Here is a 144,179-nt window from a genome sequence, read left to right on the forward strand (position 1 = left end):
CTGACAATGCAGCTGTTGTGCATACTGAATGTAATGACACGACTACTGAGATGACTACAAAAGGTCTATAAATTTTCAGTGTTTACTTTGCACAGACTTATACACCACGTTCAAAATTATTATGCCAATTGGATTTAAGCATCATAAAGATATAGGGGCAAATTTATTAAGACTGGCGTTTTAGATGCTGGTCTTAATAACGGCCCATAGCTGCTGGTGGTTCTGCTAAAGTTATGAAAAGATGCCAGCCTCTCCATAACTTCAGCGCATCCAGCGCCAGTTCTAAATGTAAGACAGCTTTCGAGCTGTCTTACATTCAGACTATTTTCTATGACTAAAACAGGCGTAGAAAATAGTGAATGAGGCAGGCCTGCCGGCCCATCCCCTTCCCCGCGCACAATTTTAGAACTAGCGTGAGCGGGGCAAGGAAAATTACTTAAGAAGGACGATCCAAATTATTAAGCAATCCACAGGTTTGAAGCAATATGGGAAAGAAAAAGGATCTCTCTGCTGCCAAAAAAGTGTCAAGGTATGAAAACATTAGATATTTCAAGAAAAATGTAAGCGTGATCATCATACTGTGAAGAGATTTGTGGCTGATTCAGAGCACAGACGGTTAGTGCAGATAAAGGCATAATGAGGACATTTTCTATCAAATTCATCAGATTAAGGCCTCATGCACACAACAGTATTTTTTTGTGGTCCGCAAAAAGGGGTTCCTTTGTTCCGTGATCCGTGTCCGTTTTTGTTTCCGTGTGCCTTCCTTTATTTTTGGAGGATCTCCAGACATAAAGGAAAGTAAAAAAAAATCTAAGTCAAGTTTGCCATGCAAATGATATGAAAAAAAACCGGACGCGGACGCGGATGACAATCTTGTGTGCCTCCGTGTTTTTTCACGGACCCATTAACTTGAATGGGTCCGTAAATCGTTGTCCGTGAAAAAAATAGGACAGGTCCTATTTTTTTCACAGACTGGAAACACGGATCACGGACGTGGATGACAAACGGTGCATTAGCCGAGTTTTCCGGAAAACGGAACAACGGACACAACAACGGTCGTGTGCATGAGGCCTAAGAAAGTAGCTGCTAAAATGACATTACAAATAGGCATTTGAAAATGCTGGTGCCTCTGGAGTCCCGCAAACCTCAAGGTGTAGGATCCTGCACATTGACTAGTAGTTGTAGTAGTTTGGAAATTCTGTTGTTCACAATAATTTGGAACAGTGCATTTAGAGTTTTTGTAATTTGTGGAAAATTTGTTATCATTGGGAGGTTACTTCAATAAAATTTGATTTATACGCTAGCAATTGATGACTTGAAAATTATACTGTCATTTGCATTGACTATTTAGGAAAATCATAGAAAAACATAATTTGCATAATAATTTGGAATGTGGTGTACAAAGATATTCCAATACTTGATGTTATACCGCTCTTAAAGGTTTTTTATGGTCAAGGTTAGCTAAAAAAATGAAAGCATAGTAACACATGTATTGTTGAAAAAACACGTTTATCAAATTATAGATTCCTTTCTATGGTTTACAGCAGGACTCCACAAACATGGTGGGACATCACCAGCCAGACCATGATGATTGGCCTCACGTAGAAACAGGGAAATGTAAAATGCCACAGCGTCCTCAGTGCTAGCCACAGAACCCCCTGTAACAATTTCTGTGCCTGTAGTCACTTGTCTTCTCCAACTTCAAGCCTCTTTAACTTTTCTACTTTCACTTCCTGGTTTTCGGTCAGTTTACATAGGAGAATATCTTTCTGGATGAAGTGGGATAAAAGCACCATTTCACAGGAATATGGAATTCTTCTAAGTGCGGAGTGCTTAAAAGGCATATTGCATTTCTTCAACATCTGGGAGGCATCTCACCAGGGCATCATGCCAGTAAAGACCAGTCTCATAGTTTGAGTAGTACTGGTTGCATTCAGAATGTCGTCAGACTCTTTCACTTTTTCAATTATTTTAAGTTGTGGCCTTGTGCTAAAATTTTTAAAAATCTAGTCTTTCCCCATAATTCCATAACTCAATACCCCATATTGACAAAGTAAAAACAGAATGTTGGAATGGTTGCTAATTTATTAAAAAGGAAAAGTTAAAATCTATCATTGAGTATTCAGACCCTTTACTCAGGACTTAGTTGAAGCACCTTTGACAGTAATTACAGCCTCCAGTCTTGTTGGTATGATGCCACAAGGCTTGCACACCTGGATTTGGGGATTTTCTGCAATTCTTCTCTGAAGATCCTCTCAAGCTCTGACAGGTTTGATGGGGACCATTGGAGGACAGCCATTTTCAGGTCTCTCCAGAGTTGTTCGATTGGGCTCTGGCTGGGCCACTCAAGAACATTTATAGAGTTGTTCCTAAACCTCTCCTGTGTTGCCTTGGCTGTGTGCTTAGGGTCATAGTCATTGGGCCAGATTTATCATTAGCTCAAGTCAGAATAATGGAGTGAAAAAGTCGCAAAGTTTTGCGCAATTGCTAAAACTGCCCAAAAATTTGCAACTTTTTTCGGCTCTGCACTATGCTTGCCAGTTTTCTGAAAGTGGGCGTGTTTTCTTATGTAAATGAATCTCTAGACAGATTTACTATTGCGACTATTTAAAGTCGCAAAAAAGTCGCTAAAACAAAGTGCAATTTCACTCCAGTGAGGACCATGCTTATCTTATGAGACTTTTTAATAAAACATGCAACTTTTTCGTAAAGACGTGCAACTTTTGTCAAGCTGCTTACTGACAGATAAACTGCTACCGTCAAACCACATTTATTACAGTCTTAAAGGGCCGATCATAAATCTGACTTAGCCAAAGTGACTTTAGCCACATGTGAAAGTGGAGTGAGCTGTCAGAGTAATGATAAATCTGGCGCATTGTGTTGTTGGAAGGTGAACCGTCGGTGCAATCTGAGGTCCATAGCACTCTGGATCGGGTTTTCTTTATGAATATCTCTATATGTTGTTCTATTCAGCTTTCTCTCAACCTTGACCAGTCTCCCTGTCCTAGCCACTTCTTTTTAGCCACTTTGCTATGAAGTCCAGATTGGTGGAATGCTGCAGTGATGGTTGACCTTCTAGAAGTTTTCCCATCTGCACAAAGATCTTTGGAGCTCAGCCAGAGTGACCATTGGGTTCTTGGTCACCTCTCTTACCAAGGCTCTTTTCTCCCGGTTACTTAGTTTGGTGGGACAGCCAGAGTCCTTGTTGGTTTAAACTTCTTCCATTTAAGATGTATGATGGTGACTGTGAACTTGAGAACTTTTAGTGTAGCAGAATTTTTTTGTACCCTTCTCCAGATCTGTGCCTCTACACAATCCTGTCTCTTGGCCCTACATGCAGTTCTTTCTCCCTCACGGCTTGGTTCTTGTCTGAGATACGTTTTAAGCTGTGAGACCTTAGATTGACAGGGGTTGTGGCAGGCACAGCACTATGAAGTACTAATTAACCTCCAAAAAAACCTCTCTGTCAAACTAGACAGCTACAGTTTCCACCTGTACAGTATCCAAAATAGACTAAAACAGGCAAGTGGAAATAATGCATCAAAGTATCAATTTATTATAAAAAATAAAGTATGGGGAAAAGACAGGATGGTATACAATATACTGAAAAGCAAAAGGCCATACAACACAATAACATACACCTATCTTCCTATGTATCAATAAAACACAGGGTGGTATAGCATTTACCTGCTATACCACCCTGTGTTTTATTGATACATAGGCAGATAGGTGTATGTTATGGTGTTGTATGGCCCTATGCTTTTCAGTATACTGTATACCAGCCTGTCTTTTCCCTATACTTTATATTTTATAATAAATTAATACTTTGATACATTATTTCCACTTGCCTGTTTTAGTTTACAGCACTATGAAGTGCCTTTGCTCTGTGGCATTAGAAGAAATTTGGTATCTCTGACTTTTAGTCTAACTAGACTGTCTATTACTCTGTAATTCCTCTAGCGCCGTTCTATGGAAGCAGTAGGTTTAAAGAGCACACCAAATGCTTGAAAATAACTTCTTTATTAACTTCAACTTTTCTGCATATAACACTGCCGCCTCTGCAGCAAATAGTTCATGTACAAAACACGTATTGAATAAAGTATCACAAAATGGTGGTATGCATAAGATGGTGGTTCAACTGATCAATCTTGTCATTTAACATAAAATGGTGGATATATTTATCTCTTGAGTATCTGTACTCTCACTTTAAGTTATTTAAGCACTTTATGATCTCTCTGAGAGGTATATCTGAGGTTAACCAATAGTTCACTTGCTCTACTTGGTTTGCAGTTTGCTCTATACAATTGGTTATGATCTGGTATGAGCAGTTCGCATTTGTATGCAATTTGTTTAGATTGTATGATTATATGGTAACAGTAACATAGTAACACAGTATATAAGGCTGAAAAAAGACATTTGTCCATCCAGTTCAGCCTGTTATCCTGTAAGTTGATCCAGAGGAAGGCAAAAAAAAAACCTGTGAGGTACAACCCAATTTTCCCCACTTAAGGGGGAGAAAAATTCCTTCCCGACTCAAATAAGGCAATCAGAATAACTCCTTGGATCAACAACCCCTTTTTAGTAGCTATAACCTGTAATATTATTACACTCCAGAAATTCATCCAGGCCCCTCTTGAACTCTTTTATTGTACTCACCATCACCAACTCCTCAGGCAGAGAGTTCCATAGTCTCACTGCTCTTACCGTAAAGAATCCTTTCCTATGTTTGTGTACAAACCTTCTTTCCCCCAGTTACAAAGGGTGTCCCCTCAGTCGCAGTCACAGTCCTGGGGATAAATAGATGATGGGAGAGATCTCTGTACTGAACCCTGATATATTTATACATAGTAATTAGATCTCCCCTCAGTCATCTTTTTTTCTAAAGTGAATAACCCTAATGTTGATAATCTTTCAGAGTACTGTAGTTGCCCCATTCCAGTTATTACTTTAGTTGCCCTCCTCTGAACCCTCTCCAGCTCTGCTATATCTGCCTTGCTCACAGGAGCCCAGAACTGTACACAGTACTCCATGTGTGGTCTGACTAGTGATTTATAAAGTGACAGGACTATGTTCTCATCACGGGCATCTATGCCCCTTTTCATGCAACCCATTATCTTACTGGCCTTGGCAGCAGCTGCCTGACACTGGTTTTTACTGCTTAGTTTACCGCTTATTAAAATTCCTAGGTCCCTTTCCATGTCAGTGTTACCGAGTGTTTTACCATTTAGGTTTTACCATTTAGTATGTACAGGGTGACTTGCATTATTCCTTCCCATGTGCATAACCTTACATTTGTCAGTGTTAAACCTCATCTGCCACTTCTCTGCCCAAGCCTCTAATCTATCCAGATCCATCTGTAGCTGTATATTGTCCTCTTCCGTGTTAATTACTTTACACAGTTTAGTGTCATCTGCAAAAATTGATATTTTACTGTGCAAGCCTTCTACAAGATAATTAATAAATATATTGAAGAGAATAGGGCCCATTACTGACCCCTGAGGTACTCCGCTAGTGACAGTGACCCAATCTGAGTGTGTACCATTAATAACAACCCTCTGTTTTGTTTTGTTTTTAAACTTCTTTTTATTGAAAAAAAGGAAAACAAGACATAGGGAAATAAATTTCAGATACAGAATCAAAACCCTGCTCGCATCAACATTCAGCCAGCAGGGACAACATTACAGGATGATCCCCCAAAGAAGCATAGTCACAGTGTAACATTATTTATATTCTCATGTTTCCCTTTTTTTCATTTTTCATCAGAAGAATTAAAGTATATGATAACGCAAAGAATAACATTAACTTCCTTCCCTACCCCACCCCTCTCCCATAGGACCTTGTCATTTGTAAGAAGAACTCACTCTGTAATCTCTTGTTTATGGGGGGCAATAGAATTGGCGGAGTTCGGTAAATGGGTAAAAGTCCATCTCATAATACTCCAATTTTCAATTTACATAATTTTCCCCCAACTCTAGCCTCCAAGTACCATGTAGTTTGGGTGAATGGCGACATTAGTTCCTTTAATTTCTAAATCGATAGAGAAGCTTCAATAAATCTTCCACCCTCTATTTTCTATCATTGAGCCAGTTACTTACCCAGATTTCTCCCAGTACGGGCATTCTCATTTTATATACTAACCTTTTATGTGGTACAGTGTCAAATGCTTTGGAGAAGTCCAGATATACGACATCCATTGATTCGCCGCTGTCAAGTCTAGAACGTACAGCCTCATAGAAACTGATTAAATTCGTTTGACATGACCGATCCCTCATGAAGCCATGCTGAGTGATATGATGTTATTTGCTTGTTTTCATTGAGATCCTCCAAGATAGCATCTCTTAGAAAACCTTCAAACAATTTACCCACAACAGATGTTAAACTTACCAGCCTATAGTTTCCAGGGTCTGTTTTTGCACTCTTTTTGAATATTGGCACCACATTGGCTATGCGCCAATCCTGTGGAACACTCCATGTCAGTATAGAGTCTGTAAATATCAGAAGTAAGGGTCTGGATATGACAAAACTTAATTATCTTAGGATACGGGGGTATATGCCATCTGGTCCTGGCGATTTGACTATTTTTATCTGTTTAAGACGCTGTTGTACTTGTTCCTGGGTCAGACAGGGCACTTTTAATGGGGAATTTACTTTTAGATTCTGCATTTTAACTGACAGTTTATTCTCCTCAGTGAATACAGTGGAGAAAAAAATATTTAATAGCTTTGCTTTCTCCTCGTTGCACTCGGCCCTCTACAGAGCAATGAGGGGATAGTTGCAGACACCTTCAGATTTATACTTTTTACCTTTTTTATAATTGAAGAACATTTTAGGGTTAGTTTTGCTCTCTTTGGCAATTAATCTCTCTGTCTCTAGTTGGGACGGCTTTTATTTGTTTTTTACATAAACTATTTTTTTCCTTATAGTTTTTCGTGCTTCCTCGCTACCCTCCTGTTTTAGTGATTTAAATGCTTTCTTTTTGTCATTTATTGCACTCTTCAGTTCTATTTATCCACATTGGTTTCTTCTTGTTCCTTAACCTTTTATTGCCATAAGGTATGTACCTCTCACAATTAGATTTTAGGATGCTTTTAAAAATATCCCATTTTGTGGCTGTATTTTTATTTTTGAGAACTTTGTCCCAGTTAGTTAGGCCTATGGCCTTCCTTAGTTGGCTAAAGTTAGCTTTTTTTAAGTTTGGTATTTTTGTTCCTCCATGTAGAAACACTCGTTTTAAGGATAATTGGAAGGTTATTACTTTACGGTCACTATTTCCAAGGTGTCCCCCAAACTGCACATCTGTTGTTCTGTCAGGTCTATTGGTTAATACTAAGTCCAGTATGGCCGTCCCTCTAGTCGGGTCCTGAACCAGTTGGGAAAGGCAATTGTCTTTGGTTATTGCCAAGAACCTGTTTCCTTTATGAGATGTACAGCTTTCAGTTTTCCAGTCTATATCTGGGTAGTTGAAGTCCCCCATAATAACCACCTCATTATGATTTGCTGCCTTGTCTATATAGTTTAGTAGCAGATTTTCTGTGGGCTCTGGTATATTAGGTGGTTTATAATAAACTCCTATTAGTAATTTATTATTATTTTTGCCTCCATGTATTTCTACCCACAGTGACTCCACATGTTCATGTCTCTCGCCTATATCTTCTCGGACTGTGGGCTTTGGACAGGACTACATAAAGGCAGACACCTCCCCCTCTCCGGTTTTGATGATCCTTTCTAAACAGACTGTAACCTTGTACATTAACTGCCCAGTCATAGGTATCATCCAGCCATGTCTCAGTTATTCCCACTATGTCATAGTCCTCCTCACACATCACTAATTTCAGTTCACCAGTTTCAGACTTCTGGCATTAGTATACATACAATTAAGAGGTTTATGTATATTTTTTACCCTACACTTTTCCTTCTGAACTGTTCTAGTCCCTCCTTCCATTCCTCCCCCAGTCCCACTACCTTGCCCCCAGTCTCTCTCTGCACTATCTTCCCATCCTATAACGTAATTACCCTCCCCCAGTCTCTAGTTTAAACACTCCTCCAACCTTCTAGCCATCTTTCCCCCAGCTGCCCCTCCCCCATTGAGGTGCAGACCATTCCTACGATAGAGCCTGTAGCTTACAGAGAAATCGGCCAGGAACCCAAACCCCTCCTTCCTATACTAGTTCTTGAGCCACTTGTTAACCTTCCTAATATCCCGCTGTCTTTCTTGTGTGGCTCGTGGTACAGGCAGTATTTCGGAAAACACTACCGTTGAGGTCCTTGCCCTAAGCTTTTGACCTAAATCCCTAAAATCATGTTTAAGGATTCTCCACCTTCCTCTAACTTTGTTATTGGTTCTGTAAGGGTGGTAATTTGTATGGTTGCAATTGGTGGAACTGTAAGCAAACACACATACAACTGGTTCAGTATACAGTTCTAATCACTATATTAACAGTAGGAACATTATATAACTGTTTTAAATACCTATTTTGGCCTCTCTGCTTCCATAAAACACAGCTCTTAGTGGAGTGAATGTCTGTTCAGCTTCTCTCTCTGGTGAATAATAGTTCCTAGCAGCTCCTGCTAGGGAATTTCCCACACAGGCTGTGTGTGAGGCTGGCTGTGATTGGCCAAGACTCCTGCTGTGTGTGAGGCTGGCTGTGATTGGTCTAGACTCCTTCCCAGCAACAACAGTTTAACTCTATGCTTTCTGTTGTTTCTGCTGTCATTGAGCTTACCTTACATCCATATAATGAATCTTAAAGGCATATTATCTTTTCTGCTCTCTTGAACACAATATATATACCAATTATATGACATCCAAACATGAAGTCACTGTAAATAACTCTGCCTTTGTCTTTAACATACAAACATAGAAACTGTATTAAGGTTATTGGCAGGACTAGCTGTATAAACATACAAGCTATGTTAGCAACCTAGGACAGGTCTTAGCTGGCCAGCTACAGGGGTGTCTTTCCAAATCATATCCAATTAACTGAATTGACCACATGTGGACTCCAATCAGGGCCGGCGTTATGGGAGCAAACAGGGCAATTGCCCATGACCCCTTTTCCAAAAGGGGCCCCCTGCTGCTAGATACTTAAGTATCCCCCCACCACCACCATCCCCCCGAACACAGTCTCACCGTCTCACCAGAGCTCGGTGACATTATCCACAATCCTGATGCCACAGACCGGCATCAGGACATTGTGTGTGGGCGGGGCTAACATCTAGTATGAAGCATGCAGCAGTATCTGTGGAGGAGGGGGTGCAGGGCTGCTGGGGTAACACTCTCATTGTATCAGCCCTGCACTGCCCTCTACTGCTGATGTTTACTGACCTGTGAGTTCCCACTGTCAGCTCTGTGTCCCTGCTGTGTGGTCTCTGTGCCCCCTCCTGTGCCCCCCTGTGTGCTCCCTGTGACCACTGTGTGTGCTCTCTGTGCCTGCTGTGTGTGCTACCTGTGCAAGCTGTGTGAGCTCCATATGCCTACTCTGTGTGCTCCCTGTGTGTGATCCCTGTGGCCTGTGTGTGCTTCCTGTGCCCACCCTGTGAGAGCCTGCTGTGTGAGCACCCGGTGCCTCTGTGTGAGCTCCCTGTGCCCACTGTGTGTGCTTCCTGTCCCCCCCTTGTGTGACCCCACTGTGTGAGCTCCCTGTGCCTCTGTGTGAGCTCCTTGTGTCCTGTGGGCTCCGTGTGACTCCAGGGCACAACCAAATGGTATGCTCGTGTGGTGCTTGTGACGTGGCCATGCTGCATTCAATTACCACATGGATTAAGAACCTGATTCCAAATTAGCAGTGTCTTATTTTTTTTTTCAGTACTTGGGGGAGCAGACCAGGACTGCTAATAAAAGGACTCTGTAAAGCTATGTCACACATTGTGGCCGTATCACAGCCAGATACCCCTCCAAAGTGTCCTCCACAGATCCCCCATAAAAGTGTGTTCTCCACATATCCCCCATTACAGTGTATCCTCCCCAGATTCCCTCATAACAGTGTGTCCTCCCCAGATTCCCCCATAAGTGTGTCATCCACAGATTTCCCCATAACAGTGTGTCATCCACAGGTCCCCCATAACAGTATGTCATCCACAGATCCTCCATAACAGTGTCATCCACAGGTCCCCCATAACAGTGTGTCATCCACATATCCTCCATAACAGTGTCATCCACATATTCCCCCATAACAGTGTGTCATCCACAGGTCCCCCATAACAGTGTGTCATCCACAGATTCCCCATAACTGTGTGGCATCCATAGGTCCCCCATGACAGTGTCATCCATAGACCCCTCCATAACAGTGTCAACCACAGATGTGCTGTCCGCATCTTTTGCGGCCCTATTGAAATGAATGGGTCCGCACCAGTTCTGCAAAATTGTAGAACGGTTTGGACCTGTACCTACAGCAGTCTAAATGAGCCCTAAACGCAAGAGTTACAATATTATGAAGTCATTAAAGTATCTTGGGTAAGACCCTCTAAACTTTCTGCAGTACTATTCTGCTGTAACAGAGAGATGGAATCTGTGAAAGCTGCAGTAGCTGCTCGCATACATTCCAGTCATGGCACATGCTGTTCTAAGGGCACGTTAAACAGCATTTGGATTTGTACTTTCCCTCTGAATGTTTCCTACAGCATGGTTAGGGAAATAATAGACCAATTGTTGCTGGAAAATGTGTGGATAGAGTCTTGTGAGTAGAGGTGGAACAAGTCAGAAGGAGGCAATTTCACAGAAACACCAAAACAGATTTGCTTTATTACTATCTTGTGAAGGAAAGTGCATAACCCCTACTATGATCCGAAGACAGTAATCAGGAAATCCATGGATCTAGAACTCACCCAACAGTACTACATACTTTAGGGCTTGTTCACATTGAGTTAGCTGACTCTAAAGGGGTCCCTCATGTTTTGTTATAATGGTGCCTGTCATTTTACTAGACAAAATAGTGCCGCATGCTGTAAATCTGTGACAGAGGTCCCCTTATTGTGTCTGGCTCATGAATCTAGTGTTTGTAACACATGTTGTGGCATATTTTTGTATTTTTGTAAGGCAACTACTTTTCATCTTGATACTGGGAGGTGCAAGATTGAACTCACCAAGATATAGAATGAGGATCCTTCTGTGTACTCTAGTAGGAAGCAGATAGTCATGCTTACTGCTTTACAATGTACTAGATATTGTATAGTGTAGACATCTTCAATTCATATGTAATAATGCATTTACTGTGACAGTAATCAACACACAAAACAATAATGTGAATTGATCTGCAAAAGATTATAATATAAAGTACTATTAGTACTGGTACTAGAACTTAACACCTTAGTGGCCATGCTAGATCAGTCCAGAAATCGACAAATACAATGTTCTGATCTGTCGAAATATATTTAGTGGGCAGCAACACCCCTTCATTTGTAGGTCATACCCTTTCAAACTGCTTAAAAATGATATTGTTGTTAGGTACAGTATGTGTACATAGGACTTTTCTACCATGGTATTTCAAAAGCAAACATTGCAAATCAGAACCTAGCAGAAGTGAATAAAGAGTGAAATGAAATCAGTCTTCTTTCATGTGTTATTATGGCAGCTGTGGGTCTCATGAAGCACCCAGGCTTCAAACACTTTTTAGGGCTATGCATATGGCACATTATAGCCTAATTTGTATGAAATCATCATAGGGTTCCTATACAGGTACATGAGTCTTCTAGAGTTGAAAAAGACACATGGCCATCAAGTGTTATATATACAAACAGTCTCATCCTAGGGTAACTTGGCCCAGCTGTGGAAACAGTTCTCAGAGCCTACCCTCCATCTATATTAAACATGTACAGTTCCCTTTTCACTTTAAGGAGTTTTGTGGGACCTAAAGGGGTATTCCCATCTGAGACAATGGGGGCATATCGTTAGGACCCGCACCTATATCAAGAACGCAGCAGGAAAGGTGGTGGCCAGAGGACCCCGGGTTTCCCTGGGTCTGGACACCACTAAGAGCTCTCCCCAAAGAAGTGAAACCACTTTAAGGGCTCTATTCTCAGTGTAGAGTTGGGACTCGCACCTATGAGACAATGGGGGGATATCCAAGTAGTGGTGTAGCAGCTATGTATAGAAGAAAGCTCTGTATTAACACAAAGTGACCAGTGAATGTCATCTTAATAGTACAGATATAGTCAAAAATAATTCACACTATTTTTACTTATTTTTAAGTATTGCGTCATTTTATCCGAAAACATTTTATGTTCAGTATTGTCCTGGGTTGTATGTAAAATTTCACAGCAATATTTTTATAGTATGTTACCTGTTTTATACTAGTTCTGGGGTGACTGACAGTGAACTGGCTATTAAAGGCAGGGGTGGATTGGCCATAGACCTTACATGGAAATTTACAGATGGGCCGATGTCCAGGGGGCCGCCTGGGTCCTCCTCACAGCCACCGGAGAAGGTTTTTGGGGATGTATTTTGTGCTGCTGGGGCAGTATTTTGTGATGGACAATGGTATTTGGCTCTGTTGGGGTGGTATGTGCCACAATATGGTATTGCTGGCCCTGGCTTCCATCGATTTGGACCGGAGAACATAATGGGGCTACTTTTAGTAATTTTTCCATGGCCACTTTAAGTTCCCAGTCCATCCCTGATTAATGGTCATGGACATAGTTGTGGGGTATTCCTCACAAAGGGCAAAGATTCAGTTTACCATCCTAGATCTGTAGATAAATACCCTGGCCAAGACAGTGTGGCTGGTAAACCTTCCACCCCCTGATATCCCACACCATGCCCAGCCAGTCCTGCACTAAAACGTTAAAGGGATTGGCCAGGATTTTTAAAATATATTACTAGATGCAATTCATAAGGTAATGTGAAATACCAGGTAAGCCACGGCTGAGCCATTACTGCCACAGTGGTCCCAGCTGGTCTCTGCTTACTTCCCTTCATCAATGACGTGCCATACATGTGCATGTTACCCCAGCAGCCAATAACTGGAGAATGTTGTCGCCAGTGATCAGGTGCACATGTACGGCACGCCATCACTGCAATACTAGTCAAATATTTCCCCTGATTTCAGTACTTCTTCTATCCTATAAGCCCTATTAAGGTGCGTTAGAATAGACTAAAATGCTGTGGGCACTACTCTAATGCCCAAATGGCCAGTCTGCCCCGGGCACAGTTATTGGGGGAGACAGCAATACTATAGTAGGATGTGTGCATTAACAAATTGGTGCAAAAGGCAGTGTCACGATCAGTGTGGGGGAAAAGTCCACACTGAACACAGGAGGGTAAGAAGGGGAACAGTAACTGGGCCTGGAAACTAGGGAAGGAACAGGTCACCTCCTAAACAACTCTAATCCGGGCCCTAACTACCTATCAATATGAAAAAACCTTAAAGGTAGAAATATTTATATACTGAATACCTAGGCCCTTATATTCCTATAAGGCCCTGGAATGAGGTAAGGACCAGAGACAAACCATGCCTCCCCATATGGACCTATGGAACACATTATGACTAGAGTTGAGTGGACACCTGGATGTTCGGGTTCGGCAGGTTTGGCCAAAAAGTTCAGGTTCGGGACCCGAACTTGACCTGAACTTAAACCAGAATCCCATTGAAGTCAATGGGGACCCAAACTTTTGGCCACTAAAATGGCTCTAAAATAGCCCTGGAAAGAGCTAAAGGGCTGCAAAAGGCAGCAAAATGTGCTTAAGAGCATGGCAAATGCTCTGCAAACAAATGTGGATAGGGAAATGAATTAAAAAAACATAAAAAAGACCTTAAAAAAATAAAATTAGGAATGATGTAGGAGGAAGAGGTTGAGGAGGCAGTGAATGGGTGGATGTGGCCGTGTAGGCTCACGTGGCGGTTTAGGTGGAAGCGGTGGCGAAGGAGGAATAGGTAGCCAACACAGATGTGTGTTATTTTGCATTTTTACATAGGGGTATCCCCCAAAATTTTGGGACATGTAAAAAAAAAAAAAAAAGAAATAAGTGCACTTAAGTACAAGGATGGATGGTTGAGGCTGTTAGAACTGTCTATTCTGCACAAGGTCTGTCTTGTGGGATCCAGGCCTGGTTGATTTTAATTAACGTGAGCTTGTCCACGTTGGCTGTGGACAGGCGGCTGTGCCTGTGTGTAATGACGCATGCTGCCGTGCTAAATACACGTTCAGAGAGTACACTGGCTGCAGGGCAGGCCAGCACCTCCAAGGCATACAGGGCAAGCTCTGGCCATATGGACAATTTGGAGACCCAGAAGTTGAATGGGGCAGAACCATCAGTCAGTACGTGTAGTCATGTGCACAGGTACTGTTCCACCATGTTGTTCAAATTCTGCCTCCTGCTAACACGCTCCATATCAGCAGTTGGGGCCGGTTGTTGCGGTGAGGTGACAAAGCTTTTCCACATGTCGGCCATGCTAACCCTGCCTTCTGAGGTGCTGGCGCTGACACAGCTGCGTTGGCGACCTCTTCCTCCTCCCCTGCCTTCGCCTTGTGCTTCCACTTGTCCCCCGGCGTCAGTCGGGAATTCTCTCAGGACCGCGTCTACCAGCATGCGCCTGTAGTCGCACATCTTCCGATCACGCTCCAGTGAGGGAATTAAGGATGGCACATTGTCTTTGTACCGTGGATCCAGCAGGGTGGCCACCCAGTAGTCAGCTCACGTTAAAATGTGGGCAACTCTGCTGTCATTGCGCAGGCACTGCAGCATGTAGTCGCTCATGTGTGCCAGACTGCCCAGAGGTAAGGACAAGCTGTCCTCTGTGGGAGGCGTATCGTCTGCGTCCTCCGTATCCTGCCCAGCCACGCACCAGTGATGGGCCCGAGCTGCGTTAGATACCACCCCGCTGTGAACATACTTCATCCCTATTCTCCTCATCCTCCTCGTCCTCCAGTAGTGGGCCCTGGCTGGCCAAATTTGTACCTGGCCTCTGCTGTTGTAAAAATCCGCTTTCTGAGCCACTTCTAAAAGACTGGCCTGAAAGTGTTAGAGATGACCCCTCTTCCTCCTCCTCGTCCTGGGCCACATCCTCTTCCATCATCAGCCTAAGTGTTTTCTGAAGGAGACATAGAAGTGGTATTGTAACGCTGATAACGGCGTCACTGCCACTGGCCATGTTGGTGGAGTACTCGAAACAGCGCAACAGGGCACACAGGTCTCGCATGGAGGCCCAGTCATTAGTGGTGCTGTTCCGCAGTGCAACTCACCCGTGCGTGCTGCAGCTGAAACTCCACTATGGCCTGCTGCTGCTCGCACAGTCTCTCCAGCATGTACAAGGTGGAGTTCCACCTGGTGGGCACGTCGCATATGAGGCGGTGAGCGGGAAGATCGAAGTTACCCTGTAGAACAGACAGCCGAGCGGCAGCAGAATGAGAACGCTGGAAGCGCGCACAGACGGCCCGCACTTTATGCAGCAGCTCTATCATGTCGGGGTAGTTGTGAATTAATTTCTGCACCACCAAATTCAGCACATGCGCCAGGCAAGGGATGTCCGTCAAACCGGCTAGTCCCAGAGCTGCAAAGAGATTTTGCCCATTATCGCACACCACCAGGCCAGACTTGAGGCTCACTGGCAGCAACCACTCGTTGATCTGTTGTTCTATACCCCGCCACAACTCCTGCGCGGTGTGGGGCCTGTCCCCCAAACACATCAGTTTCAGAACGGCGTGCTTATGTTTAAAGAATGATGCCCTGCGATCCTTGGCAGCAGAAAGAACGTGCGCCAAACAGCTCTCCGCTTGGGGCCCAGCCGCCACTACATTTACCCAGTGTGCAGTTAGGGAGATACAGCATCCCTGGCCATGCTTACTGGTCCACATATCTGTGGTTAGGTGGACTTTGCCACAGATGGCGTTGCGCAGTGCACACTTAATTTTATCCGATAATTGGTTGTGCAGGGAGGGCATGGCTCTCCTGGAGAAGTAGTGGTGGCTGGGAAAGATGTACTGTGGGACAGCAAGCGACATGAGCTGTTTGAAGCTGTCCATCTCCAGCAGCCTGAATGACAGCATTTCAAAGGCCAGTAATTTAGAATTGCTGGCATTCAGGGCCATGGATCGAGGGTGGCTGGGTGGGAATTTACTCTTTCTCTCAAAGGTTTGTTAGATGGAGAGCTGAACGCTTCCGTGTGACATGGTGGAGATGCTTGGTGACGGAGGTGGTGTTGTTGGTGGCACATCCTCTGTTTGCTGGACGGCAGGTGCCAACGTTCCTCCAGAGGCAGAGGAAGAGGCCGAGGCAGCAGCAGAAGAGGGAGCAGGGGGGGCCTGAGCCCTTTCTTGGTTTTGAAGGTGCTTACTCCACTGCAGCCCGTGTCTCGCATGTAGATGCCTGGTCATGCAGGTAGTGCTAAGGTTCAGAAGGTTAATGCCTCACTTCAGGCTCAGATGGCACAGCGTGCAAACCACTTGGGTCTTGTCGTCAGCAGCACATTGTGTGAAGAAGTGCCATGCCAAGGAACTCCTTGAAGCTGCCTTTGGTGTGCTTGGTCCCCGTTGACGGTGGCCAGTAGCAGGCAAATTGTTTTGGATACAGCTGCTCTGCTTTTGCACCCTGCTCCCGCTTTTGCTACGCTGTTGGCTCGGTCTCACCACTGCCTCTTCCTCCGAACTCTGAAAGTCAGTGGCACGACCTTCATTCCATGTGGGGTCTAGGACCTCATCGTCCCCTGCATCGTCTTCCACCCAGTCTTGCTCCCTGACCTCCTTTTCGGTCTGCACACTGCAGAAAGATGCAACAGTTGGCACCTGTGTTTCGTCATCATCAGAGACGTGCTAAGGGTGGTATTCCCATGTCCTCATCAGGAAACATAAGTGGTTGTGCGTCAGTGCATTCTATGTCTTCCACCCCTGGGGAAGGGCTAGGTGTATGCCCTTGGGAAACCCTGCCAGCAGAGACTTCAAACAGCATAAGAGACGGCTGAATGACTTAAAGCTCAGATAGGTTCCCCGATATGCTGTATTTCTGGACTTGCAGACATGCAGATATCCTGTGCTGGTGAACTATCGTTGCATAAAATGGCTGCCGATTATGTATTGATATTGACTAACTGAAGGAAAAATAGTTCATTTTCAGTAGTAGTTAGCTCAGGGCAGGCTTAAAACAATTGTACACTGCACCCACAAAACACATTTGCTGTAGATCGTTGAGTAAAGAAGCAGTTCTTCATAAGATTTCTCCCTGATCTCTCCCTCACAGCAGCTGCAGCCTATCCCTACACTAATCCGAGCAGAGTGACGGGCGGCCCTACGTGACTCCAGCTTAAATAGAGGCTGGGTCACATGCTGCAGTTGGCCAATCACAGCCATGCCAATAGTAGGCATGGCTGTGATGGCCTTTTGGGGCAAGTAGTATGATGCTTGATGATTGGCTGCTTTGCAGCCTTTCAAAAAGCGCCATAAAAATCGCTGAACACCGAACCCAAACTTTTACGTAAAGGTTTGGGTTTGGGTCCGGGTGCCGAAAACCATAACGTTCGCTCAACTCCAATTATGAATTTTCAGGGCCTGAGGAAGCTCAAGACGAAAATCTACAGGATTAACAATGGCCATGATCTTATATGGGCCGATAAACCTTGGACCCAACTTCCAGGAAGGTACCTTCAACTTAATGTTTCTTGTGGACAGCCACACAGAATCACCCACACTTAGGTCCAGACCATTCATACGTTTCCTGTCAGCCACACGTTTATATTTGTTGCCCATATTTTTCAAGTTATTTTACATTTTTCACCATATCGATGACAATGATGACGAAAAACGTTCTTCCTCAGGGATACCAGAAGTATTAGAACCAGAAAATGTGCCAAACTGTGGGTGAAATCCATAGGCCCCAAAAAATGGCGACTCACCAGTGGACTCCTGACTACGATTGTTTATGGCAAACTCTGCCAAAGACAAAAAGGAAGAATACTCCTCCTGGTTCTCAGATACAAAATATCTCAAGTAAGTCTCCAGACTCCGATTAGTGCGCTCCATCTGTCCGTTCGACTGAGGATGAAAAGCCGAAGAAAAGGACAGTTGAATTCCCAGACGAGTATAGAATGCCCTCCAGAATCTGGAAACAAACTGAGTCCCACGATCTGAGACCACGTCAGAGGGAATGCCATGAAGTTCACAATGTTGTCAACAAATACCTGGACAAGGGTCTTAGCATTAGGTAGGCCTGCTAATGCAATAAAATGTGTCATTTTACTAAAGCGATCAACTACCACCAGAAAAACTGTCTTTCCTGAAGAATTAGGTTGATCAGTGATAAAGTCCATGGATACATGAGTCCATGGTCTGGACGGAATGAGTAATGGAAGTAAAGATCCAGAAGGTCGAGTATGTGTCACCTTGGCACGTGCACAGGTAGTACAGGCTAAAACATAGTCCTTCACACACTTACGCCACCCTGGCCCCCAGAATCTACAAGATATGAGGTTGGCAGTGGACCTACTCCCAGGATTTCCTGTAAAAAACTTACAATATTCCTCCAACACCTTGTGATGCAATTTCTGGTGGCACAAATAGTTTCCCAGAGGGACACGAGTCCGGTACGTCTACCTGAGTCTCTAACACCTTCACCTCAAGGTCAAGGTAGAGGGCGGATATCACAACCCCTTTAGACAGTATGGACCTCGGATTTTCAAAATCACCAACTCCAAGGAAACTACGTGACAAGGCGTCCACCTTGACATTCTTAATCCCAGGACGATAGGTGACAGTGAATTTGAATCTGGTGAAAAACAGGACCCATCTGGCTTCTCTTGGGTTCAGTCGTTTCGCCGACTCCAGATAAGCCAGATTTTTGTGATCAGTGAATACAGTGATCAGATGAATCGCTGTGGCAGGTGCAGCACTATGATGTGCCTTTTACTCTGTAATTTCTCTAGCGCTGTTCTATGGAAGCAGTAGGTTTAAAGAGCACACCAAATGCTTGAAATAACTTCTTTATTAACTTCAACTTTTCTTCATATATAACACTGCTGCCTCCGCAGCAGATAGTTCAGGTACATAACACGTGTTGAACAGAGTATCACAAAATGGTGGTATGCATAAGATGGTGGTTCAACTGTTCAATCTTGTCATTTAACATAAAATGGTGGATATATTTCTCTCTTGAGTATCTGTACTCTCACTTTAAGTTACTTAAGCACTTTATGATCTCTCTGAGAGGTATATCTGAGGTCTAACTAATAGTTCACTTGCTGAATGTGTTTGCAATTTGCAGTATGCAGTTAGCAGTAACTATTTGCAGATTAGTTGAGTATGATCTGGTATGGTTGTATGCAATTTGGATTGCAATATGGAATTTGAATTGTGAACTTTGTAGTTTTCAATTGGTGGAACTGTAAGTAAACACACATATACCTGGTTCAGTATACAGTTATAATCACCTTATTAACAGTATGAACATTATATAACTGTTTTAAATACCTATTTTGGCATCTTTGCTTCCATAAAACACAGCTCTTAGTGGAGTGAATGTCTATTCAGCTTCTCTTCCATTTCTTGCCATTCTTGCCATCTCCTTTTAGCATATAAATCCTCTTTGGGGAACTTGCCAGGTGGTGACTGTATGTAATCAGACTTAAAGGGGTATTCCCATCTTAACTTTTCATACTTACCTTTGTTGCGCACGACGATCACTTCCTGGATTCTTCTCCCATGCAGAAGACTGAAGATTTTCTCCCGGCAGGGGGGCGCAATGTCCTGAACACGCACGCCGACGCGCATGCACCATGGTGACGTATTCCTGGCCTGTATAGTACAGAGCCGGCGTGCGTGGCTCTGTACTATACTGGCCAGGAAGAAGTTATCATGACGCATGCGCGGCGGCGTGCGTGTTCAGGACATTGCGGGCCCGGCTGGGAGAAAATCTTCAGTCTTCTGCGCAAGCGCGGCCCGGCGGGATTCGACAGGAGAGGTGGCCGTAACCAGGGAAGATGAAAGACAACGATCAGGTAAGAGGGGACATATTTTCTCAAAAAGGGTGGGAATTGGGTAATTAAATGTATTTACAAAAATGATCACTGTCAAATCATTAAAAGAGTTAACAGTGATTATTGTGATGGGAATACCCCTTCAAGGTGAAGTAGATGGTTGGGAGTTAAAGGGTCCAAACTTGTTGGATCGTTGATATTATCAACTGTAAGTGGACGACTGTTAACAATAGACATTACATCATAAGTGAAGCACCATCTATTCTTCCAGCGTGGTTTTTCAACACTAAAGTTAACACATTTCTTACAGTTCTGATTTCTTTTTCCCAAACTCCTCCTGTATAGCTTGCATGTGGAGCATTTATATGAAAATCACACTGTTTCTCTAACAAATACTCAGTTACTTTTTCTTTATCGATCTCTTTTAGAGCTTTCTTCAATTCATTCTTTACGCTGACAAAATTAGATCATTGGTCACATCTAAGCTCTCTGACAATACCTCTAATGGCTATGAAACATCTCAAGGTGTTGATGAATACATCAGGTGACATATCGTCTAGCATTTCAATATGAATTGCTCTGGAGCTTAGACATGTAAAAATTAGTCCATATCTCTTGTACACCTTGCGGTTCTGTTTGGTGATAAATGGGCCAAAACAATCCATTCCGCTATAAATAAATGGTGGTGATGGGTTTACACGATCTGCCGGTAAATCTTCCATTCTTTGCTCTTCAGTAGGTCTACGTGCCTTTCTGCACACTACACATTTACTTATATACTTTGCTATAACTTTACTTCCTGTCACTATCCAGTAACTACCTTCTTTCAAACAGCTTTGGGTAAAGCTTCTTCCTTGATGTAAGGATTTGTTGTGGTAGTAATCAATAATCAATCTTGTGAAGGTAGAATTTTTGGTTAGAATTGCTGGATGCTTCACTCTGCCAGGTAACAATGCATTTTCCAATCTCCCTCCCATCTTCAGTATACCATGCTGCCGAACAAGATTAAGCTTGTACAATGGGTGGTTGTTGGGAAGCCTTTTAGGTTCTTGACTAAGTTTCTTCAACTCTTCTCTGTATAATCTCTGTTGAATGAGTCTTATGGCTGTTTCTTCAGCTTTCATTCTTTTCTCTACCTTCAATGAGTCCTTATTTCTGATTCCCTTTGCCAAACGTTGAATTCGAGCTACTACATTTAAGACTGCATTCCATTTTGAACATCTGGCTAGTCTTTCAAGTATGTCATCTTGACACTTGGCAGCAGTGTTCAATGTTTGTACAACTTTTACTTCTGAATCATCCATAGACAATTCTGTGTAACCTTTACTGGGCGTGATTTCCTTTTCCCAAAGGAACTCTGGGCCTGTGAACCAATTAGAATTTTTCAATTCTGTTACATTCAGGCCTCTTGAAGCATGATCTGCTGGGTTATGCTTTGTGTCAATGTGATGCTAATGTTCTGGATTTGTTATTTCCCGAATTTTCTCAACTCTGTTGGTGACAAAGATATGGAATCTTTGAGCTTCGTTGTTTATGTATCCTAGGACAACTTGTGAGTCTGTCCAAAAATATTCTTCATCTATTTCAATTCCAATTCTTCTCTCAGAAACTTGCTTACTGATGCTGAAACTATGGCTGCTGTCAGTTCAAGTCTTGGTATTGTCTGAATTCTGGTAGGTGCAACTCTGGCCTTTCCCATAACCAGGGCACAGTGTATCTTTTCTTCTCCTATTACTCTGATGTAGGAGCACTGACCATAACCATAACTACTGGCATCTGAAAAATGATGAAGTTCTATTTTCTTGTACTTTCTGAAATCATGAGGTACAAAACATATGGGTATCCGAACTTCTCTGAAGTTTTGCAAGTCTCTTATCCAACTCTCCCACCTTGGCCTCAAATTTTCAGGTATGGGCTTGGCCCATCCCAACTTCTGTCTGCATAATTCTTGTAGTAGATTTTTTTTTTGCTCTGAGGATAACTGGGGCCAAGAATCCCAATGGATCAAATATAGAAGCCACTGCGGAAAGAATGGCACATCTAGTTGCAACTTTCTCTTCAATAGATACTTCAAAGAAGAACTTGTCATTCTCTACATTCCATCCCAATCCAAGTACGCTATGAACTGGAAGATGATCATAATTGAGATCTACATTCATCATTGTTGATGCATGTTCAGAGTCACTGATGGATTCCAGTACCTGTCTGTTTGAGATGAAATTATGAAGGCACGGGTTTCCTCTTGCACATAACTCTTGGCTTTCTTTCACTAGTTTGATTGCAGATTCTGTGGACTCTAGACTTATGAGACCATCATCTACATAAAAGTTTTTCTTAAGAAATTTGCTGCTGATGGGCAATCCTTTTCATTCTGATTGGCCAGGTACTTCATACCATAATTGGCGCAACCTGGAGATGATGCTGCTCCGAACAAGTGTACTTTCATTCTGTATTCTGCTGGCTCTGTATCTGTATCTCCATCCTCCCACCATAGAAACCTCAGGAAGTCTCTATCTTCGTTCTTCACATGAAACTGGTGGAACATCTTTTCAACATCACACATGACCGCTACGGAAAACTTTCTGAATCTACAGAGTACTCCAGGCAGAGTGTTTGTAAGATCTGGTCCTTTTAGTAGATGATCGTTCAATGCAACACCATTGTACTTTGCTGAGCAATCAAATACCACTCTAATCTTTTCTGGTTTCTTTGAGTAGTAGACACCTTCATGTGGGATTTACCACACTTCTCCTTCTTTAGGTTGCTTATTACATTTCTCTGCATGTCCTTCTTTGAGGATGCCTTCCATGAATTTCAAATAATCATTCTTGAGTTTGGGATCTCTTCCCATCCTTTTCTTCAAACATTTCAATCTTGCTAGGGCAAGATTTCTGTTATTTGGCAGACGAGGTCGCTCTCTAAAGGGTAAGGGCATTTCAAGATGATCTTGTTGATTCTGCTAAATACTTTCTTCTAGAGTGTGTACAAACTTTATGTCTTCTTGGGATACACTCTTTTCTTTAGAACTTATGTCTGCAAAGTCGGATTATTTTTGCTGGACTTACATTTGGTAACTCTTGGACAGATATTCGATGATACAATTCTGTCACCTGTCTTGAGTTTGCAATCTGCTGTTTTCCTCTAACAACACCCCGTCCTAGATCAGTTTGAACAGTGTAGGGTTCACCCTTTCCTCCTGTGATTACCTTTCGTGGTACCAAGGCTTTGAGACAATCGTAGCCTATCAACAGTCCAAAACTAAACTCCTTCAGCAGGGACATTTCTTGAGATATGACAGATAGGTGCTCCCATTTTCTGGTTGTTTCACAGGTAGGGATGCAATCTCGATCTAGAGGTATATCTTCTTTTGTATAAGCTGATCTAGCAGATCTAATGTGCAGTTTGAATGAAGTCCTCTAACTCTCAGTCCTTTGAATGTTCACTAATATGTCTCTCCCCGTCATTGTGCAGAGTTTGAGCTTCACTGATTCTGTAGCCACTTGTAATTTCTTGCAGATTTCTTGATTAATGAAGGTGACATCACTTTGGGCATCCAGTAGAGCATAGGGATATACCTTCTTGTTCCTCCTTTTAGGATTTGTAATGCAAACTGGTACAACCATTGATGTGCCATTGGTTTCTCCTTCCCTCACTCTGCAAGAAAATACTGATACTTTCTTTCCTTCCTCAGTATCTTTAGGTATTGAGGATTTATCCTTCTTTGGACGTTCTTCATGTAGTGGTGGAGGATGGCTTCCTTTGCAAATGCTGCATGTGGCCTTTTTCTTACACTCCTTAGTAATATGCCCTTTTCTTATACAACGAAACACTCAAGCACACACGATTCTTAAGCACAAACCTTTTCTTTTCATCTGGGACTTCTTCAATTTTTGGCACTTGTGTATGTAGTGGTTTTCTCCACAGAACTTACACTTGAGGGTAGTCTGAAGATTTGTCAGTTCTGTCTCTCTATTGATCCCAGTAGTGACTTTGAACTTGCTCTTGTAGGTATCTTGACCTTTAGTTGTGTTGGTTGCAAAGCTAGTTGCTCTTGCGCGTGTTATCTCTCTTGCAGGCCTTTCTTCTAAGGATTTTAAGACGTAAGATGATGTTACTGGATTACATGCTATTCATGCTTCCTTATTGACAAACTCAGAGAACTCTTTAAAACTTGGGAAGTACTTGCCTAGATCTAACTGTTCAGTCACATAGCGATTCCATCTAGAAGTCACTTTTTCAGGCAGCTTGGCTAGTATCCTGTGGTTTTCTAGATAGTGGTTCTGTACTTCTAGACCTTGAACATGTGGGATGGCATTGCTGCATGCTTGCAGGAAGTCACCATACTCTTGGAGTCTGAAGTGTTCTTTAGGACCTATTTTAGGCCAGTTATTTAATTTCTCTCTAAAAGCTCTTTGTACTAAGAAAGGATGACCATATCTTGCATTCAATTTTTCCCAAGCTTGCTTGTAGGCTTCTTCGTCTTTTCTATAGAAGTTACCTTCAAGAACCTTCTTTGCTTCCCCACCAACATATCTCTGAAGGTAGAATAAGTTGTCGACTGGACTGAAGCAATGATGCTCAATGATCATTTCAAAACTTGCCCTCCACTCTATGAACTTCAGTACATCTCCCAAAAATACAGTAGGTTCCAGAACGGGAAGTCTAGTTAGGACTGTTCTATGTGGTCTTGCTGGGACAATGGTTGTAGCATTCTCCTGAGCATTGCCGTGGCATCTAGGAATAGAAACATCCGGTTCTATTTTCTCACTTATTTCTGAATTAGGTGAGTGCCTTTCTTCTTCTTTTCCGGTAGAAGAAAGATAGATAGAAGGAAAATCCACACACGTAACACTGGACTTGGCCTATCTTTGTCTTTCTGAGCAGGGATGGAAGGATAATGACTTATTTCCTCACTAAATGCTGGAGATTTCTTTCCATTCTCCGGGGGCGTATGAAGTAAAGTAGGAGTCTGTTTCTTAACTTGGTACAGATTTGAACCTATGACTACTCTGACTCATATCCTATTCGTGTACTCTGAGTCTGGCTTCTATGATTTTAACTTCTTTCTGTCTTTCCAGACTTTTCATTCAGCTTCCATTTAATGGCGCTGTGGTTCCATTTGGCAGCTTTCATTTCAATTTCTGCCCTCTTGACAGCAAGTTGTTCAGCTAATTCCTTTCTTTTGGCTGAAGTATTTGAGGACTCTGATATATGGGTGGCACTTCTGCTAGCGAAGGAAGTCACACTTGAGATTGTGGTTCCCCCTAAGGACCTAGCATAGCTTCTCATAAAAAGCTCATTCATTCTACTTCTTCCTTTAACTTCATCATAATTAGCTGCAGATGAAAGTTCTCTCATGAGCTTTACTAAATCTTAAGTGACTGCAGTACATGTGTCCATGTTTCTTACAATATCCTGGGAATGTTTTCGTAAAAGACCACAGGTTGACATATGCTGCCATAAGCTCTGATTCAGATTATTCTACCGTCTCTACCTTATCACTCAAGTTCCCCTTTTATACTTTCTTGCTTTAGCTTTATACGAATGTCTTTAATGCATAATTTCCACTTATCATACATTCTGGCAAACTTTTTTCTTTCAGTGCTTATTCCAAATTTTCCAGCATCTTTGAGGTCGGTGTTCTGGGACATGATGAACGTATAATTAATCTGCTATATTTGCTTGAGGCAAGACTAATGCTATAATCAGACTCTTCTACCTCAGATAGGTTCCATTGCTCTTCAACTTCTACTCTATCTATATTTGCATCCTCTAACAGTGGCATGGTAATACTAGGCTCAGACATTTTACTTTTAATGCTATCACAATCAATATAAATAATAAGATGCCTTTCACTTTAAATGCAATACTGATTAATGCAGAAATAAATGACTTTCACTTTAAATACTTTAGAGTCCATATACTACAAACTGCCCTTTGTTTTTACTTTATAGCAGGCATGTCCAAACTGTGGCCCTCCAGCTGTTCCAAAACTACAACTCCCAGTATGCCTGGATAGCTTACAGCTATTAGGGCATGCTGGGAGTTGTAGTTTTGCAACAGCTGGAGGGCCACAGTTTGGACATGCCTGCTTTATAGTCTCTTATTTCTGAACACAAATAAAGTAATAAAAGTAAAGCTCTGACCTTATTCTGAAGAGCAGAAACAAATGTCTGTCTTAAAGGAGATTTGTCTATTCTTGATATGATGCGATGCGCTGCGCTGACTTGCGATGCTCTGTGCTGACTTGTGAGGTTTGTGATGACTTGCGATGCTCTGTGCAGACTTGCGATGCGCTGGCTTGGATACGCTGCTGCAGGCTTTGGGCTTAGTGGCAGGAAACTAGCTGGCTGTAGTATGTGGTCTCTCAGTGGATACTCTAGCTCTGGACTTTGGCCTCCTACCATGCATCTCTTTCTCTCTTTAGGGATCGCAGGAGGGTTGGCGCTGTTTCTCTGACTATTTTGCCTTTCTGCCACTTTAAGAGCCAGCTGCAGTTTGACTAATGCACACGTTCTATGACCTCAATGCTAGCTCCGCTGAGGTGTCTTTGCTTGCTCACTCAGGGAACAGTTGCTGCGCGGCGGTATATGCTGGCGCTCCGCTGCTCTAATGTGCTCTTTACTGTGCAAGTTGAGGAGCGCTATCACTTCACCCTCTGAGGGTAATAGTTCCACTGTGGCAGGAGCAGCACTATGAAGTGCCTTTTGCGCTGTGGCATTAGAAGAATTTTGGTATCTCTGACTTTTTAGTCTAACCAGATTGTCTATTACTCTGGAATTCCTCTAGCGCCGTTCTACGGAAGCAGTAGGTTTAAAGAGCACACCAAATGCTTGAAATAACTTCTTTATTAACTTAAACTTTTCTTCATATATAACACTGCCACCACCGCAGCAGATAGTCCATGTACATAACACATTTTGAATAGAATATCACAAAATGGTGGTATGCATAAGATGGTGGTTCAACTGTTCAATCTTGTCATTCAACATAAAATGGTGGATATATTTCTCTCTTGAGTATCTGTACTCTCACTTTAAGTTATTTAAGCACTGTATGATCTCTCTGAGAGGTATATCTGAGGTCTAATTAATAGTTCAAGGGAAAAAAGATAAAAGAACTGTCTCACCAGGAGAGAATAGTGTGTACACACCTCTCACTGGGTACTGCTCAAGGTATGATCTACAAAAATCAGAAAAAGAGGAGCAGTAACATAGTAAAACTTAACTTTTATTATACTAGATAAGAACTCCCATAGCCGGGAGATTGAAAACCCCTTACAAACATAAACAGACGAATAAGTGCAGGACCTAAAAGACTTTAGGGACCCTACGTCTTGTGTTGTATGTGACCCTGGTTCATCACTGTGGTTCATACCTTGAGTATTGTTTCTTGCTAGATCCAGTATTACGGTTTGGGTCCCTCTCCCGTGTTAGAACCTAGCTTGGTGTGTCGCTGACTTTTTTTTTTTGTGGGCGCATTTGTTTAGGTCCTGCACTTATTTGTCCGTTTATGTTTGTAAGGGGTTTTCAATCTCCCGGCTATGGGAGTTCTTATCTAGTATAATAAAAGTTAAGTTTTACTATGTTACTGCTCCTCTTTTTCTGATTTTTCTAACTAATAGTTCACTTGCTGAATTTGTTTGCAATTTTCATTATGCAGTTAACAGTAACTATTTGCAGATTGGTTGAGTATGATCTGGTATGGTTGTATGCAATTTGGATTGCAATATGGAATTTGAATTGTGAACTTTGTAGTTTGCAATTGGTGGAACTGTAAGTAAACACACATATAACTGGTTCAGTATACAGTTAAAATCACTATATTAACAGTAGGGACATTATATAACTTTTTTAAATACCTATTTTGGCCTCTTTGCTTCCATAAAACATAGCTCTTAGTGGAGTGAATCATGTCTGTTCAGCTTCTCTCCTCTGGTGTAATGATTTTAGTAGGTCCTGCTAGGGGAATTTCCCACACAGGCTGTGTGTGAGGCTGGCTGTGATTGGTCAAAACTCCTGATGTGTGTGAGGCTGGCTGTGATTGGTCAAAACGCCTGCACAGCAACAACAGTTTAACTCTATGCTTTCTGTTGTTTCTGCTGTGTCATTGAGCTTACCTCACATCCATATAATGAATCTTAAAGGCATATTATCTTTTCTGCTTCTGTGAACACAATATATAACAGTTTTATGACTTCCAAACATGAAGTCACGGTAAATAAACTCTGCTTTTGTCTTTAACACACAAACATAAGAACTGTATTAAGGTTATTGGCAGGTTTAGCTGTATAAACATATAAGCTATACTAGCAACCTAGGACAGGTCTTAGCTGGCCAGCTACATTCGGCCCTTCCAACCAATGACGCCATTCCTCAAAAGCCAATTTAATTGCCAGCAACTCTCTGTTACCCACATCATATTTTTTCTCAGCGTGGGATAGTTTTTTCGAGAAAAATGCACATGGTTGCCATTTACCAGGTGATGGGCCCTGTGACAAACCTGCTCCTACCCCCACCTCAGATGCGTCCACTTCCACAATTAACGGTTGTAACACATCTGGCTGCACCAATATGGGAGCAAAGGAGAAGCATTCCTTATTCGCAGAAAAAGGCTTGCAACGCTGAATCAGATCATACAGAGACATCCATCCCTTTATTAGTCATATCCGTTAAGGGTTTTACTATTGTCGAATGAGTCTTAATAAGTTTTCTGTAATAGTTGGTGAATCCTAAAAACCGCATAAGAGCCTTCAGATTTTGGGTCAATCCCAGTCCAATACACCTCAGACTTTCTCTCGATCCAATCGAAAACCCGAAGATAACAGCAGGTAGCCAAACAACTGCACCTTGTGTACCGCAAAAACACACTTCTCTAATTTTGCAAACAATGTATCCCTTAGAATCTGTAACACCTGTCTCACATGATTCTGATGTGTTTCCATGACAGGAGAATAAATAAGAATGTCATCCAAATACACAATCACAAACCTCCCCACCAGGTGATGAAAGATGTAATTCACAAAACGTTGGAAGACCGCCGGGGCATTGGTCAACCCGAAAAGCATGACCAGGTTCTCAAAGTGCCCCTCAGGAGTATTAAAAGCAGTCATCCATTCATCCCATTCTTTTAACCTAACCAGATTATATACCCCCTTTAAGTCCAACTTGGAGAACACCTTGGCCCCAATAATCTGGTTAAACAAATCAGGAATCGAAGGAAGAGGGTAAGGATAGTAATCTGATCGAGGGCACGAAAATCCAGACATGGCCGAAGACCTCCTTACAAAAAAGAACCCTGCAGCCACTGGAGACTTGGAAGGTCTTCTGTGCCCTTACTTCAAACTCTCTGCAATATATTGTCTCATGGCCTGCCTTTCAGGTTCAAAAAGATTATACAACCTAGAGTTAGGCAATTTAGCCCCAGGAATAAGATTGACAGGGCAATCATATTCCCGATGGAAAGGTAAATCCCGACATCCACTCTCAGAAAACACATCGACAAACTCGGATATAAAAGAGGATACAGCCTTAGTAGTGACCACAGAAAAGGATGAATTGAGACAATTATCAATTAAAATGGTCCCCCCCAATCTTACCAGAATCTGCCTAGCTTGCCAAATCGATAGTTGGATTATGCTTGGTAAGCCACGGTAAACCCAGAACCATAGGTGCAGGGAGACCTTCCAAGACAAAACACGAGATAACTTCTTGATGAAAGTCACCCACTCTTAATCTGATACCATGCAAAACTTGCGACAAACACCTCTGAGTAAGAGACGCAGAAGCAATAGCAAATACAGAAATGTCTTTTTTTAATGTACTTTGTGATGACCCGTGCATGCGGACAAAATGAGCATCAATCAGGTTCCCCTCCGACCCCACTGTCGATAAATACTTCAATTCCCACCGTTTTTTACTCTAGCGCCACCTCAGCAGTCAGGAGAAATCGCGTATTACCAGCAAAAGACAAATGCACATTCTCTGACCCCCCACTCACATTCTCTTTTTGGCGCTGAATGCTTGGACATATATTGACAAAATGTCCCCTTTGACTGCAGAAAAAAAAAACATACTCCCTGCTTGCGACTCCTACTTTTGCAAGCAGATCCTGGATTCGCTCCCCCTAATTGCATGGGTTCATCCCCAGGTATAAGCTCAGGAGTCTCTTCACCCAGAGTCAAAGGAATAGGGTACATTATGTAATAGAACGTCCTGAGAGAGTGGGCCCTTAGATCTCTCTCTCTCTCTCTCTCATGCGTATATCAATACGTACCGCCAAAGACTCAGGATTCTCATGAAAAGCCAAAGCGTCCTTCAGCCTCTCAGATAATCCCTGACAAAACTGGATATGGAGAGCTGGATCGTTCCATTCAGTATCCGTAGCCTACCTCCTAAATTCGGAACAATAGATCTCCACCGAACGCTCTCCCTGACGCAGGCCGCGTAATTTAGTCTCCGGCCAGGGAGGTTCGGTCCGGGTCATCATAAATGAGACCTAAAGCTCAGAAAAATGCATCTACTGATCGGAGAGACTGATCCGGTCGGCAGAGAAAAAGCCCAAGACTGGGCGTCCCCTTTAAGAGGCTTATAAACACAACCAAACTATGCATTGGTTATTGCCAGAAGAACTGGTACCTGAAAATCACATAAAATATACAACTGTAAATGGATACCTTAAAACGTAACTTTTATTAAATTGACAAAATAAATCCCTAGATGATTCAGATAAACACCACTCGCTTCACCATTGGTAACCAGGAGCTAGGGATGATGGGGAGACTAGTACTGGGTCTCTGACAATTAGTCTATTCCTATAATGGATATACAGTTACAATATCCTCATTAGAATCCCACAACTGTCCGTGGACATCTAAGAAGCTGTCCCTGTCCCTGCGCAGCAATTGAGGCTACTTTCACACTAGCGTTCGATCGGATCCGTTCTGAACGGATCCGATCATAATAATGCAGACGGAGGCTCCGTTCAGAACGGATCCGTCTGCATTATTTTTAGCATATAACAGCTAAGTGTGAAAATAGCCTCGTACGGATCCGTCCAGACTTTCAATGTAAAGTCAATGGGGGACGGATCCGCCTGAAGATTGAGCCATATTGTGGCATCTTCAAACGGATCCGTCCCCATTGACTTACATTGTAAGTCTGGACGGATCCGCACGGATCCGCACGCCTCCGCACGGCCAGGCGGACACCCGAACGCTGCAAGCAGCGTTCAGCTGTCCGCCTGTCCGTGCGGAGGCGAGCGGAGCGGAGGCTGAACGCCGCAAGACTGATGCAGTCTGAGCGGATCCGCTCCATTCAGACTGCATCAGGGCTGGACGGCTGCGTTCGGGTCCGCTCGTGAGCTCCTTCAAACGGAGCTCACGAGCGGACCGACGAACGCTAGTGTGAAAGTAGCCTGAGACTGCCCAGCTTCGTCACACTGTGGTGGAGGGCCTTGTTACCAATAAAGTATTTCCTTAAGTCCCTAATTTACGTTGATTAGTCCAACTCATCAGGGGACCAATTAATTATGACCCCAGTTTGAGGAGAATCAGGTTGATGGGCTGTGCTTATAATCGCGCAGAACCAAAACTGCCTCTTCCCGCTGGGTCAAAATACAAACACCGATCAGATAAGAAAGAAGGGAGAGTGGGTTCCATTCAATTATATAAAAATTGATACTTATCTTAGCCCCCCCATAGTAGAAAACTGGCAACTCCAGAAGCACCACATACTACAACCGACCAGCTAGTTAGAAGGCAGGAAAAAAAATCTATAAACCGCACCCCCAAGAGTGAGAAGGAGCTACCTACGGGAAAGGTAAATTATCAACAAGCAACACCTGAAGCAAGGGGTGTGGCATTCACCAAAACATAGACACAATAAGATCCACAGTGAACTTGTCAATTTAACCCACAAGTTGCCAGTCTCTGCAATCACCTGGTACCTGCCACAGGAACGTCCGTGACAGGAAGACATTGTAAAAAAAATTGTCAAAATGTGGCACATTTCATGATACATTTGGCTGGGACTATGCATTTCAGTGTCGCGCTGCAGCATCGCAACTAGTGACCCAATAACACGACAACTTACGAGTCACAATGCAACCAAATTCACTTTAATTATCCTGCCATGTACAGTACTGTAGAATGACAATGCTGTAATTTCTTAGACATGCAACTTGTGTCGTGGCCAAAGTTGCTGGGGGAGTATTATCAAACTGGTGTAAAGGAAAACCGGTTTAGTTCCCCATAGAAGCCAATCTCACCTTCCAAAGCAGTTCTGAAAAGGAAAGGTAGGATCTGATTGGTATTGGTCAGTTTTCCATACCTCCCAACTTTTGAAAATCGTAAAGAGGGACAATATGTGCGGTGTGCATTATGGGCATTTTTTTCATACTAGGCCACGCCTCTAACTCCGCCCAAAGCATAATTACTGACTCCGTCACAACTGCAGCCACTGGGGATCGGTTAGGTGATTAAGTTCCTTTATTTTTTTACAGCATGTAGAGCCCCTCGGACAACTTTATTTCTTGCTCTTCAAAACTATTTAAATATTAGATCATAAATCATCCAAAAATACAGTAAGGTCCAAATTGCACAAAATAATGAAGTTATGGTCAAATATACAGGTAGAAACCATACAGACACTTTAGTAAGGAGACAATTAGTAAATGTATTAATGCAAATTCATGCATTAAAGGGGTTATCCGACACTAACAAATGCTCCCCATATCCCAGGACCCTCACACTGATTCTACTTGCCTGGCTCCCCGAGCTGTCTTAGTGTCACCCATTGTGGTGTGGGGACCAGGAGCACCAAGAGGAGCGGGGAGCCAGGTAAGTAGAATCAGTGTGAGGGACCCGGCATATGGGGGAAGCATTTGTTAGTGTCAGATAATCCGTTTAATTCCCCAGGTAAAAAAGAGGGACATTTGAAGGGGTTCTCTGGGCTTTTTCATATTGATGACCGATCCTCAAGATAGGTCATCAATATCAGATCGGTGGGGTTCCGACACCCGACACCCCCGCTGATCGGCCGTTTGAGAAGATGGCACGCGTAGTGTGCACGTGGCATCTACCGTCTCTCTTCCTGTCCGCTGCTGCTGTTCCATAGACATACAGCAGAAGGAGAGACGCACTTGCGCACTGCGTGCCATCTCCTCAAACAGGAGTTGGACCCCCACCGATCTGATATTGATTACCTATCCTGAGGACAGGTCATCAATAGGAAAAAGCCTGGAGAACCAAAGAAGGATAGAGGAACTTGCCCTCCAAAAGGGGCACGGTTTTCCTTTACATCAGTTTTATTGAGTATTGGAAGTTTCTTGTACTGGTAGTTCCCTGCCAGTGGCCCATAGATGGGAGCAGCAGAGCACACACAGCAGGCTCTAGCCCTGGGCAGGGCAGGCTCAGCCTCCTCTCCGGGTTGGACACAGACACACCCAGACTGTGCAGTATAGCAGCCCTGCCCTGCCTGCTCTCATCACTTCGCTCTGCTTACCCGAGGCAGACCAGAGCCGCTGGCTCCCTGCACTTATTGTGCCAGCCAAGGACCACACAGGTAACCCGTCTGCAGCTTCTGCCTCTGTGCACAGCGTCTTCCAGGAACTCGCTTTCCTTCTTCTGAAGTTTTTTGTGTGGAAGTTGCAGGACGTTTCTTCTTGCTTTTCCAGAGGACGATGGTATATATGATGTTGGAGGGTCATGGAGGCATTGCACGTATGCGCACATACAAGCCAGACTAGTGAGTGGGGTGTGTACAGGGATAGGCTCGGGTGTATGTGTCTCCTTACCTGCAAGTGGATATATACATGTATATTATCTTCAAATAATCCCACTTTCTGCATTATTGCCCTTGTTTGCTTTGGACTGGATTCTGCGGCTATTACAAGACAGAAGTTTGAGGCGCCACACCCTCCTCTGGCGGAGATTTTGGAAGGGGGGGGAGGACTACGTGTGTAGATCTATACCTCTGCATACATAACACAGCCAAGTAGTTATACATTTAGTCTTATGAGCAGAGAGTGCTTGCAGCAGTTTTACAGTATTATCAATGTTTATCTTTTTTTTTTTTTTTTACTTACTATTCTTTGGCTAGTGTTGTGGTTGATCTTATTATATACTTTGTTTACTTCTATACCAGAATGTGATCACATTTAGTGAGAATTTGACCTTTTACTCTTTTATAGATTGCATTTGTGCTGTTATATGCAAGCGTTTCCTATACTTTACCCTGTCCCTTGCTCATAGATCTGCAGTAAGCTAAGAGTATGCTCAGTAATTTATTACATGGCAGCTATATGAATGTTGATTCTTGTGGCGCACATAAGCGCTCAGCGTGTTTCCTTGGAAGGGAGGGGTTCATGTCATTGATTCCGATTGGCAGAATCACCTCTTTTAAAATTCCGGGTGTAAATGCCATGAGAGGTGTATTGAGAGAAAAGGTGTGTTATCTGCTCCGAAAAATGTCTAAGGCATGGGGTTCTCTTTCACATGGGTTGGAGAAATTGTGATGCAGGAAGTTTTCTGGTGGGAGAAGAATTCTCTGTAGACCTTAAAAGTTGATGGCAAAGTTGAGTCTTGAGTTGAGAGCATAAACTCTTCTATGATGAATGCTTGAACTAAAGAGTTAAACGGTTTCGCAATGGTGGCGGAAAAAGAGCCCATTGCTATAACTCTAGGGGCTCCAATGTGTTAAATATATTTTTAATAACTTTTTATTCAACATGTTTGAAAGCTTTTGGCCTCAAAAACTAGCTGCTAAGGGCTGAAGCAGATAAAACTTGAGAAGGGACACATTTGGGTTGAAAACATTCCTTCACCCTCATAAAACATCTTGGCAGCTCCTGCTATGTGGAAATAAGGGTGTGCTGAAGGAGGGGGAGACTCAAGCTAAAAAATAAATGTAGTCTGTATATTTATTATTCATGATGTGACTAAAAGCTCGGCTTGGTTGTTGGTTTCCTCACTGCTTTGGTCTGTATATTATGGCTCTCCTCTGTATATTGCTGTGCTCAGGGTGTGTCTGGAAGTATTGGCCTCTCTCCAGAATCCTTCAGGAATGTTGGTTTGGGAGCAGAGTGAGTCACAGCAGTTCTGTAGTTTGAGAAGAGGAGGGGGTTTATGAGGGGGAGGAGGAGGGGTGGCAGGAATTCACAAGGGGAACACACTGTAGGGCTGCACACGTGTGTGTCACTATAGGTGTAAATATGTAGTTGCATCTGTCTTTACACCGCCTTCCAGTGTGACCAATGTAAGCAGCAACACAAGTTTTACCAGTTGTGTTTCAGGAGAGAAAGATGTAGCTCTACTGCTAAACCTGAATTCAGATACAGGGCAATAGACAATATAAATGGTACTCCGCCACGTATACTCAGAAGCACACATGCTCTACAATGCCACATTTAAGATATCAGTAATTCTAAAAGGAGCATCCAGTGACGTGTAACTTCTCTGTCCTTCTAAGCTGATAATCCTGCCGAGAAGAGAGAGCAAGATTCAGGGTGTGGTTCTGCCAATAGCTAAACTGGAGATGAGTAACTTTGTCAATTAACTCTCACATTACAAGTACATGTCTTAGGGTACGGCCACACATTCAGGCTTCTTGAGGCAGTCTTGAAAGCCAAAATCAGGAGTGGCTCTATAAAGGAGAGAAAGTAAGGCTACATTCACACTACTGTGAAGAACAGCCTTGTTTTGGCCTTCACACGTCCGTTTTAGAACTAATTGAAGTCATTAAAAACAGTCACGTGTTTTTTTAATGGCCAGTGAATAGGGCCCATCAAAAAGTAGTATATGTCCTATTTTTGGCTTTTTCCACGGCCACGCGGACCTCATTGACATCAACGGGGCAATTTTTAACAGCTGTTTAGACGGCAGTGCAACCGTCTAACAGCCAATAGAAATGGGTACTTTCAGGAGTTAAATTAAAGAAAGAAAATAATAATACCTCAACTACTTGCACACACAGACACTGGCTCTTCACTGAATGCAGCAGGACCTGATGTTCCCAGTGTGATGACGTCACCATGCTTGGAGCGCAGGTCCTTTCCTGCTGCATCCATTGAAGAGTGTGTCTCTGCCTGCAAGTGGAGGCAAGTATTTTTTATTTTTTTTTAACAAGCAGAATGGGGGTCAAAGGGTGAAATACTGCGGGCCACTAAGGCCTGCGTCTAGGCCATGTGGCCAATGAACATGATGTCACTGGCCTAGGGAAAGCTGTTAAAAGACCACAGTACTACTGTGAGCGCCACTGCTTTCTCAAACAGCTGATAGGTGGGGGCCCCGGGTGTCGGACCCCTACCTATCAGGTACTGATGACCTATCGTAAGGATAGGTAGTCAGTATTAAAGTCTCAGAAAACCCCCTTCAAGTATTTACAAGTAGCTCAATACAGTGCCTGGAAACCCTTGTTAATTTTCTGTGGTATCTGAGACATTGTAGTTCATGATTTATCTGTAGCGCAAATCTATAAAAACCTACATAAAACACTAGACTTTTCAATGTAAAGGGCAAAAATCGGCCAGATAATCGCTAACAAGCATTCATAGAAAAACTCGTTAGTGATTATCTCGCAGTGTAAAAGTGCAGCTGATCTGGTGATCCCATCTTTCGTCTGGTCGCCTAAATTATCGTTTGCTGACAGCAGATTGTGCCATCTAAACAGCCTCTGCTGCCGGCAAACAATGAATCTGTATGGTGACGAGCAGTGGTATTAGCGATCGCTCCTCCCCCATACTGCGGAGGAGATCGCTGCATGTAAACACTTCCTTCGCGACAATCATCTGCTTGATTGAATGGTGTAAAGGGACCTTAATGCCTTGTATGATTATCCATAACAGTGACTTGGTGTGGGAGTGAATAGGGCATTAATTTGACCTCACCCATAGTAAACACAACTCCTATTGCCTAATCCATATCTTTTTCTTAATTCATTTAATGGTTACTTGCAGGATCATTCATGTAGAAAGACATTCTTATCTGATAAATTGTAACTGCACAGTTCTTATTTGGAATACACACACTTATCCTTTGTGCCAGGAGAAGATATGGTAAATGCCCATTGTTTCTTATAATATTGGTTACTTATTGGTGCTTGTCTCAATGAAGAGTCCTGGAGCCCCTAAATTGAGCAACTTTTGCCTGAGTGACCTGTTAGTCTGAGTGTGGAAGCATTAGTTCTTGGATCTAATGAAGATTTGAGATGAGTAGATTAAATCCAATGACAGACCAGCGTTTTCATGCAGAGATTATCGTGAACTAATTTGTTGGCATGTGATCGTTTACTCACTTAATTGAGGATTGTTCACTGTGTTGACAGCTATGATTTTCAATAAAAAAAACTCATGTTTTTCACATTGCCGAAAGATCACACGATACGCCTTTACCCTACCACAATTCAATGACGACAAAGGATAATTTGTTTGCATAACCGATTTTGCAACAGTTTAACTATGATTTTCAGTACAGTTGTCCAGTCGCTACATACATTTAAACTACACCCTTATTGTCCAACATGAATCGTTAGCGTTCGAATTGTAACATTTATCTGCTCATCTGAACCTGCTTTCACGGGCGGCAAACTTTGTTGCAAAAATTTCTGCTACTGAAAATCAATTTAACTTAGTTCATACAGCAAAACCCATCAGCAGAAAAAGCAGTGCCATCTTAGTAGAAAAATTGTGTGAACCGGGTCTTTTTGGTGGTGGATAGATACACTCCTCTCACTCATTGATGTATTTTACCCCTTTCCTATTCTCATGAAATCAGCTTCTAAGTTGTAACATGCCACTTCTCAAGCTTTCTCAAATCCGCTGTGGAAGGAACTTTATCATCTGAACATAGTTGACTTTTTACTTTGAACTCATCAGGAATAGATTTTCAAAGAAATTCCTGCAGAAAGGTCTCCCGTGTGTAAAGGACACCCTAAGCGTGTTCAAAACATTCTTCAATAGAGATTGGTGTAGGTTTATTTATTTGCACCAAATTCATGAATGGAACATTAAATTCTCAACTTGAGTCCCACAATCTGTGTTGCTATGGTCATGATCTGACCCTTAAATGGAAAATATGCTGGCAGTTTTCTTTCCAACATGTGTAACAAAATCAGTAAAGCAGTTTATATGGCTTTCCATGGTTCAAAAATCCATTCTGATTTTACTGAAAAGTAAGACTAACTAAATTATGATTCTACTATATGACTGGCCAGACAGCTTGTGCAATAACTGGTCGTAAGTACCATATTATTGGATGCCATCCTTGGCCTGTTTGAACCGAATAATTCTTATGGTCCTCAAAAAATCCTGTCTGCAACTTACCAAACAGTTTACTATAATAGAGACTGGTTAAATCCTATTATGCAACCCCCTAACCAACTTGACATAGATAGAAGCAGCTTATCTTAATACAGTGGTCCCTCAAGTTGCAATATTAATTGGTTCCAGGAAAACCATTGTATGTTGAAATCAATGTAAGTTGAGTAATCTGTTCCAAAGCCCCAAAATGTTATCCAAGATAAGAGAAAATTAAGATTTAAGAAAAATTAGCAGGTAACTACGACAGATTAAACAAATAACTAGAAACTAATACAGCTATTTTACCAGAAAAAATGTCCTTGATTGGTTGGATCTGAGTCTGAGACATTGTATGTGGAGTCTAGTATCAACTTACAATGGGTCATAAAAGACCATTGTATGTTGAAGATATTGTATCCTGAGGCCATTGTATCTTTAGGGATCACTGTATCGATAAGTGACCCAGAAACAGAAATACTGTCATGAAGGCTTTTGGGATTTTGTTATATTATGGCTACTTCCCAAAATACACAATTATCGTTGGACACCATAGCAAATTCTACAAGGATGGCTGGCAAAGGACACATTGTCACATGGTTTTAAAATGAGTCATTGTCACTAAAACACTTCAGATCTCGTGACTTGTAGATGAAATATTGCCTGATTCTGCAGTCAAATGGCTTCCTTTCGCCAGCCTCTTGCTTCTTTAAGGTACTTTCACACTTGTGTTTTGGGATTCTGGCAGGCAGTTCCGTCGCCGGAACTGCCTGCCAGATCCGGATATCTGTATGCAAACGGATACCATTTGTAGACGGATCCGGTCATCTGGTATAACAGATTCAGTATTTATCTTTTTCACAATTTTAAAGGTCTGTGCATGCGCAGACTGCAAAACCGTATCCGTTTTCCGCAAACACTTGGTGCCGGATGCGGCATTAATGCATTTCAATGGAAAATAATGCTGGTTCCTGCATTCCGGCAGGTGTTCCGGAATTTTGGATGGAGACAATACTGCAGCATGCTGCTATATTGTCTCACTGTCCAAAAAACTGTACAGTGACTGAACTAAAGACATTCTGATGCAGACTGAATGGATTGAAGTTTAACGCAAGTGTGAAAGTACCCGTAATCTGTACAATGCATAAATTCCGATGATATAAATGCTGCATATCAAATGGATAACTGATGCAAAAGTACAATGTTCCCTGTACCCTAAATTATACCACAAGTATAAGTACCATGGATATCTGAATGTACTAGAAAATTTAACAACATACTTTCGAGAGACAATACAGCTAGTCATAACTGAATGTGAAGGAAAAAACTGTAGATTTTTTTTTTTTTTTTTTATTTTATAGGATTACAGCCAGGAAGCCTGTAAGATCAATGAGTAGTGATTCTCATTATAAAATATCATGACTTCTTTTTGAAACTCCAGAATTCTCAATGGCCATTTTGTATGATTGTATCCTTCCACTTTGTTACTGTTCTTCCCGAGTCTCATTCAGCTTTCGTCGAGGTATAATTTTATTTTAATCATCTTGTGTATCAAAAGTTTCAAAGTTTTTCCTATAGCAGTAAAATCTAGTTCAGTCAGTTGTACGTGCTCTATGTTAGACATGTTCTAGTATTAGCATTTTCCATTTTCTAGAATTGGTGACTACTTTGTAATGTAATATTTGAGAAATGCAATTGCAGGATTTTTGAATTTGAATATGCGACTTTGGTTATTAATGTACATAGTCATTTGCTGGGTGGACTAACAGATCAAAAAGTTGATGGGGATTTTGAGCAGACCTTCTCATGTTGAGGTGGCGCTGGATATTGGCATAGGATATGTTTTGTGAAAGCGAAAATGTAATAGCGAATGTTAGAAAGTCACTGTGTAGTTGTGAATTCCTCTGTCTGGGTGCAGCTCAGTGATGCCTTGAGGCCCCTTAAGGGTTTATGGTGTTGTTAACTACATTGAGAAATACTTTAAAACTTGTTTCAAACCCATTTTTATTAAAGTACAGTTTCTGTATTACCTTTATTCTATATGTGCCCAGTTTAAGCTAGACCAGGAAATGAATTTGCCTCAGGTATTTAATCACTATATAGATATTTCCAGTCTTTGGGTTTGGTCACACAATCAGGTTTCTACATGCATTTTTAGAAGCCCGAATCCGGAGTGGATCATAAAAGGAGAGAAAGTATAAAGGACAGATATGAATTCTCTTTTTTAATCCACTCCTGGTTTTTGCTTCCAAAACTGCATCAGGAAACCTGAACTTGTAGCTGTACCCTTACAGTGAGATTGCTCACCAGCGGAAATGTGACCATGCTTCATTCTAAGAGTGATGTGTATGATCAGGAAATATGTCAGTGGATGGTTTAAAAAGGGTACTTGGTAGGATTGTCTACAGCTCATCAAGTCACTGGAAAAGAGAAGTAGCAAAGCATTAGGAGAAAGGTGGAAGGTATTCTTTTCAGGATCTGTCCATGTCCATATGTTAGTTAGGATGGACAGAAGGCTTGGAAATGGGACTAGATCATCATTGGAGGATACACATGAAGCTGTACAGTATTATATAGGACAGAAAATGGAAAGGGAGTATCTAACATAGGAGCACGCCATACAGCTACTGTGGGGCTCTAGATTTGGGATCTGCACTCTATACTACTAGGTGTTAAGATCTTGTGCAGAACTGCCCTTTCCACAGGAACTACATTGTTAGCAAACAGCAAGGGGGATGGGCTAGAATTGGCAGAAAAGGGCATGGATTAGAAAATTGGTGGCAATACCCAGCAATCTGATGAGGGCTTGTATCTCTTAGTACCTGCTTAGCTGGAATTTCTTTCTTTGAAATATAGACCAATTAGCCATAGTATAAAAACTAAAGATAAGAGAAGTATTGAAAAATAAAATTTGGCTGCTTCGCCAAAGTTTACAAAAAATTAGCTTTGTGACAAATGACTTTGCCACGAAGTGCATTTCTTTGCAAGTAGTGGGTGCAATGAAAGGGTATTCCTCAGATGCCGCATTCATAGCTGATCCCAGCATCTGGTAATGGGATTACAGTGTAAAATTTAAAACATTTATAGTAAAATCATACTTGCCTCATCCATTTGATCGCAAAAAGCTAGGGGCGGGATCTTCAATCAAGATGGTGGTGGCCGGCACATCGCGCTCAATCAGATGAGGTAAGTATGATTTTATTTATTTATTTTTTATTCAGGAAAAATCATTTAGTTACCACAAAGCATGAGAAAATTCGGCTTCACGGCAAATCATCTAATGAAAACCATTCATAGGTGAAGTGAATAGCATTGATTGACATGTTGCAATGACATAAGTGAAGTTCATTTGCTAGAAGCAAGTGAAAAATTTCGCGGTTTTGAATCGCTCCTTGTTATTACATGTAAAGATAGGGGACAGATGCCTGGTCAAAAGGCAGGTATGAGATCATTAGCGAGTAGACGACTTAATATTATACGAACGGATCTATTAACGCAAAGTAATAATCTTTTTTGCATGATGAAAGATCACGATGGACAAGAAACAACGATTTGTCGCTCGTCTTTGAATCGCTCATACTTATTACATCACATTCTCATTCATTTTCGCTTGTGTGAGCGATATCGTGCCCCGTCTGATGCCGTCATCGTCACGCTTATGAGATACGGTACGGTCACTGGTAACCAATGCGTGACGTTACGCCCTCCTGGAGGAGCGGGTAAGGTCAGTCTTGCTACAGTTTTCACAGATTCCTCCTGTCCACATGGGCAATGAGAGTCTGAGGGAGCTTTTTCACTGCCCCAGTGAAACCGCACGTTCTCAGCCCGGCAAGACTGGCACCAGTTACTTGTTTGATACTAGCCCGGTCTGCTAACGGGATTATATAGGGTAAGAAACCAACCCACGGTAGCGTATAACTAGGCTGAAACACGGACATGGGGATTCGTGATCGAGATACAAGACACCACAAGATTAAATTATATATTTAATTGCCTTAAGGGCTCACTAGAAATAATACTTTACACACAAGGAATATATACAGTGGTCTGAGATTACAAATACAGGTGGTATGGTACAAACAGGGTTAAGCAGAACAAAAGTCAGTTTACCAGATGGATGTGTCCTTTTGGGTGGTGGTGAGTTCTTAGCTGTATTCACATGAAGGGCAGTGATTTCAGCAGGTTACAGGTCCCTCTAAACACATGGCACGATGTGACCCTCCTTTAGAGAAAAGACACGCCCACTTGCTGGCTGAAGCCTTTTAAACTGTAGCCGGCCTCTCCTCTTCCTGCCTCTGCTCCCCCCTCCCTGCTGATCCTGGCAGCTCAATGACCCACAAAACCCTTTAGGGTTCATAGCTCCAGACCAGAAGGTCACAGGGAGATGGTTCTGGAACCAACAGGCCTGCCTTGAGTCCAAGCATGGTACCGTTATTTAGTTTCTGTGGGGAGATATGTATATCTGCCTTCCCTGGCATCCCACCACCAAACCATGACCACCATCGTGGCCACAGGGACACAAATATGTATCTGATTTCTTTATGAACTGCCGGCCCCAGAAAGTCTGATAATTTACATTGAACTGGGGAATGGACTAGACCTCCTGCAGAGAGGTCTTTCCTGTTCCATTAGCTGGGTTCCTGGCTGGCTAAATGGAAGTGTGAAAAGTTGTAAACACTGGTGGACTGCTAGAAGTCCTCTGCTATCTGCTAGCTTTGAAGCACGGCCCCCCTGTTGAGCTGACTACCTCTGCTACCTTTCAGCAAATGGTGGGTGTGGGAACATGGCTGACAGTAAATAATCCATATTCCTCACAGCTCGCATGTGCAATAATCTGTACAATATTCGCTTATTGTAATATGGTCTTCAGGATCTGAGTGACTTTGGCAAGGACCAAACTGTGATGGCTACAGAAATGGGTGAGTGGGCTGTGCAGTTTCTGCACTGAAAACAGCCTGCTGTCCTATACCGTAGCTCCCATTTACCATTATGGGAGTTACAGAAGCTAACTCTGGCCATCCCCGGCCAGCACTTGCTCGGATTATTCACATTTTTGCCATAAGAGAGATGGGAATAACCCCCTCGGCACATCTAATGTGCATGGGAGTCTCCTGACTTGGATTTCTGCTAACGGATCCTTTTGATCTCAGTTACATAAACTACTGCCTGGGGAGTCTTGCAATAGTTTATCTCCCCTCCCTCCATTCCGGTCACATTTATGCTCAGATGAGCCAAGGATGGATATGTATGAAGGTTGGGAGATGTCAACCTTCAGTTTTCGAATGTGTATTGCCATCTTCAGATTACAAGGTATAACCACCAACATTTTATCCAATGTGTATAACAAACGGTGACTAAATATAAATGTGTTGTCTTCTCACTGCTGACATTTCAGTAATATTATATAGTGGTTGTGATAGCTACTTCTAAAGTGCTATTTAGATTTTTGGTGAAGAACAAAGTTATTAGAGGTGCTAAAAATCCTGGCTGCAGTATGCAGCAGGAGTGCTGATAAGTGTGTTTGATATCCTATCACTCTAATTGTGTGTATTACAGACTTGTATAAATAATAGCACACCCTTTTGACACCTCGTAAACTCACACCCTGCTTGACTGTTTGTTCTGTACACCTAGGCATGTCTAGGAGGTCAAATCTTTTTATATTATTAGAATTGTGTATTTTAGCCCATGTTGCACCAAAATAAAAGGTCTAAATGTCTTTTATAAATGATATATGTGCATTTTACTGAACTCTGGCACTGACCGCATACCTCCCAACTTTTGAAAAATGTTTTTCTTTCACCAAGCCACGCCCCTTACTCCACTCAATGCTTGTTTTATACACGCCTATTGCCTCTTGTGTATCCAAGCAATAGGATGCACCTTTAGGGCCCCACACAGTAGAATGCCCCCTTAGGGACCCCACACAGTAGTTGTGTCCCTTTAATGCCCCTACACAGTAATTATGTCCTGTTCAGTGCCCCCATTAGATTAATGAAGGCCCCTTAGTGTCCACTTTACAGTAGTGAAGACCCTTAGTGTTAATAAAATTAAAGGGTTTTTCCGAGAGGTTTTTTTTTTTGCTGATGACCTATCCTCTGAATAGGTCATCAGTATCTGATTGCTGGGGGTCCGACACCTGGGACCCCTGCTGATCAGTTGTTTGAGAAGGCAGAAGTGCATGCAGTTGTAGTGCATTCTCCTCCAAGCAGGCGCAATGACGTCACTGCACCATGCCTGCTGCTTGGCAGAGGAATGGCGTGACAGAATACAATCCGCTAACGGACCCATGAACAGCTTTGCAATATGTTCTTCTATTCTGTGGGATCCCAATGCTTGTAGTATGCTGACTGTGCCACCATATCATCTTCTCCATTGTGCTTTTATGTCCTAGTAGTGTTCAGTACTGTGTACGAGCAGTCTACTCTTCTAGGAGGAAAATAAACTGGGACATGTAGCTCAGGAGCCACTGTAATGTCTGTTTATACTGAAGTGTGTGTTACCATACTGTAAGTGCACTTTGTGCCTTTCTAGATAAATACATGTATATTGCCCCCCCCCCCCCCCCATTCTTTTCTGTGTTGATAGTTACATGACTACACATCACTGCTCAGGACAAGCAGTCAGAGAGCGACAACCAGTGACCGAGAGGTTTTAAAAATATGAAAAAGTGAACAGAGCAGATTAAAGAGGTTGTGGAGGATCTTCTTAGTTTTTACTTTCTACCCCCTAGCAGTTTTTACTTTCTACCCCCTGTTTGTAGATCACTGTTAATGGTGCACCACATTGAATATGCAACTGACAATACAAGGCTAACCCTCACACTGATGTTAAAAAATGAGATTTCAGCCAATATATTCCGGTCAGGAACATATCAGAACCCGCGCACCCCGCCAAGGTATCTCAGTGTAGCGTGGGGCCTTCTGCTAACCTACCTATAGTGTGTGAACACTGTCTGATAGGTGCCAAGGTCCGACTCACAGCCAAAACTTCCACATAGCTCCAAAGTAAGATCACTAATACAATGGGAGGAGGGAAGAGGCTGCGAGCCGCACCTATGGCAGGCCATGTGACGCGGGCTGCCAGGTGCACCAGAATGTTACCAATGATAAGCGTCTGCACATTTAATATATATCAAGAAAAATCACAGAATAGAGTGTATCCATTGTGGTACGCCATTTGTAGTGATCTATTTACTCTTATATTTTCATCCACATATTATTTCATCTTGTGTAGGATGTTTTTGTGGTACATGTGGTCCGCTGCCAGCATCCTCCATTGTATGCATTTGTGCTGGGGATTGCCGCCTGCAGCGGATCACATGTGGAGGATCTGCTCCCCCGGTTATAAATACGCTACAGTATTTGGGGTTTGAGCATTTTCTCCCAGTAAGGCCACTTTATTCTGTGATTTTTATTTTATTTATTTTTTTCCCCTAGCACAGGGGTCTGCAACCTCCGGCACTCCAGTGGTTGTGAAACTACATCTCCCATCATGGACACTTGCTTGGCTGTTCTCTAATCTCTCACACAAGTGGAAGGAGCATGCTGGGAGTTGTAGTTTCACAACAGCTGGAGTGCCGGAGGTTGCTGATCCCTGCCCTAGCATGTTTGGCCTAATACAAGAATTATCCTCGCCTGGTCCCGGCCACTTCAGCCCTTCTCTCTGGCTGCATTAGGCGGTCCTCCAGTCCCAGGCCTATTTACGTCCAGAAGGGCCATGGATGGAGTGAAGTGCACTGCTGCAATAAGTGACTGGCCACATCGCTGCTTGGGGACACATCCATAACCCGGCTGGAAGTAAGGAAGTTAACAAGCCTGGGCCTTAAAGATCACCAAACTCAGCCAGGGTGTGGGCCCAGAGCACGCGTATAAGGTTGCACATGCCACAGGTCACATTATATATATATATATATATATATATATATATATATATATTATATATATAATTTCTGCTAAAGTAACCAAAAGTGATTATTAACAATAAATTACTAGCAACATTGTAATAAGAAGTTTGTGAATTTAGATTTGTCTACCCCTATCCATGCTCTTGTTACTACCAGCAGAGTCCAACTTTTACTGCCCCTAATAGACATTGGAGGAGAGTTATTAAAACCGGTGCAAAGGAAAACTGGTTTAGTTGCCCAAATCAACCAATCCAACTGATCATTTCATTTTCCAAAAGAGCTTTGAAAAATGAAAGGTAGAATCTCACTGGTTCCTATGGGAAGCTTAGCTAGTTTTCCTTTGTACCAGTTTTTATAAATCCCCCTAATATATTGTCTATACCTTTTTTAGAATATAAGGTATTCCTAAAGGGATTTTTGTTTTTGGGTGCTGGCTGTTAATATTAAAATTATACAGAATCACCCAGGTTGGATTTATTTCTCTTCCAATGACTGGTTGAGTTTTGTCAATTGTTTTATATATAAACCCAGCCTAACATAAGAAATCTGAGGTGATAGCTTCGTTATACTGGCTTAGATATTTTGTCAGATAAACCCTCTACATGTGAGATGATGCTATGATCATGTAAAACTCTGTCTGCATCAATCTTTGGAGAATGCAATAAAATCCACATTGTGCTTTAGTATCACGTTCTGCAGTAAATCCTTCTAATCGATAAAGTGACTGGCTAAGTGTGTACAGAAGGTAAGCAGCGGTTCAGTTACCAAAACTTTGCATCATTTACTTGAAGACTGGCGGTAATCAGAGTGATTGGAGCTATAGAGCGTCTCTGGGGTTCCCTGAAATGGAATCAATGTTAATTATCAGTGGTTTTCTAAAGCGCTGGCAGGGCAGCAGACCATGTGTCACTCCGCCGCCTGGCCCAGTGGTACATGTGTGCAGCCTGAGGAAGAAACAGCTTCTTTTTGTCTTCACAGTGTTGGGTACGTGTTACCATCTACCTCCGTACAGATGTTTTATGCAGTTAGTGTTACTATTTAGTTGCCTGTATCTTTGTATACATTGTACAGTACATTGTAACAGGTACATATAATGTTTTATAATATGCATTTGTGCTATATACTCTTTGCATTGCTTTTCTCTTTGTATATATGCTCAATGTGTATCTTTTATCAGGAAACTGAGCATTCTACTGATAACATCTGGAAATACTTCTGGCCCAGGTCACAGCCATGCTCCTCCTAATCTTACACAGCGAGGGGGGGTGGGGTGGGGGGGGGGGCAGGAAACCCTCCCTTGCTCCGAGCTGCTCTGATGGCTGTGCCCATTAACACACTAAAGTTTTGAAGAAGTCTCATAATAGTTGAGAACACTTGTTAGCTATGTGCACCAATATGCTTGCCTATGTACTTTTGTCTTTGGGTGTGCCTGGCTTTGGAAATATATGGGTGTATCTAGTTCTGTATTTGTACAGTTGCTTGTATATAGCACATTGTGTAGAGCTGTGTATCTATGAATTAGTGCAACAACCCTTGTGTGTGTGTGTCTCTAGGTGTGTCCCCCTGAGGCTGTACACCTTTTGTTGTCACCATGTGTGACCTTGTAACACACGGAAGTGACACTTAAGTCTGTTATAAACAAGCTGTGTGTGAAGTGAAAGAGTTTGAGGGATGGGAATAATATATTCTAAAGTCCTCATACACATTAGATTGAAATAGGTGGAACCCACCGATTGCAACACAACTGATTGTCTAAGGCCACCTTCAATCTGGCAGCCTCTTCCAGTAGGCAAGCGGAGGATTGGCCGGACACAAACCACAGCATGGTCTCCTCTTGCCAGCCGGATGTAGATGGAGTGTCCGCCAGACCTCATTATACCTAATGGGGCTGGTGGACATACCGCTCGCATCCGGCAGTGCTGGATCCACACCACTGGTGTGAACCTAGCCTAATGTGTATGAGTGCCTCCTGACTGTCCCCTGACAGATAATGGGCAAAAGAAGGAATAATAAATTGAATTTCAACGCTTGAGCCATTGATTCTAGCGGGAGATAAGCTTCTGCCAGAGGTGTCTGGAAGCAGCTTTTTCTTTCATTGAATGGGGTAGTTTTGAGGAATAGCTGTCAGCCGAACAAGCACCCGGTCAACAGATATTGTACGTGTATGAACCAGTGTCTATTGAAGGTTTAGTTAGATATACTAGCTGCCAGCTCTAACATCTTTTGGCATATCGTTGACCTGCCTGATCCTGCAAAAAAATCAGTTCAGCCAACATTTACCTAACCGTATAGGCACCTAATGTGCTTAGCATTTTACCCCAATGCTTGCCAATTTATAGTAGGTACTACTTTGTAATATGCAGCTTTTATTTAGCAATTCAATGCATTGACTGTCATTGACAGCCAGCTTCAGTATCTCCTCTGCTGAATTGCATTTGAACTAAAGGACTGGTTTCAGGTAGTCGTAATGTGTCTGCATTTTAGTATCTGTACTATGGGTAAAATACCTGCATCTCCCAAGCTTCTAATAAAGATAATTTAGATTGCCATATAGATCACCAGCTTCAGGTATTGTGGCCATAATTTGATTGTGAATATGGTCATCTAAAACCTACCTTAAAGGGAACCTGTCACCGGGATTTTGGGTATAGAGCTGAGGACGTGGGTTGCTAGATGGCCGCTAGCACATCTGCAATATCCAGTCTCCATAGCTCTGTGTGCTTTTATTGTGTAAAAAAAACAAAAAAACTGATTTGATAAATATGCAAATTAACCTGAGATTGAGCAGACGATTGTCTGAAGCGTTCCTTCCCAACAGTGGAGGAGACTGCTGTGTTTACATGTAGTGATCTCCTCCACAGTATGGGGGGTAGCGATCGCTAATACCATTGCACGTCCTCATACAGAATCATTGTTTGTTGGCACTAACCACTGCCTGCAAACGATGATTTAACTGTTTTTATTTTGCTCGTTCATCAGGTAATGGGCGGCACCTTTACATCGGCGTTCGTACAAAAAATTGTTAGAGATAATCTGGCCAATTTTCGGGCAGTGTAAAGCAGTCTTTAGTTAGGAGACATTAGTCACTTTACGTAATTAAATTTACTCATAAGCTTAGTCATATAAATAAAGTAAGTATTGGCAGATTTAGACAAGTGGATAATCAATTAGGCGATTAACGACACAATTGTATTTAGCGATTTAAAGACGAGGCCAGCATTTTAATGCAAAGATTATAATTAGGGAACTTGGATTCGAATCAGAGTTCGGGAAATGTTTTTTTACAGTACAAATTAATTTCTGAAGTTATCCTCAAAGCAATAACTTCGGCTCATCGGAACCAATACATTCTAATACTGTACAGAGCTCCTGCTCCATACAATATGGCCCCTTTCACACGAGCGAAATGCGTGATGTGAACACATTGCACCCGCACTGAATCCTGACCCATTCATTTCAATAGGTCCGTGTACATGAGCATTTTTTTTCTCACGCATCAGTTCTGCGTTGCAGTAAAAAAAATGCAGCATGTTATATATTCCTGCGTTTTTCACGCAGCCCTGGCCCCATAGAAATGAATAGGGCTTCAGTGAAAAACGCATTGCATCCGCAAGCAAGTGCTAATGCAAGGCGTTTTTCACTGATGGTTGCTAAGAGATGTTGTTTGTAAACCTTCAGTTTTTTATCACGAGTGTGAACAATGAAAAACTGAACGCAATCGCAGACAAAACTGACTGAACTTGCTTGCAAAATGGTGCGAGCTTCCCTGAACGCATCCAGACCTAATCCGTCACGCTCGTATGAAAGAGGCCTATTGGAACGAAGTTTTATGCGAATTAACTTCAGATGTTTCATCCAAAGCCTATTCGCTCATCCTTAATTATCATGTACAAATTCATTCCCATGTGATCGTTTACTCACATAATCGAGGATCATTCACTGTACTTACACATCAGTCATTTCCATAAAACACACCTGTTTTTACATCCCTGAAAGATCAGATGATGTACCCTTCCATTGCCACAATTCAATACCCACAAAAGATAATTTATCATTGTTTACACGATTATTGTCCGACATGATTTTTTAGCGTTGAAATTGCATCTCCTTGTCTGAATATCTCCAGAGAAAGGTAGTTTTTCCCTGTAACAAGTTTATCTGTTGTTCCATTGCCTCCAAAAAACAAAAACAAAAAAAAACACTGAAGAACCATTGTAGATAGTTTAGCACCATACCATTTGTGTTCCCAGTGGCCATGCAGAACTACTGATTCATCAAGACTGGAGTCTCTTGTGTCAGTGTAGATGGGGCCTGTGCAGCCAGAGGAAGCATGTATACATAAGGAGGCCTCGTCATAAATGGCATGCCTCCTCTAGCAGTCCATGTGCCAGAATGAAATCTGTGGCAGTTCATAGCTGCCGATATCATTCATTATTTGCGCCAGTTTCTGGTGTAAACAATGATGAATGAGCTGGGGCCGATGGCTACGCTCTACATATGTAAAATTGGCGAAGATGGCGTAAAACTCAAATTGTGACTAGAAAATCCAACAAATATGCAACTTTTTAAGACAAAAAAACTGCCTGGGGGAATAATCCATTTTCCCCATGTGTCTCCTGCAGACTATAAACAAGCATTGTATGATCAAATGGCCAACTGCCTTCCATAAACAGTCAAATGACTGAATGTTTAGATGCATTTAGTATATCATATATGCAGTGCAAGGCCTCATGCACTGGACTGTATTTTTCATCCAAGTGCTATCCATCTTTTTTGCTATCCATTCATTTCTATGGAGCCATTTTTTGCAGATTGGTGTGGCCATTCAACAAATGATAGGACTATTCTTATATGGACAGGAATAAGACATGTTCTTTCTGTCTCGGTCACTCCTGTTGCTGGTTTCCTGAACCCACAAGACATTTCTTAACTGTGAAGCCGTTCCCCAGACACTGTCGGTACAATGGCACTGTAGTTCGTTATGTAATATATAGTATTAATTAGTGGCATCATTTCTCTTCTGTTTATGTAGCTGGTTAGATGCAAGAAGTGCTTTTTTGAGGTGACTACGTGTCCCAGCTTGCCCTAATTATGCTATGTTGAAAGGGGTGGTGTCGAAAGCTTGCCTTCCCTTTCTGCCCCAGAGCTGATCCTCCACCAGCACAAGGCAAGGAATGTGGTTTAACTGGCTCAGAGGGGGAGTTCTCTAGAGGGTCAAGTGATATTCCCTGCATATGAGAATCGTCGTATTGCAAGAAATGTTCTACCATTCACAGGTCTCAATGTCAGCTTTTTAATTCAGAAGTTGGTATTTTTGAATTGTAGATATTAATTGCCCTCGTGTGTAAATGGCTTGCCTGTTAGTCGGACAAATCACTACATTCACATCAATAACTGTGTAGTATGTAGAGAGTAAACTACCTTCCTGCTGCTTGTGACCTTTCTGGGTCATCTTAAGTGGACTGCTATATGACTGCTGCGGGTTTAAGGCGGGTGTGGTGTCAGATGTACACATGGCCTCAGACTCAATGGTAGTTAAACAGCAGCTGCTAGAGAAATGTGATTCACACCAAAGAGAGGGTAAGGGGGGCTTCTACAGAAAATAAATGTGTAGACTTCAGGGCCCTTTACACAGGCCGAGAAGCCCACTGATAGTAGCTAGCAAGTGTTCATATAGCGCTTGTTAGCGATTATCTGGTGGTGTAAATGTACTCGTCCATCAGGTAATAGATCATTTGTGTGGTCACTAAAATTCTTTTTTGCCCGCAGCAGATTGTGCATTGTAAACAGCATCTGCTGCCAGCAAACAACTAGTCAGTATATGGACGAGCGATGGCATTAGTGATCGCTTCTCCTCATACTGTGGAGGGGATCGCTGCATGTAAATTGCTTCAATCCGGACAGTCTGCGGCTGTATTGTCCCGTGTAAAGGGACCTTAAATTGTTGCTGTGCCAAAGGCAGTCCCATCTCTGGGCCATTGACAACCAATTGGGGTTCACCTTCTGCCCTTTATACATCATGGTCAGCTTATATGCCAAATGTCTTATGAAAACTGCTAAATTATTAGATAGCCTTTTAAATGTTGGTTCACAAGGAGTATTTCTGTAATAGGTTTCAGCTCGAATTTAGGCCAAATCTGCAGTGACACTACTTCCCGTAATTTTCAATGGGAGACTGCACTGCAGTCCATGCGGCCAAGATTTTATGGTGGGGTTACCACATGGACGCCTGCTCCATCCAATGAAGCTAAATTTAGAGCAGGTCGCATGAAAACCAACAGCAGAAACTGCAGCTCAGTGGTTTCTGCCGTGGGATACACGCTATGTGTGAACTTCTCTGTCCTTTAAGACTAAAGGAGAACATTTTCCATTCACCTGGAACATGGAATGTGTATAGCGTTGTTGTCAGTGGATAGGTCCATTTTATTAAGCTGGCCATACAGGGACTTGATTCAGAGAGGTGTTTTCTGAACTACTTCTCATTCATGGCTAGTCTGTTAAGGTTGTAGCCCTGGACGACAATGCCATCATTTAAAACAAATCACTGATCGATGTCTGCCATGACTTGTGGCCTAGTCTGGGCCATTGAAGGGATGCTGATCTGTAGTTTGGCAAGAACAACTTTTCAACTAAACATGTCCAGTTTATGATAATTCACTCACTTGATACGATGACCTAAAAATCATTGTAGGTTGGTAGCAAACATCCGCTTGTGCCTTGCAATAGAAACATATCAGGGGGTGAAGAATTGTATGAAAAACATTATTATTACACATAAATACACAAAATGGCGAACAACTGGCTATAGTGTTGATAGGTGCTCGTTATGGGCAATTTATTTGAATGTGTAAATGGATCCTTATACTACTTTTCTTCTGTAGCTTACTTTTAATAATGACACAAGATAGTGGGTTGTCCTAGTTATACTACAGATTGCATTAACTTTACAAAAAAAAAAAAAAGGAAAGAATACACATTTAAAAAGAAAATTAATATCCAGGTTACCAAGCCAGAAAAGATTATAAAATAATTGTATGTAATCACTAGACTTTGCTTCCTAGTCAGGCAGCAGACTGCTCGGTTTTCTCCCAGGTGGCTGTGGACGTACAGTAAGTACTCAGGAAGCAAGGAACTTTCAAGATAATGATATAGCCGCCACACGGAAATGAGTATAATAATATAGTCATAGGCGTTATTTGTGCACTCATGCAGGTGACATATACAACATGCTGTGATCAGTTGTCATTCTTTGTCCCTCCAAATTGCTCAGTGTTTGGTTTAATTAGCATAGTCCAGTGATTTAGTAAAGGACAGGTAAATGGGCAGAATTCAGAAAAAGTGTCCAGCGTGTAGTAATACTGAAGCCCCTTTCTAGTAACTGCAATGTTGACTGACCAAGGGAGACATCTTGTGTGTGACACTTAATGTCCCTTCAATGTCTCGTGGACATACAATCCAGCTGCCCCCTGTGCCCTGAAACATGTGACTAAGATGAAAATAGCGTCAAAACATTCCATGGAGCATACCGCCTCTCACATTACCTGGAATCCAGCAATGACCCAGTGAGCTCTTACACAAGCCACTCCACTTAACCCCTTTCATCTCCCCCCTGCCCATTATAAATAAAGCTCATGGTCACAAAACTTTCCTAATCACAATTTGGAAGGGGGTGGTCCTGCCAGAGTGAGAACTTAGTTGTCCCTGGAGTGGCCAGTTTGGCTTCTATATTCTTAGGTATTTGTCTAGTGTTGTGGTAAGATCCAGTCCTGCAATGCGTTGTATACACTTTGTGCAAAAAAAAAAATCTACTTTGCACTGAGATTTCTTCACGGTATAGTGCGCGTTATTCCATTGAGCATTGGGACAACATGTCTTCAGTTGTGTGAAACAAGTTGAGATAGATAAGGAGGGGTCCAAGTGAAGACTAAATGTAAGGTTAAACTTGTGCTAAATATACTGGAGCAGATTTACGAACACTATCTAGAAATGAGTTTTAGGGCTCTTGCACGGAAACGTATTTTTATTTTTTTGCGTGTCCGTTCCTTTTTTTTGCGGCCCACATGCGGAACCATTCCTTTCAATGGGTCTGCAAAAAAAGCTGAAATTACTCCATGTGCATTTTGTTTCCATATGACCTCATGGCTGGTCAGCAAAAAATATAGAACATAGTCCTATTCTTGTCTGTGAGCAGATTTATCATAGTGGCTGGTGATGGTTGATACATCTGTCACATCTTAAGACTGTCTAGTTTAGGTGTACACCACCTATAAGGTGGCTTAGTTTTACTGCAAGACTGCGCCAAAATATTGGCACACAGAGGTGCCCCTAAGCCACATCCCCTTTCTGCTAAGCCACTCCCCCTTGTCAGAGGAGGTGTAAATGGCTGGAAGTGTGTAAAATACTTATACTGTAGGTAAACTGTGCCTAATAAATCTGTGTTTCCTTTCTCTCTTCTACCATTGGAAACGGATATACATGTTTCCATGACTGAGGCACAAATGGAGGTTAGAACAAAGTACTAAGGGAGAGATTTACCATCCCCCTCGCTCCACTTTTTTGGCAACAAAAAGTCACAGACCTTGTGTTTGTGACTTTTTAAAAGTCACTTGCGACAAATTTTGTTGCAATTGGGGTTTCTGTGCCGCTCTTGTCACTTTCTGAAAAGGCGGACTTGTGGGGGTGGGTGGGTCCTGCAGGTACTCCATACTTACCTTCATTTGTGCCCGTTTTCTGGAGCTACAAAAGACATAAAGCCACACCAGCTCCAAGCTGTCATAGATTTTATTTCTACATATGTACGTATTTGCATATTGATTCTTGGTATCATACCAGGCATACAGGAATCAATATGCAAATATATATAAAGATGGTAGAAAAGAGCAAAAAAAAAAGTGTAACCATCCAGCTCTCAAGAACAAATCTAGCCTCTAATGAGAAAATAGTCATCCTTTCCAGCAATCTCTCAGCCACTCAATTCCAAAGGGCAGTCCATATTTCAAGTCCATATTTAGAGGGTATTTATCAAAGACTCCACGCCAGAGGAGGCAACTAATTAATGACGAAGTGCAGGTCTCATCATATATTAGCTGCATCCTCCAGTCTTTGTCACATATGATCTCTTTATGTTGGTGCCACAATTGTAAAAGGAATTTCTTCATGCCTGTATACTAAAAAGAAGAATATAGCTGGTCCTGAGATTGGCAACATTTCTACAAGTGTGTGAACTCATGGCACGCTGTTTCTAAATTAAACTTGATGTTCCAGCCTTGGGGCATTTGGCATAATGGGTGTATATACTGTACTACAGCATTAGGATACTCCATTTTGGAACAGCCTGTTCTTTGTGGGGTTGTTCTTTGTGCCAGCCTTTTAGGCTCAGTAGTTCTCAAATAAACCACTTAGACAGTGAAAATTGCAAAGTCATAGGTACGGATTTTTAATAGCCATTCCAAGCTTTATGAACCCTTGTTGCTATTGTAAATTAGACATGTCATAAAATCACTCAGTAGAGACTAGCCAAACATTTCAAATAGCATATAGGTCCACAAAGATGGACAGTTTCATGGAAACACTGGCCTGGACATTTTTCCGAATAATGGGGGAGATTTGCTAAGCTAAGTGTGCCACAGTTCTGTAGATGCCTTTCACGGCATTTGTGTTTTACCACATTGCACTGCATCTGTGTATTAGACACATTTTCTGCCTCACTCCATGAGAGGGCGTGGCTTAAAGGTAAATGGGCGTGGCTTAAAGGGGTTGTGTCACTTCAAATAGTATGTATTATGTAGAGAAAGTTAATACAAGGCACTTACTAATGTATTGTGATTGTCCATATTACCTCCTTTGCTGGCTGGATTAATTTTTCCATCACATTATATGACGGATCTGCACCAAACGCAAGTGTGACAGTAGCCTAAACTGCCTGCTCAACCCTTTATTGATAAGTTGATGCAGCATATGTCATGATACATTCAGATGGTGGCTTCCCTGCCCAGTCTTGTCCCTGTACTGCTCGAGTCATTCTCTGTTTATGTTACCCTTTAAAGGGGTTCTGCACTTTGTTTTAACTGATGATCTATCCTCTGGACCCCCACCGATCAGCTGTTTGAGAAGGCAGCGGCGCTCCAGCAGCGCCGCGGCCTTCTCACTGTTTACCGCTGGCCCAGTGACGTCACGACTAGTATCAACAAGCGTGGGCGGGGCTAAGCTCTGTTCACTTGAATGGAGCTTAGCCCCGCCCACGCCAGTTGATACTAGTCGTGACATCAGTGGGCCGGCGCTGCCTTCTCAAACAGCTGATCAGCAGGGGTGTCGGACCCCCGCCGATCAGAAGCTGGTGATCTATCCTCTGGATAGATCATCAGTTAAAACAAAGTGCAGAACCCCTTTAAGGTAAATTTTGCCCCTTATTTGATTGGGGTGAGACACTTGCCAATGAATGACTATGCCAAGTGTGGTAATCTGAGGTTGCTTCTCATTTAGTATGCAAAATGTATACCCATTTTTCATTTGTTTATTAGGAATTTATTTACTGTTCTTTGGGATGCAGTTTTTGATTCCCATATTATGTGCAGCCACATTAAATATCAAGAAATTACACAAATGGTAGTTTCTCAAATAATAAAATATTCCATTGAGAGAAGCGTGCTCATAATAATTTACTAGGCATAACCTGTATGATCATCTACTGCTGCTATTCAGAATATAATCAGAATCTCAATGACTATTTTGCATGTTGCTCAGTCTCAGTTCTGAAAGGAATAACCAATAAATAATGTCACTGTAACGTCAGAATATATGTCATGCATGGAAGTGTGGTTTGACCGTTGACAATTAAAATTTCCAAGCATGTGGGATATAAAGGGGATTTCTAATCTGAGAAATATTTTCCTTCTATTACTTGGGGGAAAGGGGGGAGGGTATGGCAGCATTTATCAGCTGCAGATGTTGCAGACATGTACTCCAGGCAGATCCCCTCCTCTCATTCTCTGTAATCGGAGAGGTATATTCATGGATAAACCAGCTCTGCTAGCTCACACAGCCTCCCCTACATGTCTCTGCATGGCCTCCCTGCATTCCTGTACCTCAAAGCTTCTCGGTTCTTAGGACACAACAATCTTGCTTTGTTTCTAAACCCAGTCTTCTCTTTTTTTTTTTTATAAACTCCTATATATTTTTTTATTTATTTGATCTAGAGTTTCAGCAAAACACATTTTCCTTTCCCCACTTTCATACCCCCAGTTCTGCCTATGCATGTCTCTAGCTCCTCCTTGGTAAAGTCTGCTCAGAAATCAGATTATCTAGAGCGTCCTAGTTTAGAACCCACACTGTCATTCTTCTGTTATTGCTCCTGAAAATGTAAGAATAATTTGGTTTGTTACCACCCACCTTCTCAATGTTTTTTGGATGACCATTGTATGTTGAAACCATTGCAAGTTGAGTAATCGCTTCCAAAGCCCCAAAATGTCATCTAAGATAAGCGAAAATGAAGATTTAAGAACAATAAGCAGATAACTAAGACAAATAAAACAAGTCCTTACATATAACAGCTAGCAAACTAATACAGCTATTTTAGCAGAGAAGAGTCCTTGATCGGTTGTATCTGAGTCTAAGACATTGTATGTTGAGTCTAGTATCAACTTGAAAAGACCATTGTATGTTAAAATATTGTATCCTGAGGCCATTGTATCTTGAGGGACCACTGCATAGAGTTTCAGTGTCTAGTTAATTTATGGCGTTTGGCCTATCATTTGTGGCCAAGTCATGGGAGAGGGACTATCTTCAATTCTTTGTATAATATTTACACAGGGAGGTTTGTTTATTGTTACATGGCTTTTATGAATATCCACATTTTTAAAAGGTCCTCACCCGCCCTGTCTGTCTCTATAGAGTCTGTTTTTTATGATTCCTAGTTTTATCATGGGGCAAAATATTTTTTGGGTACTTTAATGAGTTTTTTTTTCTGTCCTACAGCCTGAAGTCCTCATGCAAACAACCGTGCAGACAGAGCCAGCAAGGTCTTGTAGAAGGTAACAGACTCAAACTATCAAGGTAATTCATACACTGCATTCACTGTACCGATCGATATGTGATATTATTAAAACCTTATGGATTATCCTTTAAAACAGTTGCACATGACAATCAGTTTGCGTCTTCCACTTTACTAAGGTCCCCTGAGTAAATCTGATTGTCATAGACAACTGCTCTACCTTTCCCTTGAACCAGTTTTGACTCCACAAGAAGAAAAAAAGCAACTGTACAAAAACAGGTTTCATTTGTAAACTGCAGTGGTTTATTGCAAGCTGCATGCTGTATCCTTAAAGGTGTTGTACAGGGTTTTATATCCCCAGGATAGGTCTTCAATATCTGATCGGAGGGGGTCCAACACCCCCGCCAATTAGCTGTTTGAAGAGAAGGAGCGCTGCTTCCTGTTCATTAGGGTCCATTCACACGACCGTATGTCTGCATCCATTCTGCAATTTTGTGGAATGGGTGCGGACCCATTCATTTCAACGGGGCAGCAAAAGATGCGGACTGTATACAGCGTGCTGTCCGTGTCCGTTGTTGCGTTCCGCGGCCCCGCAAAAACATAGAGCATGTCCTATTCTTGTCCACAATGGCAGGCAAGATTAGGCATTTTCTATATCGCCGGCCATGTGCAGTCAGCAAAATGCGGAACGCCCACGGCCAGTACCCATGTTTTGCGGATCCGCAATTTGCAAAGCGCAAAACACATACAGTCGTGTGAATGTAGCCTTACACTGTCCATTGTTTCGGAAGTGCAGTGTAATTGAAAGTACTCGCTCCATTCACTTGAATGCAGTGAGTACTTGTAATTACATTGCGCCACTGCTGCAGTGGAAAAAGACATAGTGTAATGAAGAGGAAGAAGCGCTGACATGGAGTGCGGCCTCCTCTTCAAACAGCTGATTATCCCCGCTGATCAGATATTGATGATCTATCCTGAGGAAAGGTCATTAAAGGGGTTGTCCAAGTTATATTTATTGATGACCTATCCTCAGGCTTGTTCCTATATACTTGTATAGGATCGATCCGTCCCATTGAAATGAATTGGACGGCTGGGGAGTAATTACACCTGCTCACGGCGAGCAGGTAAACACTGAAGAGGAGGCAGCGCTGGCACACTGAGGATAGGTCATCAATAAAAATAACTTGGAAAATTAATAAAACCTCTGCCCAACCCCTTTACGTAATTTTAGAAAGAAAATCTGCTGTTCTTCAGAAATTACTTTCATTATTGACATGTAACTGTCAATCAAACTAATAATATATTATATAGTATAGTATATAATAACTGCCAGGAAATGCACGAGTGTGGGCAGTCAGCTCTCGCTATTGCCAGTAAGTACAGAGACAGGAAGAAGCTGTTCTACATATATGTAAGTGGAGTATATTAGCTAAGGGACACTTCAGAGCCATTTTTTATACAATGTATAAATTAATTTAATAAATTAGAAACGCTGTCCTTGTCACTTCCCCTACACATTAATTACTGAAATAAAAAATTAAATGACTGACTAAATCTTTATTAGGCGTTATTGGTACACTTTTCTTGCTACGCCCTGAGGACTGGTATTTCAGTAGAAAACATTTCTTACCTATCCAGAGGATGGGTAAGAGATTTGTGAGGGTCTGTACAGTACTCCCTGAGAGTTATGTCAAAAGATTCTCACCCAGCCAACCAGTCCCCTGCTCTGTACTGACAAGGTGTCACGGTGGGCAGTGGGGGGGAAACCCCCCACTGTATAATGGGAACTGTAACTGGGCCAGACAACAATGAAGGGAGCAGGCCACAACCTACAGCCGCCCTAATCCTGACCCTGATCTCCTGACCGCATGAGCAAACCCTTAAAGGCCCAATAAGCGCATATATATATATATATATATATATATATATCATAGTACAGGTCTTATAAAGTGTATTAAAATCATCTAAGTATCCCCCCTGTCCACCTTATAAATACAGAAAAGTGAAGTTTTATAACCTGGTTGAAGCATCTTCATTCTGCCCAAGGGGAGGCGTTTCATCTCCACTTGCGCCTAGCCAGCCGCCCCCAACTGCCGTTTTGAAGCGCTGCCCAGCTCATCAATATTCACTTCGCTGGGCGGCTTCTGCTGTCCCCAACTTCACAAGATCCGGCGCATGCCCAATACAATCCTATGGGCATCGGCCTCCGTCTCATCTGCTGAAAATGAGACAGAGGCCGATGTCCATAGGATTGTATTGGGCATGCGCCGGATCGTGTGACGTCAGGGACAGTAGTAGCCGCCCAGCGAAGTGAATATTGATGAGCTGGGCGGCGCTTCAAAGCGGCAGTTGGGGGCGGCTGGCTGGGCGCAAGTGGAGATGAAACGCTGCCCCTTGGGCAGAATGAAGATGCTTCAACCAGGTTATAAAACTTCAGTATTCTGTATTTATAAGGTGGACAGGGGGGATACTTAGATGATTTTATTACACTTTATAAGACCTGTACTGTGATATATATACCTAAATATGCTTATTGGGCCTGTCCCGTTAAGTTGGGAGGGCTCATGCACTGGAACCTGGATCCTGCTGACCCTGACGGTCCCTGGCACAGGGGTCAGGAATAGGAGACAACCGATTCCTCAGGGACTCAGACGAACTGGAGTCTCCAGCTGCCTAATAGGTAGAAGGGAAAAGACCATATGCAGCAACTGGATCGGCAGGTAAGAACACCGGAAAACTAACTTACCTGCCGCTGCCACCACGACTGGAATCTGTGCATACGAACCGGAGCCCACACACCAAATAGGACACCGTACAAACAACCCCACACACAGGAATCCAGCATACCTGATACTGTCTGGGTCCAATACAGCAAGGTGCACAGCAGCCCTAGGCATCACTGCATCCAGACATATGGGGGTAGCAACATACAGGGTAACGTATAGCATACATGCAGGGACCAACACCAACAACAGCCCAGACGTGTAACAATCAAAAAAACACTGCACACACCCAGAACATAAACCCAAACCACACATACAACAAGTGAGGGTAAAGGTACAAGGAGGGTACAAAAGGGAGGACAATTTATGTTCCATAAGGTGGCCCTCAAGGACTGGGCTGGAACACCCAGGCAAGCAGCAAAGCTCCAACACCAAGCAAGGCTGTAGTACAACTGCACCCAGCCAGCAAGCCACAGGTTTATATCAAGCTTGCGGCCACACCCAAGAAAACACCTTAATCCCCACTAGCCAGAAGATTAACCCCTTGCACACCAAACAGCAGGGAGGCACACCTTAAAGGGGAAGTGCACATGCAATCTACACGTTGCCCCTGTCAACCAGTCTGCACGGCAACTGCGTCACTGTCAAACACCAATATGACCGCGACACAAGGTTCAAGAACTTCAAAACAGATGTTTACAGATGGGTGTCTCTTCATTTTAGAGGAGTCTTTGGAGTGATCAAAATCCCTAACCATGCTTGGACATTGACTAGCTCCAGTAGGTGGCACTAGAGAGACTATATTCTTACTTTTGGAAAATACCTAATTTGTGTACATCTCACATCAGAAGACATTGACAATGAATATCTTAAAGTGAATGTCGAACTTTTAAAATATAATTATTTATATTTTCATAATATCTCTAAAGCACAGATCTGCATTTTCCTTCTACTATACTCCATATTCCCCTAACATGTCATTGAGTCAACTAATAAAATTCTGTCTGCCTGCAAATAGCATTAGGGGGAGCATAGGCACCTAAAGCATAGTTACTTTATGTTATTTTAGTTTTGTAAGTCTCCTTAGATGTGGCGTCAAGCAATCACTAACTATATGGATATACGGGGAACAGAATCTCTTTAACAAGATAACAAAGACCCAACCGTTATAGAGGTATATTATGAAATATAATGGCCCAGAAATTTGAATATAGTATTATAAAATAGCCTTTAAAGGGCTTCTGTCACCCCACTAAACCTTTTTTTTTTATAATCCCTATAGTGCGATTTCTGCATACATAAGCTAAATATTCATTTCGGTCCAGTAGAATTTGTTAAAAACGTAATTTTAAAATATGCAAATTACCTTGCTACCAGCAAGTAGGGCGGCTACTTGCTGGTAGCAGCCGCATCCTCCGATCCTAATGACACCCCCTCCGCATTGTGATTGACAGGGCCAGGGAACGGGATCGTCCTCTGCTGGCCCTGTTTGAATTCAAAATATCGCGCCTGCGCCGTACCTGTCTTCAATCAGCGTAGGCGCACTGAGAGGCGGCCGCTCGCTCGGCCGCTCCACCTCAATGCGCCTGCGCCGGGTGTAGATGTGACGTCATCGGCGCAGGCGCATTGAGGATGTAGCGGCCGAGCGAGCGGCCGCCTCTCAGTGCGCCTGCGCCGATTGAAGACAGGTACGGCGAAGGCGCGATATTTTGAATTCAAACAGGGCCAGCAGAGGACGATCCCGTTCCCTGGCCCTGTCAATCAATATGCGGAGGGGGCGTCTTTAGAATCGGAGGATGCGGCTGCTACCAGCAAGTAGCCGCCCTACTTGCTGGTAGCAAGGTAATTAGCATATTTTAAAATTACGTTTTTAACAAATTCTACTGGACCGAAATGATTATTTAGCTTATGTATGCAGAAATCGCACTATAGGGATTATAAGTAAACCCAAAAAAAAAAAAAAAGGTTTAGTGGGGTGACAGAAGCCTTTTAAAAGTGGACATTCATTGTTGTGGTCAATTGAATCACATATATATTGACACCTTCCTCCCATTATTCAGATCTCCAATCACAGGACATTTTAAAAAGGGAGTCTTTCAGCGGTTTTGACCATGACCATTTGTGGAGCTTTTATTATCAAGAGTACTGTAAATATAAACCTTTATTCTTCCAGAATCTGCTCCTGCATGTGCACTGTAGGTAGAGCTGCTTCACAGACACCCTTGGCTCTGAGTGACAGCAGTAGCATCCAACCAGGATACCACTACAGCTGTCGCTCAGAGCATAGCTGAGGGACTGTGGAACAGCTCAATGCAGGAGCTCCCCCTTTAGTGCATTTGCAGGATCAGAATTTGGTAGAATAAAAGCTCATATTCACACTACCTCTGATAATGAAGGTTCCACAAAAGGTATGTTTGTATTGCTCTCCGCAGCCCCTACCTAGTGCAATCAACAGTTCAGCATAGTCAAAACTGTTAACAGACACCTGTTAAAAGGGTTCCTCAGGAATAAATCCTTTTTATCCATGGCCAAATGTGGGACATCATCATTATGTGACCATCCCCATGCACCGCCAGATGTAAACAGTCCAGGGACCGAAACATGAACATGCAGGAGCCAATGCAGGGAGCAGGTAAATATGAATCTTCTGCGGGCATTAAAGAAAAAGGGGGAAATTTACTATTCTGAAATGTGCCTAAATTAGGCGTATTTCAGGTGCAGATGGCGGCGCAACCTCTGTCTGCAACCTCTCACACCAGGTTTAAAATTGTGGGCGCGACATGGGCGCGGAATGGGTCAAGCCGGTAGGCCCGTCTCATTCATCATTTTCTACGCCTGTTTTAGGCATAGAAAAAGGTCTAAATGTAAGACAGTTAGGAAGCTGTCTTGCATTTAGAACTGGTGCTGGATGCGCCAAAGTTATGGAGAGGCCGGCCCTTCTTCATAACTTCAGCGGAACCACCGGCAGCTATGGGCCTTTATTAAGACCAGCGTCTAAATGCCAGTCTAAATAAATGTGCCCCAAAGTCTTTATTCCTGGAAAGCCTCTTTAAGCCCTGCGCTCATTCCACTTGGTAATGCCCATTTAGTGCTGAAACAATTACTCGATTGAATCGAGTAATTAGACACAAAAAATCCTCAATGCTAATTTTTCGCATCGAGGATTCGTTTGTGGCATGTGACCACGGAGCGTGAGTGAATCGCTTGCTATTACTCACCTCTCCGTGGCCACCCACTGGCCCGCACCGCGCTGCAATTTCCTCCTGACACATCGTCAGGACATGATGATGTGTGACGTGAGGACGACAGTGCAGCGTACGGAGAAGAAGAGGATGAGCTGTGGAGCAGCACCCCTACAGGAGAGGTAAGTATTTTATTTCACTGGCGCTGGGGACATGGCTAGGAGGGGGAGATGGTGACACCGGGGGTCAAGCTGGTGGCACTGGAGGGCAAGCTGGGGGGTAACCTGATGGCACTGGGGGGCAAGCTGGTGGCACTGAGGGGCAGCTGATGGTGCTGGGGGATAGCTGATGGCATTGGGGGCAGCTGATTTCACTAGGGTGGAGCCTGCTGGCACTGAGGAGGGAGCCTGATGGCATGGGGGGGCTGATGAGTTTTTTTAAAGAAAAACTTTATTTTAATTAGTTTTTGTTATGAATACTTGTTTAATCGTTGGATTAATCAATAGAATACTCAATTACAAAAATAATCGATAGCTGCAGCCCTATGCCCATTTTTAACCAAACCTGTAAAAACGTTTGCATTTTTGACCTTCTGTTAATAGAACGGTCATGCAGAAAATGGAGCTGTTGGGAAGTTTTGTCTATTTTGTTTCCTCCAGTTACAGGGGTGGTGGCTGCTTCCATTCGGTTGTGCACACTTTCCACCTGTTTTTAGTTTGCTTTTTTTCTAGCCAGGTCTCTTTTTGTCGGGGTACACAGTTTAGTATAGGGACCCTTCTGAGTGTGGTTGCCTTGTTATGGCAGGTTGACTCAAACAATTTGATCAAAATTAGCGATAATATTTATAAGTATAGTATCAAGAGCATTAATGTTATTAATGTTAAAAAATATCATGTTTGTATGGATCTTAGTGCCTGAATGGTGTTGTTGCATTTATGTTTTTTCTTTTATTTACTCTATATTAAGAGCACAATCAATAATTAAGGTGCCCATACACATTAGATAATCATTGGCCAAATACACCAATACCGGCAGTTGTCGTAGGAAATAAACGTCGGACATGTTGTATTTCAACATATCCCATTGTTTGTTCCTATAGGAAAATATCTCCTGTCAAAGGTGTCTGGTAGGGACTTAGTCCCCTGTTCCCATTGAGGACACATGTACACTTGGACAAGCTGAACGTGCATAGTTGCCAACAGTTCAGAATTGGAAGGGACTGTCCCTAATTTTTTTGAGATAGTCCCTGCATTTTTGGGCTTCCCTGAGTCGAATGCAAACGGGGGCTATTTTTTTTCTGAATTTACCAGCTGTAAAATGTGTAACTGTGCATGTGTATGGAGGCAGGAGGAGTAGCTCTCTGCCGAATTAGTGTTTGGGTGTATGGACACATTTACAGATCAATCTGCATATGTTGTGTATGTGTTCATATGTTCATACACCAGTCTTCCTTTCGTTATTATATATACTGTATCTAAATTGATAATGGCAGTAATAATTGTATATCTTGGACAAGCTTTACAAAGACAGCTAACCTCCATTTTAGATCTTCAATAGTTTGTATATGAGCCATGAAATGTGCTCATAATCAGTGTACAGTGTATGTTTTCATAGCACCCCCTCTGCTGGTAGAAAAGAGTATTGCCTTATATAAAGGTTCAGTTTTACAAGTACAGCTGGGTCAATTAAACAAAGTGAAAAGTAACCCAGCTTTTTGCTAAGGATACACTGTATTTTACGGAATGTTTTAGACATCAGGATATTTAGTTTTGCCTTTGTGTAGCTCCCAATCACTACAATGGGAGTTACGGTAACAGCGGAGTGCCAGCCCACTCAGCTGTTTCTATAAGCTCATACACCTGGGGCCAGCGCTTAGTCCCATCTTAGTGAAAAGGACAATATGGGACAACTCCTTTAAATACTACCTTATAATACTTGATGGAAAAAAAAATCTAAGAGCCAAATTTGTTGCCAGGTGTGTTTGGACGATTTCACCTCTGGTAGCCAGGACAATTTTTTAAATTCTTCACATATACAAATAAAAGCTAAGTGACGAAATAAAAAAAGTCACAATAACCCCCCCCCCCCCATGCACATATATTTTCCTGGCACAGGTGAAATGCCACTCAGTATATTACACATGCCAACACCTTCATGTAACCTTGTGTCAAAGTTTTCATAAAAATTGCATAAAAGTTGATGATAGTGGGTAAAAGTGTGACCCAAGAAGAAAGTTATATGTTATATGACACCTGACATCTGTACAGAGAAAAGGGCAAAAAATGTTGAATAAAGACCAACAAAAATGATTTGTAGTCCAAAATTTGTAGACTGTAGTAATAAAAAAAAATTCCCCAAAGGTGCATCATTTTTTTTTCCCCCAAAGCTTTAATTGTATCATGCTTTACTTTTTTACTTTATTATAATGTCTTGACACATGCAGCACATCCAAGTTGGATGTATTTTTCTTTAATAATGATTACTGTATATCGCATTGTTAAAACATTAAAGGGGTACGTTTCTTTTGTTTTTGTGGACGCACTTTTTAGCAGAACAATTAAAATAACGGAAGTGCTGCATTTCGCACAAAACTGACATAAATGGAGCCAAACATCCCACTGAGTCCGCCTTTTTAGCAGAATTTATTTTATTTTTGACAGATTCTATGATAGAGACACAGAACGGAGCCTTTGACGCAGATGTGAACAAGACATAAAACAGTAGCAAGTTGTTCTAAATGTTAATAAAAATCTACCTACTTTTTACATTAAAGGGGTTATCCAACGCCCTATAATGACCCCCCTCCCCATTGCCTTGGCCCCTTGTATACAATATACTTACCTACTCCAGGCACCCGCATCGCTCCGGATCCCTGCACGGCCACCATTGGGTCTCCCCGTCGCTCGGATCGAAACATCTAGCGATGCCGGGGAGCAGGTAAGTATATTGTATACGAGGGGCCAGGGCATTGGGACGGGGGATGATTATAGGGATTCGATAACCCCTTTAAGGTCCTTCCAGTGATCACACAGTGATGAAGTGTCCTTTGATGCCATGTGACCACATCAACCAAATAATGGCCACAGTTTTGATGTAGCTGTGGATGACACATGGCTGAAGTTTGACTACCTTGTTCGTCTGGCCCTCATACATGTCATCGTTACAATAATAGGACGCAGAAGGAGACTGACATTACAGTAACATGATAAAGCTCTGTTAATATCTCCATCAGTAGCTTCTATAGAAGTGGGTTGCACGTCATAAAAATATATTTTTAAAGCCCCTTAACTTTTGATGTAGCACAATAAACTGTATAAACCGTAAAGCTCCTCGTATATTGCCCCAGCTATCCTTGCATTCATGTGACCGCTTTCTTGAATATTCCTAACTTCACCCTTTTCTGGGCATATCTGAACGCATTCAGTGCCTGTGTGGAAGAGGATACAGAAGGGGACAGCCAAGGAAGTGGCCATGTGGGCAAATCATCTGGCTTCCTATGCTATACTTTTACATCGTCCATAGATGAGAAGCTGGGGTAAGGTATGAGGAGCTTTAAGGTTTATACAGCAAACTGTTTAGGGACTTTTTTTGGGAAAGTTCCAAACCTAATCCACAATTTATAGCTTCACAAGACTGATAAATGTAGTTGTGTGTGTATATAGTTAATTTTGTATTAAGAAAAAACTTGTGTCTTGCGTATGACAAAATCATTCAAGTCTTTGACCATTAGTGATAAATGGGTTTGTTTTTAACTGGCAGGGAGATGGGAATTTCTTTGATGACCTACATTTTTTTTATAGATGGCGGAGGAGGATACCAGGGAACTTTTGCTACCCAACTGGAAAGGGAGTGGGACTATGGGTCTCACCCTTGACCAAAACGATGAAGGAGTTTTCGTTAAACAACTAGTACAGAACTCACCAGCTGCCAAGACCGGAGTTGTTCGAGAAGGTGAGTGCTTCGTAGCCCTATATAGCTATATATAAAGGATGTGTTGACCCTTTTGCTCACACAGAACAGAACACTGGTTCCTTTTGAAACTCATGTTGAAGATGCATTGAAAACCTAAATGAAACATATTGGGGGAGATTTAATAATCAAAATGCACCAGAACTCTGGCATAATTTTCACCAAACAACTGGATTATGTGTTTTCTTACACCTTTATTGTTTTACAACCTATTTTTGACTTTTGACACAGGCTTAGGGTATTTTCACAATTGCGTTGTTAGATTCCAGCAGGCAGTTCCATTGCCGGAACTGCCTGCTGGATCCGGAAATCCGTATGCAAACGCATAGCATTTGTTTCCGGATGCGGATCCGGCTGACAAATGCATTGAAACACCGTCTCTCCGGTGTCATCCTGAAAAAGCAGATCCAGTTTTCCGGAACACTTGGTACCGGATCCAGCATTAATACATTTCAATGGAAATTAATGCTGGATCCGGAGTGTTCCGGAATTTTGGCCGGAGAAAATACTGCAGCATGCTGCAGTATTTTCACCGGACAAGTACCGTAAGAGAGACTGAAGACATCCTGATGCATACTGAACAGATTGCTCTCCATTCTAAACGCATTAGGATAAAACTGATGAGTTTTTTTCCGATATTGAGCCCCTGTGATGGAACTCAATGACGGAAAACTTTAACGCTAGTGTGAAAGTACCCTTAGTTTAACCCTTTTTCTGACAGAGCTGTTTGGACATTATGCACCATTGGTAGTTAAGAAACTATCCTTAGTTTTGACATGCACAAATAAAACCTAAATTATAAAATCAAAGAAATCATACTAATCCCCTATATCTGTAAAATGAACTCAGCACTCTATAAACAAAGACACCTTCATGCAACTTTGTGCCAAATGTTGATATTAGTGGATAAAAGCTGAAATTTATATTGACCATACCTCTTAAAAATAAAGGTTGAACGTTAGCAGAGTTAATTTCTACCACTTTGGCTTAAATTTACATGCACATATTTTTATAAAATAACCACATCTAGGAAAACCATAAATCTGGCTTTAAAAACATAACAACTGTAAGGGATCAGCTCTTTTTCAGGGGTCATTCTCACAATTGGCTTTGCCACAGCTGAATTGCAGATCCAAACGTGAGATTTATTTTCACATCAACAACAAAACAGTACAAAATAAAAGCCTGCCCATCTGGACTCTACCTAAACATAACGTAACCCTATCTCACTTATAGCACCATTCACACATGCTACCAACATGCGGCTTTCTTAGCCAATACTCCAGCACTTCCAGGCTGTTACAAAGTCCAGTACCTTGGGGGGATTGTGGCCCAGAAGTCCGCCTGACTCTGGCCTAACGACTGTTGATTCCCAGACCTCACTGAGTCCCCCAAATCTCAGGCTAACACATAGCCCCGTGGCCCCTCAGCCAGCCCGGCTGAGACCACACTTCCAGAGCCTCTAGCAGGCCTCTGTTGCACCAAGACTTTCTCTCTGACTGACAGTCTGGGCTGGGCTCTTATCCCAGACTGATTGTGTCACCTGGTACTGCCTCAGACCTGATGACTGCCGGGGAAGACACAGAAACTCCTGCCATGAATCTCCCCTAGCAGCTATGAGGTCTGTCACTGCCTCACACAACCTTTAAAATACAGGAATTACAGTTCATGAAAAGTAAATACACCCCCCAAAACCTATTTATTTCCTGAAAGCACACAACCTAATTATTGCAATTGCTTGGATGGACTGTTGAAAACCATGTCCACCTTCAGGTAACTTTTTGACAAACAGGAATTATTTTTAAAAAAATTGCATCAAAACAAGCATTAGCACCAAAAACGCAGAAGTTTCTTTGCTGGCTTTATTTGTTTTTCTATCACATTATAAATAGGGATGAGCGAATCGACTTCAGATGAAACATCCAAAGTCGATTTGCATAAAACTTTGTTTCAATACTGTACGGAGCGAGCACTCCGTACAGTATTAGAATGTATTGGCTCCGATGAGCCAAAGTTGTAAAAAAACATTTCCCGAACTCTGGTTCAGTTCCAAGGTACCACTTGGAACTGAACCCAAGTTCAGGATTTTTTTTTTACAGTATAAATCCATTTTTTTTAGTTATTATGCGAAGTCTCGCGAGACTTCACAAAGTAATAACTTCAGCTCATCGGAGCCAATACATTCTAATACTGTGCGGAGTGCTCGCTCCAGTGAGCAGCAAGTGTTTACAGCGGCATGAGCAAATGGGGGAGGTGTGTTTTTTATTTAAATCTTTTTGTTTAATTAACACAAATAGGGGGAGGTAAAGAATGTACTAATAAGCGCTCCACAATGGTAGCGCTCATTAGTAATCAGCCTTGTAGAAAAATACCAGCAATTAATTTTGCCGGTAGAAGAAAATACCGGCATCAGCAGGGCCACTAAAATGAGATACCGGCCGGGTGGCAACCTTAGTATAATGTGATAGAAAAATAAATTAAGCCAGCAAAGAAGGCAGTATGGAGAATCACAATACATAAGTACCTTGTATTAACTTTTTCTACATGATAAATGCCATTTGCTGAAGTGAGACAGCCCCCTTTAAGGGAAAGGTATTTATTCTCCTAATCAATTTTGACAAAAGATAAAGCATTCAAAGGAGACAATATGGACAATCACAATACATTAGTAAGTGCCTTGTATTCACTTGTTCTACAATGATAAATGCCTAAACTGTATGAGATCTGTCAACATTTTTAAATCAGGGTGATCACACACTCTGCCTGTGGAATATTAAGTAAATATAAAAGATGAATGGAAGAGGAAACCTTCTCTATAATTGATTTATTGTATCTATGTTTAGGTGACCAGATTGTAGGTGCAACTGTGTACTTTGACAACATGTCATCAGAGGATATTCAAAAGCTACTGGCAAATGTAGGGCAGCACACCGTCGGCCTCAAACTACAGAGAAAAGGGGATCGATCCCCTCAGCCTGGTGTGACCTATTCACATGACGTCTTCAGCTTGAAAAGTCCTGATGTTGTTCTGGTGAGTCATCCCTGACCATTGATAAGCAGAAATAATTGTATTAATTGTGAAGTGTTATTTAAATGGCTGTTATAACTCATTGTAAGGGAATCTGATAAAGGGAATACCAAATATTAAGAATATAAAAAAGTTAAAGAAATAAAACAGCTTATTTCACTGGTTCCATGTTGTTGCTACCCAATGCTTTACAAGCTAGAAAATTGAACTCCCTACTCCTAAAAAAGTTATTTTTAGTCAACGCCTTCTATAACTTTGTGTTTCATGAATGTCTTATGGCAGCACAGTTATAGACAAAGACAGGTTAATAAGCAGTAATGATCAATCAATTAACCAATCACTATAGCCCCTATAGCAGGAGGAAGGAGCCAGTGTATTTTATTTCTCTCTAGATCATGATGGAGACAAGGTCCTACTGCATTTCGCCTTTTACCGAAAATTCTCCAGCACTCTCCAAGCCTTCAGGCTCCCTGTCTGTTTATTGCCTCCCTTCTTTGACAGTTAGGTGCACTACGGCATGTCAGCAATACGGTGTGGAGTCATTCGTTGGTGCTCAGGTTGCATACTGTGCTGTGTTTCAGTCCCTCTGCCTGAAGGCAATTCAAGATGGTGCTTTCCCTCTTAAGTGTCCCAGCCACTGCGTCTCTTGATTGCAAGGAGAACGTTTACCTCTGGTTTCATCTCCTTACTTGATAGGCTGCTCCTCCCCTGGATTTGTGTATGCAAATCTCATGCATCCACCACCATGTGTCCTCTCTCTCATGGATCCACCACCATGTGTCCTCTCTCTCATGCATCCACCACCTGGCTGAGGGGTGCTGAATGAGTGGTGCATCCGTCTACAAGTCACTGGAGTACTACTCTCTCTTTATTGAAATACTGGGTGCATTTCTCCAGCAAATAGCTCATGGCCAGCCTTCCCCCTATGGGAATGATAGGGAAACCTTCTCAGGGAGATGGCAGATACTGCACTGGCTGATTCAGTGCCCGCTTGCCCTCAGGCGATAGGTTGGGAAGCCTTGTAATCCCCTAACCTGCCCTTGGTTCCTGTGCCTTCAGGCAGGGGGGAAGGATTGAGCACCCAGACTCCAGGTCAATGCATGCCTCAAAACTGTCTTTACCGTGAACAAGCCAGGACAGATCAGCCATTAGAGCATCTGACTCTATACTGAGGAACAAGGGTTCAGATTCATGTTCGGTTCTTTCATGCACTGTGTGCTACCTGGTGTTGGGATGGTGATTTTCACCTTTTAGTTCAATATGCTGTATACACCTAGCAATAGGCAGCCTCTCAGTCCTGAATAGGTCCAGTCTGCATTATGTTTAAAGCTAAGCAGAGCTTAGGGTCTGGTCTGGATGGGAGACCTTCTATTCAGGAGGTGCTTTCCTAATGAAAGGAAGCTGAAAGGAATGAGGGAGCCCAGCACCCATATCTGCATGTAGGGCCAGCAGCGCAGGCATGGAGCGCTGGACTAACATTCACTTCCCCCAATACAATATACACCCCATGAAAAAGATGCCTCAAAAGCCTACATAAGAAGTTTTTGGATGTCTCCTTTAATTCACCAAAGGCTGAAGTGGTGGCTAAAACCCAGGCATATGGTATGGAGCAACTTCCTGATTCCCCAGCCTCAGAAAAGTCCTCACTTTTTCCTCTGCCTGAGACTTGGGTACGCATGGTAACAGATGTGAGTCCACAAAATATGGCATAATCAGAAGAGGTTTTCATCCAACTGGAAAGATCTCACAGGGCTGTCAGACTGGCCTTAGCTCACTTTTAAGCTTCCTTTACTAAATGGTTTATATCAATAAACAGCTGCAAGGAGCTTTATCCAGAGCTATAATCTTCTCTCTGATAATGAAGTAAAAAAAACTGACTATTTCTCAATATGCTGGGAGGAGAAGCATGTATCTACATATATATATATCTCCATAGCTTCCATTATTGTAGCTAGTGCTCAGGAAGAGAAGCAGGCAGAAATCATGGCCATTCTCCCATGATGGCCTTGCATGGACTGCTTCCCGTTTTTTGTGGTCACACTCAAAGGATAGTTACAGAAGCCTGTCAGATATGTTGGGCCTTATCTTCCAGAAGAAGAATCTTCTTCATCTACATAGGTTGTGTCTCATCGTGTGGTAGCTAGCAAGGACTAACTTTTATACCTAGGATTTCCACTGAGGTTGTTAATTCTATGTTAGCTGCCTGAAGGTTCAGGATATTTCTGTGTAATATATTATAGGGAAAAAAACCCTAAGGATGCGCAGTTGCCAAGCAAGATTTATAACCGCCATCTTGTCAGTTCTTTTCTTCAGAGCCCAAGGCTGAGTCCACATTTCAGTTATTTGGTGAGTTATTTCGATCAGTTATTGTGAGCCAAAACCAGTAGTGAAGCCTACTCGGAGATAAGGTATAATGGAACTATCTACGCATGTTGTGTTTTTGACGCCCACCTAGTTTTATGCAATCTAGCTCTTCATTGCCTACAGCTTGTTGTGGCTGTCTGTAGTGTTAGCTGCACTGATTAAACATCAGATTCATCATAGCCAAGATTTTTTTTTCTATACTTGTCATCACCTCTATAAGGCATATTGGAAATCTACAGAATTTGTCATGCAAGGGACCTTTTTTCAGAGACCTAAGATCAACAAGTTTAACCCCTTCCAGACCAGGCAATTTAGCCTAATTTTGCAAATCTGACATGTCACTTTATGTGGTAATAACGTTGGAATGCTTTTTACTTATTCTAACCATTCTGAGATTGTACATCATGTGAAAGGTAAATTTGAGTCAATATATTTTGCCTTTATATATTTAAAAAAGTCCAAAAATTTGGAAAAATTCACTATTCTCTAAATTTGAATCTGTCACCAGGATCAACCCTATAAAACCAGCCATACTTCCTGGTAGGGCTCATCTTGCTGATTAAACGATAACTTTCTTTTGTCTGTATGTTAAACGGCTGCAGAGATTTGTGTTGGGGTACCTCAGGGATCTGTTCTGGAACCCATATTGTTTAATATCTTTATCAGCGAAATTGCAGAAGGTCTCGATGGTAAGGTGTGTCTTTTTGCTGATGACCCAAAGATTTATAACAGGCTTGATGTTCCTGGAGGGATACACCAAATGGAAAAGGATTTAGAAAAACTAGAGGAATGGTCAAAAATCTGGCAGCTAAAATTTAATGTTGATAAGTGCAAGATAATGCACCTGGGGCGTAAAAATCCCAAGAGCAGAATATACAATCAGTGATACAGTCCTAACCTCAGTATCTGAGGAAAGGGATTTAGGAGTCATTATTTCAGAAGACTTTAAGGTAGGCAGACCATGTCATAGAGCAGCAGGAAATGCTAGCAGAATGTTTGGGTGTATAGCAAGAGGCATTACCAGTAGAAAGAGGGAGGTGCTCATGCTGCTCTACAGAACACTAGTGAGACCTCATTTGGAGTATTGTGCTCAGTACTGGAGACCATATCTCCAGAAGGATATTGATACTTTGGAGAAAGTTCAGAGAAGAGCTACTAAACTAGTACATGGATTGCAGGATAAAACTTACCAAGAAAGATTAAAGGACCTTAACATGTATAGCTTGGAAGAAAGACGAATAAACTTTTTAATACATAAAGGGAATCAACAAGGTAAAAGAGGAGAGAATATTTAAAAGAAGAAAAACTGCTACAAGAGGACATAGTTTTAAATTAGAGGGGCAAAGGTTTGAAAGTAATATCAGGAAGTATTACTTTACTGAGAGAGTAGTGGATGCATGGAATAGCCTTCCTGCAGAAGTGGTAGCTGCAAATACAGTGAAGGAGTTTAAGCATGCATGGGATAGGCATAAGACCATCCTTCATATAAGATAGGGCCAAGGGCTATTCATAGTATTCAGTATATTGGGCAGACTAGATGGGCCAAATGGTTCTTATCTGCCGACACATTCTATGTTTCTATGTGTTTTTTCATTAATATGCAAATTAGCAATTCGAGCACTAAGAGGCAGGGCTGAATATTCTGAGCACTGCTATGTAACACCCCCTGTGCTCTGCACACTCCCTCCCCCACTTGACTGACAGGTCTAGGCATAATCATGCAGAGGGCAGAGCTGTGTCCAGGCTTACACATATCTACTGTGTGTATTATACACCCCCCGTACCATAGCTTCACCACACTGCAAATCTACAGATCACTGCTTTATTCACAGGCACAAAATATTTAATTATAAAGATACCAGTGATATGTGTTTATAAGCATAGAAAACAATGCATCTCTATGTGGTAACGCTATAGCTTAGTGGTATAGTGATCTTCCTTGAATATAGACATTCTTCTTTTCAAGACAATCTCCAAAATCAACTTTTTTAAGGACCAGTTCAGTTCTAAAGTCACTTTGAAGAGCTGACATATTAGAAATCACCCACAAATTACTCCATTTTAGAAATTACACCCATCAAATTATTCAAAACTGGTTTTAGAAATGTTGTTAACCCTTTAAGTATTTAATTCCACAAGAATTAAAGGAAAATGAAGGTAAAATTTCACTTTTTTTTCAGACTTTCCATGTTAATCCATTTTTTTCTGTAGAACATCAAGGATTAACAAGGAAAAAACCAACCTGAATATTTATTACCCCAATTCTGCAGTTTGCAGAAACACCCCATATATGGTCGTAAACTGCTGTATGAGTACACGGCAGGGCTCAAAAGGCAAGGATAGGGTGCCTATTGTGTTTAGAGGGCAGATTTTGCTAGTATGCACCATGTTGCATTTTAAAAGACCCTAAGGTACCTCCACAGTGAAAACCCCAAAAGTGACCACATTGTGCAAACTAAATCACCCAAGGAATTTTTAAGGAGTGTAGTCAATACTTTGACCCAACAGGCATTTCATATAATTTAGAACACTTGGTACTAAGATTGAAAAATATATTTTTTTTTTTACACGAAAATGGTTATTTAAGCCCAAACTTTCTTTTTCACAAAGGGTAACAGACTATCACCCCACAATTTGTTACCTATTTTCTCCTGAATACAGTAACACCCCAATTTTGGTCGTAAACTGTTGTTTGGGTTTGGGATTTTCTAACATGGAAATTGATTAAATGGTTTTTAAGAGTGATAACTTTTTTAGTTTTTGTTGACTGAGCTGCGTGAGGGCTTATTTTTTTTGTTGGACAAGCTGTAGTTTTTATTGCCACCATTTTGGGGTACATTTGGTTTCCCGATTTGCTTTTTATCAAATTTTTTGCGAGGTGAGGTCACAAAGCTGTTTGGTGTATATTAAACTTTTTTTATGCCGTCCATTTGATGGGGTAGATCATGTGATATTTTTATAGATCATATGTCTATGTTTTTACGTTTTACACAATAAGATAATTTTTAGAAAATAAAATCATGTTCATGCGTTGCCACTTTTCTAAGAGCCATATTTAAAAAAAAAAAAATTCTTGCTGTGGTATGAGGGATCACTTTTTGCGAAATAAGGTGACAATTGATCAATTGAATGAATTGTTTTTTGGGAGGTGAGGTGACTGAAGAAAGCAGTGTTGACGTAATGTTTATTTATTTATTTTACACCGTTCACTTGATGCGGTAGATCATGTGATATTTTTATAGAGCCAGTCATTACGTACATGGCGATATCAAATATGTCTATTTTTTTCTATTTTAAAAAATGTTTAAATTACTTAATTGCGAAAAGGGTTTCATTTTTACATGCAAAACTTTTTTATTTTTATAAAACACTTTTAATTTTTTTATTTTAAACTTTATAACCCCCATAAGGTCATCCAAGACTTTTGGGGGACATTTAACTTCCTTCAGTCTCATTGCAGATCTGATTGTGGTCTATGGAATCGCCGGGCTGGAGCAGGAAGCAGCACATCACTTCCTTGCTGTATACACAGTGCTCATTCAGCACTGTGTGTACAGCAATCTACAAGGCAGGGACACACAGTAACGGACCATGCCTTCTCTGTGGGGATCCCTGCGGTCACTTCAAGCGGACCCCTACTACAGCAACAGCACAATTAGCATGCAGCTGCAATCTCTGAAAGGACGTTTCCAAACGTCCATTCAGAGATAAACCCGACTGCTCAGGACATTTATAGTCTATGGGCATTTGGGAGGTGGTTAAGAGAAGTAGGAATGGCAGCACCTTGATGTCAGGAGGACTGTCTTAAAATATCTTTAGAAAGTTTGAAGCCCTGTTTCTTCAGCATCAAGGTCTCATTAAGGCTCAGAGAGCAAGTAATGCCTCTAGTGCGGTGAGTCAAGGGATCTGTTGAGCAGTGCAACCAGTTTCATCAGTCACTCTACCTGCTCCAATGCCATCTCCTGCACTAAACTGGGGCACATACCACTGAAACAAATCTGCAACACTGCGGCATGTTCAGTGTTTTCATTCTTGATGGGAAATTATAGGCTAGACATTCTTACTCCATACGTCTCTATTTACCATAGAATATTGAATGTAGTCTTTTGTCCCACCACTTGAACTCTGTTTTGTAAGTCCCATTTGTGACTACATTTCTTGTAGTCTGTAGGTAGCACAGCTTTCCCGCTCTTTAAACAATTGAATATTGCTTTATGAAAATACACTGGCGACTTCCTCCTGGTCAGCTTTTAGGTGCCATAATGATTGGTTAATTGATTGATCATCATTAACCTGTCTCTGTCTAGTTGTACCTAGAAGACTTTAACCCATTTGTGACTGTGCTGCCTACGACTACAGGAAATGAAAATTTCAGGTAAATAAATTTTTGTTTTTTATCTCACAGAGTGGAGATGATGAAGAGTACAAACGAATTTACACCAAAAAAATTAAGCCACGTTTGAAGTCTGATGAGACTCTAGAACCAGAGACCCAGACAAGGACCATCACCGTTACAAGGAAGGTTACAGCTTATACTGTGGATGTGACTGGCTCAACAGACTCAAAAGAGATTGATATAAGTAGCCCTGAATACAAAATCAAGATTCCTCGTCATGAAATAACAGAGATTTCAAAAACTAGTGTTGAGACAGAAGAGGGTAAAACCATGATCAAAATTCCTGGTATTGATGTATCTGGGAAAAGCTTGCAAACAAGTGGAGAGTCCAGTGTTTCCCTTCCAGGAGATTCTTTGAATGTTCACACCACTACTGCGAGATACAAAGGACAATTTGCATTTCCTGAAGGTAAAAATGATGCTAATTCTCAAGTTGGCAAACTAGCCTCTGCAGGCATACATGTGCCAGATTTAAGTATTTCTGGGCCAAAATTCCAAAGTTATGAAAAGAAAATTGATGTCAAAACATCCAGATTTGGGGCAGAACATATTGATTTTAGAAGCCCTAATTTTATGGGTGCTTCTGAAGAGATTGGACTTGAGGTAAAAACACCTGATCGTGATACTTCAACAAAGTCAGCTGTGAATATCAAAGAAAGTCAGAGCACAACTTCTAAAATTGGCTTCCAAACATCTAGTACAACAGTAAAAGGTTTGCAGCTTGATGTAAAAGCGCCCGAGAGTCTGAAAAGTGGAACCTTAAACACAAGTGTTAGAATGCCAGAAACAGATATAAACATTTCTTCTACACAATCCCAGTTTGCCAATGTAAGTGGAAATATTCAAACACCTAAAATAGACTTACACAGTCAGGATAAAAGTGGTAAATCGATAGAAATAGCGCTCCAAGGTGAAAATATTAAGATGTCAAACTTTACATCTATGGGACCAAAGTTAGACACTCAGTTCAAGCTCAGTCAATCTAGTCAAGAGGGATTAGCAACTACTGGTGCTAATGTGGACATCACTTCAGGATTTGAAGGAAAAGCAAATATTTCTAAGGTAAATGTGACAGGACCAATTGTAAATTTGAAAGGAACTGATGTAGAGCTGGAAAACTCTGTGGGCAAGATAAGCATGCCTTCATTTAAAGTGCCAAAATTTGGTTTCTCAGAAACAAATGATGAGACTACCCAACCTGAATTGACACTTCAAGGAACAAATTTGCCAGAGGGTAAAAGCGAGACATGGGGGGTTAATGTACCAAAACTTTCCATGCCAAATGTAAGGATAGATACAAAAGGTCCTAGTAGGAGGATGGGGACTGAGATTTCAGGTATTGAGAGTGAACATGATTTAAAATTTGGTGTTAAGTTTCCAGAGGCTAGCATTGCAACTAAAGGTGTTGGAATTAAAGGTTCGAACGTTTCCATTGAGGGTAAGGAGGGACCTGTAGAAATTGCAGATGTGGGTGGTTTGGAGGGAGGGCTAAAAATGCCTAAATTTAATTTGCCTAAATTCACGTTGTCAGAATCAAAAGGTGGGATTAATCCATCAGACCATCAAGCTGATATAGTAGGTAATTTAAAACCTCAAGCTCTAGACATTAAAAGTCAGTTTGGGAATGTTGAAGAAGGTCACCTAGCTAAGTCATCTGTAAGTGTCTCTTTGCCGAAAATATCTGAGCCTGCTATGAATCTTACTTTGAAAGGCTGTAAAGAAATTGATATTTCAAAACCTAAAATTAACATTATGGGTCCCACAGCTGACCTAGATGCCACAGATATGAATATTGGTGGAAAAGTTGAAGGTTTAAAATTTAAAGTGCCACCAGTGCAACTTCCAAAATCTGAAACTAAACTGAAAGGTCCTACAATAGAAGGAAATCTGGAAAGTGTCAGTGATAGTATTAAAGTACCAGAAGTTGAATTTGAAGCCGCAAAAATTAACCTAGGATCTCCAGAAAGTAAGCTTAGTATGCCCACATTTAAAATGCCAAAGTTTGGGATTTCTGAGTCAAACTTGGATGGAAGACGTGTTGATGTAGACCTACCCAAACTGGATGTAAGTACCATTGATGCCAAAATAGATGTTGATAGCTCTAAACTTAATACACAGTCTGTAAATATCAGTTTATCAAAGGTACCTGAGGTTGATCTTAATGTTAAAGGTCCTAAATTTGAAGATGCAAAAGGTCAAAAAGTTGCTATTAAGACCCCAGAAGTTGACCTTCAAGCCCCAGATGTAGAACTTAATGGTAAAGTAAAAGGTCCCAAAAGCAAGATGCCTTCAGTAATTCTCCCAAAAATACCCATGCCTGATTTTGACATTAATCTGAAAGGTCCAAAAGTTGAAGATATAAAAGGCCCTAAAGTTGATATTAAGGCATCTGAGGTAGAACTTCCGAAAATGCGTATGCCTGATGTTGATCTAAACCTAAAGGGGCCAAAGCTAGAGGGAAATTTAAATATTAGGACTCAGGAAGTTGACTTAGAATCACCTGATATTATTCTGAAAGGTTCAGAAGGAAAGCTTAAGATGCCAAAGTTTGGTTTTTCAGGACAAAATGTTGAAGGTTCTGAAGGTGATATTAGTCTTCCTACAGCTAATCTTGATGTGTGTGGACTAGATGTTGAAACACCTGAAGTTAAGTTGAAGGGTCCTAAATTAGAAATGCCCTCTATGAATTTTAATTTACCAAAAATATCTAAGCCTGATTTTGATCTGAGTATGAAAGGTCCTAAAATTGAAGGAGATCTAAAAGGCCCTAACATTGACATTAAGGCCCCTGAAGTTGATTTTAAAGTCCCATATGTAGAAGTCGATGATAAGGTGAAAGGTCCAAAATTCAAGATGCCATCAGTATCTGTACCAAAAATGACTATGCCAGAATTTGACATCAATTTAAAAAATTCTAAGTTGGAAGGGGACATCAAGGGTCCCAAAATTGACATGAAGGGGCCTAAGGTGGACCTTAATGCTCCTGAAGTAGACATAGATGGGAAAGTAAAAGGTTCAAAATTGAAAATGCCTTCAGTTAATTTTCCCCAAATTTCTATGCCTGATGTTGATTTGAATATGAGAGGCCCAAATTGGAAAGGAGGGGCAGATATTTTGTTACCCAAAGCAGAAGGAGAGGTAAAAGGTCTTAATTTTGACTTAAAGGGTGCAGAGTTTAATGCAGATATGACAGGTGTTGATCTAGAAGGTCCAGAAGGAAAAGTGAGAATTCCCAAATTTAAAATGCCAAAGTTTGGATTTTCAGGATCTAGTGTTGAATCTACTGGACTGGATGTTGATATTCCTAAAGCTGATCTTGATTTGTCTGAACCAGAATTAGATGTCTCTGGCCCTGATGTTAAAGTAAAAGGCTCCAAATTTAAAATGCCCTCAATAAATTTCAATCGGCCCAAGTTATCTAAGCCCGAGCTAACTGTGAAAGGTCCGAAGATTGAAGGAGATGTGACAATTCCTAAAGTTGACATTAAGGCACCAGAGATCGACATAGACGCCCCAGATGTAAACCTTGATGGCAAAGTAAAAGGTCCAAAATTCAGGATGCCCTCTGCACATCTTCCAAAAATGTCCATGCCTGATTTTGACATTAATCTTAAAGGTCCTAAAGTTGAAGGAGATGTAAAATGCCCTAACGTTGAAATGAAGGCACCAGATGTACACCTAGAAGCCCCAGATGTAGATCTTGATGGTAAAGTAAAAGGTCCAAAATTCAGGATGCCCTCTGTAAATCTTCCAAAAATGTCCATGCCTGATTTTGACATTAATCTTAAAGGTCCTAAAGTTGAAGGAGATGTAAAAGGCCCTAAAGTTGACATTAAGGCACCAGAGGTAGACCTAGAAGCCCCAGATGTAAACCTTGATGGCAAAGTAAAAGGTCCAAAATTCAGAATGCCCTCTGCACAGCTTCCAAAAATGTCCATGCCTGATTTTGACATTAATCTTAAAGGTCCTAAAGTTGAAGGAGATGTAAAAGGCCCTAAAGTTGACATTAAGGCACCAGAGGTAGACCTAGAAGCCCCAGACGTAAACCTTGATGGCAAAGTAAAAGGTCCAAAATTCAGAATGCCCTCTGTAAATCTTCCAAAAATGTCCATGCCTGATTTTGACATTAATCTGAAAGGTCCTAAAGTTGAAGGAGATGTAAAAGGCCCTAAAGTTGACATTAAGGCACCAGAGGTAGACCTAGAAGCCCCAGATGTAAACCTTGATGGCAAAGTAAAAGGTCCAAAATTCAGGATGCCCTCTGCACATCTTCCAAAAATGTCCATGCCTAATTTTGACATTAATCTTAAAGGTCCTAAAGTTGAAGGAGATGTAAAATGCCCTAAAGTTGACATTAAGGCACCAGAGGTAGACCTAGAAGCCCCAGATGTAAACCTTGATGGCAAAGTAAAAGGTGCAAAATTCAGGATGCCCTCTGCACAGCTTCCAAAAATGTCCATGCCTGATTTTGACATTAATCTTAAAGGTCCTAAAGTTGAAGGAGATGTAAAATGCCCTAAAGTTGACATTAAGGCACCAGAGGTAGACCTAGAAGCCCCAGACGTAAACCTTGATGGCAAAGTAAAAGGTCCGAAATTCAGAATGCCCTCTGTAAATCTTCCAAAAATGTCCATGCCTGATTTTGACATTAATCTGAAAGGTCCTAAAGTTGAAGGAGATGTAAAATGCCCTAAAGTTGACATTAAGGCACCAGAGGTAGACCTAGAAGCCCCAGATATAAACCTTGATGGCAAAGTAAAAGGTCCAAAGTTCAGGATGCCCTCTGCACATCTTCCAAAAATGTCCATGCCTGATTTTGACATTAATCTTAAAGGTCCTAAAGTTGAAGGAGATGTAAAATGCCCTAAAGTTGACATTAAGGCACCAGAGGTAGACCTAGAAGCCCCAGATGTAAACCTTGATGGCAAAGTAAAAGGTGCAAAATTCAGGATGCCCTCTGTAAATCTTCCAAAAATGTCCATGCCTGATTTTGACATTAATCTTAAAGGTCCTAAAGTTGAAGGAGATGTAAAAGGCCCTAAAGTTGAAATGAAGGCACCAGAGGTAGACCTAGAAGCCCCAGATGTAGATCTTGATGGTAAAGTAAAAGGTCCAAAATTCAGAATGCCCTCTGTAAATCTACCAAAAATGTCCATGCCTGATTTTGACATTAATCTTAAAGGTCCTAAAGTTGAAGGAGATGTAAAATGCCCTAAAGTTGACATTAAGGCACCAGAGGTAGACCTAGAAGCCCCAGATGTAAACCTTGATGGCAAAGTAAAAGGTGCAAAATTCAGGATGCCCTCTGCACAGCTTCCAAAAATGTCCATGCCTGATTTTGACATTAATCTTAAAGGTCCTAAAGTTGAAGGAGATGTAAAAGGCCCTAAAGTTGACATTAAGGCACCAGAGGTAGACCTAGAAGCCCCAGATGTAAACCTTGATGGCAAAGTAAAAGGTGCAAAATTCAGGATGCCCTCTGCACAGCTTCCAAAAATGTCCATGCCTGATTTTGACATTAATCTTAAAGGTCCTAAAGTTGAAGGAGATGTAAAAGGCCCTAAAGTTGACATTAAGGCACCAGAGGTAGACCTAGAAGCCCCCGATGTAAACCTTGATGGCAAAGTAAAAGGTCCAAAATTCAGAATGCCCTCTGTAAATCTACCAAAAATGTCCATGCCTGATTTTGACATTAATCTTAAAGGTCCTAAAGTTGAAGGAGATGTAAAATGCCCTAAAGTTGACATTAAGGCACCAGAGGTAGACCTAGAAGCCCCAGATGTAAACCTTGATGGCAAAGTAAAAGGTGCAAAATTCAGGATGCCCTCTGCACAGCTTCCAAAAATGTCCATGCCTGATTTTGACATTAATCTTAAAGGTCCTAAAGTTGAAGGAGATGTAAAAGGCCCTAAAGTTGACATTAAGGCACCAGAGGTAGACCTAGAAGCCCCCGATGTAAACCTTGATGGCAAAGTAAAAGGTCCAAAATTCAGAATGCCCTCTGTAAATCTACCAAAAATGTCCATGCCTGATTTTGACATTAATCTTAAAGGTCCTAAAGTTGAAGGAGATGTAAAATGCCCTAAAGTTGACATTAAGGCACCAGAGGTAGACCTAGAAGCCCCAGATATAAACCTTGATGGCAAAGTAAAAGGTCCAAAGTTCAGGATGCCCTCTGCACATCTTCCAAAAATGTCCATGCCTGATTTTGACATTAATCTTAAAGGTCCTAAAGTTGAAGGAGATGTAAAATGCCCTAAAGTTGACATTAAGGCACCAGAGGTAGATCTAGAAGCCCCCGATGTAAACCTTGATGGCAAAGTAAAAGGTCCAAAATTCAGGATGCCCTCTGTAAATCTTCCAAAAATGTCCATGCCTGATTTTGACATTAATCTTAAAGGTCCTAAAGTTGAAGGAGATGTAAAAGGCCCTAAAGTTGACATTAAGGCACCAGAGGTAGACCTAGAAGCCCCAGATGTAAACCTTGATGGCAAAGTAAAAGGTGCAAAATTCAGGATGCCCTCTGCACAGCTTCCAAAAATGTCCATGCCTGATTTTGACATTAATCTTAAAGGTCCCAAAGTTGAAGGAGATGTAAAGGGCCCTAAAGTTGAAATTAAGGCACCAGAGGTAGGCCTAGAAGCCCCAGATGTAGATCTTGATGGTAAAGTAAAAGGTCCAAAATTCAGGATGCCCTCTGTAAATCTTCCAAAAATGTCCATGCCTGATGTTGATTTAAATTTGAAAGGTCCAAACTGGAAAGGAAAAACTGATTATGAATTACCCAAAGTAGAAGGCGGGGTAAAGGGTCCAGAGATTGATATAGGAATGCCTGACGTTGATAGTCCAGAAGGAAAACTAAAAATGCCTAAATTTAAAATGCCAAAGTTTGGATTTTCTGGGCCACATGTTGAAGGCTCAAGCAATCTTGATCTTGATATTAGTTTACCTAAAATGTCTATGCCAGATGTGGATATGAATATTAAAGGCCCTAAGTGGAGGGGTGGAGAAGCTGATATTTCTACTCCTAATTTGGAAGTAGACCTAAAAGGGCCAGCTGTTGATGTAAAGGCTCCAGAGGTAGATATTGAAGGACCTGAAGGCAAACTTAAAGCTCCTAAAATTAAAATGCCAAAGATTTCTATGCCTGATATTGATTTTAATTTAAAGGGACCCAAAATAAAAGCAGGAGGAGATATTGAATTGGGGGATGCTGAAATTAAACTCCCTAAATTAGAGGGAGATTTAAAAGGTCCAGATTTTGACCTTGAAGTACCCATTGGTAATGTAGAATTATCTGAAGGGAAACTGAAAATGCCAACATTTAAAATGCCAAAATTTGGTTTTTCAGGCCCTTCTGCAGAGGGGTCTGGTGTAGATGTTGACATTTCTGGACCAAAGATGAATGTAAAAACACCAGAGGTAGGAGTTGAAATCCCAGGAGGAAAGGTTAAAAGTCCTAACGTTAAAGTGCCGTCAGTTAATTTAAACCTACAGCATGTTTCCATGCCTGACATAGATCTGAATCTGAAAGGACCCAAATTAAAAGGAGGAATAGATGGACCAGATGCAAATATTGAAGCAGATCTAAAAGGTCCAAAAATTGAAATTAAAGGTCCAGAGATGCAGGTTCCAAGCTCATCATTATCTGCTGAATTACCAGAGGGTAAAGTTAAAGGTTCTAAATTTAAGTTACCATCATGGGGATTTTCAAAACCAAGCATATCCATACCTGATGTAGATCTTAATTTGAAAGGGTCAAAAGTTAAAGGTGACCTAGATATTACAGCAAAGGGAGGAAGTCTTAAAGGACCAGAATTAGGAGTTGGGTTGCCTGAAGTAGACATTGATGTACCTGACGCAAAGGTTAAAAAGTCTAAATTCAGGCTTCCAAAGTTTAACTTTTCAGGTAGTAAAGCAGCCAGTGCAGAAATAAAGGTTCCAAAACCTGATGTTGAGGTTAGTGGGCCTGATGTGGACATTCCCAATTTAGAAGCAAAGGGTAAAGCTCAAAAATTTAAAATGCCATCATTAAACATAACAAGCCCTAAGATGTCAGTACCAGACGTAGAATTGAATTTGAAAGAACCTAAATTTGAAGGCGATTTGAAAGGGCCTAAAATAGATATTAGAAGCCCTGATGTAGAGGCTGCACCAGATATAGATATTGATGGCAAAATTAAAGGTGGTCCTAAATTTAAAATGTCATCAATGCAGTTTCCAAAAATGTCCATGCCTGATGTTGATCTCAGTTTAAAAGGTCCTAAAATTGAAGGTGACTTGAAAGGTCCCAATATTGACATAAAAGGGCCTGAGTTAGATATTGAAGGTCCAGACATTGAATTAGAGACACCAGATGTCAATTTGAAAGGCTCTGAAGGAAAATTCAAAATGCCCAAATTTAAAATGCCCAAATTTGGTATGTCAGGGCCAAAAGTGGAAGGACTGAATGTAGATGTTAGCTTACCAAAAGGCAATGTTGATGTTTCTGGCCCAAGTGTAGATATTAAGCCACCTGAAATTGACATAGAAGGCCCGGAAGGGAAGTTGAAAGGTCCACATTTAAAGATGCCAAAGATGCCATCAATGAATATCCATGCACCCAAATTATCCATGCCAGATTTTGACTTAAATCTGAAAGGTCCAAGAGTTGAGGGAGATTTGAAAGGACCCAAAGTTGATATCAAGTGCCCAGAGGTTGATCTAGATGCCCCTGACATAGATGTTGATGGAAAAGTCAAAGGGCCCAAGTTCGGATTGTCATCAATACAGATTCCAAAAATGTCCATGCCCGATGTTGATTTCAATCTAAAAGGTCCTAAAATTGAAGGTGACTTGAAAGGTCCCAATATTGACATTAAAGGTCCTGAGTTGAATGTTGAAGGTCCAGACGTTGAATTAGAGACACCAGATATCAATTTGAGAGGCTCTGAAGGAAAATTCAAAATGCCCAAATTTAATATGCCAAAATTTGGTATGTCAGGGCCAAAAGTGGAAGGACTGGATATAGATTTTAACTTACCAAAGAGCAATGTTGACATTTCTGGGCCAAGTGTAGATATTAAGCCACCTGAAATTGACATAGAAGGCCCGGAAGGGAAGTTGAAAGGTCCACATTTAAAGATGCCAAAGATGCCATCAATGAATATCCATGCCCCAAAATTATCCATGCCAGATTTCGACTTAAATCTGAAAGGTCCAAAAGTTGAGGGAGATTTGAAAGGACCCAAAGGTGATATCAAGTGCCCAGAGGTTGACCTTGATGCCCCTGACATAGATGTTGATGGAAAAGACAAAGGTCCCAAGTTCGGATTGCCATCAATGCAGTTTCCAAAAATGTCCATGCCCGATGTTGATTTCAATCTAAAAGGTCCTAAAATTGAAGGTGACTTGAAAGGTCCCAATATTGACATAAAAGGTCCTGAGTTGAATGTTGAAGGTCCAGACGTTGAATTAGAGACACCAGATATCAAATTGAGAGGCTCTGAAGGAAAATTCAAAATGCCCAAATTTAATATGCCAAAATTTGGTATGTCAGGGCCAAAAGTGGAAGGACTGGATGTAGATGTTAGCTTACCAAAAGGCAGTGTTGATGTTTCTGGCCCAAGTGTAGATATTAAGCCACCTGAAATTGACATAGAAGGCCCTGAAGGGAAGTTGAAAGGTCCACATTTAAAGATGCCAAAGATGCCATCAATGAATATCCATGCACCAAAATTATCCATGCCAGATTTTGACTTAAATCTGAAAGGTCCAAAAGTTGAGGGAGATTTGAAAGGACCCAAAGTTGATATCAAGTGCCCAGAGGTTGATCTAGATGCCCCTGACATAGATGTTGATGGAAAAGTCAAAGGTCCCAAGTTCGGATTGTCATCAATACAGATTCCAAAAATGTCCATGCCCAATGTTGATCTCAATCTAAAAGGTCCTAAAATTGAAGGTGACTTGAAAGGTCCCAATATTGACATAAAAGGTCCTGAGTTGAATGTTGAAGGTCCAGACGTTGAATTAGAGACACCAGATATCAATTTGAGAGGCTCTGAAGGAAAATTCAAAATGCCAAAATTTAATATGCCAAAATTTGGTATGTCAGGGCCAAAAGTGGAAGGACTGGATGTAGATGTTAGCTTACCAAAAGGCAGTGTTGATGTTTCTGGCCCAAGTGTAGATATTAAGCCACCTGAAATTGACATAGAAGGCCCTGAAGGGAAGTTGAAAGGTCCACATTTAAAGATGCCAAAGATGCCATCAATGAATATCCATGCACCAAAATTATCCATGCCAGATTTTGACTTAAATCTAAAAGGTCCAAAAGTTGAGGGAGATTTGAAAGGACCCAAAGTTGATATCAAATGCCCAGAGGTTCACCTTGATGCCCCTGACATAGATGTTGATGGAAAAGTCAAAGGTCCCAAGTTCGGATTGCCATCAATGCATATTCCAAAAATGTCCATGCCCGATATTGATTTCAATCTAAAAGGTCCTAAAATTGAAGGTGACTTGAAAGGTCCCAATGTTGACATAAAAGGTCCTGAGTTAGATATTGAAGGCCCAGACATTGAATTTGAGACACCAGATGTCAATTTAAAAGGCTCTGAAGGAAAATTCAAAATGCCCAAATTTAAAATGCCCAAATTTGGTATGTCGGGGCCAAAAGTGGAAGGACTGGATGTAGATTTGAACTTACCAAAAGGCAATGTTGATATTTCTGGGCCAAATGTAGATATTAGGCCACCTGAAATTGACATAGAAGGCCCTGAAGGGAAATTGAAAGGTCCACATTTAAAGATGCCAAAGATGCCATCAATGAATATCCATGCACCAAAAATATCCATGCCAGATTTTGACTTAAATCTGAAAGGTCCAAAAGTTGAGGGAGATTTGAAAGGACCCAAAGGTGATATCAAGTGCCCAGAGGTTGACCTTGATGCCCCTGACATAGATGTTGATGGAAAAGTCAAAGGTCCAAAGTTCAGATTGCCATCAATGCATATTCCAAAAATGTCCATGCCCGATGTTGATTTCAATCTAAAAGGTCCTAAAATTGAAGGTGACTTGAAAGGTCCCAATATTGACATAAAAGGTCCTGAGTTAGATTTCGAAAGTCCAGACATTGAATTAGAGACACCAGATGTCAATTTAAAAGGCTCTGAAGGAAAATTCAAAATGCCCAAATTTAAAATGCCCAAATTTGGTATGTCAGGGCCAAAAGTGGAAGGACTGGATGTAGATTTGAACTTACCAAAAGGCAATGTTGATATTTCTGGGCCAAATGTAGATATTAGGCCACCTGAAATTGACATAGAAGGCCCTGAAGGGAAATTGAAAGGTCCACATTTAAAGATGCCAAAGATGCCATCAATGAATATCCATGCACCAAAAATATCCATGCCAGATTTTGACTTAAATCTGAAAGGTCCAAAAGTTGAGGGAGATTTGAAAGGACCCAAAGGTGATATCAAGTGCCCAGAGGTTGACCTTGATGCCCCTGACATAGATGTTGATGGAAAAGTCAAAGGTCCCAAGTTCGGATTGCCATCAATGCAGTTTCCAAAAATGTCCATGCCCGATGTTGATTTCAATCTAAAAGGTCCTAAAATTGAAGGTGACTTGAAAGGTCCCAATATTGACATAAAAGGTCCTGAGTTAGATATTGAAGGTCCAGACATTGAATTAGAGACACCAGATGTCAATTTAAAAGGCTCTGAAGGAAAATTTAAAATGCCCAAATTTAAAATGCCCAAATTTGGTATGTCAGGGCCAAAAGTGGAAGGACTGGATGTAGATTTGAACTTACCAAAAGGCAATGTTGATATTTCTGGGCCAAATGTAGATATTAGGCCACCTGAAATTGACATAGAAGGCCCTGAAGGGAAATTGAAAGGTCCACATTTAAAGATGCCAAAGATGCCATCAATGAATATCCATGCACCAAAAATATCCATGCCAGATTTTGACTTAAATCTGAAAGGTCCAAAAGTTGAGGGAGATTTGAAAGGACCCAAAGGTGATATCAAGTGCCCAGAGGTTGACCTTGATGCCCCTGACATAGATGTTGATGGAAAAGTCAAAGGTCCCAAGTTCGGATTGCCATCAATGCAGTTTCCAAAAATGTCCATGCCCGATGTTGATTTCAATCTAAAAGGTCCTAAAATTGAAGGTGACTTGAAAGGTCCCAATATTGACATAAAAGGTCCTGAGTTAGATATTGAAGGTCCAGACATTGAATTAGAGACACCAGATGTCAATTTAAAAGGCTCTGAAGGAAAATTTAAAATGCCCAAATTTAAAATGCCCAAATTTGGTATGTCAGGGCCAAAAGTGGAAGGACTGGATGTAGATTTGAACTTACCAAAAAGCAGTGTTGATATTTCTGGGCCAAGTGTAGATATTAAGCCACCTGAAATTGACATAGAAGGCCCTGAAGGGAAATTGAAAGGTCCACATTTAAAGATGCCAAAGATGCCATCAATGAATATCCATGCACCAAAATTATCCATGCCAGATTTCGACTTAAATCTGAAAGGTCCAAAAGTTGAGGGAGATTTGAAAGGACCCAAAGGTGATATCAAGTGCCCAGAGGTTGACCTTGATGCCCCTGACATAGATGTTGATGGAAAAGTCAAAGGTCCCAAGTTCGGATTGCCATCAATGCAGTTTCCAAAAATGTCCATGCCCGATGTTGATTTCAATCTAAAAGGTCCTAAAATTGAAGGTGACTTGAAAGGTCCCAATATTGACATAAAAGGTCCTGAGTTAGATATTGAAGGTCCAGACATTGAATTAGAGACACCAGATGTCAATTTAAAAGGCTCTGAAGGAAAATTCAAAATGCCCAAATTTAAAATGCCCAAATTTGGTATGTCGGGGCCAAAAGTTGAAGGACTGGATGTAGATTTGAACTTACCAAAAGGCAATGTTGATATTTCTGGGCCAAGTGTAGATATTAAGCCACCTGAAATTGACATGGAAGGCCCTGAAGGGAAATTGAAAGGTCCACATTTAAAGATGCCAAAGATGCCATCAATGAATATCCATGCACCAAAATTATCCATGCCAGATTTTGACTTAAATCTGAAAGGTCCAAAAGTTGAGGGAGATTTGAAAGGACCCAAAGGTGATATCAAGTGCCCAGAGGTTCACCTTGATGCCCCTGACATAGATGTTGATGGAAAAGTCAAAGGTCCCAAGTTCGGATTGCCATCAATGCATATTCCAAAAATGTCCATGCCTGATGTTGATTTTAATCTGAAAGGTCCTAAAATTGAAGGTGACTTGAAAGGTCCCAATATTGACATAAAAGGTCCTGAGTTAGATATTGAAGGTCCAGACTTTGAATTAGAGACACCAGATGTCAATTTAAAAGGCTCTGAAGGAAAATTCAAAATGCCCAAATTTAAAATGCCCAAATTTGGTATGTCAGGGCCAAAAGTGGAAGGACTGGATGTAGATTTGAACTTACCAAAAGGCAATGTCGATATTTCTGGGCCAAGTGTAGATATTAAGTCACCTGAAATTGACATAGAAGGCCCTGAAGGGAAATTGAAAGGTCCACATTTAAAGATGCCAAAGATGCCATCAATGAATATCCATGCACCAAAATTATCCATGCCAGATTTTGACTTAAATCTGAAAGGTCCAAAAGTTGAGGGAGATTTGAAAGGACCCAAAGGTGATATCAAGTGCCCAGAGGTTCACCTTGATGCCCCTGACATAGATGTTGATGGAAAAGTCAAAGGTCCCAAGTTCGGATTGCCATCAATGCATATTCCAAAAATGTCCATGCCTGATGTTGATTTTAATCTGAAAGGTCCTAAAATTGAAGGTGACTTGAAAGGTCCCAATATTGACATAAAAGGTCCTGAGTTAGATATTGAAGGTCCAGACTTTGAATTAGAGACACCAGATGTCAATTTAAAAGGCTCTGAAGGAAAATTCAAAATGCCCAAATTTAAAATGCCCAAATTTGGTATGTCAGGGCCAAAAGTGGAAGGACTGGATGTAGATTTGAACTTACCAAAAGGCAATGTCGATATTTCTGGGCCAAATGTAGATATTAAGTCACCTGAAATTGACATAGAAGGCCCTGAAGGGAAATTGAAAGGTCCACATTTAAAGATGCCATCAATGAATATCCATGCACCAAAATTATCCATGCCAGATTTTGACTTAAATCTGAAAGGTCCAAAAGTTGAGGGAAATTTGAAAGGACCCAAAGGTAATATTAAGTGCCCAGAGGTTGACCTTGATGCCCCTGACATAGATGTTGATGGAAAAGTCAAAGGTCCCAAGTTCGGATTGCCATCAATGCAGTTTCCAAAAATGTCCATGCCCGATGTTGATTTAAATCTAAAAGGTCCTAAAATTGAACGTGACTTGAAAGGTCCCAATATTGACATAAAAGGTCCTAAGTTAGATATTGAAGGTCCAGACATTGAATTAGAGACACCAGATGTCAATTTGAAAGGCTCTGAAGGAAAATTCAAAATGCCCAAATTTAAAATGCCCAAATTTGGTATGTCGGGGCCAAAAGTGGAAGGACTGGATGTAGATTTGAACTTACCAAAAGGCAATGTTGATATTTCTGGGCCAAGTGTAGATATTAAGCCACCTGAAATTGACATAGAAGGCCCTGAAGGGAAGTTGAAAGGTCCACATTTGAAGATGCCAAAGATGCCATCAATGAATATCCATGCACCAAAATTATCCATGCCAGATTTAGACTTAAATCTGAAAGGTCCAAAAGTTGAGGGAGATTTGAAAGGACCCAAAGTTGATATCAAGTGCCCAGAGGTTGACCTTGGTGCCCCTGACATAGATGTTGATGTAAAAGTCAAAGGTCCCAAGTTCGGATTGCCATCAATGCATATTCCAAAGATGTCCATGCCCGATGTTGATTTTAATCTAAAAGGTCCTAAAATTGAAGGTGATTTGAAAGGTCCTAATATTGACATAAAAGGTCCTGAGTTGAATGTTGAAGGTCCAGACGTTGAATTAGAGACACCAGATATCAATTTGAGAGGCTCTGAAGGAAAATTCAAAATGCCCAAATTTAATATGCCAAAATTTGGTATGTCAGGGCCAAAAGTGGAAGGACTGAATGTAGATGTTAGCTTACCAAAAGGCAATGTTGATATTTCTGGGCCAAGTGTAGATATTAAGCCACCTGAAATTGACATAGAAGGCCCTGAAGGGAAGTTGAAAGGTCCACATTTAAAGATGCCAAAGATGCCATCAATGAATATCCATACACCAAAATTATCCATGCCAGATTTTGACTTAAATCTGAAAGGTCCAAAAGTTGAGGGGGATTTGAAAGGACCCAAAGGTGATATCAAGTGCCCAGAGGTTCACCTTGATGCCCCTGACATAGATGTTGATGGAAAAGTCAAAGGTCCCAAGTTCGGATTGCCATCAATGCAGTTTCCAAAAATGTCCATGCCCGATGTTGATTTTAATCTAAAAGGTCCTAAAATTGAAGGTGATTTGAAAGGTCCTAATATTGACATAAAAGGTCCTGAGTTGAATGTTGAAGGTCCAGACGTTGAATTAGAGACACCAGATATCAATTTGAGAGGCTCTGAAGGAAAATTCAAAATGCCCAAATTTAATATGCCAAAATTTGGTATGTCAGGGCCAAAAGTGGAAGGACTGAATGTAGATGTTAGCTTACCAAAAGGCAATGTTGATATTTCTGGGCCAAGTGTAGATATTAAGCCACCTGAAATTGACATAGAAGGCCCTGAAGGGAAGTTGAAAGGTCCACATTTAAAGATGCCAAAGATGCCATCAATGAATATCCATACACCAAAATTATCCATGCCAGATTTTGACTTAAATCTGAAAGGTCCAAAAGTTGAGGGGGATTTGAAAGGACCCAAAGTTAATATCAAGGGCCCAGAAGTTGACCTTGATGTTCCTGAAATAGATGTTGATGGAAAAGTGAAAGGTCCCAACCTTGAAGGAGACTTAAAAGTTCCTAATATTAACATAAAGGGTCCAAAATTGGATGCTGGAGCTCCAGATGTTGATTTACAGATAGGAGATGTAAACCTGAAAGGCTCAGAAGGGAAGCTTAAAATGCCTAAATTTAAACTGCCCAAATTTGATATCTCTGGTCCAAAGGGGGGGTTAGATGTAGATGTTAGCCCACCTAAAGGAAATTTTGCTATATCAGGAGATCTAGCCCTATCTAGTCCTAAGATAGAGACGGCACTACCAGAGGTGGAATTTGAGGGTCCTGATGGTAAGATGAAAGGATCTAAACTTAAGATGCCTTCACTGAACCTACCAGATGTATCAATGCCAGAAATAAGTTTGAAAGGACCCAAAATTAAAGGGGATGTAGATCTTTCTGGTCCAAAGCTAGAAGGAGATGTATCTCTGAAGAATCCAAATCTAAAAGGAGATTTTGAGGTCACTGGACCACAGTTAGGAGATCTAAAAAGCTCAGAAATTGATGTAGATATTGATTTACCTGAGGGTAATTTGAAAGTACCAAAAGTTAAGAAACCAAAGTTTGGTTTTGGCATTAAGTCACCTAAAGCAGAAGTCAAATCCCCCTCTGTAGATGTTTCTGTTCCCGATGTAGATTTTGATTCTGAAATACCTGATGTAAGTGTGAGTGGTAAGGGGAAAAAGGGAAAATTTAAAATGCCAAAAATTCACATGAGTGGCCCAAAAATAAAAGGCAAAAAGGGTGGTTTTGATGTAAGCACACCTAATACGGATAATGACCTAAATCTTAATGCACCTGATGTGGATTTAAATTTGCCAGGTGGAGATATAGAAGTAAAGACAGAAATTGGCTTGAAAGCTCATAAAACCCGAAAACCATTGTTTGGAAAACTTCATTTTCCGGATGTGGAGTTTGATATAAAGTCTCCAAAATTAAAGGGAGATGGTTCTCTTCAGAGCCCTAAAGCAGACATAAAGACTCCAGATTTAGATATTGGTGGTGGAGTAAAAATGCAGGAAGCTGATTTAACAACTTCAGGAGTTAACATTGAAGGTCCTGATATAAAGATGAAGAAAAACAAATTTAAACTTCCAGGTTTCAGTATGTCAGGCCCAAAAGTAGAAGTGCCAGGTGCAGATCTTTTGCTTTCTAAAGGAAGTGTTGACCTATCTGGCCCAAAAATTGACGTAGCAGCCCCTAATCTAGATGTCAAAACTGGTGCAATGAGTAGTAACAGTAAGTTACCCAGTCTTTCTGCTGACATGTTTGCACCCAAAATTTCTGTTCCAGACATTGATTTAAATTTGCAAGGACCAAATGTTAAGGCAGATAAAGTAGGCTCTGTTGACATAAATCCTCCCAACATAGACACTTCTGGCATAAGTGGCAAATTTAATGTGCCAGAATTTGGTATTTCAGGCCTCCCCCGAGGTGGAGCTGATGTTAATTTTGACACAAAATTCAAAACGACAAAGCAAGATTCTAGCTTCCAAGGCCCTTCAATTACAACTTCTGCAACTGACATCACTTTTCCAAAAGTAACTGGGTCAAACCTTGACATCAGTTTGAGAGAACCAAAAATTGAAGGAAATTTTGGAAGTTCACCTGGAGTCGATTTACCAAGTGTTAATGTGAAAGGTATTGGCATGCAGGCTGGATTATCCGGTCAACAATTGCAATTACAAGGACCCCAGGTAAGGTTACCTAAAGGGGACTTTTCTGTATCTAAACCAAAGACTGATATTTCTGGTAAAGATGTAGCTTTAGACATCAATATAAAAGGATCTTCATTTCAGACATCGCCTGGAAGTACATTTTCTGCTCCAGGAATTAATGTTAATGGGCAAGGTGTAGATTTGAAAGGAGACCTGTTAGGTGGTGTAGGATACTTCAAAGGGGCAGATCGTCTGAGAATAGAAGGGACACAAGTAGAGGGTGATCTGACTGGTCATAAAGTTGAAGGAGGGTTGAATGTGACACCAATAGATATGAATTTAGAAAGTTCTACTGGTAAAATAACGTTTCCCAGACTTTTGATGCCAAAATTTTCAGCTTCTGGACTTGAGCCATCAGGAAGGGAGGTGGGGGTTGATGTAGATTTTCCTTCTTCAGATGTGCAGTTTGTAAAGTCTGGTCAGGCAGATGTGGATTTAGAGGAAAGTGACATAAAAGTCAAAAAGTCTAAAATAAAAATGCCAAAGTTGAACTTTAGATCCAAAGGAAAGGGTGATACTAGTCTCCCAGATGTTTCGATGTCTGGGTCAAAGGGTGACTTTCAAAGTTCAAAGGTCACTTTAGGTTCTGCTGAAGGAGGATTGGGGTCTGCTAATCTTGAGGTGGAGAAACCTGCAAAGTATGAGTTTTCTCTGTTTACCAGCAAAAAGACAAGACATAGATCTTCATCTTTAAGTGAGGAGAAGGATGAATCAACACATTCATCACCTAGTGGCACATTAGAAGCAGGAGGTTCACTAGCTGTAGAGGGGGGTAAAAAGAAGGGAAAGCATTCGAAGATCAAATTTGGAACATTTGGTGGCTTGGGATCTAAATCAAAGGGTTCTTATGAGGTCACTTTAAGTGATGATGAAAATATCCAAGGAAGTGGAGCTTCTCTCTCTTCCCGTAAGTCCAGAGTGTCTTCATCATCAAGCAACGATAGTGCAACAAAAGCAGGTGTCCGTCTTCCTAAAGTGGAACTCACTGTTGCTAAAAAGAAAGAATAGGACTCCTCTTTAAGCCTAACATGTATATAAATATATATATCTGTGTGTTTGTACATACATTTAGCAGCCTTTATATGATGATAATTCTTTAAGTAAACAGTAGAGATAAAAACAGACAATTGTCTAATAAATTTAATGCGCATATTAAACCTTTCACTACCTAACCAATTTTACATGTAAACATGACTGGCAGTGAATGGTTTAATGGTCTGCTAAGAGTATAAGAATTTGTACATGGAAATATATTTTCCATATTATTTTTTTAACTTGATTTACAGTTTGTTTTCTTTTGTGGGGCTTTACAGATAGATGCAAGCAGATTTTTTAAGACAAAAACACTGTAAATTGCATTGAACCAGATGGACAGCTGAAGTTCAGGGAATTCTTAGAAATATAAATGATAACACAAAACTATGTAAACCTTAAAAAATTATGCTAATGCAGTTTTTACAGTTTTATAGTCTTCAAAATGACACCAGAAATAACAATGTTTAAAATTTGTCTTGTTTATAAATTTGGGATTTAGTTAAAATAATTGAGTCAGGCTGATACATATTTTTAAAGATTACATTGAACTTGTCACCCCTCTCTTCAGCAGCCAATGGTTAAATGTTTTTTTTTTTTAATCTGTACTATAAGAATTTCTTCTATTGTCATACCTAAACTGCCGCTTGGTGGACATAAACAAGATTTGCTTTTATTTCTAGCAAATATATGATTTCAAATAAAACTGTAACTTCAGAAATCTGTAAGCACTTCATTAAGAAATGTGTTACGGTGGATTGTTCAAGTCAAAATAAAGCTTCTAACCTTTATAAAAATGTGTCCATATTCTGTTGCATTGTGTCCTATCATTATGCAAACGCATGTGCACACACACACACACACACACACACACCTTGATCATGCTATCAGATGAAAATGGGACTTGATAGAGCTTGTTAGAGGTACCTTGCATAATACAGATTTTATTTTTATTTTAATATATCTTTAAACAGTCATTCTTATCCATGGGCTGTGTGCTTTATTGTAGCTCAGTAAATAAAATAAAAAATAAGGACTGAGTAGGTAAGAGTAACAGTAAATGATAAATATGCTTGCCTCTCACATTAATACCCACTGTATTAAGGCCAGCTGGCCTGTGATTGTGGGAGGGGCTCGTTATTTACTCCTAGCCTATTTAAGGGACACCCCTTACCTGGCTCCATACCATTCGAGGTCAGCGTTGAATGAGGATCCACTTCCGGGTTCTCCCAGACGCCTTCTTGGTTTTGCAGTATCCACAAGTTTTTCCGCAGCAAGCTGTGTCCAGGAATCCTGTTACAGGCCTTCCGTCCGTCCAGCTTCTCTTTGCCCTGGTCATCGTCGTAGATCGCGTCCCAGGGACTCCTAAACCGTAAGTTAAGACCTACCTGTCACGCCAGGATTGGTTCCCAAGGTGTCCGGTACAGCACGGGTCCTCACTTTACGGTCTTTTTTCCCTGTTATACGTATGGCTATGTTGCATCAGACAGTCTGTTTGTGCAATCATTTTGTGCTCTGTTTAAAGGTATCAAGGTTATATTTTGTTTCACAAGTTCACTATCTGGATGAATTATTTGACTCCCACGCTTTCAGAGGTTTTCATAATTATACAATTCAGTCACGTGTTTTTCAGCCTACGATTACAGGCCTCATTTCTGGGTTCAAACTGCGACCCACAACATATACATGAGGATACCTTTTCCTTTCCCAAACGGGGACCTCTCGGGTTGAATCACACGCACTGATCCAACCAATCATACGTCCTGGCATCACATACTATCATACACACTTCACATCTTCACTTTGGAGTATCGTGTTACCCTTCCCCCCTTATTATTTACCCCATCATACAACTCCTCTGTTTCTAGCCAGAATCCTGGCTTACATAGTAAAAAACAACAACACTGCATCACTTGGCCTTTTGTAAACAGTCTGTCATGACGTTCACTACACATTCGTTCCAGTTACCAGTTTATCTCCACAATCAAGTCCTTAAAGACCCTCTGGTACAGGCTACACAGACCACACTGTTCCCACACAGACCACACTCACTGTATTACTGTCATGCCCCCCTCTGACGATGTGCGGAGGTCGGCCAGGATAGCAGCATGAGTTTAGTATTTGTTTTGGAGCCGTGCTGGATCCGCCTCTCATCAGGTGCACTGGGTGGAGTCATTAGTTTAAATAGCACACCAGCCCAGTGCTCTGATCGGATTATAGGAATCATTGTGGTCTTGGAAGCTAGGAAGGAAGGTTGTCTGTTCCAGCTCTGAAAGATAAGTGTGATTTCTAGTTTGGTTGTTTTGTGTTATCTCTCGCATCCAGGTTCTGTGCGAGCAGGCTGCTCCTATTTCCCCTCTTCACCATCTCAGGGAATTTAGGGTGAATTCAGCCCAGGCACGGGGACACATCATACCTACCATTAAGGTCTTCATGTGGGCTGAGCAGTGCAGGGAAAGAGGTCAGGGATTAGCTAGGAGGTGACCCTTCCCCTGCTTCTCGCCCAGAGCCTGGTTGATAGGTTATCTGTGAGTCTGAGTGCACGCCCGCCGTGAAAATTGCCTTTTTTCCAGGTTTATATTTCACCTTACGAATTCCCAGAGATATACGCATACTACCAGGTACGTACGCCTGCTCACGTAGTATTCTTACATACATTTAACCCCCCCCCCTTAGTTTAGAGTACTGGCAACAGGGTCACAGGCTCCCCAGTTAGGTATTTACTCCTTCGCCATCGGCTAGTGGTCCCACGAGGCCAACACCCCGCCTCAACGTTTCGGAGGCAAACACCAATCAAGCCACATGTGAGCTAGTCGCCTCGCATGTCGCATAGAGAGGGCCTCACCTGTCACTCCCTTCCCCTGTTTTCTGTGTTACAGTCACCGAGAGGCCTACAATCCTGCCACTACAATGGGTGGCTTCGAATCCCCTCGCGCCAGCGCAGAGATAGAACCTCTCAAGCCACTTGGTAACTAGCAGGGCCTCACCTGTCACCAAACAAGTTTAATTGTTTCGCCATTTGGCTTAGCTAGCCTGCCAGTACAAACTCTGTGGTCTTCATACACTAATTCAATTGTTTTATTTTAGTATGTCTCAAGAAGGGGTAGAGGATTTCTCCCTACCTAGCACCTTGGCTAGAGCAATTTCTCCTACACAAGGAGGAGAGGTAACCAGTCCAACATCAATCAGATCCTGGACGATCCCTCGTATAACTACTGAATTGAGGAGACAGCAAATCCCTTAGCCCGTTACAGCAAGGAAAGCAGAGCTTTTCAAACTATTACGTACTTCAACTAACAACATGGATGCTGGGGAAGGGCCCAGCCATTCCAACCTGGGTGACATACATTCCATGTTGTCATCACTCATGGCATCCATGAGCAAGGTCAACTCCAGGCTGGAAAGTCTTGAGTCGGTCACCACGGCCCTTACCCTAGCCGGGCCACCCGCTGAGGCTTCACCAGCACCGGACGACTTGCTATTAGTTGCGCCAGCCATCACCTATGAGGACCAGGAAGTTAACCCTGCTCATATGATCCCTGAGCACCTTAAAAGAGATATCCTGGAAGGTAAAGACGTCAACCTGGCTTCTCTGATGATCGCCTCCCAGGATATAGTTGAAAATAAGACTTATGCCTATGATGATGTGTCCGTTGTTGTCAGATCTAGGGACGCCCGCCTAAACAGGAAACTGACTATCCCTGAGTTTGTCCTAGCATTTGGTATTTAACGGGATGTCATCTATGCGGTCTATCCCAATAGACGAGAGGAGTTTGATCTTTACATGCACAAGCTGGTAGACCTGGGCAACAAATATGGTGGATCAGCCTTTTATGACTACCATAGGTCTTTTTCTACAAAAGTGTCTGGGGCCTTCTCCCAGTATGGTACAAGATCCAACTGGGGTAGGATCGATACCGCCATTTTTTGCAGACTGTCGAGTATTTCATATAAGATATGAAATCATAAAAATTATGATTTCATATAAAATATAATTTATTACAAATAAATACAGTAAAAATGTCATACAAATTAATACAAGGACAATATAAAAATTTACCACAAGATGGTGCTCCACCGTTTACGCCACGCTCACTTAATTTAATACACCAAGTACAATACAATGCTACTCTTTTTTTAAATCAAATTATTACCGATTAGTATATGCAAATATAGGGGCACACTCAGAAGGGAAACACCAATAAATGATGGTAATAATATACTTTAATATTCTAAAAACATACCCCTAAAAATTATATAAAACATGTGGCAAAGTAGCAGCAATGTCTGACTGGGACATATTGACATTGCCGCTACTTTGCCACATGAATTTCACAGCAGAGAATATATATACAATGTAGGAATATAAACTGAGGTATCACTGAATAATTATCCTACTTAAAACTTAACTTTTAGTCATTATTTGTTAAAAATAAGTCCCACAGAAATAATACGTATATTATAGATAGCTGCATAGGTCAGATACAATGGACTTAGGTACAATGAGACACAGGGTAGATGTACAATTTCAAGTACTCGGATTTGGACCAAAGGTCCCACTCACGATTTGATGATTTTTTCCGTTGTATGGAGATGAATCGTATGACAACAGAATAGACGTAGTAGGAAGGTCCACAGAGATCTTGATAAAAAAGTGTTGGGATGGACAATTCTTCTGGTGCAGGACAGAAAAAGGCAGATAATGGGGAGATAATATCCCTACCAGGCTATTGAAATTCTGCCTAAAAGCGGAGAGGTCTCCCGCCTAAATGCGGGAGAATCACCTCCAGAGGAGGCGACCCCACTTATCGACGGCTGTCCCTGTTGTCCTATCCCTCAAAAAATAGCTCCCAGTGTCTGTACAGCCAAAAAAGAAAATTAGAATTCCCAACGCGTTTCCTCCAATACAAATATGACCGGATTCATCAGGGGAAGAAAAAATGTAGATGTGGATAATAAAGATAATGAAGTGGCACAATAGCCCTCAGCACAATGGCTCCTCTATCGATGTATCCAACTGGGTAATGCAGTCCAGAGAACTCTCTGTAACTGCACCTCTATATATACTAATATAAATTAACTTAACAATAAACTTTTAATGGGATAAATACCTCATGGAGTAGGTGAAAAGCGGCGTGCGTTCCACCATCGGCCAGGCAAAACCGGAAGTGCGTCATGTCGCATGCGCCGGCCGCTGCTATTGGCCGGCGGTGGAACGCAGACCGAAGATGGACCGCAGAGGAACCGGAAGTAAGCACAATGCGCCGGAGATGACGTTAACAGGACACCGGAGCGCATAATAATATGCGCTTCAGGGTACATAGATAGTAGATAAGTGCCAGAATTAGATAAATACAATCAAAAATAGGGAAGAGGACTCTTTATATAGATATAGTCAATTTTAGGATAATAATGTCAAGTAAAGCATATATAGAATTAATTTTGAAAAAAGTTGGAATAAGTGATGTGGGACAGTAAATGGAAACAGGGAGGAGCATGTATTGTCAGTACATTTGACTAATGATAAGGTCCTACCATCTGATAGATGTACCATTTAAATATAGATATTACAGAGTAGACCTATTATGGTCTGATAACTTCATTTGTGAGGTCCGAAAAATAATAAACAGTAGTCTTGATCAATGCAATGAGGTATAGCAAGTTATCAACAAGAATATTTTTATTTTATTTGATATTGATATAGCCATGACGATGAAAAGTTGGTGCAAGCATGGCAGAATAATGTACAATTGGTAATATATAGGGCTGGAAATAAGAAAGAACGCCACTATAACACATTTAAATGAAGCAACTAAACGACAGAATTTCATTGAGTCCAGAGGGGCTCACCGTTTTTAAACGGTAAGTCCATTCGGACTCTTTCTGTAAGATTCTCTTATCGAGGTCGCCTCCTCTAGGGGATGGACGAATAACCTCAACAACACAGAACTTCAGACATTTTGGATTTCCATCGTGGAGATCATGCACATGTCTAGAGATAGTGGTATCCCTTTTGTGCCTTATGTCCCCAAGGTGGTCTCCAATTCTTCTTCTGAGTTCCCGTTTTGTCTTGCCGACATACTGAAGTCCACATGAACAAATACAGAGATACACTACCCCGGTCGTTTTACAATTTGCAAAATCCCGGATATTGTAAGTTTTGTTAGTGGTATAACTCGTGAAGTTTTTAGTTTGATATATGTATGGGCAGGCTATACAGGATCCGCATCTAAATGTACCCAGGGGTTTTCTATCTAGCCAGGTGCCTGTTTTTTTAGGCGCTGTATAATGGCTATGGACAAATCGGTCACCTAAGGATCTACCTCTTCTATATGTTATAGCTGGTTTAGATGGAAGTATATCATGAATATCTGGGTCCAACAAAAGCATATCCCAGTATTTTTGGAAGATATTTCTAACCTCTCTGCTGCAGGTATCATATGTCCCAATGATACGAAAGATGGAATCCGCATCTGTTTTTTTGGGTTTAGGTGACAGAAGATCTGTTCTGTTTTTACTCAAGGCCGACCTGAAGGCCCTTTGTAAGGGGTAATCAGGGTACCCTCTTTGGTTAAACCTGGTTTTAAGGTCTTTGGCCTGATTGAAGAAGTCTCTCTGGGTGGTGCAATTTCTGCGGACTCGCAAATACTGCCCCTTTGGGATACCACATTTAAGATTTTCAGGGTGATGACTTTCCCACCTAAGCAGGCTGTTTGTCGCTGTAGGTTTCCTATGAGTTTTTGTAATGATAGTACCATCCTTCAAAGTAATAAATAAATCCAGGAAGGCCAGACCTTGGTTATACACTTCAGATGTGAAGTGCATACCAATGTCGTTTTTGTTCAGGTCGGCCAAGAAGTCAGAGAACAGCCGTCTGGGGCCGCCCCAAAATATCAGAATATCATCGATATAGCGGCCCCAGAAGACTATTCTCGACGTCCACGGACATTCATCCGCAAAAACTACAGTGTCCTCCCACCAGCCCAGGAACAGGTTAGCATAAGTGGGGGCACATGCGCTCCCCATTGCTGTGCCCCTGAGCTGGTGGAAGAAACGGGTATCAAAAAGGAAGTAATTGTGTCTAAGGACGAAGTCCATGAGTCTCAGAACAAAATTACTATGTGCATGATATTGTGTACCACGGCTTTTGAGAAAATGATTTATAGCACACAGTCCTTTGTCATGTGGGATGTTACTATACAGAGCCTCTACATCTATAGAGGCTATAAGAATGTCATCATCAAGCTGTATGCCGTCTATCTTACTCAATAGATCGGAAGTATCCCTAATATAGGAAGGAAGGGCTGTGACATAATTTCTCAAGACCTTATCAATGTAAATACCCGCATTCTGTGTAAGGGAATTAATACCTGCAACGATAGGGCGTCCCTTTAATGGGCTTAGTCCTTTGTGGATTTTGGGAATGGTGTAAAAGGTGGCAATTTGGGGGTATGGTGCAAGCATGAATTTTACTTCATCATTAGATATTATTTTATTCTCCAGGGCTTCTATAAGAATGGTTTCAAGTTCCCTGGCGAAATTATCTGTAGGATCAGCCCCAAGGATTTGATAATAGTTTTTATCATTAAGAATGGTGTTACACATTCGTTTATATTCTTGGTGGTTCATAGCCACCAAATTGCCACCTTTATCGGATGGTTTGAGGATGATATCATGGTTTGATTGGATTTGCATCATGGCCTCTATTTCCTTTTTATCCAGATTAGAGCTATTTTTAGGCTGTTTATGGTCCAATTTTTCTAGTTCTTTAGTTACTATTGTCAAAAATAGATCTATAGAACTGTTTTCCGTTGGGGGAGGGAGTTTGGTGCTTTTTGGTTTAAGGTTGGTAAAGGGACCTTCACCTATTTTTCTTTCCCCTTCTGACAAAAGGTCGGCCAGGTTTTTGACCAGAGGGAGTTCATTCAGGGGAATCCCTAATTTGACGCTCTCCTCCAGGTCACTATGTCTGAAAAATTTCTGCCATTTAAGTTTACGACAGAAAAGGTGTAAGTCCTTCACCCACGAAAAAGAGTTGTACCTAGTAGTTGGTACAAAGGAGGTACCCCTAGTTAGTATGTTCATTTCAGTATCTGAGAAGGTATAGTCGGTAAGATTAATAATTTGTCCTTTCTGGTGTGTATCTATTTTGCTAATCGGGGTCGGTCCCTGAGATCGTACGGTATACCCCCCGACCCTAAAAAATTGGATTGCAAGCCAGAACCAGATGAACATGGTGCTTCTGAATATGTGGTCTGTGGGTCGTTTCTGGTGTTGGTTCCCCATTTTTGATATTTACCCCTGCGACCCCTGGGTCCCTTTGATCCTCTATATCTGGGTTTACCTCGGGAGCTATAGTCCACGGATCTATCCGTGTCCGAGGTATCTACCTCCGAGGAGGAGATTTCCTTTGTTACTAATTTGGTCTTATCACCCAGATTAATGTATGCTCTTTTTTCTTTAAATTCAAGGAGGTCTTTTTTATATTGGTTATGTTTTCTCTCTTTTATAGAGGTATGATATCTCTCAACAGAGATCTGTAAATTGTTCTCTCTTCTAGAGAAATCAGGATCCTCCTTGAATTTAAGAGTCTGCTCAATGACAGTGTTAAGTCTGGCAGAGGTTTTTTCCAAGGTGACCCGTTCCTCTGTCAGCAATAGACGCATGAGGTTGAGGGAGCTTTCTGTTAAAGTCTTTTCCCACTTTGTTAATAGATCTGGTGTTTGGGATCTAGTGGCGGGGGAAATAAAGATACGTAGTCCTTTGGGGACAATTTCAGATTTTATATAATTTTCTAGGGACTGGGTCTCCCACCAGGACTTGATATTATCTCTGTAACACACGTATAGTTCTTTGAACAGGGATTTAAGGTTGCCTGGTGTATCTACGCAGTCAATATTTTGATCTGAGAAAACTTGGGTGGCCTCAGCCAGCCATTGATCAGTGTTAATCGGACCAGACAAGAAACTAGCCATTCTAAACAAGAATTTCACAGCAGAGAATATATATACAATGTAGGAATATAAACTGAGGTATCACTGAATAATTATCCTACTTAAAACTTAACTTTTAGTCATTATTTGTTAAAAATAAGTCCCACAGAAATAATACGTATATTATAGATAGCTGCATAGGTCAGATACAATGGACTTAGGTACAATGAGACACAGGGTAGATGTACAATTTCAAGTACTCGGATTTGGACCAAAGGTCCCACTCACGATTTGATGATTTTTTCCGTTGTATGGAGATGAATCGTATGACAACAGAATAGACGTAGTAGGAAGGTCCACAGAGATCTTGATAAAAAAGTGTTGGGATGGACAATTCTTCTGGTGCAGGACAGAAAAAGGCAGATAATGGGGAGATAATATCCCTACCAGGCTATTGAAATTCTGCCTAAAAGCGGAGAGGTCCCCCGCCTAAATGCGGGAGAATCACCTCCAGAGGAGGCGACCCCACTTATCGACGGCTGTCCCTGTTGTCCTATCCCTCAAAAAATAGCTCCCAGTGTCTGTACAGCCAAAAAAGAAAATTAGAATTCCCAACGCGTTTCCTCCAATACAAATATGACCGGATTCATCAGGGGAAGAAAAAATGTAGATGTGGATAATAAAGATAATGAAGTGGCACAATAGCCCTCAGCCCATCCCAACACTTTTTTATCAAGATCTCTGTGGACCTTCCTACTACGTCTATTCTGTTGTCATACGATTCATCTCCATACAACGGAAAAAATCATCAAATCGTGAGTGGGACCTTTGGTCCAAATCCGAGTACTTGAAATTGTACATCTACCCTGTGTCTCATTGTACCTAAGTCCATTGTATCTGACCTATGCAGCTATCTATAATATACGTATTATTTCTGTGGGACTTATTTTTAACAAATAATGACTAAAAGTTATGTTTTAAGTAGGATAATTATTCAGTGATACCCCTACTTTGCCACATGGTTCAATAGGATTGGCAATTGGCTGTTTCATGATATAAGAGTCGCTTGGCATAGCGGCTCCACTGAGTGTTTGTGGACTTAGGAATCTCCTTATTAGTGCAATATATTGTGTAGGAGTAGGGGTTCCAAACGCCATTTACATATTAGTGTGTATCATGTATGTTTTATATAATTTTTAGGGGTATGTTTTCAGAATATTAAAGTATATTATTACCATCATTTATTGGTGTTTCCCTTCTGAGTGTGCCCCTTCATATTTGCTTATACCTCATTTGTTCTTTGTGGTCTCGAGTGCAGAATGCATTAGGGCTGGACGGAAGCGTTCGGGCCCCGAACACTAGTGTGAAAGTAGCCTTATCCATACGGTGAGGGGGTGAGCCGCTGTATTCCTCTGTTTTATCTATTACCGATTAGTGTATTGGTTATCAAAACATTATAATGCAACGAAGAAACAATAGAAATGAATCTGTGAAAAGTCCCTTATGCTCAATCAAAGAATATAGCAGTAAGAGACACCTTATAAATACGCACGTTGGCCTAACTACGGATAATAAAATCCGATCAGAGATCCCACTCTGATAGAAATATTACAGGAATTCTAATGATGTGCACGTTCATTAAAATTTCCCATAAAACTGTTTTAACACTATTGACCCACCAACAATGGGGTCTCAACTGTATGCCAATTGGAGCAATTTAAAATGAATGCAAATGAAATACATTATACATTACCCCTGGCTTTGGGATAAAGAGCCTTTAGAAGGGACCCAGCTTTCCAAGATTTAGATCTGCAAAATAATTGTGGAGCCCCAGTTATGGGTCTTCAACACAGTGAAAGCCAGATATCCCTCAATGGAAGGAAAACCTAGCAAAGGGGTGTCCTCATTACAGAGATCACCAAATCTCTGTAGGTCTTCCCCGTCACATCCTTAAAGCTTATAAAAGAGTGGGATCTTGACATAGGGGCCACTTAATATGGTGGATTTGGTGATCTCTGTAATGGGGACACCCCTTTGTTAGGTTTTCCTTCCATTGAGGGATATCTGGCTTTCACTGTGTAGAGACCCATAACTGGAGCTCCACAATTATTTTGCATATTACTGTTTCCCAAGGAGCTTTGCACTTTGGATTGTTGTGTCGAGACTCTTAAATGAGCCTCCACAGTGTTTTCTTTAGCTGGTCTCCCTAAGATCAGCCATTGTTTTGTTTGAAGATTCAGATCTGTCAGCTTCTTTTTGTGAGTCTCGGGTGTGTCCCTGGAAGAATTCCTTAGGGTGTAGGGAGCTTTTTCTTAGGACTGGAAGTGGTGAAGATGTTCTGTGATCTGTGTCGTCCTGTGGTACGTTCCTGACGTGCGTAGTGATGATTCCCCTGATCTCCAAAACTGGATCAGATATTCTAATCCTTATCTATGACCATCCCCTCTTGGATTAGGGATTTCCAATTAGATTAGGTGGGTGTGAAGTATGTTAATCATGGGGATGATGTCACTTAATTGGCATTCCTTAGAAACTTCTGCCCATCTACCACTTGATGGAACTGTTGTATCATAAAACAATTTTAAATATTTTAAGAATTAACACATATACAGTTGCAAGAAAAAGTATATGAACCCTTTGGAATGATATGGATTTCTGCACAAAATGGTCATACAATGTGATCTGATCTTCATCTAAGTAACAACAATAGAGAATCACAGTCTGCTTAAACTAATAACACACAAATAATTAAATGTTACCATGTTTTTATTGAACACACCATGTAAACATTCACAGTGCAGGTGGAAAAAGTATGTGAACCCCTAGACTAATTACATCTTCAAGAGCTAATTGGAATGAGGTGTCAGCCAACTGGAGTCCAATCAATGAGATGAGATTGGAGGTGTTGGTTACAGCTGCCTTGCCCTATAAAAGACACACACCAGTTCTGGGTTTGCTTTTCACAAGACGCAATGCCTGATGTGGATGATGCCTCGCACAAAAGAGCTCTCTGAAGACCTACGATTAAGAATTGTTGACTTGCATAAAGCTGGAAAGGGTTATAAAAGAAGCCTTGCTGTTCATCAGTCCACGGTAAGACAAATTGTCTTTAACCACTTCAGCCCCGCTAGCTGAAACCCCCTTCATGACCAGAGCACTTTTTACACTTCGGCACTACACTACTTTCACCGTTTATCGCTCGGTCATGCAACTTACCACCCAAATGAATTTTACCTCCTTTTCTTCTCGCTAATAGAGCTTTCATTGGGTGGTATTTTATTGCTGCTGACATTTTTACATTTTTTTGTTATTAATCGAAATGTAACGATTTTTTTGCAAAAAAATGACATTTTTCACTTTCAGCTGTAAAATTTTGCAAAAAAAACGACATCCATATATACATTTTTCGCTAAATTTATAGTTCTACATGTCTTTGATAAAAAAAAAATGTTTGGGCAAAAAAAAAATGGTTTGGGTAAAAGTTATAGCGTTTACAAACTATGGTACAAAAATGTGAATTTCCGCTTTTTGAAGCAGCTCTGACTTTCTGAGCACCTGTCATGTTTCCTGAGGTTCTACAATGCCCAGACAGTAGAAAAACCCCACAAATGACCCCATTTCGGAAAGTAGACACCCTAAGGTATTCGCTGATGGGCATAGTGAGTTCATAGAACTTTTTATTTTTTGTCACAAGTTAGCGGAATATGATGATGATTTTTTATTTTTATTTTTTTCTCACAAAGTCTCATATTCCACTAACTTGCGACAAAAAATAAAAAATTCTAGGAACTCGCCATGCCCCTCACGGAATACCTTGGGGTGTCTTCTTTCCAAAATGGGGTCACTTGTGGGGTAGTTATACTGCCCTGGCAATTTAGGGGCCCAAATGTGTGAGAAGAACTTTGCAATCGAAATGTGTAAAAAATGACCGGTGAAATCCGAAAGGTGCACTTTGGAATATGTGCCCCTTTGCCCACCTTGGCTGCAAAAAAGTGTCACACATCTGGTATCGCCATACTCAGGAGAAGTTGGGGAATGTATTTTGGCGTGCCAGTTTACATATAACCATGCTGGGTGAGAGAAATATCTTGGCAAAAGACAACTTTTCCTATTTTTTTATACAAAGTTGGCATTTGACCAAGATATTTTTCTCACCCAGCATGGGTATATGTAAAATGACACCCCAAAACACATTGCCCAACTTCTCCTGAGTATGGCGATACCAGATGTGTGACACTTTTTTGCAGCCAAGGTGGGCAATGGGGCACATATTCCAAAGTGCACCTTTCGGATTTCGCAGGCCATTTTTTACACATTTTGATTGCAAGGTACTTCTTACACATTTGGGCCCCTAAATTGCCAGGGCAGTATAACTACGCCACAAGTGACCCCATTTTGGAAAGAAGACACCCCATGGTATTCCGTGAGGGGCACGGCGAGTTCCTAGAATTTTTTATTTTTTGTCGCAAGTTAGTGGAATATGAGACTTTGTAAGGAAAAAAGAAAAAAAAAGAAAAATCATCATTTTCCGCTAACTTGTGACAAAAAATAAAAAATTCTAGGAACTCGCCGTGCCCCTCACGGAATACCTTGGGGTGTCTTCTTTCCAAAATGGGGTCACTTGTGGGGTAGTTATACTGCCCTGGCAATTTAGGGGCCCATATGTGTGAGAAGTACCTTGCAATCAAAATGTGTAAAAAATGACCGGCGAAACCCGAAAGGTGCACTTTGGAATATGTGCCCCTTTGCCCACCTAGGCTGCAAAAAAGTGTCACACATCTGGTATCGCCGTACTCAGGAGAAGTTGGGGAATGTGTTTTGGGGTGCCATTTTACATATAACCATGCTGGGTGAGAGAAATATCTTGGCAAAAGATAACTTTTCCCATTTTTTTATACAAAGTTGGCATTTGACCAAGATATTTATCTCACCCAGCATGGGTATATGTAAAATGACACCCCAAAACACATTGCCCAACTTCTCCTGAGTACGGCGATACCACATGTGTGACACTTTTTTGCAGCCTAGATGCGCAAAGGGGCCCAAATTCCTTTTAGGAGGGCATTTTCGGGCCCCTAAAAAGCCAGGGCAGTATAAATACCCCACATGTGACCCCACTTTGGAAAGAAGACACCCCAAGGTATTCAATGAGGGGCCTGGCAAGTTCATAGAAATTTTTTTTTTTTTGCATAAGTTAGCGGATATTGATTTTTTTTGTTTTTTTTCTCACAAAGTCTCACTTTCCGCTAACTTAGGACAAAAATTTCAATCTTTCATGGACTCAATATGCCCCTCAGCGAATACCTTGGGGTGTCTTCTTTCCGAAATGGGGTCACATGTGGGGTATTTATACTGCCCTGGCTTTTTAGGGGCCCTAAAGCGTGAGAAGAAGTCTGGAATATAAATGTCTAAAAATGTTTACGCATTTGGATTCCGTGAGGGGTATGGTGAGTTCATGTGAGATTTTATTTTTTGACACAAGTTAGTGGAATATGAGACTTAGTAAGAAAAAACAAAAACAAAAACAAAAACTAACAAAAAATTTCCGCTAACTTGTGCCAAAAAAAATGTCTGAATGGAGCCTTACCAGGGGGGTGATCAATGACAGGTGGGTGATCAATGACAGGGGGGTGATCAATGACAGGGGGGTGATCACCCATATAGACTCCCTGATCACCCCCTTGTCACTGATCACCCCCCCTGTAAGGCTCCATTCAGACGTCCGCATGATTTTTACGGATCCATGGATACATGGATCAGATCCACAAAACACATGCGGACGTCTGAATGGAGCCTTACAGGGGGGTGATCAATGACAGGGGGTGATCAGGGTGATCACATCCCTGTCACTGATCACCCCCCCTGTAAGGCTCCATTCAGACGTCCGCATGATTTTTACGGATCCATGGATACATGGATCGGATCCACAAAACACATGCGGACGTCTGAATGGAGCCTTACAGGGGGGTGATCAATGACAGGGGGTGATCAGGGTGATCACCCCCCTGTCACTGATCACCCCCCCCTGTAAGGCTCCATTCAGACGTCCGCATGATTTTTACGGATCCATGGATACATGGATCGGATCCATGGATACATGGATCGGATCCACAAAACGCATGCGGACGTCTGAATGGAGCCTTACAGGGGGATTATCAATGACAGGGGGGTGATCAGGGAGTGTATATGGGTGATCACCCGCCTGTCATTGATCACCCCCTGTAAGGCTCCATTCAGACGTCCGCATGTGTTTTGCGGATCCGATCCATGTATCCATGGATCCGTAAAAATCATGCGGACGTCTGAATGGAGCCTTACAGGGGGGTGATCAATGACAGGGGGTGATCAGGGAGTGTATATGGGTGATCACCCGCCTGTCATTGATCACCCCCCTGTAAGGCTCCATTCAGACGTCCGCATGTGTTTTGCGGATCCGATCCATGGATCCGTAAAAATCATGCGGACGTCTGAATGGAGCCTTACAGGGGGGTGATCAATGACAGGGGGGTGATCAATGACAGGGGGTGATCAGGGAGTGTATATGGGTGATCACCCGCCTGTCATTGATCACCCCCCTGTAAGGCTCCATTCAGACGTCCGCATGTGTTTTGCGGATCCGATCCATGTATCCGTGGATCCGTAAAAATCATACGGACGTCTGAACGGAGCCTGACAGGGGGGTGATCAATGACAGGGGGGTGATCAATGACAGGGGGGTGATCAGGGAGTTTATATGGGGTGATCATGGGTGATCAGGGGTTCATAAAGGGTTAATAAGTGATGGGGGGGGTGTAGTGTAGTGTAGTGTTTGGTGCGACTTTACTGACCTACCTGTGTCCTCTGGTGGTCGATCCTAACAAAAGGGACCACCAGAGGACCAGGTAGGAGGTATATTAGACGCTGTTATGAAAACAGCGTCTAATATACCTGTTAGGGGTTAAAAAATTCGGATCTCCAGCCTGCCAGCGAGCGATCGCCGCTGGCAGGCTGGAGATCCACTCGCTTACCTTCCGTTCCTGTGTTCACAGGAAATCCCGGCCCTCGCGAGATGACGCATATATGCGTGACTCTGCGCAGGGCTGCCACCTCCGGACCGCACATCTGCGTTAGGCGGTCCGGAGGTGGTTAAATGGAGAAAGATCAGCACTGCTACTACTCTCCCTAGGAGTGGCCGTCCTGTAAAGATGACTGCAAGAGCACAGAGCAGACTGCTCAATGAGGTAAAGAAGAATCCTAGAGTGTCCGCTAAAGACTTACAAAAGTCTGTGGCATATGCTAACATCCCTGTTAGCGAATCTACGATACGTAAAACACTAAACAAGAATGGATTTCATGGGAGGATACCACAGAGGAAGCCACTGCTGTCCAAAAAAAACATTGCTGCACGTTTAAAGTTTGCACAAGAGCACCTGGATGTTCCACAGCAGTACTGGCAAAATATTCTGTGGACAGATGAAACCAAAAGTTGAGTTGTTTGGAAGAAACACACAACTCATCCCAACTGTGAAGTATGGTGGTGGGGGCATCATGGTTTGGGGCTGCTTTGCTGTGTCAGGGCCTGGACGAATTGCTATTATCGAAGGAAAAATGAATTCCCAAGTTTATCAAGACATTTTGCAGGAGAACTTAAGGCCATCTGTCCACCAGCTGAAGCTCAACAGAAGATGTGTGTTGCAACAGGACAACGACCCAAAGCATATAAGTACATCAACAACAGAATGGCTTAGACAGAAGAAAATACGCCTTCTGGAGTGGCCTAGTCAGAGTCCTGACCTCAACCCGATTGAGATGCTGTGGCATGACCTCAAGAAAGCGATTCACACCAGACATCGCAAGAATATTGCTGAACTGAAACAGTTCTGTAAAGAGGAATGGTCAAGAATTACTCCTGACCGTTGTGCACGTCTGATCTGCAACTACAGGAAACGTTTGGTTGAAGTTATTGCTGCCAAAGCAGGTTCAACCAGTTATTAAATCCAAGGGTTTACATACTTTTACCACCTACACTGTGAATGTTTACATGGTGTGTTCAATAAAAACATGGTAACAATTAATTATTTGTCTGTTATCAGTTTAAGCAGACTGTGATTGTCTATTGTTGTGACTTAGATGAAGATCAGATCACATTTTATGACCAATTTGTGCAGAAATCCAAATCATTCCAAAGGGTTCACATACTTTTTCTTGCAACTGTATATGGCTTCATTACACAACTTAAACTTTGACCTCTCCCAACTTAAATCAATTAGGAGGGACTCTTCTTTGACACTTTAGAATCACTTTTCCAGACATCATCGATCCATCTTGTCAGTTAACATACTATCTTATTTATGGTCAGATAAGAGAACAAAATCTTTTAACTTTTCTCCTGGTTTGTGTACCCCAACTGTCTCAGCTATTGAGTAATGATGTTTGAAATAACATCAGCTCCTCTGAATGGATCCTATTTAGGAAAATTCAACTTAAACGCTCTCTACATCCCCTAAGATTATATATATATACACTCAGTGAGATACACACAGTATAAAATATACATTAACAATATTTGGTTATAATACATCAATATTGCATAGTATATATGAATCATTAACAAGTGTGAATAGATGAATAGATATCTATTCCAGACCAGATGTGTTTTATGGATATCTTTCCTTATCAGATCATGGCTCAGCCATGAAACACCCACTGTTCCTCAGACAGACATGTTTAGAGAAACCAGTACAGATAAATCCATGTCTCTAAACAATAATAAAAAGTATAATGTTCTCTATATATTCACTTTTAACACATTGAACTTGCCATGAACCCATCTTGGTTTTTTTTCAGGTTCATGCTGATCACATGCTGTTAAAGGCAATGATCATCCATATTGAATATAGTATCAACAGATACATTGTACACTTATGAAAATGCACAACAAGACACTTTGCAGGTCTAAGAACACCGGCTTGTGCATACTGCTCCCCTACGGCGCATACAACAAATTTTTGTCCCACCACGGCGGACGGACATGCTTCCACGCAAGGAGCTAGTTCCTCTGGTGTTTCAGAGAAATTGACCAGAGACAAACTGGGACGCCTGATCAAGTTTCTGGGCAAGTTCCAGATATGTAATAATTTCAATGTCGGGTCTTGTAATTATAGTGGTTGTAGATTATTGCATATCTGTTTAAAATGTTTCAGGGCACATGCCAAAACCATGTGTCCAAATAAAATGTACCCTAAGCCATACTTAACGTCTATTAACATTTCGGCATTTACAGCATTTCTGTCACATCACCCGTCTAGACACTTGGTAGATTTTCTTATCTCTAGTATAACAGAAGACTTTCACACGGGTATTCTACACATACCATCCGAGATTCTGGAATGCCCTAATCTACAGTCCGCACAGCACAACCCTACAGCTGTTGACACTCTCATAGCCCAGGAAGTTGCTGAGGGTTTATTATTGGGTCCTTTCCAGTCTCTTCCATTCAACGAATGGCGCACTAACCCCATTTGGTTTGTCACAGGGAAATCTTCCCTTAAACAGAGATTCATTATTGACCTGTCTGCACGCCACTCATCGGCTAACCCCAGTCTCAATTCTCTCATACCCTCCGAAGAATTCCCCCTGCAATACACGACCATAGATCACGCCATTACAGCTATCATACAGGCAGGGGTCGGAGCATGGCTATCGGAAGACCGATATTACTCACGCCTTTAAATTGCTTCCAATTCACCCTACTCTATGGCACCTACATGGCATCAAGTGGTCCGGGAACTACAATTTTTTTTCTCCCGCTTAACTTTTGGGTCCAAAAGTAGCCCTGCTATTTTCAACACATTTGCCGAGGCATTGTGCTGGTTACTATTGAACATGGCCAGATGCCCTACTGTATTACACTACCTGGATGATTTCTTACTGGTCAAGGAGAACACTTCCCCTCCCAGTAGCCTCACAGCTACCATCAATCTATTTGAGCAGCAACTAGGTGTCCCAGTCTCCCCAAAGAAGACCGAGGGGCCAGACATGATCATCACATTCCTGGGTATTCAATTAGACTCATCCACGATGCAAGCAAGCCTGCCACACGACAAGATAGGGAACATTCTTACCTACATCAGCCACTACCTCCAGCTCGGTACTTGCAACCGTAAAGAGCTACAGTCCCTGCTGGGTTCTCTAACTTTTGCCATGCGTATCCTCAAGGCCGCTCCTTCATATCACGACTCCTGTATCTATATCCACTCTTCCTATACACGACACACACAGGTTGTTCTTAGATACCCAAGCTATGGTAGACTTACGCATGTGGAAGACCTTTTTAACCACTTGGAATGGTAAAAGTATGTTCCTCCCTCAATTGACTGACTCATTACCTACCATTTGGTCAGATGTTGCATCTACCACAGGTTTTGCAGCAATTTTTGGGAATGAATGGCTTTAGGGCAGCTGGCCTACAGCAGTTCAGGATGTGGAGCTCTCTTTGAGATCTATCCCATCGTGGCAGCTGCCATGGCGTGGGGTCATTTTATGGGCAGACTTGTCAGTACGTTTGCTACTCAGATAACCAGGCAACCTGTCACATCATCAACAAAGGTCGTTACAAATCCCTTACGATCATGAGATTTCTGAGGAAACTCACTTGGTTGGCTGCTTGTCATAATTTCTTCCTGCATTGTTTCCATGTTCCAGGTATATGTAACACAGCTGCTGACAGTTTGTCTCATTTTAAATTCCAGGCATTCCATCAAGCACTCCCGTCAGCCGTGCTCACAGCCACGCCAACTCCAACTTTCCAGCAACTAGTAATGGACTAGACGCCATTATGCATCATAGCAGAGCACTGTCCCATTTGGCACTGTCTAAAAATACGCACAAAACATACCACAGGGCCTTTACCTTATTCAAAAGATTCCTTTTGGAACATGACATCATGCAACCATTTATCATGACATCAATGTTGGGTTTTGCTTCTTTTTGCCCTGCCACCTTACACTTAAGATGTCATACAACACCATTAAACTTTATTTAATAGGCATTCAACATCATATGTTAACCCTACAACCAAACAACACAAGTTTCATGGCCTTTCACCAGATTAAGACTATCCTGAGGGGCATTCAGAGATCTGAACCCACATGTACATCACAGAGGCTACCTATAGACAACCATATTTTCAAAGCATTGTCTAACCTGCTTGATTTAAAACCTTTCGACATCAGTACGCATTCTGTCATCAAGGCAACTATAGCTTTCTATGGATTCCTAAGGCCTAGAGCAGGGGTGGCCAACCTTACAGACACAAAGAGCCCCCCCCAAAAAAACATATGACTACCAGGAGCCACAAACTATACATTTACACACAAGTCACCATATATTTCGCCCTACAAGATGCACCTAGGTTTTAACAAAGAAAAATAAGAGAAAAAAAATATTTTTCATCTGATCTGAGGTCTGATAAAAAATATTTGTTTCTTATTTTTCATTAGCAGAGAAAAAAGAAAAAATATATTTTTCATCAGACCTCAGATCAGACTTCTAAATCAGATCCCCCATCCTCATCTGACCTAAAAATAAGATCCCCAAACCTCATCAGACAAATCAGACTCCCAGAGTCAGATCTCTCCCCATGCTCAGATCTGATCCCCCCCATGCTCAGATCTGACCCCCATTGCTCAGATCAGATCCCCATTGCTTAGATCAGGACCCCCATTGCTCAAATCAGACTCCCATTGCCCAGACCAGGACCCCCCCCCCCCATGCTCAGATCAGAACCTCCCATGCTTAGATCAGACCCCCATGCTCAGTTCTATGATTTAAAAAAATCTCTTCCCTCTCCTGATCAGGCACTGGGCTCCTGCTTGGGCACCTGCTACTCTGCAAGTCTGACACGCTTTCTACTGCGACCCGATGAGCACAACTTCAGGTCATAGTGCGTGTCCCCACGTACTATGTTCTCACACTGTGTGCATCAGGATGTACTGGGGAGTGAGCTGGAGCTGCAAAGTAGCAACAGTGCCCGATCAGGAAAAGAGATGAGCATGGGGTGGAGAGTGAGCCGGCCTGACTGACATTTGAAGAAGCAAAAATCTGCATGCGGCTCAAGAGCCACAGGTTGGCCACCCCTGGCCTAGAGAATTCACCAAAACCAACACCCCACAATCTAATCATATTCTCCTCTGTTCCCACTTAACAAAACACATGGATCATTACATCCTGACTCTGCCTCATTCCAGAAGAAGATACAAGCGGCACTTCTGCTTGCAGCGATGCGGTGCGCGTGTCCCGGAGAAGATCCACAGACAATTGTATAGAGAAGGACCAGCACTCGCTCTAGTAGTAGTTTCAAATGAATTTAATGGTCACATACATGTAAGTGATGCGTTTCGGCTACTGAGAGCCTTGAGGCTCTCAGTAGCCGAAACGCGTCACTTACATGTATGTGGCCATTAAATTCATCTGCCTCATTTCAAGACCAGTCGGCAGGCAACAGTAGAAGTAGCATACTATCCTACGCACAATAGGTGGTGCCCCGCTGTCATGGTCTTACCTTCTTGCTGTTCCCCTTCGTTTGACATGTGCTGGCGGCCATCTTGGTTTCTGGGTTTCTTGTAGCCTCCCACCCTGCGGCTTCTCCTTCCCACTGGGAGGAGCTGGATGCCCAGCTCATATATATAGGAGGTCTGTGGCTTCAGTTCCTTGCTTGGTCCTCCTGTGTTCACATGCTTCTAAGACTGCTGCTGCTTCTGGTTCCTGATCCTGGCTTCGTCTGACTACCCTTCTGGTTCCTGATCCTGGCTTCGTCTGACTACCCTGCTGGTTCCTGATCCAGGCTTCGTCTGACTACCCTGCTGGTTCCTGATCCAGGCTTCGTCTGACCACCCTTCTGGTTCCTGACCTCTGGCTTCGCAAGACCCTGCTTCGGTTTAGCCATCCGTTTGGACTTTCGCCTTACAGCTTGATTTTTAAAAAAGCCTTCTTATTTCCACTTATCTCTGTTGTACATCCGGTTCATGGTTCCATGACATTAGGACCAAGCCATGAATTCTGACGGTACAGGGCCATCCTCGCTACCTACGCTGGTTGCCAGACTTGATCAGCAGGATCACCTGTTGGGTCGGTTCGCTGTGGCGTTGCAAACCCTGCTTGAACGCACGGCTCATTTAGCTTCCGTTGCCGATGGGTCGGTTGTCGCTCCTGGGCCCGCTCCTACTGCCGCTCCGGTTGTTGCGCCAGAGTCTACCCCGACACCTGTTGCTGCGCCTGCGGTGTTTCGGGGTATGACCGGTTCTGCCCCCCTTCCACAGCGCTTTGGGGGAGAGCCAACTCAGTGCCGAGGTTTCCTTAACCAGGTGGGCATTTATTTTGAGTTGCTGCCACATGCCTTTCCTACTGAGAGATCAAAGGTGGGCTTCTTGATCTCGCTGCTCTCGGACAAGGCCTTGGCCTGGGCCAGCCCTTTATGGGAGAACAACAATCCGGTGGTTGCCGAGTTTTCCGGTTTTGTTGCTTCTCTTCGGAGGGTATTCGATGTGCCGGCTCGTGCTGCCTCTGCTGCGAAGCTCCTTATGTCCATCAGACAGGGTTCACGATCCGTAGCTGAATACGCCATTGAGTTTCGTACCCTGGCAGCAGAGGTGGGCTGGAATAATGAGGCTCTGGTCGCTGCTTTCTCTCATGGTCTCTCGGATGCCTTGAAGGATGAGGTTGCAGCTGAGGACCTACCAGTGGAGCTCGAGTCTCTTATTTCTTTCCTGATTTTGATTGACACCAGACTCAGGGAGAGACCTTCCTTTAAGGAGAGCCTGCGGAGGCCTTCTAACAGATTGGCGCCTACGTTTGCTGTCCCACCCGTGCCTCCCTCTCCTCCCACGCCTCCTGGGGATGACTTGTCTGGGGGTGAACCCATGCAGCTGGGGTTTGCTCGCCTGTCCGAGGGGGAGAGGGTACTCCGGAGACGCGAGGGCCGATGCATGTACTGTGGTCTCGGTGGGCATTTTCGGTTGGCATGCCCGAACCGTCCGGGAAACGCTCGCACCTGAGATCCTGTCGGGGGCAGATCTTGGGTGGAGTCTCCTCGTCCCCGGTTTCCCGTGTTGACAAACCACTGATTACTGTTGTCCTCTCCTGGGTCGGGGGCTCGGTGACGACCCAGGCGTTGGTGGACTCTGGTGCTGGTGGTTTGTTCATTGATAGTGTGTTCGCTGCCGCCAATTCCATTCCTCTGCAGCCTCGAGGTTCCCCACTGGCTCTTGAGGCGATAGACGGCAGACCCCTTCTGCCGCCACACGTGACTCATGAGACCCTTCCAGTGGGGATGGCCATTGGTGTTCACAGAGAGTCGGTCTGTCTCCAGGTTATTTCGTCTCCACACTACTCGGTGGTCTTGGGGTACCCCTGGCTCCAGAAGCATAATCCGACTTTCGATTGGAAATCGGCCGAGATCCTCTCGTGGTCACCGCAGTGTGGGGCTAGTTGCATCCATGGGCCTGTCAAGTTGCTGTGTACTTCCTCGGACTCTCTGTTGCCTCCTGAATACGAGGAGTACCGGGATGTATTCGATAAGGTGCGTGCAGTTGCCCTACCTCCGCACCGCCCATACGATTGTGCCATAGAGTTACAATCTGGTGCCGTTCCTCCTCGTGGCAAAGTCTATCCACTGTCGGTAGCGGAGAATGAGGCCATGGAGGAGTACGTGAGGGAGGCGCTTTCACGCGGACACATTCGCAAATCCTCGTCCCCGGCAGGGGCTGGATTTTTCTTTGTGAAAAAGAAGGGCGGTGAGTTGAGGCCTTGCATCGATTACAGGGGTCTCAATCGCATCACGATCAAGAACGCTTACCCGATACCCTTGATTTCCGAGCTGTTCGATCGCCTCAAAGGGGCCACGGTCTTTACCAAACTCGACCTGAGGGCGGCATATAACCTGGTAAGGATCAAGGCGGGCGATGAGTGGAAGACCGCGTTTAACACCAGGACCGGTCATTATGAATCCTTGGTTATGCCCTTTGGGTTGTGCAATGCGCCCGCAGTCTTCCAGGAATTCATCAACGATGTTTTCCGTGACCTGTTGCAGCAGTGTGTGGTGGTCTATTTGGATGACATCTTGGTATATTCTGAATCCATGGAGGCCCACATTCTGGATGTCAGACGAGTGTTGCAACGGTTACGAGAGAACAAGCTGTTCGGTAAGCTTGAGAAATGCGAATTTCACCGATCCCAGGTAACCTTCTTAGGTTACATCATTTCCGCTGAGGGGTTCTCCATGGATCCTGAGAAGGTTTCGGCTGTCTTACAGTGGCCCCAGCCCAGTGGTCTTCGTGCCCTGCAGCGCTTTTTGGGCTTTGCCAATTATTATCGGAAGTTCATCAGGGACTTTTCCATGCTAGCCAAGCCTCTCACGGATCTGACCAGGAAGGGCAGTAATCCCCAGGTCTGGCCGCCCGAGGCCATCCGAGCTTTTGAGGCTCTAAAGTCCGCCTTTGTGTCGGCTCCGATTCTGTCGCATCCCAACCCTGGGTTGCCTTTCGTCCTCGAGGTGGACGCGTCTGAGACGGGAGTAGGCGCCCTCCTGTCTCAGCGTAGAACACCAGAGGGCCCTCTGCTTCCTTGTGGGTTTTACTCCCGGAAACTGTCTTCCGCGGAGTGCAACTATCAGATTGGTGACAGGGAGTTATTGGCCATCGTGCAGGCCCTTAAAGAATGGAGGCACTTGCTCGAGGGCTCGGTGGTTCCGGTTCTCATCCTGACGGACCACAAGAATCTGACCTACCTCTCTGAGGCCAAGAGATTGACACCACGTCAGGCCAGATGGGCTCTGTTCTTGTCACGTTTTAATTACGTGGTCTCCTACCTACCCGGTTCCAAGAACATCAGAGCGGATGCCTTATCACGGCAGTACTCCGAGCTGTCCGGGGAGGAGTCGATTCCGACTTTGGTCATACCTCCGAATCAGATCCTGGCCGCCATTCGCACCAGCCTGACCTCTCCCCTGGGTGAGCAGATTTTGGCGGCTCAATCTGGTGCTCCCTCTGGGAGACCCAACGGCAGATGTTTTGTGCCTGAGGAGTTGCGCACTCGGTTGTTGCGAACCTACCATAACTCCAAGACCGCGGGGCATCCTGGAAAGAATCAGCTGTCCTGGGCTGTTTCACGTCTGTTCTGGTGGCCTTCTCTACGTTCCGACATCGCCGCATATGTAGCGGCATGCTCCGTTTGTGCCCAGAGTAAGTCCCCTCGGCACCTTCCGTTGGGCCTTTTGCAACCCATAGCCACCGGGGAGCGTCCATGGTCACACCTGGGGATGGGTTTCATTGTGGACCTCCCTGCATCCCGAGGCCATACGGTCATTCTCATGATAGTGGATCGGTTTTCCAAAATGTGCCACTGTGTTCCTCTCAAGAAGTTACCCTCTGCACAAGAGTTGGCCATGATTTTTGCCAGGGAGGTCTTCCGGTTGCACGGGTTGCCCAAGGAGATTGTGTCGGATCGGGGGAGTCAGTTTGTGTCCAGGTTCTGGCGCGCCTTTTGCTCCCAGTTGGGGATTCATCTCTCTTTCTCCTCGGCCTACCACCCTCAGTCCAATGGGGCCGCAGAACGATCCAATCAGGCCTTGGAGCAATTCCTTCGTTGCTATGTCTCCGATCACCAAGACAATTGGGTTGACCTCCTGCCTTGGGCTGAGTTTGCCAGGAACACGGCGGTGAACTCTTCCTCTGGGACGTCTCCCTTCATGGCCAATTATGGGTTCCAACCTGCCGTCTTACCGGAGTTATTCTCTCCACAGGATATTCCGGCTGTGGAGGATCACCTTTCCGTCCTACGTGCTTCTTGGGTACAGATCCAGAGGTCCCTTGAGGTCTCTGCGCAGCGTCAGAGACTCCAGGCTGATCGCAGACGAGCGCCCGCTCCTTCCTACCAGGTCGGAGACCGTGTATGGTTGTCCACCCGCAACCTCAACCTTCGAGTGCCCACTCCCAAGCTGGCGCCTCGCTTTGTTGGTCCCTTCCAAGTGCTTCGCAGGGTAAACCCGGTAGCCTATGCCCTTGCGCTTCCTCCTGGCATGCGGATCTCCAACGTGTTTCATGTCTCCCTGTTGAAGCCACTGGTGTGTAATCGTTTCACTTCCTCGGTTCCTCGGCCTCGTCCGGTCCAAGTGGGCAATCGTGAGGAGTATGAGGTGAGCAATATCCTGGACTCACGCCTGGTCCGCGGTCGGGTGCAGTTTTTGGTCCATTGGCGTGGTTATGGTCCAGAGGAGCGTTCCTGGGTTCCCTCCGCAGATGTCCATGCTCCTGCCTTGCTCCGAGCCTTCCACGCACGCTTCCCTCAGAAACCGTTCTTTACTCCGCGTAGGAGGGGCCCTTGAGGGGGAGGTACTGTCATGGTCTTACCTTCTTGCTGTTCCCCTTCGTTTGACATGTGCTGGCGGCCATCTTGGTTTCTGGGTTTCTTGTAGCCTCCCACCCTGCGGCTTCTCCTTCCCACTGGGAGGAGCTGGATGCCCAGCTCATATATATAGGAGGTCTGTGGCTTCAGTTCCTTGCTTGGTCCTCCTGTGTTCACATGCTTCTAAGACTTCTGCTGCTTCTGGTTCCTGATCCTGGCTTCGTCTGACTACCCTTCTGGTTCCTGATCCTGGCTTCGTCTGACTACCCTGCTGGTTCCTGATCCAGGCTTCGTCTGACTACCCTGCTGGTTCCTTATCCAGGCTTCGTCTGACCACCCTTCTGGTTCCTGACCTCTGGCTTCGCAAGACCCTGCTTCGGTTTAGCCATCCGTTTGGACTTTCGCCTTACAGCTTGATTTTTAATAAAGCCTTCTTATTTCCACTTATCTCTGTTGTACGTCCGGTTCATGGTTCCATGACACCCGCCAAGTCTCTCGATGCATACATACAGCATCATAACTCATTACCATCACCACCATTATTCATTTTACGAGATTCGGTACTCACCACTACGACCTTCATGACCTACGTCAGGTCTTTACTCACTCAGCTGATGTCACCGCCAGATCTCTGAGAAGCTCTGACAGACGTTCTTCAGTACCTCTTCCTTGAGGTTCTTTTGTTTTGGTTTTGTTTTGTCATCTCGTTTCCCTCTCTCAGCTGTCATCTAGTTGCACTGATTCATCCCTTTATATCCCCTCCCATACTGCGTCACATACTGCATCACTTTGCAGTTTATACAACTTCCTGGATTGTGCTCACTGCTAGAAGCTGCAACTTCTGGTTCCTCGATAAGTCTTTTCCTTTATTTGTGTTTTTCTGTTGGCTTGATTCTAGGTGACCCTGACTCCCTCCGTATTAAGTGCAGGGAGCCAGTGGTTGTGTCCCCTCACTATTGTAGGGTTTTCAGGTGTCACTCAGTCTAGGTACGAGGGCATGCTATTTTCTATCATTAAGATCTTTGCATGGGCTGAGCAGTCAGGGAGAGCTCTAGGGCTTTTATAGGACTCACATATATGTTCCTTAGTTTGGGATCAAGTCAGTTGGATCTTTATTTGTGCCTTCTAGTTTCCTGCAACACCATCCGTGATATTATAAACCGCCAAAACAGTCTTAAGCATGGATCCGGTTTCAGCCTTGATTGACCGCGTGTAGGGTCTTTCACTGGAGGTAGCAGATCTCCGTAAAATTGTCTCTCAGTTTCAGGTGACCGGTTCTGCTTGCGTTCATGGAGTTTGTACTGAGCCCAAGATCTAGCTTCCGAATACGTTCTCCGGGGGTAGTGAGAATGTTGTTTGTTTTAGAGAGGCTTGCAAACTCCATTGTCGCCTGCTTCCCCATTCCTCTGGTGATGAGGAGCAGAGGGTGGGGATCATCATCTCGCTGCTCAGGGATAACGCTCAGTCTTGGGCCTTTTCACTACCGGTGGGGGCATGGCCCCTCCGATCCGTGGATGAATTTTTTGTAGCCCTGGGTCAGATATATGATGATCCGGATCGTATTGCTCTGGCTGAATCTAGACTGTGTCTTTTGTGCCAGGGTAAACAGTCCGCAGAGATATACTATTCAGAATTTTGGAGATGGGCAGCTGATTCTGGTTGGAATGATGCTGCACTTCGAAGTAAATTTTGCCATGGTCTTTCGGAGGGATTGAAAGATGCATTTGCCTTTCATGAGAGACCTGCCTCCTTGGAGTCTGCCATGTCTCAGGCAGTTCGTATTGACAGGCGTCTTAGAGAGAGAGGAGAGATCACTCCTTCTTGTCATATTTAGTCCAAGGACAGTGGGGCTGTCTCATTCAGTACGCAGGGGGTCTCAGTCTCTCTCAATCCCCTCTAAGGAGGAGCCAATGCAGCTGGGTTTGCTTGCCTCTAATAATAGAGGATTCAGCTCTCCGAGGAGGGTTTGTTTCTGTTGTGGAGGTATAAGTCATTTGGCAAATGTTTTCCCCTCTAGGAGATTCAGGGAGTTTTTTTTAGGGCAATAAAGAAACAAAAAGAAAAAAATCCTCTAAAAACATTCTATCTGTTACTATTGGCAAGGTTGATGCGGAAATTGAAGGTTTTCCATTTGCTTGTAGTTCCCGTTTTGTTCTACCTGCCAGGGTGGCGCTAGAGAGCAAGAACATTGTGAGATTTTTGTAGATAGTGGAGCAGCTGTCAATCTCATTGTCACGTACCGGCAGGACAGGTAGTGGATCCTCTGGACCAGAGAGGCGATGGCGCGGGTTGTACTAAAGGACCGGTTTTAAGCAGTTACTGGTCTTCACCAGGCGGGATGGATTTGCTGCGGCGGTAACTACCAGGTCGTGTCCCCTAGTAACAACTCGACCTCTCTGGCAGCTGATAAGGCGTGGTACACAGGGAGAAGGCAAGAGCGTAGTCGGACGTAGCAGAGGTCAGGGCAGGCGGCAAGGTTCAAAGGCGAGTAGACGGTAGCAACGGGTTCGGCAACAGGCAAGGCAAACTAACACAGTGGAATGCTTTCTCTGAGGCACAAGGCACAAAGATCCGGCAGGAAGCTGTGGGAGGAGAAGGTATAAATGGGCAGTGCACAGGTGCAGCCTAATTAAGTCAGCACTGCCTCTCACAAACCTTAACCCTTAATAACCCCTTTGGACCAGGCACCAATCACTGGTGCACTGGCCCTTTGAATCTAAGAGTCCCGGCGCGCGCGCCCTACAGAGCGAGGACGCACACGCTGAGACACTGGAGTGCTGCCTGGGGGCATACGCTGTGAGCGCTCCGAGGCCAGCAGGGGACCCGGAGCGCTCAGCGTAACACTCATTGATAGTCAATTTGCTATAACGCATGGTTTCCAGGTATGAACTTTGGGAAAGGATGTACCTGTTTTTGCTATCGATTCCACTCCACTTTCTCAAAAATCGTTAAAGGGCATAGTTCACAATATCCGTTTGACTGTGGGTGATGCTCATGTTGAGGATGTGTCATGTTTAGTCTTAAGCGGATTACCTACTCCTCTAGTGTTGGGGCTACCCTGGCTCACTAAACATAACCCCACCATTGATTGGCAAGCAAGGCAAATAAATGGTTGGAGTGACTTTTGCACAGAGAATTGCCTCTCGGCGTCTCTTTCAGAGGTTTCCACCAAGACTGTACCATCTTTTCTCTCTGAATTTTCAGATGTGTTTTCAGAGAGTGGTGTCCAGGAGCTGCTCCCTCATCGGGAGTACAATTACCCTATTAATCTCATCCCAGGCGCCAAGCTGCCTAAATCTCATTTATACAATCTCTCCCAACCTGAAAGGGTCGCTATGCGTACGTATATCTCTGAGAGCCTGAGAAAGGGACACATCCGACCCTCGAAGTCACCTGTTGCCACTGTGTTTTTTTTTTGTTAAGAAAAAAGATGGTTCTTTAAGACCATGTCTGGATTTCAGGGAGCTGAACAGTAAGTATCACAATTCGTGACCCTTATCCGCTTCCTCTGATCCCGGACCTGTTTAACCAGATTTTTGGAGCTAAAGTTTTTTCTAAGTTGGATTTAAGAGGGGCATACAACCTGGTCAGGGTCAGGGAAGGGGGACGAATGGAAGACGGCCTTCAATACCCCTGAGGGTCACTTCGAGAATTTGGTTATGCCTTTTGGTTTGATGAATGCTCCAGCCGTCTTTCAACATTTTGTGAACAGCGTTTTTTATCATGTAATGGGGAAATTTGTACTAGTGTATCTAGATGACATTTAGATTTTTTCTCCTGATTTCAAAACTCATAGGGACCACCTACGTCAGATCCTGCTCATTCTGTGGGAGAATAAATTGTACGCTAAACTGGAAAAATGTGTGTTTGCGGTTCCAGACATTCAATTTCTGGGTTTTCTTCTCTCCGCTTCTGGTTTTCGCATGGACCCTGAGAAGGTCCGCGCTGTGCTTGATTGGGAGCTTCCTGAGAATCAGAAGGGGCTGATGCGCTTTTTGGGTTTTGCCAATTATTACAGGAAGTTAATTTTGAATTATTCCTCTGTTGTTAATCCACACACTGATATGACTAAAAAGGGGGTAGATTTTTCCTCCTGGTCGGTAGATGCGCGTAAGGCTTTTTCTAGTATCAAAGAGAGTTTTGCTTCCGCTCCCATCTGGGTACAACCTGATGTCTCTCTACCTTTCATTGTTGAGGTGGACACTTCTGAGGTGGGTGTGGGTGCGGTCTTGTCTCAGGGTCCCTCTCCTGCCAAATGGTGAACGTGTACCTTTTTTCTCAAAGAAACTCTCCTCCGCAGAGAGAAATTACGATGTGGGAGATAGGGAATTGTTGGTCATCAAATTAGCTTTTGAGGAATGGCGCCATTGGCTAGAGGGAGCCAGACACCCTATTATCGTGTTTACTGACCATAAGAATCTGGCCTACTTGGAGTCAGCCAAGCGTCTCAACCCGAGACAGGCCAGATGGTCTTTATTCTTTTCCAGGTTTAATTTTGTTGTCACGTTCCGCCCTGGGGTTAAAAATGTGAAGGCCGATGCCCTGTCACGTTGTTTTCCGGGAGGGGGGAACTTTGAAGACCCATTTTGGCTGAAGGGGTGGTCATCTCTGCTCTTTACCCTGATTTGGAGGCAGAGGTTCAGGCAGCCCAGGCAGAGGCCCCTGATCTTTGTCCTCCTGGGAGGTTGTTTGTGCCTCTCGCTTTACGACTCAAGGATTTTAAGGAGCATCACGATACTGTCCTTGCTGGGCACTCAGGGAGCAGAGCCACAGTGGATCTCATTGCTCGGAGATTCTGGTGGCCGGCTCTTCATAAGACAGTTGGGGGTTTTGTGGCAGCCTGTGAGACCTGCGCTCGTGCCAAGGTCCCTCATTCACGGCCATCGGGTCCTTTCCTGCTGTTACCCATTCCTCCCCATCCTTGGACGCATCTGTCCATGGACTTCATTACGGACCTGTCTCGTTCCTCAGGGAAAACTGTGATTTTTGTAGTAGTAGACCGTTTTAGCAAAATGGTACATTTCATTCCTTTTCCTGGGTTACCCAATGCTAAAACGCTGACGCAGGCATTTGTTGATCACATTGTCAAACTGCATGGCATTCCTTCAGACATAGTCTCTGATAGGGGCACGCAGTTTGTTTCCAGATTCTGGAAGGCCTTCTGTTCTCGCTTGGGGGTGCGGTTGTCGTTCTCTTCTGCTTTTCACCTGCAGTCGAATGTCCAGACAGAACGTGTCAATCAGAATCTGGAGACATATCTGTGCTGTTTTGTGACTAAGAATCAGGAGAATTGTTGTTGTTTTTTGTCCCTTGCTGAGTTTGCTTTAAATAACCGTCGCTAGGAGTCCTCGGATAAGTCACCATTTTTTGGTGCATATGGGTTTAATCCGCAGTTTGGGACATTCTCTGGAGAGGGGTCTTCTGGTTTACCTGATGAGGAGAGATTTTCCTCGTCTTTGTCATTTATTTGGCAAAAGATTCAGGGTAATCTGAAGAGGATGAGTGAGCGATATAAGAGTGTGGCGAATAAGAGACATGTGCCTGGTCCGGACCTGAATGTGGGTGATCTGGTGTGGTTGTCTACTAAGAATATCAAATTAAAGGTTCCCTCCTGGAAGTTGGGTCCTAAGTTTATTGGGCCTTACAAGATCTTGATCGTCATCAATCCCGTTGCCTTTCATCTTGATCTTCCTCAGACTTAGAATATCCATAATATTTTTCACAGGTCCCTATTAAAACCTTATGCCCAACCGACTGTACCCTCCTCTTTGCCGCCTCCTCCGATTGTGGTTGATGGTAATCTTGAATTTCATGTCTCTAGGATTGTGTATTCTCGCATTATCCGCGGTTCTCTCCAGTACCTCGTTCATTGGGAGGGTTATGGTCCTGAGGAGAGGATGTGGGTTCCAGTGGCGGACATTAAGGCCACTCGTCTCATCAGGGCTTTCCATAAATCCCATCCTGAGAAGGTGGGCTCTGAGTGTCTGGAGTCCACTAGTAGAAGGAGGGGTACTGTCACCGCCAGATCTCTGAGAAGCTCTGACAGACGTTCTTCAGTACCTCTTGCTTTAGGTTCATTTGTTTTGGTTTTGTTTTGTCATCTCGTTTCCCTCTCTCAGCTGTCATCTAGTTGCACTGATTGCATCCCTTTATATCCCCTCCCATACTGCATCACTTTGCGGTTTATACAACTTCCTGGATTGTGCTCACAGCTAGATGCTGCAACTGCTGGTTCCTCAGATAAGTATTTTCCTTTATTTGTGTTTTCCTGTTGGCTTTAGTCTAGGTGACCCTGACTCGCTCCGTATTAAGTGCAGGGAGCCGGTGGTCGTGTCCCCTCACTATTGTAGGGTTTTCAGGTGTCACTCAGTCTAGGTACGGGGGCATGCAATTTTCTATCATTAAGATCTTTGCATGGGCTGAGCAGTCAGGGAGAGCCATAGGGCTTTTATAGGGCTCACCCATATGTTCCTTAGTTTGTGATCAAGTCAGTTGGATCTTTATTTGTGACTTATAGTTTGCTGCAACACCATCCGTGACAGCTGGGCCTCAACCCAGCTAACTACTCGGGTCACTCCTTCCGCATAGGAGCAGCCTCCAGTGTTAACATTCCAGTTCATGTTATTAACGCACTGGGGCGCTGGAAATCATCCGCTTAGGCTACTTTCACACTTGCGTTCAGAGCGGATCCGTCTGAGACGGATCCGCTCATATAATGCAGACGGTGGATCCGTTCAGAACGGATCCGTCTGCATTATATTGTAAAAAAAATTCTAAGTGTCAAAGTAGCCTCAGACGGATCCGTCCAGACTTTACATTGAAAGTCAATGGGGGACGGATCCGTTTGAAAATTGAGCCATAGTGTGTCATATTCAAATGGATCTGTCCCCATTGACTTACCATGTAAGTCTGGACGGATCCGTTTGCCTCCGCACGGCCAGGCAGACACCCGAACGCTGCAAGCAGCGTTCAGGTGTCCGCCTGCTGAGTGGAGCAGAGGCCAAATGCTGCCAGACTGATGCATTCTGAGCGGATCAGCATCCACTCAGAATGCATTAGAGGTGGACAGAAGTGTTTGGGCCGCTTGTGAGAGCCTTTGAACGGAACTCACAAGCGGAGCCCCGAACGCTAGTGTGAAAGTACTCACGCTACATACTAAACCCAGTACAAGAATTAAGAAATGCTTTCAAAGACATGTCTGGTTGATATGTGTATTTGTATTGGTCGTTTGTAATAAATTTGATTGTTACATTTTTGCCCTCTTCTTTCTCAGGCCTACCTCATCATCGGTTCAGGCACACCACAACCGACTTGCCATTTTATACCATCCTACATTCATTATGGTATTTTACTCTGTACTATCATAAGCCCCTAACACAAGTATAAAGGTCAGCTGGCCTGTGATTGTGGGAGGGGCTCATTATTTACTCCTAGCCTATTTAAGGGACACCCCTTACCTGGCTCCATACCATTCGAGGTCAGCGTTGAATGACCCTCCCACCACACCACATTATTTTCCTTTTTCTTCTTTTCTTTTCCTTGGTAAGCCCTCTTCTTTCTCAGGCGTACCTCATCGTCAGTTCCGGCACACCACAACCGACTTGCTATTTTATACCATCCTACGTTCATTATGGTATTTTACTCTGTACTATCATGAGCCCCTAACACAAATATATGTACACTGACGAGCAAAAGAGTAACACTGTTTTGAACTTTTGACTTTCAGGCTCCATATCTCACCATCCACTAAAGCTTTGAACGTGAGACTACCATCATTTTTATAGACCATCATCTTGGCTATCTCATACATAAATTCGTCTTGCAACTATTTAGCATATGATTAGTTATGCAGATTCTTGTCATGTAAATGTATTGTTACTGCTTTGCTCATGGTGGTGGACCAATCTTTTTCTTTTTGTATACTACAAATTACAACCTATTCTTACATTCCCTAATAGCAAAGTATGTTATAAAGTTGATTCCCAAGCGAAAGGTCGCAATAATAAAAATTTTAATTTAGAATTTTAGGAGCAAAACAGTAACAATACAGTTATATGACAAGAATCTGTATAACTAATCAAATTATAATTGATAAGAACATGAAAACAAAATATTTAAACCATCACGATTTATTCAGTATTGAATTTGAGCGTGACATTTAGAAATACAGGCACTTGCACGGTTTGGCATGCTATCAGTTAGGTTACTGTCTGAGGAATGTTCTGCCATGCTGAATCTACTTTAGGCACACAAGCAGGGCTGGTACAAGGATTTTTGCCACCCTAGGCGAAAGAAAATTTTGCCGCCCCTTGACTCTGCCCATTGACCACGCCCCTTTACCCACCCCCTTTTTCGGACACCTATTGCATGCAACATTTTACTTGACCAGCTAATTTTAGATATTCTACAGAAGTCCCATTACAATCCCCCTCCCCCAATTAGCCTTTCGAGAAAATAAAAAAAATAGCAAAATAGATCATTTAAGTAAAACATTTGAATTGTGAACATTTTCTCATATGTAAAATATAAAATAGCAGCATTGCACATATATCAAGTGCCAACAAGTTTTCCAAACATAACATAAAAATTAATATAAATATTAAAACAGTATAGAATGGTAAAATAAATAAATAAAAATGAAAAACATTTTGAGACAGGAGAGATATTAAAGACTAATATTCCAAACACCTCAAATACAGTACAAAAAAATAAAAAGGTCAATAAACTGAAGTACAAAAGTGCAACTTGTGATTAAATTATAGTGCAAAACAACAAAGTGCAAACTAACATAACAGTGCATAACAGTACAAACCTAAATACAATCAATAATGCAAGTGCCAATCTGTGATCATTATGCTGTAAAACCATAATGTCACCAAGGCTATTGGGTCTACAAAAAAATTGACTTTTCTTGCTTTAGCATTAGCAAAGTCCTTCAGCAATATTTCAAAGTCAATATCTTTAGCAACGGCATTCTCAATAGACAGCATGGCAAGTCCCACCAGACCTTCTTGAGACATTGAAAAACGCAGATAATGTTTTAGGATTTTCAGTTTTGAGAAGCTTCTTTCACCTGTAGCCACTGTGATGGGGAGTGTCAGCAGTATTCTAAGTGCTATTGCTCCATTTGGAGCAAAACCATTCCTGACGGCATAGCCCAGAACGTCAATTGGTTTCATGCTTGGTGATACAACAGGAGCCAAAATACTGAGCTCTTCATACAGCTGCATTCCATCAATATCTTCATCTTTTGAATTTTTATCAGTTAATACTGTTTGTAGCTCCATACAGCTCTTTAAGAGTTGCTCTCTATCCATGTCTTTAAGCTTCCTAATGTCATACAAAAATTAAAAGTTGTTGCTATGATCTTTAAGCTGTTCAAATCTCTCTTGAACAGATTTGATTACAACATCCAAGATGGTATAGAAACAAACGCAAAAACACAAATGCAATCACACTCTGCAAACCAGCACTCTGCCCTGCCTTTATGCTGGATGTTGAATAAGGCATTGGTGTACATTTTGGCCAAAGCGTAATAAGCCACTCACCACGTCAAGGTCGCCTTCATGAGAGGTCCCTAACACTAGTTCCTATCTGTTATGGGCCACGACAGCCACATAAAGTCCAGGGACCGCAGGTACAGCATGCACGCCAAGCACACTCTGCTTTTAACCCCGTCCGGTGCCATTACAGCTTTCATCGGATCCAGGGATGCAAGTACCAACATGCATGCTGAGCCCACTATACACTTCTCCTGGAGCCAAATGGCTACTGGTAGGTGCTATATAAGCAGACTCAGTTTTATACTGACTTTAAAACCAGCCTCCAGGGCAGATTAACTGGTCAGGTGTGCATGGCTGCTTGGAGATCGCCACGCCTCCAATATATACTACAAAGAAAAAATTATGGGGGGTTCAGCCCGCACAACCCTATGCAGGTGCACATTGCTATGGCGAAATACAGATACAAACGCAAAAACACAAATGCAATCGCACTCTGTAAACCAGCACTCTGCCCTGCCTTTATGTTGGATGTTGAATAAGGCATTGGTGTACATTTTGGCCAAAGCGTAATAAGCCACTCACCACGTCAAGGTTGCCTTCATGAGTGGTCCCTACTAACACTAGTTCCTACCTGTTATGGGCCACGACAGCCACACAAAGTCCAGGGAGCGCAGGTACAGCATGCACGCCAAGCACACTCTGCTTTTAACCCCTTATATAGCACCTACCAGTAGCCATTTGGCTCCAGGAGAAGTGTATAGTGGGCTCAGCATGCATGTTGGTACTTGCATCCCTGGATCCGATGAAAGCTGTAATGGCACCGGACGGGGTTAAAAGCAGAGTGTGCTTGGCGTGCATGCTGTACCTGCGCTCCCTGGACTTTGTGTGGCTGTCATGGCCCATAACAGGTAGGAACTAGTGTTAGGGACCACTCATGAAGGCGACCTTGACGTGGTGAGTGGCTTATTACGCTTTGGCCAAAATGTACACCAATGCCTTATTCAACATCCAGCATAAAGGCAGGGCAGAGTGCTGGTTTACAGTGTGCGATTGCATTTGTGTTTTTGCGTTTGTATCTGTATTTCGCCATAGCAATGTGCACCTGCATAGGGTTGTGCGGGCTGAACCCCCCATAATTTTTTCTTTATGGTATAGAAACACTCAACCATAAACTGTTTTTGGGGATCTTGGATTGGTTCATCTTTTCCCTCATAGGAAAAAAGTCTCTTTTTTTTTCTGTGCCTATGCGATGTAGAAGGAAACACAGGATCAATTTCCATTTCTGATGCCATCGTTTTTGCTTCTGTAAGTAACTCCTCAAATCCAGTGTCAGAACGATCATTTTCTAAGTAGCTCTTGCTGGCTTCTAAAAGCTCCACCACATCTGGTAAGTAAATAGTTTGGCTTTGAAGAAGTTTGCTTACTCTGTTTATGCGATTTAATATGCTATACCACATTGCTGTCAAACACAAAAATGTAAAGTTGTTTATCTCTTGTGCCAATGATGCAGCCTCATTTCTTGCAAGAGAAGAAAATGCTGCATCTTCCTCAATTTCCATCAGTGTGTCATATATTTCTGACATTTGAAATCTAAAAGGACGAATGGCATCAATTCTGCTAGACCATCTTGTGTCTGATAGTGGCTTCACAGTCAGCCTACTGATGTGCTTCTTTAGAATGTCCCAGCGGTTTGTTGAGCCAGACAAAAACACATATATTTTCTGCAAAGTACCAAAATATGAACTGGCTTTCCTACAACTCATAGCAGCGTTATTGACAACAAGGTTTTTTTGTTTTTTTTTATATAAATTTTTATTTTTAACATATCAACTTAACAATAATAAAATTCCATATTAACAATAGATTACAGTCTCCAATTTATCAAAAAACATTAGTATTCTATACTTAAAGAAAACAATTTTCAACCCCCTATTTCCCACCCACCACCCTTAGGAGGGGGGGAGGCAATAAACAAGGTTTAACAAATGAGCACTGCAAGGAACATAGAAGGCACATGAATTCAAATCTCTGATTCTTTTCTGGACACCAGAGTGCTTGCCTTTCATGTTAGACCCGTTGTCATAACCTTGACCTCTCATATCCTTTAATGGTATGTTAAGTTTCTCAAGCTCTGCCAGAATGGATTCAGTCAAACTTTCTCCAGTTGAACAATATACTGGGACTAATCCAAGAAACCTTTCTTCAATTTTCACTTCAGGGCTTGCAGTTATTGAGTCCCCTTGTGTGATTGACACAAATCTAACAATGATGGTCATCTGTTCCACAAGAGCAACATCTGGGGTGCAGTCAAGGATAATAGAATAGTATTTGGCATTTGTTAAAAGTAAGACAATCCGTCTTGTTATTTCTTTGGAAATGATGCCAATTAATACATTTTGGATGTCCTTTCCCAGGTAATGGCAATGAATTTCTGCATTAGTTATTTTTGTAAGGTGGTTCTGCATCACGGTATCAAAGGTAGCCAGCATCTCCACAAGTTGCAAGTAATTGCCATTGTTTTCACTGTAAAGTGTATCACTGCTTCCTCTGAAAGCCAAGCATTGCTTACCAAGATATTGGACGATGGCTACAAGGCGCTGGAGAACATTTTGCCACTGCTGAGTTTCTGCTGTTAACAATCTCTGATAAGACTGGTCAATAGTTCTTTCTGATCCAAGCCTCATCAATAACTCATTCCACCTTCCCACAGAAGCAAGATGAGATGCTGACTGTTCGTGTGCGTTCAAAATATGAGATATATTTCTCCAGTCATCGACACCTCCAGCAGTCAGACTTATTTGTTGCTTTGCAAACAGTTTGCAACAAAAACAAAACACTCTGTTTAGCGTGGTAGAATAAATTAGCCAATGTCTGTTCTGCACTTCTCCATTTCCAAGGTGGCGTTTGTAATGGACTGCTGTAAAACGTCTCTTAGATGCATCTCTTGGAAATGCAAAGTCTTTACTTGGCTTTGCTGGGCCTTTCATTACGATGGTATCCCGAAATGAGGTAGTAACGACATCTGGCCAGTTCGCTGGATCAGAGATATCCAATGGTAATGCAGTAATCTCCGTTTCTTGCTCTGTTGGTTCTGGTGATTTTAGAGAGGTCACTTCTTCAGTATCTGTGTAACTTTTCTCTATAACAGATTGATCAATAAGAGTTGTTGATGTTCAAGCAACCATTGTCATGCTTGTTGAAGGTCCTTCATCTGTGTCCATATGCACTGGATCGTCTTCAGCTACACAATATGATTCCTCATCAGCTTGTGTGGCTTGTTTATGATCAACACTGAAGAATTTGCTTAACGATCCAGCCATTTTTTTGGCTTCTTCTTCTTGAAGTTTTATTTTTCTTTTGAAACCTGCACCCGACAACTTCTTACGTGGTGGTCCAGACTAGGGTTGTTGCGGGTATCGAAATTTCGATACCCAATCGATACTTTTGTCCCGGTATCGATACAATACCGGGATTTCCGTTTTTTTCGATACTGGGCTGCGCTTCTGCGCAGTCTAATATCTCTGAACATGAGCGCAATGCTATCGACGCGCTCATGTTCTCTCAGCAGCACGGGGAGAAGGAAGCTGTCCTCCCTCCCCCTGTGCTGCTGCCACCAATGAGAAGAGGGGCGGAGGAGGGGCGGGCGCACTGCGCCACCAATGAGAAGAGGGGGGCGGAGGAGGGGCGGGCGCACTGCGCCACCAATGATCGGACTATTCCCACACAGAGCGGCGCCCAGCGATGTCTCAGCACTCACCATTAGTCCTGGGCGCCGCTCCGTTCGCCCGCAGTGCCCCATTACTGTCTCCTCTCCTGCTCCACATGCTGCTGATTACTATCGGAGCAATGGGAGGAGACATCAGCTTTACTAGTAGGCGTTCCTTCTCCCTAGCTGTAGCGCTGTCCAATCGCAGCGCAGGAAGAAGGAACGCCCACTAGTGAAGCTGATGTCTCCTCCCATCGCTCCGATAGTAATCAGCAGCATGTGGAGCAGGAGAGGAGACAGTAATGGGGCACTGCGGGCGAACGGAGCGGCGCTCAGGACTAATGGTGAGTGCTGGGACATCGCTGGGCGCCGCTCTGTGTAGCCTAATAGTGAAAGTCTGGAGTCCCATATAGTCAGTCTTTAACACAATACCCGGCGGATGCCGGCAGCAGAATCGCATTGCCGGCACCCTGCCCCTGACAGGGAGATGCGATCAGCGGCAGTAAACCCCTCAGGTGCTGCACCTAAGGGGTTAACTGCCGGTGATCTGCCAGTACCTGCCTCCTGTATAAAGGGGTAATTATCATTGGTGGTGCACCCCCTCAACCCCCCATCCCATTAAAATCATTGGTGGCAGTGGGCACAGGGTCCTCTCCCCTCCCCCTCATTGGTGGTTCAGTGGCAGCTTCTGATCGGAGCCCCAGCTGTGTAAGCCTGGGGCTCCAATCGGTTACCATGGCAGCCAGGACGCCACTGAAGCCCTGGTTGCCATGGTAACATCCCTGATGCTGTGTGCACAAAGCACAGAGCAACGGGGACAGTGTGAAGTCCTATTTACCCTGATAGAGATCTATCAGGCTGAATAGGACAAGGGATGAAAAATCCCAGGTTCTAGCCCCTAAGGGGGAAATAGTTATTAAATAAATAAAAATAAAAAAAAGTAAAAAAAAAAACCCCACCAAAATATGAAGTATAAATCACCCCCTTTTCCCAATTTCACATATAAAATATATAAATAATAAACATATTACATATCGCCACGTCAGAAAAGTCCAAACTATTAAAATATACAAAAAAATCTAGGTGGTGAACGCCGGAACAGAAAAAAAAAAAAAACTGCGCGATTCGCCATTTTTAAAAATGCGGAATGCACGTGGCTTTTTTGGTTAATTTTTTTTTCGCGTGGTATCGAGTATCGCAATACTTTTTTCATGGTATCGAAACCGAATAAAAAATTTGGTATCGCAACAACTCTAGTCCAGACATTGCTCAGAATAAATCAGTCTACTGCAAAGGTGGTGTCGGCCCTAACCTAACCACAGGATAAAGGATAACAAGTTAGTTGTTGGGGGTTGGACTGCAGGATCCTTCACTAATCACAAAAATTGTCTCCCATGGAGTGCCCAATTATGAGCTCATCTATGTTTGGAGACCCCATAGAGAATGAACTGATTGCTGGCTGCGCATGTGCACTGCCGCTGCATTCCTTCAGGAACAATTGTTTTCCATTCTAAGCATCTAAGGGGATCCCAGTGGTTATATATAAAAAAATAAAAATTAAAAAATATTAAATAGTTGCTGCTTGCCGCAGAGTGCACTTTGAAAAAGCTAGTAAGCGAAACGGACATCGGGCCGTTTCTCCAGCCAGGTTTGTCATCTGTCAATTTTTATGCTTGTCACCGCTTTTTGTGTTTGTACCAGGATTTATACCGATACTTTACTTCTATGCTGGCTGTTCTCTTGACTGTGTATAGGCTCTGTTTTGTATATGCCTTTGGGCGCATCTATGTATTTGCAAATAAGACCTACACCCAGCACATTCATTTTTTTACCTTTTTTAAAAAAAAATGTTATCCCTTGGTGTATCACACATGCAGAGGAGACTTTATGCAATCATCACTATTGTTATATTTACTGGTTTGGAGGCCTTTTTATCCACACTCCTCTGCATTCCCTTAATGGGTTTTATTATATTATGTATGGTAGCATATTTGTTCAATAAAGATTTACATGGTCATCATCCGCGGGTTTGTTTTTGCTTTTTATAGGAGGTTTACGATTGTTTATCGAGCGGTGTATATTTGCTGGGTTCAGCTATTGTTGGTATATTGCCGCCGAGTAAGTAGCCCAAGCTGCAGCGCATGTAGTCACGCTTCCTCCACTCTTCTCTTAGCCTCTTCTGCTTGATTGACACTCTGAGTGTGCACCCTGAAGCACAAACACACACGCCGCGCGTGTATGTATGTATGTATGTATAATATACACACACGTATATACAAATACACTCTGCATACATACATACAGGTCTGCACTCATAATTATCAATGTATAACTTATACCAGCTATACATATAAAGTTTTATATAGGAGATGCCCAGGTTATATCAGTATGGTCCATATCACAATATACAAGAGGATGATATACAGTATAACATCTTCTTGTATATAGTGATATAGTGGACCATGCTGATATAACCTGGGTATCTCTGGTATATTATTATATGTACAGCTGGTATAAGTCATACATGTTAATATACCAGAAGATGTATAACTTATACCAGGCCAGCTCACATATAATAATATACAGAACATACGAGGTTGTTAACTCTGCCAGTCCAGATAGTAACTCTTACCTGAGCTTGCTCTGGCTTAAAGCTGCTGAACCGACCTGCTGAAAGGCTGAATGCTGGAGGCTGGCTGGGCTCAGTGTGGGCTTTGGCTGCCTGAATAAGTGCTGCTCCTGGGCCTGGCTCAGGCTGGCAGAAATGTCTGGCAGAGAGAGAGAGAACAAGGCAAGGTGGGGTGAGTGACTGTAGTATAGAGTCAGACTACTGGGCAAGTGGGCAGTGGCAGACTAGCAGTGGCTCCCACGCTCCTGTTCCCAACTTCCTGCCGGACCTGCAGCGCTGATAACTTTGTGACGTCACGTAAGCGCAGTGTGATCCGGCGTCTAAAAACCTGACTGTCCGGCCTAAAACCGGACGTCTGGTCACCCTAAGAGCGGAAGTCGCAGAGATACTGAGGCCAGCAGCAGCCATTTCATTCAGATTAGAGACAAAGCTGCAGAGTGGCTGTAATCTGACTAAAATGGCTGCTGCTGGCCTCAGTGAGTCTCTCTGCCACTGCAAAGAGACCTCATATCAGCCAACTCAGCCCCCCATCAGACCTCATATTAGCCCACACAGCCCCCGATCAGACCTCAGATCAGCACAGTCAGACCCCCACACTGCCCTCCATTGTGTATTTGTGTTTGCCCCCCAGTGGCCCACTAAGTAATACTTCCCCCACAGACAGTGCACAACTGCACACTGCCCATTACGTAATTTGCCCCCCAGTGCCCCCACTAAGTAATACTGCCCCACAGACAGTGCACAGTTGTGGCATTATTACTTAGTGGGCCACTGGGGGGCAAATTACATAATGGAGGGCATTGTGCACTGTCTGTGGGGGCAGTTAGTATTACTTAGTGGGGGCACTGGGGGGCACATTACATAATGGGCAGTGTGCAGTTGTGCACTGTCTGTGGGGGCAGTATTACTTAGGCTACTTTCACACTAGCGTTCGGGTTTCCGCTCGTGAGCTCCGTTTGAAGGAGCTCACGAGCGGACCCGAACGCAGCCGTCCAGCCCTGATGCAGTCTGAATGGAGGCGGATCCGCTCAGACTGCATCAGTCTGGCGGCGTTCAGCCTCCGCTCCGCTCGCCTCCGCACGGACAGGCGGACAGCTGAACGCTGCTTGCAGCGTTCGGGTGTCCGCCTGGCCGTGCGGAGGCGTGCGGATCCGTGCGGATCCGTCCAGACTTTCAATGTAAGTCAATGGGGACGGATCCGTTTGAAGATGCCACAATGTGGCTCAATCTTCAAGCGGATCCGTCCCCCATTGACTTTACATTGAAAGTCTGGACGGATCCGTACTAGGCTATTTTCACACTTAGCTGTTCTATGCTAAAAATAATGCAGACGGATCCGTTCTGAACGGAGCCTCCGTCTGCATTATTATGAGCGGATCCGTTCAGAACGGATCCGCCCGAACGCTAAAGTAGCCTTAGTGGGGGTATTGTGCACTGTCTGTGGGGGCAGTATTTATTTATTGGGGCACTGGGGGAAAATTACGCAATGGGCAGTGCTCATTACGTAATTTGCCCCCACTAAGTAATACTAACTGCCCCCCCCAGACAGTGCACAACTCACTGCACAATGCCCATTATGTAATTTGCCCCCCAGCGCCCCCACAGACAGTGCACAACTGCACACTGCCCATTACGTAATTTGCCCCCCAGTGCCCCCACTAAGTAATACTGCCACAACAGACAATTACATAATGGGCAGTGTGCAGTGAGTTGTGCACTGTCTGTGGGGCAGTTAGTATTACTTAGTGGGGGCACTGGGGGGCAAATTACGTAATTTTTCCTCCAGTGCCCCCACTAAGTAATACTAACTGCCCCCACAGACAGTGCACAACTCACTGCACACTGCCCATTGAGTAATTTGCCCCCCAGTGCCCCCACTAAGTAATACTGAACTGCCCCCAGAGACTGTCACTGTGCGCAGTCACACTCCAGCCAGGCAGGCTCCATTATGTAATTTGAAATTGCCGCCAAAACACCCCCCCTCCACATACTCGCTCGCTGACGCTGATGATCCTGTTCCTCTAGTCTGTACTTCTTGTCTAATGATATTTCCCTACCCCGTAATCTTCCTGTTGTGACGTCCCGGCGCCCCCAGGCAGAGTGCGCTCTGCGCGGTGGCCTACTCTGCTTATGGGTGGCGCCGGCCCTGCACACAAGTCATCTAGATCTGCTGGAAGCTCCCTTTACAATTGCTGACCAATGAAGTTCCAAAGTGGTTGATGAGAGAAAAGTACAGAGATGCTGCAGGCCTTGGTTACACATTTAGGTCACACAGACTGCTAACAGTAGCTCTGGCATTGTGCTGTTGAAAAACAGCTTCTGGGACATTTTAGATAAATGAATGAAATGAGCACAAAATTGTTTTTGGAGGGCAGATTTTGCCATAATGATTTTCAGGTGCCATGTCACATTTGAAGAGACCCTGAGGTACCCCTACAAAGGAAACCCCAAAGGAAACTACACCCCTTAAGGAAATGATCGAGGGGTGAAGTGAATGCTTTGACCCAACAAGCGTTTCATAGAATTTAGGAACACTTGGCTGTGAAAATGAAAAATTACATTTTATTTCCAATAAATTGTTGCTTTAGCCCCAAATTTTTGTATTTTCGCAAGGAATAACAGGAGAAAAAGCACCTCACAATTTGTTAGGCATTTTTCCTGAATACGGCAACACCCCATAGTCATAAGCTGCTGTTTGGGGGCACAACAGTGTTCGGAAGGGAAAGAGCGGCATCAGGATTTTCTAACATGGAATTTGCTGAAATAGATTTTAGGGGCCATCACATATTTTTTGTAGCTGTGTGAGGGCTTGTCTTTTGTAGGACGGGCTGCAGTTATTACTGGTATCATTTGGGGGTACATATGTCTTTTTGATCACTTTTTATAACATTTTTGGGAGGTGAGATGTGCAAAAATTGCAATTCTGTCAATTTTTTTATGCGGTTCCTCGTGCGGCATTCATGCAGTTCCTTGGCATTAGTAACATGATCAATAAAATAAAAAAAATTTAAAGCGAAGGAAGGATACATATTGACAGGTTAAAAGACATCAACTAATCATAATTATGATAATCACATTTATGTCAATACATTGCATAGTTCGGTATTCACTATAAATAATTTTCTGTATATAAAGAAAAAACATAGCTTCCCTCCATTCTCCCTTTTCTTGTTTTTACCACTTAAACATCCCACAACCTTTAAACCTAAACATAAACTGCTCCATGAGTATCGTCAAGCCAATTACTGTTTATTTTCTCCCCATTCATGTCCTATGGTGCCCCTGCATCAGTCGGAATTAGTCCCTCCTGGGCCTCAAGACACTAAGTGGTATTGTGAAATGGGTCATGAATAGAGATGTCCCGAACTATTCGCCGGCAAACATCGCTTAATCACGTTCGCCACGGCGGGCGAACATATGCGATGTTCGGTCCGTACCCCTATATGTCATCATTGAGCAAACTTTGACCCTGTACCTCACAGTCAGCAGACAAATTCCAGCCAATCAGCATACCCTCCCCCCCCAGGCCCTCCCACCTCCTCTAAAAAAGCAAGGACGGCAGCCCTCTCCACCACTCATACAGGGTGGCACAGAACCTTGCTGTTAAAAAATTCATTTAATTTTTCCTCTGTAATATAATTGCAGTTGCCTGCCAGTGAGTGTCAGGCCCACAGACTGTACTGTGCCCACTACCCACCACTCATATAGGGTGACACAGTACCTTGCAGATAAAAAAGCTATTACATTTTTACTCTGTAATATAATTGCAGTTGCCTGCCAGTGAGTGTCAGGCCCACAGACTGTACTCTGTCCACTGCCCACCACTCATATAGAGTGGCAGAGTACCTTGCTGTTAAAAAATTCATTACATTTTTCCTCTGTAATATAATTGCAGTTGCCTGAAAGTGTGTGTCAGGCCCACAGACTGTACGGTGCCCACTGCCCACCACTCATATAGGGTGGCACAGCATCTTGCTGTTAAAAAATTCATTTAATTTTTGATCTGTAATATAATTGCAGTTGCCTGCCAGTGAGTGTCAGGCCCACAGACTGTACTGTGCCCACTACCCACCACTCATATAGGGTGACACAGTACCTTGCAGATAAAAAAGCTATTACATTTTTACTCTGTAATATAATTGCAGTTGCCTGCCAGTGAGTGTCAGGCCCACAGACTGTACTCTGTCCACTGCCCACCACTCATATAGAGTGGCAGAGTACCTTGCTGTTAAAAAATTCATTAAATTTTTCCTCTGTAATATAATTGCAGTTGCCTGAAAGTGTGTGTCAGGCCCACAGACTGTACGGTGCCCACTGCCCACCACTCATATAGGGTGGCACAGCATCTTGCTGTTAAAAAATTCATTTAATTTTTGATCTGTAATATAATTGCAGTTGCCTGCCAGTGTGTGTCAGGCCTACAGACTGTACTGTGCCCACTGCTTACCATTCTTATAGGGTGACACAGTACCTTGCAGATAAAAAAGCTATTACATTTTTACTCTGTAGTATAATTGCAGTTGCCTGCCAGTGAGTGTCAGGCCCACAGGCTGTACTCTGTCCACTGCCCACCACTCATATAGAGTGGCAGAGTACCTTGCTGTTAAAAAATTCATTAAATTTTTCCTCTGTAATATAATTGCAGTTGCCTGAAAGTGTGTGTCAGGCCCACAGACTGTACGGTGCCCACTGCCCACCACTCATATAGGGTGGCACAGCATCTTGCTGTTAAAAAATTCATTTAATTTTTTCTCTGTATAATAATTGCAGTTGCCTGCCAGTGTGTGTCAGGCCCACAGACTCTACTGTGCCCACTGCCCACCACTCATATAGGATGGCACAGCACCTTGCTATTAAAAAATTAATTACATTTTTCCTCTGTAATTTAATTGCAGTTGCCTGCCAGTAGGTGTCAGGCCCACAGACTGTAATGTGCCCACTGCCCACCACTCATATAGGGTGGTACAGTACCTTGCAGATAAAAAAGTTATACATTTTTTTCTCTGTAATATAATCAGGCCCACAGACTGTACTGTGACCACTGCCCACCACTCATATATGGTGGCACAGTACCTTGCTGTTACAAAATTAATTTACAAACCGGATTCCAAAAAAGTTGGGACACTATACAAATCGTGAATAAAAACTGGATGCAATGATGTGGAGGTGCCAACTTCTAATATTTTATTCCGAATAGAACATAAATCACGGAACAAAAGTTTAAACTGAGAAAATTTGCCATTTTAAGGGAAAAATATGTTGAATTTGAATTTCATGGTGTCAACAAATCCCCAAAAAGTTGGGACAAGGCCATTTTCACCACTGTGTGGCATCTCCTCTCCTCAACAGACGTCTGGGGACCGAGGAGACCAGTTTCTCAAGTTTAGAAATAGGAATGCTCTCCCATTCTTGTCTAATACAGGCCTCTAACTGTTCAATCGTCTTGGGCCTTCTTTGTTGCACCTTCCTCTTTATGATGCGCCAAATGTTCTCTATAGGTGAAAGATCTGGACTGCAGACTGGCCATTTCAGTACCCGGATCCTTCTCCTACGCAGCCATGATGTTGTGATTGATGCAGAA

The 144,179-nt window shown here is 42.7% G+C and overlaps 1 protein-coding gene across 1 annotated transcript; it reads left to right on the top strand.

Annotated features, from left to right (window-relative positions):
• Positions 1-33,329: 33,329 nt before the first annotated feature.
• Positions 33,330-97,245, top strand: AHNAK (AHNAK nucleoprotein). The gene is made up of 5 exons (XM_044270289.1): positions 33,330-33,457; positions 58,066-58,143; positions 67,787-67,937; positions 70,799-70,986; positions 77,753-97,245. The coding sequence occupies exons 3-5, from the start codon at positions 67,787-67,789 to the stop codon at positions 96,422-96,424; spliced, it is 19,011 nt and encodes a 6,336-aa protein (XP_044126224.1). The 5' UTR covers positions 33,330-33,457; positions 58,066-58,143; the 3' UTR covers positions 96,425-97,245.
• The last annotated feature ends 46,934 nt before the right edge of the window (positions 97,246-144,179 follow it).

Source organism: Bufo gargarizans, chromosome 10 (genome assembly GCF_014858855.1).
Source record: "Bufo gargarizans isolate SCDJY-AF-19 chromosome 10, ASM1485885v1, whole genome shotgun sequence".
Classification (NCBI taxonomy): domain Eukaryota; kingdom Metazoa; phylum Chordata; class Amphibia; order Anura; family Bufonidae; genus Bufo; species Bufo gargarizans.

Excerpts from the sequence above, each read along its gene's own strand:
- AHNAK (XM_044270289.1), top strand. The coding sequence starts at position 67,787 with ATGGCGGAGGAGGATACCAGGGAACTTTTGCTACCCAACTGGAAAGGG. Across the intron at positions 67,938-70,798 it reads GACCGGAGTTGTTCGAGAAG|GTGACCAGATTGTAGGTGCA; the intron begins GTGAGTGCTTCG and ends ATCTATGTTTAG. Across the intron at positions 70,987-77,752 it reads AAAGTCCTGATGTTGTTCTG|AGTGGAGATGATGAAGAGTA; the intron begins GTGAGTCATCCC and ends TTTATCTCACAG.